Here is a 144179-nt window from a genome sequence, read left to right on the forward strand (position 1 = left end):
AAAATGGAACTGCTACAGTGGCAATTTAAGCGTGTTAAAGGAAAAATTTAATCCAAAATTTTGATTTGCCAAATTTAAAGTCCATTTCCATTATATTTAATAACTTCAGCCTCTCTTAGTTCATCTGTACTTATCTTTAAGTCTGCATGGCTGGGTGGCATCAGAAATAAGAAGATTATTCATAGTAGGGTGCTCTGCCTATGAACTTTTTCTTAGCTCTCAGTAGAGATAAAGAATATTTGCTCAACTATATATCATTTCAGAATCACATGAGTGGTGGGCTCTTCTGTTCTTATAAAATCATACCTCACACCATCAGCCACAGACCTTTCAAAAATACCAAAAAGGATATAATTAATTCAAACACAGTAATCATTAAAGTATGAGGATAGTCAGACATGCTTTTTCATTTCCCTCTGAGCACACATGAATTATGAGATCCAAGTCACAGCTCTTGTAAGGGATTAGATCATGCATTTGTGGAGAGGAGAGAACTTGCTGCATGAATTCTCACCTTTTCTCTGTAAATCCATGCACAAAGCATTTGGGTCTGAAGGCCTGAATCGTGATGTGCTTCACCACTCCATGGAAAAGTAGGCGAGGAAGGGAGCCTGAGGGAAAACTCTGTAAGGACTGGCACTGGCATGGTTGGGAGGGAGCAGGCTGGGCAGCTTCCTCTTGGGCTGGCAGCAGGTGCTTCAGTTCTGGAGGATTTAAGGAGTGACTGGGATGGGGGGAAAGTGAGAAAAAAACTTCCATGCAATCCTGCAGCATCTGGTACTTCCTGGCCTGTGGAGTCAAGGAGAGAGAGCGGAGCCCTTGGAGCCAGCGTGGGAGCAGGTGGGGGAAGGTGCTGCTGTTATCTGCAGCAGACGTTCCTTAGCAACAACCTCGAGCAGATGGAAGGCCGGGTACCACTGCACAGAGCCTCCAGCAGCAGCCCCTCAGCCTCCTCAGCCTCTCCCTGCCCAGGGGGAGGTGAGGCAACACAGAAAATTCTACCAGAGAGCTTTTCTCCAGACATAAGGGGTAAGGAGATCACTTTGAGTCATGCCAGTTTGAAGCCTAAAGAGATGTGAGCAAATTTCATTAAACAAGTTTGATAAATACCAACAATATTGTTGTAATTATACAGCAGTTGTTACATATACACATACATGTATATATATATACAAACATATTCTGTTACTATAACTGAGTAACTTGGATTTCTAGGAATGCTGAGAAATCTCAGCATTAAATTTGAAGAGCATAAACATGATTACAAATATCTTTAGATTATACCAAACCACACTCGACTAAAAAAAAAAAACCAAAAAACAAACCAACAAAAGAAGAGATCAGGTCTTAATCTCTATCTGAAGTAAAAAGAAGATATCAGGTCCTAATCTGTCTGAAGTAAAATACAAAGTGATTGATAATCCTCAGTTAAAAAGGTTATTTGAAAATGGACAGTTCACAGATGCAGAGGATTTCACAGAAAGTCGGCACTGACAGATGGATATATTACCAAATTAAAGAAAACAGGAACCTTCTGTGGAATAACTAATTAATCTTCTACATGGAGAATGTGGAGAGTCATCAAAGTTGAACATAGCTAACAGCAGAGGTGGGGCCTCCTGCAGAGAGTGTCCATAAGCTATAAAAAATACCACCAGCTTCTGCATGAATCTCTCTTTTCTTCAAAATTGGGTGTGAAGAATTGAGAGCTCTGATACCCTCCATTATGATATTGCATGTGTAAATATTATCCTATCATTAAAGGAGAAGGAATTCTGCTGTTTGTATTTGATCTGTCTACATTCCCTTGAAGTTTGGCTGTAATCTGCATTCAAAAGCAAAGGGGAACAAAAGTACAGTGGCCATAAAAATTCATGGTCAATAAAGAGTTATAATAGTCTCTAGGGGGAAGGACAAAACTTCTCTTTTCAGAGTTCATACATAACAAGAGGTATTGGTATTTCTTGTGTCTTCTGAGAGGTAGGATGCTTGAAACACATCCATGGCCACATTAGAATGATGTTGGTAAAACTCATCCCTTCAATTCCTCTTTTCTATTAATACCACTGACAAAAATCTGATAGATTAATTGACTTATCTTCTTTGATTACCTTGATTAATCAGGACCTAGGTGAACCTTTTAAAGACTTTGGAATAGCTCTCTAGCCAGCAAAAGCAGATAAACATTTCATTATGTATTCTGGTGAGTCAAGCTCACCCATATGGGATCTCATCTCCATTTCCCTTCTGCTAATCTACCTCTTAGCAACATTTTAGCAATTCCTGTGGGTGATACATCAATGAACAGAAATTGGAAAACAGCAGATGAGTCCGAACTTACTTCCATTAAAGACAACGCATGCTTTATTCCATTAACACCAAGGACACCAGTCTGAGCAATAATGGCATTTAATATTATTTCTTTGGCAATGGCTGGACAAAAGTTGAAGAATTCCTCTTTTTTTTGTTTTTTTCTTTTTTTTCCTTTTTCTTTTTTCCCCTACTGTATAAGTATAGATTAAAAAGAATGCAACCAAAGCAAGAAAGGCTGAAGTTTTCTGTTGTTTTCTGTTTTAACAGAATTTAGGAATTATCCAAAACTTTGCAATTTTGAGGAGATTGTAAATTTTCCAGGTTTCCCATAGGTAATCCACAAGTTTGTCTAATTCTAACCTTTCAACCCACTTCGTTGTCCACCATGTTACCAAATTTCCTGATAATTCCCAGTTCCCTGACAGCTCAGCTGCCAGATAGGACAAGATCTGAGCATGGAGCTGTGTCATGGATCCTCAAGAGCCAAAACTCCTTGTCTGATAGCTACCAGACCATCATGCTCTCAAGCTTTCCAGGGTTACCACTGCTCCAGAGTCAGGGCTCGATACCCTGTCACAAAAAAAAATCAATTGTTATTTTTTCCCTTGAGAAGCAGTAAAACAAAATTTCAGAATATCAGATCTTAGATGACTTCCCTACCCAAATTCCTCAATCCAAAACCTGGGGGCAGGGTGAACCAGCTTTGGCACATGGGCATCATTTTGTTGTGGGTGTGCCAGTGTCATCTCATGGTCTCATATGTGGTCATTTCTTAATTTCCAGTTGCCTATCAGGTCCACTCCTGTACAGTATAAAGTGGGTTGGACTAATCTGGGGGTGTCACGTCCGTGTGTGTGTAATTTGTTTGTTTGTTTATTCTGCCCTGTAACACTTGCAGAGATTTCATAGACTGAATTACAGATCTCAAGTAAAATGGCCCCAGTCTGTAGCCAACAGGCACTACTGTCCCACATCACTGAGATGGGAGTCCCTGCACAGATCTGGCAACACCCATCACCTGATTGTGCCGAATGTGTGCAAACTCCCATCACGTTCTGTGTGGACTGCAAAACAGCAACTTTAGCATCTCATTAGATACTATTCCTATCTGCCTTCATGTGAAATAAGTTTGATTTAAACTGATGTAGGACTTTCCAGGTAGGGATTTGCAGTGCTTTAGTTATGTTGACTGAGATCACTCCTCTCCTTAAACAATAGCTGCAAGTACTGCAAGAGGGCAGGTAAGGGTAAGATAAGGAAAAAAAAAAAAAAAAAAAAAAAAAAAAAAAAAAAAAAAAGGCAGTATTATTACTGTTGCTGTAATTCTACCACATTTGTCAGTTGCAATTTTTAGCAGAAATTACAAGACACCATCTTTCAGCAATCTGCTCTAGAGCAAGGTCCTTGCCCATGGCAAGGGGATTGGAATTTGGTGATCTTTAAGGTCCCTTCCAACCCAAACTATTCTATGATTCTATGATCTTCTTAGCCATTATAAGGCAATAGTTCTCAAAATGCAGTTTGGGCAGGAACTGATATTAGTAGGCTATTCCATACACGACATCCTTGCCTCACATGGGCTGCCAGAATGTCCATTTTCTTTATGTTTAATTAAGTAATTTAAAATAGCTTCTCCCATTCCTTTTCACACACACAAAGCAAAAGTCATTATTGATATTTCCAGTGTTGTATCCTTTATTACTTTATCCTGCAACAGGGCTGTTTCTTTTATCTGCTATGAGAGCCAGCTTCAGGTTTCATAGAATATCCCTTTTTTATGCAAAGCATTAGCAAGAATGACATTTCAGCACTGATCCTGAGAAAAGGACATTGCAAAGTGTCTTCATGGTGAGATAAATTCAGTGTAGCATGAATAAAAAATTTCCAGTGCATTTCCATTCTGATTGCATTCCTAGTTGGAAATCTAGATAGCTTGTTTAAATCATCAGTCTGCTGGGTTCAATGCCATGGAAATTGGAAAGAAGTTCTGCTTTTCAGGACCTCCTGTACTGTATCTTGTAGAAGAAATTTGAATGTGCCTATGACCAGAGCAGAGAAATTTGATTATGACACTTGTTTTTATGGATTGTGTCACTTTTCATAATACACTGACTTTTCCAGGCTTCAATTCAACAGGTTGTCTCACTTGACTGCAGAATAATTAGTTTGAAATACATTGCTTTTTTTTCTTTACTTCTGTTTGAGTTTGGGTTATTTGGGGTTCTGGTGGTTTTGGGGTTTTTTTTGAAAAAGGCTGAAATGAGCCTTTTTATAAAGGCTTTATAAACATATTGCATAATTTACTAGAGTTTTATTGTTAGTCTTATAAATATTACTACTATTACTACTACTACTACTACTACTACTACTACTACTACTACTGCTACTGTGTTCCACTCATAGAAGTAATAACTTGGGAAACAAGTCTTGTCTTGTGAAGATTCATCCTATTATATAATTCTATTCTTTTGGCCAATCCCTAAAGACAGAGGGATTTCCCTGCCAATAATTAAAGTATTAAATAGCAAATGACACATTTCTGGTGCAATCATTGAAATTGTCACCAAGCACACAGATGGTGACCTGGGGGACATGAAAATCTTGATGTAAATTTCTCTAAGCCACCCTTTGGTTTACTGTGATTTCAGTTTGGTTCAGATATTGCACAATGACCCAGTCATTACAGGATACACAGATAAAGTGCTGAGGCTTAAATGAACAACTGCAAAATAAACTTTTAGATATAACTGTGATTTTGAGGGAGGAAAAACTATAATCTCAAGAATGTTATTTAGAAAAGGCTTCCAAAGACAATAAAACCTAAGATGGAAGAGGTAATTCCTGACATTGCAGAGTTATTTCTTTCCATTTTGGTTTTGACACTGAAAAATACCATAATACAAAACTCACTGTCTCTCATATTCCTAAGGATATTTAAAAATAGCTGTCTTTTTGTGTGTCTTCATGGCATTTCCTTCAATATACCTTTTCCCTTATTTTTAATTTTAAAAGTTGTCTGGTAATAAATATTTTAGCTGTTCTGTCTCGCTCTTATTTAAATTCTCCTGGCACTTCTGAAGAGCTACTTCCTGCAGGAGTGAGAGGCAGCTTTCACGCCAGATTGTCTTACAATTCCCCAGTGACAGCTCTGCCTTTTCTTGCTTACCTTGCTGGAATTAATGTAATGCCATCTTGATGGTACAGGGGCAGATAGCAGCCTTCCCCTAAATTCTTGTGTATCAGCATCATCTCTTGTGCAAGGTAGAGAACAGGACCTTGGTGAAGCCAGCACACAGAGGCAGGGGGATAAATCACCTCAAATTCTCCAGACAGTTTGTGGTGTACTCTGAAAGAACATTGCTCCTAAACAAGAGTTTCTCAGCATTGATTTGTCTGGATTCCAGCACAGCTGTAGGTCCATTCTGAGCTCTGGACAATTTACACATCTAAGTTGAGTCAATGCCCCCATTTACATACCCTCACTCCCTTTCCTTGAAGTAAAACTCCACGCCCTTGTCCAAGCCTCCCACCATGAAGAACACAAAGCTATGTCTTCATGAACATCATGCAGCCATCACTCCTAACAAAATGGTGTCTCCATCTGCACTTGCATCACCAATTTGTGTCTCATCAACATTAATGACCAAGTAGGTCTTTAGACAGAAGCACACATATGCTCAGTTCAGACATATCTCTGAAGAAACCATGAGGTGCAGTTCCCTTTCCTCTTCTGCATTTGCTTGAGCACTGTCAATGGCACACTCCCCATGCTTGATCAACTTTGGAATAAACTATTCCAGACTCCTCTAACTGCCTGTCTGTCTCTTCAGTAGCAATAAGGTCATTCATAAAAATAAAAAAAATACAAATTATTTTTAGAAGAAAGAAATGACCTTTAATTTTTGCATGTCTAAGTAAGCTGCATTAAAATAAGATGAAGACCATGACAGGAGATAGCCAAAGATGGTAAATTTAGGCTGACACGCTGTCCTTAACTTGAACTGTTCAACAAGAAAGTGTACAGTAAAAACAAAGATTTGGCCTTAAATCAGATTCTCTTGGGATATGTCATTTTGCTGTATGCTTAATATATTTTCAGGTACTTCTTGAGCAGCCTGCTATAGGAGACAGAATCACTGGGAAAACAGGACTGCTGTGAGACCATCACAGGGGATCTGAGTCCCTTAGAACTGGATGCTATAAAGTTAAATCACAGCAAAGGAGTCCCTGCCCAGACAACTCTGAAGTTAAATGCCAGAAGGGATACAACAGATGAGTCACTCAGGCAGAGGAGGGAGGGATAAGAAGAAAAGGCACTGGCTGAATGGATCTGATAACAAAAAGAATGAAGGCCAAAAGGCTTGTGAGTCTTGACAGGGCGGTTTCTTATAAAGGTCAGAGTTATGGGAAAGCACAGTGAGCTTGAGGAAGAGTCCAAGAGAAACATGAATATGGGGTTGTTTTTGTTACACATCTAGAACAGCATTTCGGGTGAAGTTTTATAGTCTATCCAGTTGGAAGCTAAGTGTTCTGAGATTAAAATCATACAGCAAAACATTGTAAAATATAAAATGCAAAACCACATCAAGTTAGACTTGTGACATTTGGGGAAAAAATTCTCACACGGAGAAGTTAGGACTGCTTTCCAACCAGGCAGCCAATGAAGGCTCTACCTCAAAACTGCTTCCTGTGAAGTTGAAACCGAACACCTGGGTAGAAGTGGGAAAAGCAAGAAAACAAAGGCAAAAATCCAGGTTGCAGAGGGGGTGGCTGCACAGTGTTAAATTCTTTGTAGGGCTTATGATGAGGAGGGACTTTGAGGACATTTAAGGAGGATGAGGCCATGAATTTTGCCATTTGTTATGGGAAACAAACAGCATTAAGGGAGAGGGCAACTACTGGAAGCTAGCAGATTGTGGGTGGAGAAGAGGCAGGAGCTGACATTGTGATACTGATTGAAAGAGGCTGGGGAGATAGTTCAGTTCAGTTCATTTGGTTCAGTTCAGGCAAATAGGTGCTTTGTTTTGGTTTTCTTGTAATAAGAAAAGAGAATCCTGAGGGAAGCACAGAAAGACGTCACGGTGGGATGATGTGGTCTCAGTAGCCTGGGAGATCACTCCTGACAGCAGTGAGTTACACAGAGAAGAGGAAGGTCAGCTTGTACAGGGCGACAGGCAAGTTTCTTGCTTATGAAAACAAGAACTGATCAAAACCTGAGCAGGAATGTCAGAATGGCTACAAAAGCCTTTAATCTGGGAAAGAGTGAGACCTAAATTTGAACACTAATAAGGAACTGAAAGTTCAACAGAACTGTGGGATTATCAGTAGCAAATAATTTCAGATTATTATTTTAGACAGCAACATTAATAAGAACAAGAGATGGACGAGGAGCAGAAATTGAGGAGGAAAATAGTTTTTTTCACGTTTGTTTATATTTTATTTTTATTTTTCTTTTCTTCTTTGAAGATATGTGAGATAAAGGAGTAGTTAGGTCAAGGGGTAAATATTTGCAAGATGGAAGAGTCACTGGGGCAAGAAAAAAAGAGTAGGAAAGTGGATTAAATTTTTCTACCTTCAGATTGGTGCAAGGAAACTAAATTTAAATTACCACATTTCTTCATGCTGTGGTGAAATACACAAAGGAAAACCCAAGTTAGCATAATCCCCAAGGAACTTCAGATACAATTTAGGCACCAAATAATCCATATGGAAAGGGCATGGTATGGATTCTCCATCCACAGAAACATATTTAATGAGAACAATTATGTTGCCATGAGAGCTAGAGCAGATGTTTCACCACTTACACTACACTGATCACAGCAGCACTTACTAAACCAATGATCAACTACTTAAAAGATTCCTTAGTTTCATTTTTGTATTGGTGCCTTTCTAATGTATATCTTATTCCTTTTAAAGCACAAAGGAAAGCTAACTGAAGCACATGACCCCCCCACAAAGCTGATGTTTTTAATCACAGTTTTCTGGGAAGGTTGACCAGTAATCATGAGTTATTCTGGGTTTTTATTATTCTTCATGACTTCAACACAGTGTCACAGATGTCTTACGAACTTAATTGTGCTTGTTTCCTCATGCACAACAAATCCTGACTGAAGAGTCAAATGGTCCTGGTAGAAATCCACAAAACAGATCAGAATTTCCTCCCAGCATCAATAAGAAAAAATAATACTGATTAGCCTTTTAGACTGACTGAGTTTCCTTCCAATCCTTTTTTCAATGTGGTAGAAATGTTGCTATTTTGAGCAGATGGTTTATTAAGTTGGTAGGTAACTTCTTACATTTTGACACTGTAAAAAGTTACCACCAGTTTAAAATTGTAACTGTAAACCGTACTGCATTGTAGATAAATTCCATTATGAGAATTAACTCATAGAGTCTTATTCAATACTCATTTTTATTTATTTTTCCATTTTAACAAGAAAGTTTTACCAATGGGGGCTTTTATCCATCCATTTAGGCCCAGCTCCAATTTCAAGGTAAGATGTTGGGAAATATTGTATCATCATATAAAAAATTTCAAAACAAAGCAGTAGTTCAGCATGACAAGACAACTTATCAGTGCCCAGCTGGGGTGCCAAGAGGAAAATCAAAGCAAGCACTGGTGTCTGCAGGGTCCTGCACAACATGACAAATGTACATCGTGATCTCAAGAGAGAGGAAGACGAGCTCAGGAAGAGTGTAATGAGTAGTGCTCTGACTTTGGGAGTCAGCAGCACCAGGAGCAACTGCAGTTCCAGTAAAGCTCTGCTACCTGAAACATTTCTATATTGAGCTGTTGCTAATCAATAGCAAGGAGAACTCCCGTTGCTGTATATCCACAGGAAAGACACCACAAAAGCCTCCTATGACAGGTTCATGGCAGACAGGGGCCTTGGGGACCCTTCTGAGAGCCAGCAAGGAAGGGCAAGACTGCCAGGCTGGGATCCATTTTGTTTCCCCTGCCAAGGAGAAGCTGCATCTTCTGCAGTCTCATGGTAAATGATCCCCATTTCCAGTGGAAGGATGCAAGAAGTATTTGATGGGAGCCTGGTCCCATCCTCGGGTGTCTCCTAAGGGAGTTGCTGAAGGTCTTGGTGCTTGGGTGGGATGTGACTTCAGTTAAACAGGGCAGCAAGAAGGAATGAAGAGGAGAAAGGGACAGGGATCAGTACAGGTTGGTGTGGTTCACCTGTGCCCTTCCTCCTGGGCTATGCTGGTGCCATGAGGTGCCTGTCACAGCCTCACAGTGCTAACCAGAGACAAGAACCATCACGTATTCCCCGTAAAAGGTTTATCTGATACACTCACAGGAAAATATGTACCAAGTTTCTCAGCTGAGCATCAGAAGGGAGGGGTTCTGGTGCTGACTGACCCCAGAAAAGGGCAGGGAAAGTGTGAAAGGAGGTACCTGGCTGATAGCTGAGTTTTTCATCTCCAGCTATGCACGATGATATTAGCTCCTGCGATTTAATGGAGGCATGTGCATAGATATCAATAAATAAATCAAAACCACAAACATGAAAGCTGAGAGTGTTTAACTCAGGCTTGACTGTTGCTTTGTTCTCTGCACCAGGACTGGACCACTGTGAGATATAAAGAAGCATTGATTCTATTAGGTTTGAGCTATTTACCATATTAATCATAATCCAGATCACCTTTCAAAAAGTAAATAACATATTTAAGATTATCAGAGTCAGTTTTGAGCAACATTTTTCTTATTAAACAAGCATATAGGAGTGGCAAAAATCAATACAAGAGTTAGAGTAGCCTCCCAGCAGAGAGTATTTGTTATCTCCCGTAAGTCACAGTAAAAGATGACAAAGCTGCCACATCTTGAGGAAAAGTAATTTTACAGGATTCAGGTGGGTTCAAGTTTCCATCTTCTCACAGTAATCCAGTGAATCATGTGTTTCCACCAGCTAAATGAACCTGCAAGCTTGTCAGACACAGGTGGCCACAGAGCTCAGTGTGCTGATTTCCATTTCCTCGGCCATCTCTCCTTAAATTTCCTCTAGCAATAAAAAATGGAATTCTAGTTCTTCATGGGCTGTGCAGGTTGGTGTGATTGGGTGGGTGTAACAGCCCCCAGCTGCACGCGTCTGGCTGACCACATCCATATGTGGAGAGGAGGGGATTCTCATTTCAGCTGGCAAGAGGAAACTTGAATGATGTCCAACATATTCATCACCCAGGTGACACAGTTCACTTCCCTCACTGCTCCTTTCACCTCAAATAACTGCAAATGGCCATGTACAGTGAGTGAAATTGCTATAGTTTAAGTTACAATTATCGTGTATAAAAAAGTTTCCAGATAATCTAATTTTTCTATTCAATTTCATAAGTGTGAAACTTTAAAAATTAAGAACTGACACTAAGATTTATAGGGAAGGGATGTTTTTTGTTGTTTATTTTTTTGTTATTTATTAAGGGAGGGATTTGGTTTCTACCAAAGTGGAAGTTAGTCTTAAATTCTTAGTTGGTGTGAGAGCTATTATCCATTTGTATTATCATAAGGCATTAGATCTTGCAGCTGTAGTGGGAAGATCAGTTGGAACAAAATGAGGTAAGTGGCCATTACAGATAAATGTTTCTAATGCAAAGAAAAGGAGGTAAAAGCAGAGAAGGACTCACCAAATGGCCTGTGGTTTTAGAGCACTTTTGTTTCAGAGAAAGAACTCTTATATTTGCCCTCCGGATGGTAAATTGCTAAAATTATTTTTATAATTTGCAGTGGAAGTTACTGCCCGTTGGTGAAAACAAATCTATATATGTAGAGATGTTAAGGACATTGGGAACAATAATAATACCATTAAAAAATAAATATGTGGGTTTGCAGTTGTACTTGTTGCAGTACCAACCTCAGACATAGAGGAAAGGTAACACTTTTCCTTCTCCTGTACTCTTTAGCTACTACCTGAGTAGAATAAAACTGTTCTACCAGTGACTTTCAAACTTCACAGTTTGCTTCTGTTACCCAGACAAATGGGCTATTATTTTCTGTGTTTGTCTTACTACCTTTGTTATTTCTGGCTTGAAGTGTAGCTCCTGATGATCAATAGGGCTTCTAATATGCACATGCTTGCACTATTAGCAGTATTAAGTCATGCACAGGACTCACAGCTGAGAGTTCACTTTGTTAGCTCTGTTCTCCAGGCAGTTTCGTAACCTTTACCTGTCCTCCGCATATATTTTGATAACTAGTATTGAGTGACTCTCCAAAGTGAATACTGTACCCTGTATAATGAAATTAATCAATAATACCTGCTATCCTTGATATTACATTCTGGGGACATTGAATCATACATCTCTGGAGCACAGGGTTGCTTTTACAATGTTTTAATATTAATAGCAGGTTGAAATGAAAAACTATTTTTGTTCCATTTTTAATGATAGAAGAATTTCTCCTCATTTGATGTAAAAGAGAACTTCACATTTCCTTTAAAAGCAAATTATTTGCGGAATCTTTCTAATTCTTACATGACATTCTGGATTTTGCTGCGAATTTCCTGTCAGGCCACTGCAAATGGGATAGTTCGCAATCAGGTTAAGATCATCCCAAACCAACACCAACTTTTGGTATCAAGGCCACAACATCTGTATAAATGTGGGGTTGATGCACACCATGGGAAGGCCTTCACTGCAAAAGGAGTATGTGGTCACCGGAAAAGCAGTATGTGGAGCTGCAACCATGGGAAGGGAGCTGCCTCAAGGTCTTCTGAGAAAAAGAAAGGTCTTGGCATGAAAACATCTGTCATCTGATTAATCAGAAAATCCTACAGGAACTACTTGAATATCTCAAAAAAAGCCACATGTGATTGTTTCACCAAGACTAATTCCTGCCTCTGTTTTCTCCACACCATTTGGTTACGGAAGACTGAATAACGGTTGCCACTTTGTAGCCCACTCTGTCTACATCCAGCAGATACAAACAATGGCCAGTTTTCTGAGGTATCATAAATAAAAGGTTCCACCTTGGGCTAAGCTACTGGCTCTGAGTCTCTCATGGAGCATCTCTTGGGAGCTCTGCATTGGGTGGAGGGATAGAATCTGTTGTGAGCCCAGCCTCAGTCCAGGGCTGTGGACAAGGGGGGCTGTGACCCTTCCCCTCAGAGTTCCTGAGTGTCCTTGGCACCCACCAGCCGATCTGGGTAGGAAATTACAAGACAGACTCCACATCCTCTTTCTGAGTCACGAGTTTATTCACAGAGACCAAAAGCAATCTTCGCTCGAAGGCCTGGCCGGGTGAAGCCCTGAGGCCGGGGCCTGAGGCCCTGAAGCCCTTGCAGGCAGCCATAAGCAGGGGGGTCTCAGGGGAGGTACAAACACAGTGATCAGTGGGAACACAGCGGGCAGGGGGTAACTTGAGCCCATGGTGGGAGTGACTGGCACAGCAGGGTGGACAAGGGGAAGGGCAGGAGGAACAGTGGAGGAGTTCAAGGAGTGAGTGACCTCAGCACACAGGAATGAGGCTGGAATCAACACAACTACACAAGGCAGGAGAGAGGGGTTTACAGAACAAACCATTTAAGGGACAAAAAATATGCAAAACACATCACCATAAGTATCTAGAGACGCAAGCCTGGGGGAAATCCCCAGCTAGCCCCTCGCCCAGGCTTCACACCACGAGCAGCCATCCCCTGACCACTAAGGGACTCAGTGGTGGTTCAGAGATGGCTGCTTCTGTTCCCCACAGCTCAAGGTGTGCTAGCACCAAGGACCAGGGAAAGAGAGCAGGCAGGAGCCTACTGCTTGATTCCCAAAGAGTTCTATTCCTTGAGAGGAGCAGAAAAAGTCTCTCTGGCAGAGCTTGACACTGATTTTTTAGTAGGCATGTAACAAGGAAAGAGTACCATATAGGAACCAATCAAGGGCAAACACAGGGGGAGTTCAAGGAGGGTCTTACAAAACAAAAACCAACAGCAGAGCACTGAGGGAGAGTACAATTTGATCAAACCAATAGGGTGCCAAGTAAAACAGAACCTTCCAGAACGAGGAGAAGGGACAATCTGGGACTGACAACCAGGAGGTTGGTCTTAAGGGAGGAATGACATGGGGTATTCTGGAATACTCCAGAGGGAGTAATGAGGGGCAGGGTTTGGGAGAGTGACAGGTAACCAGGGAGGAGACAACCTTAGGCAGAACCATTTGTTTAGGGGGAGAATGGGAACTAACCATTGAAAAGAACATATAAGCAAAGAAAACACACCACAATAATCTAGTTCTTCAGTTCAATATTCAACCACAATAAGCAAGAAATCCTCACTTCCATCCCCATATTCTGTTTCTTATTCATCATATAGCACCCAATTGCTGCAACAAGCCACGTTCCTGGGTAGTGGAGCCCTTTCACTGCTTAGTCCTGATTAATCTGTGGAGCAGGTCCAGTGCACAGATGCAATATCTGCATGTATTTGTACAACCAGTGTCTGGAAGGTAAGAGATACTTATGAACAGCACCAATTCAGCTGTCACAGAAAATGATAATGATTCTCAAGCTATGTGTTATACATGTTTTTAAAACACATAGGGTTTTGGTGGGTTTTTTGTTTTGTTTTGTTTTTGTTTTTTAAATCAGCGGTCGTGATTTTTTTCAGATAAAGAGGGAAAGGGAGAATCCAAACCTCTTTTTGGGTTACAATATGGCTAGACAATTATGCTACATGTGCTGGGATCCTTCTTTGGCATAGATTTGCCTATATCTGTACTGTTAAACTCTCCCAGCCTTGGAAACAGGGTGAGCATCCAAACTGGTTTCTGGGAATGGTCCTGGGTCTGTGCTGACTCCCCACCTGCGTCCAGGATGCATTTGGGAGAGTGCCAGCTGGATGGGGCCAAAATCATAGCAGGAACCATTTAACAGGACAGTCTATCAAGTTCCCTTTGCTGGGAATGTTCCCTGGTGCCATTCAATTAACTAGGATAGATGTAGTCCAAAAGTCTGAACCAATTACCATGAAAAGAGACAGTAATTCAGTGACAGTGTTTCATGGCCATATGCTGGCATCTTTGGAGCCTGGAGAGGAAATGAAAACATCTTAAGGAGAGCTTTGCCAAATAAAGCTCCAAATCACAATTCCAATAGGGAAAAAATATTAGGCATGATAAACTGTGAGCAGAGTGAAAATCAACAAGAGAAGAAAAAATAAGCCTGTAGGAATGGGGCATGATAAAACTGCCCTTTCCTTGCTTCCAGAGTATTTCAATAGAAAAGAGACATAGTGAAGAACCAAAGAATCAAAATACTCAATTATTTACAAAGTTGTGCTGTTTCATTTTTAAAAAATACTTCTTAAATGATGTGTTTGCTTTACTGGAGTGAAGAGTCAACTATGGCCTGTTCCACAGGGAGAGCTCAAATCAGCTTTCATTTAAACCAGATTTCAAATTCTGGTATGCTGGACACAGTGACGTGAGGAACATTTACAAGAAACAGAAACACTTTGTCAAGAAGTCTTATCAGGATGAGCAAATGTGCCACATACATAATGGGGCCTTGTAAAATTCAAACTTTACCAATGAAAATGCAATTGTAAATGATAAATTCCTCCTCCGGTTCAACTGAAGAGGTTGAAAAATTATATGTGTTTTAGAAATATCAACTAGTCTTTCCCTGGCATGGATTTTAAAATCGGATAAAAGAGATGAAGTAATCTAGTTGCACATGAGAGGAGACTGTACTGTGATACTTCATTTTACTAATGACCTCAGAACATTTTTTGTCAGACCTCCAGGACTAGCAAATATCTGGATCATGGGAAGCTAGTGCATCAGCAAGGAGATAAACAACTACTGCTAAGGCCATTTCTTGCACTGAGGCTCTGCATGGTATCAACTACTGGATGTACTTTGAATAAAGACTCTAAAGGTGAATAAAGACCCTAAAGATGAATAAAGAAGATAAATTATCATACTAGCTGGGTATGATAAATAATTCTTTCCACTCTTGAAAAATGGAAAATATTTATCTACTGAATACCTCCAGCTAAGCATGACAGTGAGAAGAGGAAAGGAAAATGTACACATAGGACACAAAAGTAACCTGGTTGCATCTCAACAAGTTCTCCTTTATTTGGAAGAACACAAAATTTGCTTGATACCACTGCATATCAGAAATGCCTCAGTCCCACTTGTAAGCTGTTGTCATAACATGATGTATCTACCCTGTTAGCTTTTACCAACTTCCATTCACTAAATAGTAGGATATGGATAAAGGTCAATTGGTAGCTGAGATAATTGAGTTTAATCATGAACCACCTAAGTGAGGGAAGACATTACCACCTGGCATTATATAGTAAGTACATTAAACTGACTCTTCTCTGGCCTATAAAGGTCATTGTACATTGTATAGCAAAGGTTATTCAGTGAAAATGCTAATTGAATTTTAATATAGGCTGCTGACTTTCTTGTAGAGGGTGTCAAGTGCCTCTTGGGAGTACTTACTGACACTCATTCCAAATTCAATCATCATTCTCATCCCATGCCAGGAAAAACAAACAGATTTTTGAGGTCCAGTCCAGCAAAGCTGGGAAAGGACTAAGTGACTCTGTCACGGAATTACTAGACCACTGATGCCTTGGAAGGCTGACCTGAAACAGCCTCTGGACAGAGCTAGAGAATAAAGTAGATATTTATTGAAAGTCATCCAGGATCCACCCTGGGCAGGACAGGAACTTGACCAGGGCTGCACCCAGGTGGACTAAGAATGGCCACAAAATGGCTGACTGCTCACCAGGTGTTACATTTTTATAAGTTTTGGTCCATTTGCATATTGGGGCTTAATTGTCCAATTACAGCTCCAGGTTGTGAGGTTCCATCCTTCTTGTTCCTTCTCTCGGTCCATTGTTGTTTATGTTGTTGGCCTGAAAGTCGTCCTTGGTCCCCAGCAGGAAAAGGATTTGTTTTGTCTACCTACTCTGTGAAGAGAGCTTACTGGCTCTTAAAATGAGGCTCAGAACTACATCCCTAGGTAGCACAGAATCTGAAAATATGAAAGCTAAAACCTAAGGCATCACCACCTCTGTCCAACTTAGTTAATATATTTGAATCTCTCATCCTGAAAGAAAGACAATCCTTTCCTCTTTCCCATGGTATTCAGAGATGGAAAGGGCAGGTTATCACCATTCACAGAACAGGTCTGAGCACTTGGTACCAGGTCTCCAGGGATTAATTGGTATTAATTAACAGTGTTTAATTCATATTTCAGCTGACTTAACCAAGAGTTAAATAGATCAACACAGAAAATACATGAAAAATCCAGAGCAAGTTCTGTGGAGGACTCTGAGGTGATCAGGGCTGGAATGCCCCAGAGGAGAGGCTGGGGGATGAGTAGTGTTCAGCATGGAGAGGAGGTGGCCTTGGGGGACCTTACAGGACCTCCTATGTTAAGGTCCTCAGAAAGACAGAACCAGGCTTTTCCCAGTGGTGTGTGGTGGGAGGATATCAGAGTCTCACACTGAACAGAAAGAGGTTTTTTCCCTATGAGCATGTCCAGGCAGTGGAGCAGATTGCCCAGCTATATTGTGCCTTCTCATCTTTAGGGCTTTTCAAGACCCAAATGGATCAAACTGAGCCATGGTATAGGATCCCACAGCTGACCTTGTTCAGAGAAGGATGTTTCAATAGAGGTCTCCTGGGGTCCCATTTGACCTGAACACCTGTTGAGCCCATGAAATTGGCACATTGGTGCTGGGTACTCCATTTGTGTGAGCCATCCAGGAGAATGGACAGGTGGAAATATCCATCATTCTGCACATTCAGCACACACAGCAATCAGTATGAGCCAGATGTGCTTTCAGCACAAGTCTCAAACACCTCTGAAGGTGGATACTACATGGTGATATTTTGCCTTCTGAAAAGAAGGCAGTTGATGATTTTGTTTCACATCTGTGTAAATGTCCAGTAGCCTGCCCCTGACCCTCATCTTCAGTGGCAAGAAATGCATTTGAACCGTAGACAGTTATGAAATTAATGCAAAGTTCAAATATTCCTGATGCCTGTCAGTTAGAGTCAGATTCATTTCTAGGCAATTCTGAAAGAAAGACAAGTTTGAGATTTGGAAAAATGTTGTTGGGAGGGCTGTGGTGTGACAGATTGCCTGGCTCACAATGGTGGGCTGTAATGACAAGGGGAAAGCCTAGAAAGACATTGGCAAATCTCTGTGTCCATAATTCCCTCAGTCCTAAAATTAATTCTGGAAGGCTGATGATCATTTGTATTAGATCACTACTATGTATGAACAACAACAATCTATGACAGCAGGGAGACAGAAGTTAATAATGAAAGCACTATAACAAAAAATCAAAACACAGAAACCAACAAACAAAATCCAACCAACCCCTCCAAAAACACCTCACTACAAAAAGTAAAACTCAACTGTTTCAGAACTGTGTATTTCTAGAAATAAACAGCTCTAGAACCTCTTTAAATGGCACTTCCAGTAGCTTAGAAAACTATCATTTATGTAGATCTTGTCAAGGCTTTGCACAAATGCTCTAAATTAAGGAAAAAATAAACAAACAAACAAAAACCCCTGAAACAACAAAAGCAGATGAAAAGGGCACCAGGGCTTAAAAGGCACAGGTGAAAACAAAATTTATTCCCAGTGCAGTCCAAGCTCCTTTGTCAGATTTAAAGACTTTCATCCAATTTCTCTGTTAATCAGCTGATGAAGTAGACCCACATTCTGACATAAAGCATAAGATAATGTCAACATTATTTGCAAAATGCTGCATTACAGTGACAGCCTAATGTTTATTATTATCATCATTGTCATTTTAATAAAAGCACCAAAAGCTCTGGCTTTGCTAAGCAGAGCTCCCAGTCCCACCAGAGCTGTGGAGCTGCTCCCTCTTTCCCTGTGCTGTTGTCTGTGATGGACCACAGCATTTGCATCCATCTGCACAGGCAGTTCTGTGAAGGTGCTGGCTAATGAACAGGGAAGGGAATTTTACACTCCAAGGCATTGTTTTGTCTAAATATAACCCTTTGGTTTTTGATAATTTTTTGTTGCGAGGTTTTGACTGGTTTGTTGTTTGGTTTTTCCCCCCTGAAGCCGTCCTATGTATTATCCCAACAGTTTATGCTCCTAATAGCAATCCTTCCTGTGGTGTTTGTGGTTTTGGGGACAGATTCTACTTGACTTCCTCAGACTTTTTCTGTTGCATCAGTTCTGCTACTTGTGAAGTGACATACTATGAAATTTTAGAAAAGATATCACTGTGCCACTTTCTAGACTTAGATCTCATATTCAAACAGAATGTAATTTTCTTATCACCTACACTTTTCTAGTGTAAAATAAAAGTACTTGGTAGCAAGCCTGGGCTATCTCACTCCATAGGATTGCATGCAAGCACCCTAATATTTATTTTGGCATTATTAACAAGAGCTGGAAACTAGAGACTACAAAATTCAACTTAAAATCAGTGATGATACCCTAGAAATAATCCTGTTAAGAGCTGGAACAAGCACAATGCTTACACAAGGAAAGGAAGGAAAGGCAATATCCTCTGTGGTCTTTTAAACAAGGTTTGAGTTTCTTTTATCCAGATTTGGAAAGAATTGTTGAATTTGCATTTTTTGAGGGGGAAAAAATTTTAGTCTATTATGCTGAATGAATACGAGCACCGGCAACAAGGAATGGAATACCGACTGGTATTCCTTGTGCTGCACTCAGTACAATCACAGCAGATTAATTTAGCTAAGGCTTAATGATTTCTTGCACTACAAGTTAATTTTATCAGATTAGCACTTATAATTTCTAGAAGGATTTCATTACATTCATAAAATCCGAAGGAAAAGGGTGTCAGATTTAGGTATTCTGTGCTCCACTTGGTGTGGCCCCTCCCTCCAGTTTGCTTGTTACAGCTGTTAACTGTTGGTTCAAATGGGAGTTAGAATGATCTTTTCAGCTTTTGTTACAAAGGAAATAAATGTAAGATATGTCTCTCTGTACATAGGTGAACACATGGCAGAAATACACATTCAGTAGCATGTCCTATAGCAACATACTTAATATGAGAGGTGGTAAATAGGATGGAAGTGCTGAGGGAAAAAAAAGCAATTGGCTTTGGTTGTCACTGTTAAGATTTCCTAGCTAAAATATCCCAAGTCAAGCTCAGTGTCCAAAGCAGGCATCATCTCACTGAGCTTTAGCAGCTGATTTCCAGATATGAAACTGAGGTTTGTAGAATCCACCATTGTGAACTAGAACCAAAAGAAACTTTGTTAGATGTCTGCATGGGAAACTCCTGTCTCCTTTCACTACTTCTGACAGCCTGTTCAGCTCTTTTGCCCAGAGAAGTTGTGGATGCTCCATCCCTGGAGGTGTCCAAGGCCAGGGTGGATGGGGCTCAGAGCAACATGGGACAGTGGATGCTGTCTCTGGCCATGGCAGGGGTGTTGAAATGAGATGTTCTTGAAGGTATATTCCAATCCAAACCATTGTATCATTCTGTGAATCAGAGGATTTCATACAAAACTGAATGATTTTTAATTAAGCTATTTATATTTATATTTTTGCTTAATTTGGATTCATTATCTGATATCCATCCAACTCATTATGCAATCCAGTCCTGACTATGACTTGTTCCATTCATGAGAAAACTCTTCTGTTGGAGTCCATGTTTCCATGGATTCTCCACAGAGAGAGAAAAGTACAGGAGTTGAATTACAGCCTTTAGAAAAATTAGAATATGTAAAGCCATGTATACATAGAGATATAAGCTTTAACTTTAAGAAGATACACTCCAAGTGCCTAATTACTAGCATAGAGTTCAAGAGCTTCAGGCTTAGTGATAACTTTAGACATAACAAAAATATAGTAGAGTACTGCTCACAACTTTAGATATACATTTTATGCAGGTATGGCTGACTTTGCTTATTTTGGCAAGTTTGTCTCCTTTTCTCTGCTGCTCATTTCACTTTAGGCCTTTTGGTTCTAAGCACTGCATTCAGAAATTTTTAAATTTTTTTTCATGGCATTATTTTTTCTCATTTCTCTTTAAGAATTTTTTTTTTTGACTTGGTTCGTATTTTTCAATATTTTATTCCCTGTCTTGAAAGAAAGAAATGAATTCTTGTGATTTCGATGAAGATGTTAGGAATTTTTTTGTCCTTTTTTTTGTGTTTTATGGTATTTTCTTCACTTTTTTTTTTTTCTTTGCGAAATTTCAGTTTTTGAAGTCTTTTTCCATATTTTTCTTTTTTTATTCTTGCCTTTTTTTGAGTGGAGTCAGAATTTTTTAGCATAGATCTTTCCTCTTCACTTTTTGTCATTTAATATCTGTCTATTTGTTTGTCTTTACTCCATTTTTTTTTCTGAATGCATTTTATCTATCATATTTTTTTTGCAGTATGTTTTTTGTATTTTTTTTCCTTAGGAATTCTTTTCTTTTTAGCTCTGATTTTTAATAATATGTCATATTTTACAGAATTTTGAACTTTTCATAAGCGTCTTTGGCTTTTTCGTGGAAATCACTTGTCTAAATCAAATGTGTAAATTTTTCCTGCCTTTCTCAGTTATAACTACTACTCTTTTGGGAGGGAATTAAAAGTCTTACTGGTCTTTTGAAAGGTATTGACACATCACGGGGCATGCCTTTTTCTATTTTTTTTAATTTTTGGTTTTAAATTTTAATGCTTTGTACATTGAGCTAATAGGAAAAAGACATTCGCAGATACATGTACTAATGCAGAGTTGTGTTCTTCTCACTACACTTGAAAGAGTAGGTGCTGAGATGAAAATTAATAATATATTGCAGTCTTCTAGATTTTCTGATACTTTAATACTGAGAAGGTCCTTGAAAAATAATTGCCTGCATATATTATGAAAATTCTGCCTTGTTCTCTAGATGTACCAGTAGCAGAACAAAAGATGTGCAGGGATAATTAATCTGTAGCAATGTTCCTCAAGCACCATCTGATTAACAGTATTTCCACTTACACAGTCCTTCACTGGAATGAGCAGAACAAGGTTTCAACACTGAAGGACAGTAACAGGACTGGTGGAGGAGTAGCAGAAGGAAAGAGATTCTTTTCTGCTGACATATGCTGATCACTGTGAACTTGTTTCTAAGCAGCTCACTTAAAATCTGTGTTTGCACAGTATAAAAGAGGAGGGAGCACTTAATAGTGTGCTTATTCATAAATAAATTAATTTTTAAACTCTATTGACAATTAGAATTAGTTCCAAAGCCATTTCCGTGAGTCACTAAGGAGGTGTGAGATAACCTGAGGCAACCCAATGAGACTCTTGGCCTAGGAGCAGAGTTCCTCATGTTTCCTAGGGTAACTAAATCACACCACTCTCCTCTCTTTTCAACTGCTTTCTACCACAACTGTCTATAATAATATAATAAATATATATTATACATATATACAAATATATATATAAATATATAAAAATATAAATATATATAAAAATATATATTTATATATTTTTATATTTATATATTTTATATAAATAAATATAATAAAGGACCTAGAATAGCCACAGGCCAGACACAGGGTCACAATACCTGGGTCTGACACACCTGAAACACACAAACCTCAATAGACACTGACGCTGTGCAGATGCTTCCAAACTATTGAATAAAATCTTTAATGGTCATAAGGCCTGCTGGCTGAGGGCGAAATAAAGATATACAAACATCTTTCTTTTACCTTGATGGATTTGAGAAGAAAAGGTAACAGCAAGAAAGCATGAACAGTATTTTAAACCTCCTTCTCATGCACTTTTTTTACAGAAGCAGAAGGAAGGACCTGTATTGGTTTAAGTTCCTCTAAGTACCTTCATTTGGATGTTGGGTAAATGCTGACTAGTACACTGTCCTGAAACAAAGTTATCCTTTAAAAAGATACATTTTTTAAAAAGAAATTTTGAAATAAGTTATTTTGAAATTAAACAGTAACTCTGTTCCCAATTCTTTTTTTTTTTTGCAAACCTATGTTTTTCGTGGAAAATTTCAGTTTCTAAGGAATTTTTCACCATTGCTAAACTTCACGCTTGCTTCAGCTCTTTTTCTGTATAGTGCAAATATTATCTACCTGCATCACTACTCCCTTAACAGAACAGTGTTTGAAAGTTAGTGAATTCCTTGAGTGTTATGAGACACAGAAGTATAAAGTCCTAGATTTTCATTAGCAGAAGTGCTGCATATTTTCTCTTTCCTAGTTAAAAGATACCCTAACATATTCCAAATGATAGATAATGTTATTTAAACAGCTCTGGATAACTGGATAAGTACACTGGAGGTTTTTATTTTCCCTCTGTGTAATATCTATTGGTTATTAGTGGGGAGTGAATACTAATATTTCAAACTCTAGACTGAAAGAGGAAAAATTTACTTCACATTGTTCTAAGTATTTATACACAGAAATTAATCTGCTTTTTCTGGTCTTTAGGCTTTCCTTCAGAATTTAAAGCTTTCTCTTTAACATTGACTAACATTTACAGCATAATCATAAATTCATAGAATCATTCAATATCCAGAGCTGGAAGAGACTCATAAGGATCATTGAAGTGCAACTCCTGTCCCTACACAGGATAGCCCCAAGAATACAGACATCTTAAATGGGATTGGGAAATTCTCTCTTGTAAAAGTCCTCTCAGACAATATTCTACCTAATCCCGAGATTTAAGATGCTTAGAACCAAGAGCATGTGGCTGTGTTAAACAGAAGGCTCTGGAAGCAAACACTGAGCATGAAAACCTCCTGATCAATGCATATACTGAGAAGGCACATAGAGAAATATTTGGAGCAAAAGCCATCAAAAACCAGTCTGTCTTCCTTTGTTCCTTGCTGGTTTTTTTTAAGGTATCAATAAAAGTGGTTTTGGAACAGAAATACGAGTGAGATTCATCATGTTTTACTTCAGACATCTAAGGCTTAAACATCCAAATAAGTTTAATCACCCATGTGAGTCAAGGGGGAAGAGCACCTCTATGTCTTTCTCTCTCAAAAAGCTGATTTATCATTTGAGATTGTTTCTCTTTGTTGATGATAAGGGAAGCCTGAGCAAACAGTCAAGGGTTTGTCATCTGAGTTGTACATACGTAAATCAGAACTAAAAAAATCCAGCCTATTTCTTTACCAAAATGAAGAGCCTTCTGTTAATTAAAAAAAGTAGATGGTGTCTTTTAAAAAGTGTAATTTGTGGGGTTACCACAGCAATACCCAGAATTTCTAGGTGCAGCCTGCATGAGGAACAAGGGTTGTGTTGGTGTGTCAGCACCAGTAAATACCGACAGTTATCCCTTTCAATTTGCAAAGACAGTAGGATGTGCAATGCATAGATAACACACACAGAAATGGAGAATTCACTCCTGTGAATAAAAGGAATTTTGATCATCTTAACTTTCACATATTACCAGTCTGAAAATTAGTTAAAGAAAGTAAAAGTGAGAATTATTATACAGCAATCATTGATCCATGACTCTCAAGCTCAGACACAGTTATTAGATCATCCAATCTAGCTGCTATGAAGGAAAAACAAGAGAAGCCCATTCTTTTCATGTAGCTTGCTGCTGTGGCTAATCACTCTCATTTAAGCCTAATTTCTCATTTAAGACTGCAGGGTTTTTACTCAGCATTACTTCTTACTTTTTTTCACTACTAGATTAGAGTAATTTAGTCCGTGTTATTTTCTCCCTGTGCAAGCAATTATAAACCATAATCAAGCTTTTTTAAGTCTCTCACAGTAAGATATCACCTTCTGTCCTTTGAATTATTCTTCTGAAGGGCTCTTACCAGAACCGTTAAATTATGTACACATGCCTATAAATATTATTCAGTACACAAAGTGACCTTTCAAAGGAATATTGATTGTGGCATTTACAAAAGTTATATGTTATATCTGAAGTGTATCACCAAAAATTAGTGCTGCTGTTCCTACTATGTGAGGAATTTCAATGCTAGACCAGTAATATATAGGCCGAAAAAAAAAAAATTAGTTACAGATCTTAACTGTGACCTGTGTTTATCTTGCCCCTCTGGACTAGGATATATCACTTCAACTTCCCAACATCAAATATGTTTAAACCAAGAGTGAACTTCAGAGAAAAATAGTTGGAATAGCCTAGACAAAAAACAAAACAAAAACAAACAAACAAACAAAAAGCAAAACAAAAACAAAACAAAAAAACCAAAACACCCCCCCAAAAAACCAAAACAAAACACAAAACAAAACAAAAAACAACAAAACCAAAAACAAAACCCAAAAAACCCCAAAACTAAAACCAAAAAAAAAAGTAACCTGGCTGCACTAACTAGCTTAGGGAAGATGTGTTCTGGAACATGGTGCTTTTCCTCCTCTATTCCAGATTTTGAAATCCAAATTGTCTTTTAGTATTTAGCCTTCTTTTTAACAACCACTTCTGAGTTTACTGTTGTGTAATATGCTTATATTATTTTCTACATTTTTATTTCCTCAAGTCCATAATTAGTCTAGTAAGGTAAATGCATTTCATGGTTGCCACCATCAAACACACCACAAATCTTTGCTACACTCCCTTATGCATTCATCCTGTAGCTCATTCAGGAGAGTTGCCTGAGGATCAGCTCTGCTTTCTTGACTTTTTAATTCTGACAGTCTTAGAGTGATCTTATTTCTGATGCCAAAAAAAAAAAAAAGTCTTAAAGTGAATAACCAAAAAACCCACACACACTTTTCTTATTAGTAAGCTGTATGAGAAAATCATCACTGGAGTATTTTAAATATCTAAGGGAATTTTCTATTGAAACTATTTGAAGTTAGAGCCTCAAGTACCACAAAATAGTGAAGCTGTGCATGGTATATGCTCTAATTTTGAATTTTAAAAGCAGGTTTGTGCAGTCTTATAAGTTGCTTATAATTGAGTTTGGCTCAGTTGGTCAGAGCACGGTGCAGGTAACACCAAGGTTGTGGGGTCAGTCCTTGTGTGGGCCATTTGTTTAATAGCTGGACTTGATGATCCTGTGGGTCCCTTCCAATTCTCTTTCTGTGAATCTGTAAACTTCTACTAAAAAGATTAAGGTCAACTTTCACATGTGGATAATTCTGATAATCAACATTAGTCAGATGTATTCCAGTACACATGCAAGCAGAATTCTATACAGTCTTCTCATTTGATTTCAAACTGTAATTAACTATTCTGAAAGGTCTATTGAATTTTCTAAACAGTAAAAAATTATATTGTAACATAAACATTGCAAAATTATTTAGCAAAAGCCCAGAGTCCATGAATGGAGGTTTAGCAGTGTAATCCTGTAGCAGTCTCACTATCTGAAGCAAAAGCATCATCTTCATCCATGGATTTTTGAACTGGTAATTGCACTATCAGAATAATTAACTCAAGGGCAAATGTATTTATGTATTGTCCTTTTTTTTTTTTTAAAATATCCTAATAAGAGCTGTTGATTCTGAGATGGAGTCTATGTATCTTCTTTCAGTAAGAAAGACAATAGCTACCTCCAAGCTACCTTCAACTCTTAATAGAGGAACAAAAAACCAAGGTGGGTATTCAGATGAACAGAAAGTGTTTCATCCTCCTGAGATGACACCAGGAGCCTGTGTTGATTTTCATAACCAGATCAACAGCAAGAGCACAAGTTACCACTGGCTCTTTCACCACTTAAGACAAAAAACTTGAGTTCCTGGGTTACTGCTTGAGTAAGCATTTGGAGCAGTTTACTATGTTTTGTCTAAGGGAGAAAAAAAAATTGCTCTGTGGAGATCAGTAAAAAAACCCCTCAACTTCTCATTATCTTCACAAAGGGACCAGAATTTCACTTCAGGTGAAAACTTTTTTTTTTATTCTGAATTTCAGTAAGAACATAAAGATAAAATTATTTAAGCTATTTCATGCCAAATGGTTCTAAGTATAAATAACGGGTTTAGTACTTAGCTTTGCGTAAGCAGAAACTATAAGTATTGATTTATATTTGATTTTTCTCTGGGTAATAAGACCAGAATCTTGTTTTGTCAGGACTTCTGGCTCAGTGGCTATCTTGAAAGAGCATGAAGTTTTTTGATTACTAGATACATAGATTCCTGATAAATAAACCTTTACTAAATATAAATTATTTTAATTTCATATTTTTCAAGTCTTTGACCAAAGAGTTAAAGTGTCCATTAAGCCTATTTCCTAATGTCCTATTTTTAGGAGTGTTGATATCTCACTCTTTTTTAATACTTTCTCACTGATGAGAAAAAAGACCTAAAAAAGAACTATGCAGCAAAGTAGCTTTATTTCGGCCCTTGGCTACAGCTTAAACATCTTTAAAATCCAGGTTTGCCAGCGATATTCTCTTGACTTGCAATCACGTGGAAAGCCTGCCTGAAGACAAGGGTCAATGCACAGTGAAGTATCTGAGGCTGCACAAACATTTATCTTCACAATATCTGCTTTAATACTAAATACCTTCAATAATTTTCATTACCAAAGGGGTTTTTCTCCCCATTAAACAAATGCAGCTGTCTTAAACAAAACTGCTGAGCTTGTGAAAGTAATTCTCAGCCCCATCATCCAATTAGTCTTTTTCATAAAGTTATAAAGTCAAAGATATTTGGATTCTTGGTGTGCATTTACTGCAGCTGCCAGCAATGCTGGTGTTCTTGGACCCTGGCAACCTGGAAATTCTACAAATTTGGCCTTTTAGCGCACATTTGTGAATTTACTACAGATATCTAATTATAACAGCTAAAATAGTTTTAAGAAGATTGTGAAATTCTGTGTGGGGAAATTGGAGCAGAACCACTCAAGAACAATTTGATTTTATTCATACCAGATCATTACATATGCATTTTAAGCATGAGCTTTGCATTCTGATCTTTAAATTTCAGTTCCTTCATTACCAGAAGGATGAATTTTTAACATGAAACGTATGATCTTCAACATCACTTAAAAAGATGTTTCACCTCAAAGTATGTTCTAATTCACAGTTTTGGAACAAACACCTTTTCATAGATTTGTACCTGAAAGGGAGGTCATCCCCAAAAAAGCAAACACAATGGGAAAGGCATTGATGCAGACTGGACAAGTCATTTGAAGCAGCAGGCTCACGTCCTTCCTCAAAAACTTTGAAGTAAATTGATGTCACCTAGAACTGGCACCTGGGAAGAGAGCATCAGGACTGTCCCACACCACTGAGGCACACTGCACCTGTGCTCTTGAAGTGAATGACAAGTGAGACCCAGATATCCCTCAAAACAAGAAATTGGATTTTACCTAGTGATGATAAAACCCAGCAGAAATAGAGACACAGAATCAGAGAATGGTTTGGGTTGGAAAGGCTTGAAGTCCAGGCTGCAAAGGCTGGGGACAGCCAGTCCTTAAACTCGTAGTGAAACAAAGCACTTGTAACCCCATGATGGCCACAGCCAGCCAACACTGACCAGATCCCAGTGGCTCCTGTTAGGCCACTCAGCAATCAGACAAGACCCCAGGAAGATCACATTTGCTAGACAGCCTAGATATTCACATGGCAAGTCATACTAGCAAAGTGTTTTAGCATTGCCGTTAGGCAGCCCTGTGCTCATGGCTCTGGAGTGGAAGGTGATACCTCACTATCTGAGTAGTTCAGAGCACTTCTCAAATGAGCTTGTGCTGGTAGTCCTGGTGTGCAAATTGCAGAGAGTGAAATTGCATTCTGCTGGTCTAAATTCCCCACACAATATCTATATACAGTTTTTATACTTGGCCTGCCTTTAAAATGTGAGGTGCTGTTCCACACCAGGTCCTGCCTGATGGAATCATTATTATACATCTCTTGTGCTTATTCAAAGTTTTTTTTATTATTATTTTGCTTTCACTTATTTAAATAATTACTATTCCTGGTCGTAGAAAACAGTTTAGAAATGCAGTTTTAGCACAATGAGAGGTGAAGGCAGGGAAAACTCTCCAGATGGTGAGATTAACTGACAAAATCACCATAAATATTCACAGGTTAAAAATACAGACTTTTTAAGGGCCAGTCTTCTATTAAAAACTGCCTTACTCAAGATCATTTGATTGGTGTCACAGTTAATAGGAAATCTTATTTTTATCTACATCCCCAGAACTTCAAAGCTATTTTTCAGTAGTCAATATATGGAATTAGAAGTTATGAAAACCTGTTGAAGAGGCAGCATTTTGGTGTGAAGCTGTCAACTGGTATTGTTTATGTTCAAAACAGCAACAACACAGAACCAAATTGTGCTTTTGTTGGCAACAAACTGAGATTCAGTGAAGAAAAATGCATCTGATGAACCGTAATTGACAAATGGGGCACACACGCTCTGCAAGCAGTATTTATGAGAAAGAACACAAGAAGATAAATTATCAGAACTTTATTTCTGTTACAAATTATCACAATCACAATTAATATAAAACAAAAAGCACTGAGGAAACATGACTGTTGGATACAAGATTTATCAAGGTGTAAAAGCCTCATCCAAGACTCTACTACTAGAAAACCTGTGATGGGGTATTAGAGAAAAGATTTCTATGCATCAAACACCAAGTGAAAGAGAATAGGCAGCAATAGTATAATTGACAGGGATTAAACACCTTGTTATACAAGTTTTTGCAGGAAATGGAAGTTGGAGCATTATTTCTACCCAAGAGTCTTGTCTGGAGCAGACTTGTTTACAATTAGCTATTCAGAAAAGCTTCAGCAGAAAACACCAATCTTCATTTTAACTTATCCATGTTGTTCATACATTAGATAAGCTATTTCCAAAAGCATTTAAGTTCTAGTCATGAGACTCCACACACTCTCTTACACTTGCTGTATAAGGCTAAAAAGTCACTAAAGAAAGGGAGGTTGCATTATTGCTTTGTAACAGGAACTTAGGTGGAAATTCTTTATTGAGCTCCAAATAAAACATTGTCGCATCACTATACAGTTAAGAGTTTCAATATACAATTTTAAAAAGTGTATGCTGTTATACACTTTAAGGCTTTCATACAAGAAATGCTGAGCAGGATTTTGATACTCGGTCTCATCAGTGTCTGAGCACACAGGTAAGTCCAGTGGTCTAAGCAGTCCATAATTAACATGGCAGAAGTTCCTGTAAAAGAGCAAAATACACTTTATTTGTATATATCTTGAGACTAGAGATCATGAATTTTCTGAAGCCTGTCAGACTGTAAGCAGAGGAATCAGACTATCATGGACATAATAAATGTATATAGATCTAGGCAAGCATTGCATAAACTTCCATCACTGAAATTCAGTGGACATTTTATAAAACGACTAAATAAAGGCAAATGATTGTCTTTTATTATTGCCTTATTAATAATGACTATTAACATTACTTTTTTGACCAGTAACATACACTAACAGTCCAGTGTCAGAGTGCAAAACTCTACTAGAATGAAAACACACTTCTGAGTTTGTCACAATGGAAGAAAGGCTGCCTTCTACATTGGTTTTCTTTCATGTAGAGACCTTTTTAAGTTATTTCTCCCTCTGTTCAAAATCAAATAGATTTAAGAGATTACTCAACAGAAAAAAAATACCCACAAGAGGAATGCAATAGTAGAACAATGCTAGTGTATGTTATCTGAGGAAATGCCAAGAAATTTTGCACTGCAAAAACATAGTTTTGAAGAATATCCAATACCATTTGTTTGAACTGATGTAGTTTCTTGGGCACGCATAGGGCATAAGAATTGATACAACATTTTTTGAAGAGGCATGGAAACACAATTTTTAGGAGAAATAAGATGTATCAATGTAAGGCATTGGAAGAAGGAAGACTTCATTCATATGGTAATCATCATTCAGTGGTGCACTTAGAGCCAGCCTCTATTATCAGGGAGACACATTTTCCCACCCCAAAGGGAACCTAAAACAATTTAAGGTTCTCTAGGACTTCAGGGCAGAATAGCAAAGAAGTGGCACAAATCACACATGCTGATCACACATTCATCCTCCGTACTGGAGGCAATAAGAAAATACAGCATTAAATAAGAGTTGGATAAACAACACAGAACACTGAATTCATTTGTGATTCACTTATTTATCTACTATAGCTACCCTTGCTACTAGGTATTTTAGTTTCAACCCCTGAAGTTTCATTCTGTCTATTTAAAGCAATACATGATGTCTGCAGACAAACAGTTTCTGTGTAATTCATCATATTATGTGATTTACAATGTGACCAGAAGGAGAAATTGTGCCAATTGTTATAAATATTTTTAAAAGATATTTATATATTCAGTTTTGCCATAGCAATTCTGGCAGCTCGTATTAAATCTTTGCCCTCTGAGCCCCAAAGGGAAGAAATCTTCTTCAAGCTCTCCTACTCTTAGAGTCCTTTGATTTAAGCCCTTAAAATGCTCAAAACAGTTCTAAAGCCATTTTGTATGTACAAAAGGTTCCTTTAGCCTGTGACAGCAGCCTCTTAAATTTACTGCAGTACACAGAGGCAGTGCAACTTATGCAATATTTCACAGTATAGAGCTCTATTTATCTGAGCCTTGTCAACTAAAAGCACTGAGATCATGAGGTTAGCAGGAAGAATTACCATTCCAAGTAGAAAATGATCTGCTTTATTTAAAATATACACTATCTAAGCATAAATACAGTTAAATTACTTCTTTATATATTGAATTGACAATAAAAAAACAGTAGAGCCAGCTATTCTTTAATGTTTCTTAATGGGGTTGTTCTCCTCCAATTAATGCCAGAAATCAGTCTGCTACTTGTGCAGAAATACTTGACTTTGAAAATCAGTTTACGAAATGTATTTTTCATAATTTTGACATGTTTGTTGACCAGATTAGAGTTTTAAATTCCTATTTGAAAACTACAAACATCAGATTACATTAGGTTTCTTCAGCTTCCTCTGTCCAATCAAACACTTAATTGTTTGAGATGCTGTCAAAGCTATGCACACCCTTCAATAAACTGCCAGGGATGTGTCCACACACTGACAGCTTAAGGTCCTGATTAATGAAAGTTTAAAACTGTTACTTTTCCTACCAGTATTGAACACAGACACTGACACCTAACTTAAAGCTTTAGGCAGAATTAAGGACCTGATCAAAAGTTCCATTATCTATCTAATAATTTCACAGATGAGTAAAAATACCTACCAAAGCATCAGAAGACTATGGTTTTTGTTCTCTTGGCTGTCCAAGGAGGTGAATTTCCTGACAAGAGAGAAAAAAAGATGTTTTTACTACATTTCAAAGAATTTAAAATAAAAATTAAAGAAAACAACACAAATCAAACTATAATTAATAGAAACGATGCTTAAAAAAAAGCTTTAGATAACATTTGCAATGTTTAAGTTACTAGAATTTATGGAAAAATAATATATTACAAACTCTTGTTTATGAGGTTTTACAGTTGTTTAAAAGGGAATAGTTTGTCCAAATTTAACTAGCTAAGCTAAGGCTTTTTAGATGACTAATACAAATTAAACGTTTTAAAATGAGAATTTAGGTGTCCTCACAAGTCTTTCCTACATTCTAAAATGATACTAAGTTGTAGCCTCCCTGTTTTTATTGGTTATATTAAGATAACTTAAGTGAGATTAAAATCTTATTTGATTTATTTACCTTTGCAAATGAAGACCGTTTTAAGGGTTACACATCCTCTGCCTCTGACGAAAGCGACCTCAATTAGTCAAGTCAGAAAGTCTTTAAAAGCTTTGTGTTTATTGCTTCCAGCACGGAGCGAGGTGGTCATTAACGTATCAAAATTCTCATAAAAATTCCAAAGTTGCACTAGTGAAAAAATGCTCAACAAGGTGAAAACTAGTCACATCTTTTTCCAGAAAATCCATTAGCTATTTTAAACATTTGTTTTTAACAAAAGTATTTTGATTTAATGTGGCACTCAAGCAGATCCATACCATTTGGATATTTTAAACAGCATTTAAATCTACTGTGAGTATATAGAGAGATACATTTAGGTTTAAACCATTTTGTTTTAAAAGAAGTTGCACAATGTTTAATATGAGCCTTTTATGCTGATCACTGTTAAACATTTCTCCCTGTTTACTACTATTTATGAAGTTTTATTATAAGATAAAGCATAAAATTAATCTCACACACACTGATTTTCTTTCAAAAGTTTATTTAGTATCAAGCAAGGATAAAACTTTGCTTAACACTACAGAACATTTCAAGACTTGAGTTACAAAATACCACATTATTCGCATTTGTAGTTTGCTTCCCTTTTTACGCATGTTTGCAAAGAGAAAATCTAGCAAATGGCTGAAAATAAAAGCTAAAAACTAAACTGTTGAAAACCTTTAAAATAAAAGGTTACGCTTATGTTAAAAAGAATGGACTAACGTATTTAGGAAACCTATTTTTGTTTAACACTAGTTAATCAAAGGTTATTTTTTGATCACCTATTTTTTCAAACACAGTTTGGAAATAACAAAGTTCCTTGTTTTACATATCTTTCTGTCCAGGTTGTTCTTTCAACAAAATGTTTTAAGTTCAGTCCATCCATTCAGATTTTTTATGCACTTTGAGATAATAAAAAGGGATTGTTCATAGAAAAAATTACTTTGAACAGTATACAGGACTGGTGGAGATTGGATATTTCACAACATCAGACAGTACAATCAGTATCTGGCATATGGCTGGTCTCTGTAGACTCCTTTTGTTGTCCTTGCAGAAGGTGTCTTGTGTCGTGAGTTGGTCCATTCTTCTTGCCCTACAAGAAAAGAAAATATGGTCAGAGCCCTTCCAATACTCTGAGATGCTGAATTTAATTTTTCTTATCTGTGAATCAAACAGCCACATTCTGTTTACAGAAACCAAGGTGTACAAGCCTAACACTTGGAACAAAAAATCGAGGTACAGCACATCTATCTGAGCCATCTCACAGTGATTTCTCAGCACACAGGAGCAGGCAACGTGACAGGCTACTGGCAAAAGTATTTACAACTGTGGAAAATCAGCTGGACCTGCTTGTTGCAAATGCACAGAAATGTCAGCTCCCATAGCAGACACACCAATAATTGCAATGGGATGAAATGAATGGAAGGTATGAATTATGTATAAGGAAATAAGCTGCCCTTATTAAGGAAGTAAGTTTCTCTGCATCGGTGCCAATTTAGGCCTAATTCAAGCACGCAAACCAAGCCTCAAGTATCACTACAAACACCCGTGGCTTTTAACATCCTAGGGCAAATACTCCATTTCTCTGGGGGTAAACATACATGTTTTCTCTGAAATTCAAGGAATAGGAGGCCAGATTATAAAAAACCAATACATTAAAAGGACAAGGAACATTTGTTCGAATTTTAGCTATAAAATAAGTTTGTAAAAAAGCTTGTGCTATATTTAGTGATTCATATCCTACCACCTTTTAATGGTATTAAATATTTTTAAAAATTAGAAAAATTATTAACTTAAATGAGAGTCAGACCTACTTTGCCAGACAGATGTAAAAGGGAAAACACAGGATTAAACACAGTATAAGGAAATAGTACTTAGGTACACTTTAATGATGCAAGAAAATCAGAGTACTATGTCACATCTGCAAGAACAAGAATAAAAAAAGCAGCACCAAAAAAGTCCCCAAAAGTAAACACACCTTAAAACAACGTATGTGTTTCCATACATATTTTTGCAGAACCGCCCTGCCTTAAACAGACAGGTGCTCCAATGAACCCAACACAATCCAGAAACTAATGGCAGAATCCAAATGTATGGTAGAATAAAATGTAGACATCACTATGTCTTTCTAGTCAATTAAAGAAAAAAAAAAAAGAACTTAAAAGAACTCCTGCACTCTGAATGCTGAGGTAACTTGCTCTGACATGAGATACCTGAAATTAGGTGACAAGGATCCCATACCTCAAGGGTTCAGTTTCACAATCCCTTCGCAGAAGCCTCATCCTAACTACTTTTTAATAATGTAGGTGGCTGCCTGCAGAGTTCAGGCTATAAATCATACCCAGGTCGTCAGGAAATTTGCCGAGGAGGTAAAAGGAACAAGTTCAAATTTGGTGAAAGGCTGAAAGAATTAAACTTGCACCTTGGTGATTTCCACAGGCATCTGGTAACAGCCTCTTGTGCTTCTTCATGACACAGAAAGCAAGACTCACATTAAAAAAGGAAAAAGACCCTGAGCCTAACAGTACAGCTGACTGAGGGGTAGGAATTAAAAATATCCTAGCTTTTAAACACTGCTGCAAGATCTGTTTAAATGAAAAAGAAGTCTTGGTTACAGTTTAAGGAGAATACTTGCTCTTTTTCAAGCAGTTGATCAAATCAGCAGGGCAAAAAGTTATCTTACTGTTTCTCAGTTTTCATTTTGGTGCTGATCAGGGCTCCAAATCCGAAAAATACTGATATTTTTCCTACATCCTCTGGACTGTCAGCTGAGGTTCTCAGAGGAAAAGTTCAGATGTCTCCTGGGAATCTGAATTTCCTCCTGGCCAGCACTACACAACTACCTGCTCACTAGGCAACGTTACTTATTTTGAGGCATCTAATTTTCTTTACATATAGTGAAGATGGTTATTAATCTCTAACTCTGCTTTTAAGGGATATACTTAAGAAATAAATTGCATAACTATTTATATGTGCAAAAAGTATAGTGGCTGCAACCCATAATCATTCTTTAAGGTATTTATAGTCTTTCTCTCAACTTGAATAAATACATCACTTAATATTCTGAGTGGCTGTGCTTTGATATATAGAAAACCAATTTTGAATGCAAAAGCAATGAAGAATCCATATTTTCAACCTTAAATACTGCAATCAATATCTCTCCTCATCAGTCTATCTACATTAAGCAGTTTCATACATTTTTCCCCCATCAATTTTGCATTAATGAAATAGTCTTAGAACTATCAGGTTTATAATGGCAAACAATTTATTTTAATGCTGAAATAAAGATTTAAGCTATATATCTATCAACACCAACTGAAAGTGCTGGGAGACAGAGGAATTTCAAGTGACCTCTTCTTTTGATGAACTGTCTTTCTTCTTAAGCAAAATAATTAGTTTAAGCAGATACACTGGGCAAACTACTCCATTAAGTGCATTTATCACAACTTAGTTAAGATCATTTTAGTTTCAAGCAGGAAGCACTTCCACATGGAGTTAAAGAAATAGACCTTGGAGAATTTCAAGCAGAGCTCTTAATTCATTGAAGCATTCACTACTCAGAATCACAACTTTTACACAGATTACTAACAACCCTCAAATGTTTGAGATTTGAGAGATCTAGACTGTATTTGCTCTCTAGCCAGAGACTTGGAATTTATGCCTTAAGCAAAGGTGCCTTTTAAAATGCTTTATGCTTCTAACCCGTAACAGATTTCTTTAATTAAACCTGTCACTATCACACTTCTATCAAAAAAAAAAAAAAAAAAGGGTGATCTTTACAACTGGCATATCTTTTTTGCTTCATTATGCATTGTTTTGCCTCTGTTCAGAGTAACCCACTGCCCTCATGTCTATTAGCTACCTAAAGTACTTCCCTAACCTTTACATAATGACTCCCTGCTTGATTTCCCAAGACTGATGCATGAAAATGAATTAAACCAAAAGGACCATACAAGGCTAAACCACACTCATTAGGCCCTAATTCAGCTGGGAGCTTCAGCAGATTCCTACCTTCTAACAAGTCTCAATGCAAACTGTGTCACACCAGAAGTATTTGCTTTTGGCAGCCAAAAGCTCCTGGAAAAAGGTCTTCCATCCCTCTTTTTTTTTCCTAAACCTCATTGAATGTGACACGAAAAGGCTGCGTGCATCATGATTTAGGTTTTATTTTCTCTGCTTCTTTGGTTTTAGCTTCCCATGACTGCGTTAGCTAACAGACCACAGAGGGCATTTTTCTCAATAAGCACACGAGGAGCTCTGTGACATCTCAGGAATCCCTGAGCAGCCATTACCTGCTGCAGGACTAAGCCTCATGGAAATTATCCTTTCATTACATTTTTTTTTTTCCAGAGTCTGCTGCTGCAGTGATTGAGCTCATAAAACCACTCACCATAGGAGTCGTAGGTGTCTTCACTCAGTCCATGGCCATAGTCGTAGTAATCTGCTCCACTGCAGGGCAGGAGGGGCGTGGGGAGAACAAGAAAGAAAGCATGAGAAGAAATACTTATTACACATTCTACCTCCGAAAAGAAAGCTTGAAGGATGTAAGACATGTCCTAAGAAAGGTAAGTATCATGTGACAGTGACAACTGAGGTCCTGCTTGTTTTTTTAATTAGAAATGATATGTAATTTCTTTTAGGATTTTTTTTTCATCACTTGACTACTCATCCACATTGTAAATATGGATGTGGGAATTTTCCATTTAAAATTATAGTTGGGAAGGTTAAAGATCTTACAAACATTAATGAAAAAAATTGAGATGCAGGTACTGAACCAATTCCTTTGTTTTATAAATTCCTTTTCATTACCTATTGCTACCTAGTATTTTGCTTTTATATCTTCAGATTCACTGACAAGAATGCAATAAAGGGAAAACTATCTGGTGATTGGAGGCTTATACACTTGCTGTGTGTGTACAAATTCCAGTGTGTTCAAAACAAGATAGAAGAACACAAATATAAAGGCTATGATTTTAACAGGAAGAAATAACAATAGAAACTATATTAAAACTGAAAGCTGTAGTTATGATTCAAAGGTAGGGATGAATACCATAATCATGGCCTAAAACAGTCCTCCATTTTACAATGTTTTTTATATTTGTAGTAAGACCCCTGAATTGAAACTGAAGAACAACCCTTATTAGACATCATTCCATCATGGTTTCATATTTCATGCAAGTCCAGCTATATGTAGTCTCTTACACAGTTTGTAGGATATGAGAAGCAAGTGCCTAAATAGTTCTTTTCTTTCCAAACACAGCCAGACTCATGGCTGACAATATTTGGAAAATACTCTATGAAATGATGCCACCAGATGAGTAGACTCCTAAACTTTTTATTTCCCTTAATGGATTTATTCTGCAAGGAAAGACCTTTTCATAGAATCACCTCCTGAGTGAGAAGGAAATCACTCAAATGTGATCACTAGCAAGTAATTACTGATATTGACAAAATGTTCCTAACATTAGATTGATTGCTAACAAAATAAACACCAGAGTAAAAATAAACAATTTATAGCCTTAACATGAATTATCAGGTAATGCATTTATATAAAACAAACAACACATCACAATTACTTCTGAATGGATAAAATACTTTGTTGTGCTTGAGATGTGTTTTAGTTTGTGTTTCTTTTTTTTTCTTTTCCTTAAAGTTTAAACCCCTCAGAATAACAAGGCCAGAAAAAAAATAGAGGTTTGGTGTGTGCAAATGCATATCTAAAAAGTTGTGATGAGTATTTGTTATTGCTGGTATAATGCTTCCCAAATAAAAATTTAACCAACTGCACTTTGAAGACCCACAAAGAATTATCTCTACAAAGCCTTTCCTCCATGGTTTCTCAGGTGATGAGAACCCCAGAATAAGAGTAAAGTTTGAATAAGAAGTATTTTTTCCCTGCAGCAGCCAGTAATAAAAGTCTTTATTCTGACAAAGAACTGAAAACTGACATTCACTATCCTTCCACACAGCATTTATTTATTTTAAGACTGATCAAGTTTACAAGCCTAAAGCAGCTGAGCTCCATCCCTGTATCTGTCAATCCTGTCAGAATGACTTTGTGAGGTTTCATTTCATAGATCTAATATATCTATTAAACAAAAAAATGACTCATTTTACAGCACACAAACTGCAAAACAAATAAACATCAGAAAGGAAGGAACCTTTCACTCATACTGAAAGTATACTTCAACTCATCCTTATTAACAGACCAACCCTTCAAAATTAATAATCTGTCTGAAAAATACCAGGTACAATGGGAAGTAAACTTGCCCAGTGCTATTCAGTACTCCCTGCTCTACTTCATTCATGTTCTATGAATAACACCAGCATTCTCCAGTCAGCTATTAAAAGCTAATTTCTTAAAAATTTGTTAGAGTCTGAATATTCCATGGTGTTCACAACCAATACAAACGCTAATAGGTTTTTTTTTTTTTTTAGTTTTTTTCAGAATTATAGAAAATTCTAATATATATGAACTTAAAGCTTATAGAATTGTATTTTTGTTTTAAAGCAACTGCCTGCAAAAAGTAAACTTATTCAAAGCACCCTACAGCAACACCAGTCTTCTAAATGCTACATTTTAACTCATGAGCTGACATAAGTGAGATAGGTGAAGTCATTTCTGCTGCAAAGACTAGCTGCAGTAAATAATTCTTCCTGTGGACAGAACATGCAGAACATGTGATATACATTTTTGATTTAAAATCATCCTTTATGTTTAGACTCTTTTATATGTATTCCCTGACATCTTAGCACTCTGACTAAATACTATTAAACTTTTTATCTCTTGTAATGGATTTATTCCATTAAGGAAAGGCCTTTTCATAGAATCACAGAAAGGCATGGAAGGGACCACAATCATCACCTAATTCCATGGGCAGGGACACCTTCCACTAACCAGGTAGCTCAGGTTGCTCCTCTTCCTTTCATTTTGTATCACAGAAAGGAAAAAAAAATCCACAAATTTAGTTCATTTTCTTCTTTATCTCATGTGACTCCCTCCTTCCACAAAAAAAGGAGAAAACATGGCATGTATTCTTCCCTTTTTAACCCAACAAGACTAGATATGGACTCTGCTTGGAGTTCATTTGTTTTCAGATGTGAATTGTCTTCATGAAACCACTTTCTTTTTTTTCCTCATTACCTATGCATCTACTTTTCTAGATCAATAACTGGATTACATGCTGTATCTGGCTCAGTTGTCAGGCTCCTAACCATGAAGTAAATGGTACAAGTGCAGTTAACACTGGAGTATCAGCTGTGATTCAGATCTTTTGCACACACACAGACCTTTTGCTTATTATTCCCTCTTTTTAACTTTTCTATTTCCATTCCAGCATAATGGCTTTGGGGTGACAAGAGAGAAGACAGATGGCAAAGAAAAATTGCTTTGGTTTTCCATGTCAGCATAAAAACTTGAAATCACTTAATACCATGGAAGGATTAGAAAACAACAATAAATTTAGGCACGCTGTTTTTAATTGCTGAGGGCTGGGCAGTAATCTTACAATATTCAGAGGAAATGTGAAATGAGACTTAAATACTGTAAGGCCAGGAGAAGGGCCTGTTTTCTGTGTTAAGAGAAAAAGCTTCAGACAGAAAGGGGCAAGCTCACATTTTAGCACAGCAGCACTGATGATGCAGAAATGCTTCTCCAAGGCTTTCTTTAGTAAACTAGAGGACTGGGAAGATTCCTGCCATTTCTCTAGAATCACTACGAGAAATGTCTTAAAATACTTTAATTTAGAGGTATTCAACATAAGCCTTCAAAAGCCCTATGAAAAATGACCTCAATTTCCCAGGCTCTTCTACTAAGCTGATTTGTTTCTGAAAATATCTTGATGAACTGTAATAGAACAAATATTTATAAAATCCAAATAGGAGTAACTGCTCTTGACATGACAATGAAGTCTTAAGGAACTTTACCTTTTATACTTTATTAGGTTATTCTGCCTAGAGATACTGGAATACTCTCTTAGGACAGATATCAACAGAACAGTAGTTTCAAGCCAGCTCTCATGGGTCCCTCACTACAAGACAGACATTGAGGTGCCAGAGTGTGTCCAGAGAAGGACAGCAGGGCTGGGAAGGCTCTGGAAGGTCAGTACTGTGAGGGGCAGCTGAGGGAGACGGGTGTGTTTAGCTACAAGTGGAGAAAAGGAGGCTCAGGGAGCCTTTTTGATCCCTACAATGCCCTGAAAGGAGATTGTTTCCTGGGGGGGTTGGTCTCTTCTCCCAGGCATCTAGAGACAGGATGAGAGGAAATGGTCTCAAGATGTACTGGGGAGATTCAGTTGGACATCAGTTAGAATTTCTTCACTGAAAGGGTGGTCAGGCCTTGGAATGAACTGCTGAGGGAGGTGGTGGAGCCACCATCCCTGTGAAGTGTTCAGGAAATGTCTAGATGTGGTACTGAGTGCTGTGGTTTAGTTCACAAGCTGGTGTTTGGTCAAATGTTGGACTTGTCTTGGGAGGTCTTTTCCAACCTTAATGATCCTATGATTCCATACTAGAAGAGGTCACTAGGCTATTTGGGACAATTGAAAAACAGGCAGATCAACCACACAGTCCAAGTGTATTTCCAAAAATGCTCAGAGGTAGTAAAAATATACATACACTTAATCCATGTGATTGCCACTTTATATTTGATACAGGCATCTTTTAGAATGGCCATTGTGACATCTCTGTGTTTGAAACAGAAGCAGTGTGGCATGGAGCCTGCCTGCTAAGGGAAGATTAAAAGGTCTCTGACTGAAAGCTTCTAGTTTACTGGAAAATCCCAGACTTAAGCACTGACAAGCCCAATATAAACACTGAAACGTCCTTTGGCTTCTGATGAAAAACAGCCTTGGCCTACCATTCACCTTTCAGTAACGCTTATTAGGCAAAAACTGACCAAAATTTCAGCTTTTTCTTTTTCACATGAGTATCACAACCTATTTTGATCCCTTCAGGCAGAAACCAGGGCAGTTTCAGAAAGTGACAATAAAACCCTTGCAAACACCAAGGCTTCCTTTTGCCAAGGGAAGCTCCAACAAACATCACCCTTTGTGCTTCCACCCAGGGTTGCACAGAACAAAACAGAAAAAGCAAATGATGATCTCTAGCAACTGTTCTTATATGATAGACCCTGACTGATACCATCACATCTGAAGGGAACTCATCCATAAGGGAACCTCTTTCCATTATTCCTGTCAGATCTTCATGCTCAGCTACTTCTGATAACAAAAAGCTTCTGTCAACAGCAAACAGGAAGAATGTCCAAGACAAGAATCACTGCAGTGAAGCTTCTCACAACTCCATAATGTCTTGAACACCGAGTAGCTGTTCTCAGAGCTACTGTGGATCACTAGATCACTGTGGATCCTATTCTGGAACTCAGCTTACAGCGGGACAGCAGAAATCTGAGTATCAAGAGGAGATCCACATCTTTTCTTGCATTTTGAAGATACATTTTTAGTTAATACTCAGTTCTGCTGCTACTTAGTAGAGATTTCTTTAGTACATGTTTTTATTCCTGCAGCTCAGTTTATGTCTGTCAAACAGATAGTGATCTCAGAAAACAACTGAGATAGATCCCTATGTGAACGTTTTATAAAACACAGAAAAACAACACAATCTTCCTTGATTTATAGCCTATTGTATTCTCAAATGGACCATACAAACAGCAAATCTATTACCTGTAATCCTAAAAGGTGATCAGAGTGCCCTCTCAAGGATCCCCTTAGCTATCACTATTTAGGAATTACTTTTTATGGCAGAAATGAGAAATTTCACTTCTGAATAGTGAAACATCCTCAGAGGCATCTGCATTCTGGTACCACCTACCAGCCACAGACCTATCTAGGAATTTCCAGCAGAATGCTATACAGTTGTCTAGAGCATTTTTACCATCTGAAATGTCCAATTATTGCTGTCTCAACTCAATTAGTCTTTCCCCACTACGTTCTCATGTGCCACCTCTCAAAAGAGGAAAAGAAAACAGCAATTAAAAGAGGTGACTGAAGCACATGGCATAAATAAGGTTTCTCAGGAACAGCAGCAGCAGGAGCTACAGCTTTACCTTGAAAATATGAATAGAACACAGCAACAACACTTCCCTGATCACGAGAAATGCTAACCATATTACTGCCAAAAATTCGCTACATTAAGAAAGAAAGTACCAGCAGAAAAACTAAAAACTGAGGTTGCATAAATTCAGCATTTTGGTTTGGTTGGTGAATTAGAACCAAGCCCCAGACAACCCACACCTCGTCTGTCTGCTCTGCAAAGCATGTTGTGAACTGATACCAGAGGAAGCTAAACTTGAAGCCTTTATCCTAGTGCTATTGGTACTAAGTGTGTACCAGTCATATTTCAGCTGCTAAATGGAGAAAAACAACATGATACAACATTAACATCAGAAAAAGATGTTTTCTTCCCTCTCTCAGAGGGAAGAAAACAGACAAGATTATTGTGGCCAGTAGCAGAGAACAGTGAAGATCTGAGAGATAGCTGTCAAAAAATCCTTAGACTATTCACTGCAGTGCTAGAAAGCTCTGGAATATTATACCAGCTAATTCTTGGTTATCCCTCAAGTTCTGCATATGTTCAGAGATCCAAAATGATGCCACTTGTCACAGACTGGAGTACAAGACAACACTGTCTCTAACACACTGTCCTCAAAAAGAGCACAGGTGATTTGTTACCATTCCATCATCACAAATACTGCTCCATGTATATCCATACATCATACCTTCTTATCTTTTTAATTTACTGAAGGAACAGTACAATTTTCAAATTTTTCAAAGTTCTGTACAACTTTCAGCCTTTATAAAAATTTGGGGCCTTACGAGTTAAAATTGAAGAACATTTGTGAGAAAAGGTATCATTCTATCCTGGTTTTATATAATTCAAAAATAATGAAACTGCCATCAAGGAATAAATTTGGTAAAAGATAGATTAGATTTAATTATTTTCTGGGCTGCATAATCATAAGCTTTACCATGTTCAAGATCTTTCTAGTCCTTCCCTAACATCCTTTGCACCAGCAGGGTCCAAATCTTGTCTCTCCAAGTACAGTAAGGCAAGACTCTTCCTCCTAAGGACAATTCAATCTATTTATGTGCAAAGACTCATTTCCTGGCCTCATGTGAGCTCCACTACTTCTATCCCTATGCATGCTTCAGGTGCTCTATATACAACACTCATGATACAATTACACCAAGATAAATGTGGTTATGATGGTTACTAATACATTATTTTTCACCATCTATACCTCAAATATATCAAAATTGTGCTAAAAAGCACAATATGTAGCCCTCAGTATTTGTACTGAAATAAAATACAAGAACAAACAATTGAGACCACTATAAAGTTTTCCTGCAAACATGTCCTATTTTTAAGCTGCCCAATTAGGTAGGTATTTCCTTACCAACAGAAAGAAGCAAGATTTTTCTTCCCTTGAAAAGCAAACTGAAACAACAAGGTACTCAGAGAGAAAATTGCAACTTTCAATTACTGCTAGTAAGCAGCCAAAGTGTGTTGACCGTCAACCAGAAAAACAGTGTCAAATCTTTATCTACAAAAACATGTTCTGTGACAAAAATATGTTCTGAGCTGATGCACCCTGATTTCTCGTTCATCTAACAGGCACTGGCTTCCAAATGTGAGTTTCCAGTGAAGTTCCTCTTCACCCCACACCACGGAAAAAAAAAGTCTTCTCTATGTATCTATAGGTCATTCCCCAGTCTGCAAAAGTAAATTTAAGATGTCCTTTCTCTAGACTGGAGAGAATTTGTAGTCGCTTTTCCTTATCTTTGGATCTCTTAATCAAACTACTGGAAAGTTAATTTATAATGTGAGATGTTTGAGAAGACCTTTCTAAATGAATAACTTTAATTTGTAAGATTGATTATCCGTGTTCTGTCTCTAAAGCCCATATATCTAGCACCATTTCTTCAGCATCATGCTGATGCCTGGCAACTGGATATTCTCCCTTTCTTTGTTACCTCTATCCTCCAAGCTTAAAGAAACTTATTTTTAAAACAAACTGTAATTAATTTGAAGCCTTTATATAATTAAGATTTTTTAAACTGTGACAGATTCCACAAGTTACACTAACAGGTACAATATAGCACTTCATGTTTAAAAAGTATTCCTTGTTAATGATTTTTTTTTCTTATTTTGGACTTGGAAGATCCCCTTTGACCTTTCCCTTCCTCGTGTTTTCACTTGTGCAATTAGTCAAGGAAAAAAAAAAAATCAAAATCCTACCAACTGCTAATCCTCTTTAATAGTATTATGGAATTCAATCACCCAGTTAAAGATGCTGTAAAAATCACCTAAATAAAATTAAGCCAATCACGGAAATTTAATATAATTTCATGAAATAATGACTTTTTTTGATTTCTCAATATTTGTAATTTGATGTTACTACTTTTTGTACTACCATAACACCTGCATATTAGTTTTCTCTAGCAGTTTTCTAAATTTATTTTCAAATGCATTTTTACTTGTTTCCTAAATATGGAGGCACAGACATAGTAAATTTAATAGCAAAATCATGAAAAACCAAATTAATTTTATTGATTATAACTAGTACAGATGAAGACTAATCCTAACATTTATTAAACAGTGAAGTCATCTACCGATATCACCATGAGGATTCAAAATACTTTTTCCAGTTTTATGAGTGCACCATGGGATATTCTTGTATTTTTTCCATCATTACAGCCGAATCATCTTAGTCGTATTCCTTTTTACTGACATTTTAAACAGAATTCTGTAAATCAATTTAAAAAATTACTATACACTAGATTCACAATTAAAGCTATCTATGCTACAGAGACACTTCTGAACAGTTTACCTTGTCACATCCCAACATGTAATTAAAAGGAAAACATCTATCTAAACCTGAAAAAATTAGATCTGAAAAACTGCAGTAAATAATCTCTTTTAATAATGGAAGTGCAAAAAATTAAGCAGGAAACCACATGCCAGGATTTTCATTCAAAAGCTACATTAGCTTATTTATGCTAACGTTTTAGGGCTTTATTTTGCAGAATTATAACCTCCAGCACACTCTGATACATACCAGGTGTTCATAAACAACAGCAACACAAAATGCCAACCCTTTGCACAATCCCCAGAAATCAAACTCCTGCAGACTAATTTGATTTTTAAGTCAAAGCATGAAATACAAACAGCTACAAGCATTAAAATGGAGAGAATTACATCTTGGAAAACTACAGTAACAGAAACTCGTTTGCATATAATGCATATTTATACATCCTGGAAATGCATGATTGCTGACAAACTCAACAATGTAAATTTAAAACACTGAACATCACAAACAAACTGTTAGCAATTAACTTTCAGATACCAATAGCAACATCTCCATAAGCCAATTTCAAACCCATATGCTTAGCTCTTCATGAAAATCCTCCTATTAAACAGGAATGTCATCATCTTTTGTGTGACTATGAAGCATAGTTTCAAAAAGCATCTGAAAATTTGAGCTCCTAGTGGGAAATGAGGAGGGTATTTCCAAGAGCTACATACTAGGAATCAGCTTCTCTTAGAACTAAAGTGCCTCTGGAATTACATAAAAAGCAGTACTTGAGATAGATTTGAAGGATTTTAGCAAACCAATTTAGTTGTACTCTTCAGCCATCAGTTGAACAATGGCCACTGCTGGATTTCAAGGTGTTTTTCTAAGTCCTTTCCAACCCCGCATCAAGTTTCTCCATTGTTAGGTAACTACCACAAGTTACCAAACACAAAAAAACCTCAAACATTTCACACCACAGGGTTTTGTGCATAGTATTCTCTATTAAAAAGAGATTTTCTGTCTTGAATCAGTCACTTTTGAAATAAAAGGTAAATAAGGTAATGAATGATAAAGGAGGCTCAGGGGGAACCTTATCACTCCCTACAACTGCCTGAAAGAAGGCTGTGGAAAGGTTTTCTGCCCATCCACTGAGAAACACTGGACATGCTTCACTGAAAGGGCAGTCAGGCACTGAAACAGGCTGCCCAAGAAACACTGAAAAATCTCAAAAGTGTGGATGTGGCACCTAGGGGCATAGTTTGGTGGTGAACATGGTGGTGCTGGGTTGACAATTTTATTTGATCCTGGAGGTCTTCTCCAACCTGAAAAATCATACAATTCCTAACACCATGTTTTTAACATACCTACGACTTACCACACAGGCAGTTATGTTTTTATGCATTTAAGTAAACGATCTAACAAAGTTGCAGCATGTAATTATTACTTCCCAACACATCAACAATAACCACAGAATGATATAGTGGCACTGAATAAACTTCGGTGTACTAAAGAGAATTTACCAATTCCCTTAGCTCAGATTAGGTTAACTGTGTGACTCCAAGGCTCACAAGCAACTTGCAGGGATTTGAATTTATCACGTTTTGGTATGATTTGAAGTGATAGTAATTATTGTTAGATATGCACAAAGAGAAGTTGAGAAACGCTATTTAAGCCAATGGCAAAATGATTGTTGCCAAGAGAAATCTATAGTACTATTAGTTAAATGTGGAAACCAAAGAACAATGAAGAAAATGAAACCATTTCAGCAATTTCTCCAAGTTCTAATTTTCCCACTTTCATGTGTGTGTTTAGATTAAATTCTGCAATACAGTAAAGGTGAGATCACCTCGACTGAAGTTCTAAAATACTTTAGAAATTATGAATTATAATTGAACACAAAATGACACTACATAAATGACTCATTCTTGTCCCTCACCAGACACTGGCCTAAAGCTACACAAAGTGCTCCTCTTACAATTTAGGCTTCTGATCTCTGCCCTAGGCTGAAAATAAACCTAGAAAAACTTTTTTTTCCCCTAGGAAAAGTATTCCATTTTAAATGCTAGCAGACAAGCCTAAAGAAGTTCTTTGAAACTTATAAGTGTTTGATGGAGACAGATAGGGTTTTTCCACTTTTTTTTTTTTTTTGCACTACACTAACTGTGTTAACCATTCTCTCTCAACAGTAAACCTGAAAGCACACAGTAAAGCCTCTAATGGTACTGGAGAGCTAACAAACCCAGCCCCCTTTCTCAGCAACCTTGCCACATAATCTGGATTTCAGCACCAAACCTCATTCCTTGGCATGTTAACTCTCTGCAGCATCTGTCACTGCTATGAATGGTTGATCATAAGTACCTCTGTAGTCATCTCAATGCCATTAAGCAGATGGCAGTGCTAAATCCAAATGATGTAGTACATCTCCCTGGTGGACTTTGTTTCCATACACCACCATTATTCTACAATTCATCAGTGATAAATCTTATGCATTCTAGAGAACATTAAACAGTGAACTGACAGGGACAATTGATTTATTAGCATCCATTTCCCTTTGCCATATTATTGTCCTCACAAACACTTGTGCAGATCATGTATGGAGTCACTAAGGGACCAAAAGCACTTTGGCTCAATTTGAAGCCTGTTTCAGAGATTTAAAATAACTAGACTTTTTTCATGCTGAAAATGTTTATGCTATGGTTTTAAATGAAGATTGAGCTACATACTCTTGGTTCCTCCACAATACTATTAGGTGAATTTTCATAATAAAAATTGATCTAGCATTGACACCAGGCCATTAAGGCCTCACTACTTTCTGCAATAAATCCAAATAATTATATTTCTAGACAGGCTTGGCAACTCCTTTAAGAGTGAGCCAAATTGTATAAGGATGCATACATGTTGCATACAAGTCTACGTGTGTTTGATATAGGCAAATATCAGCACCAGGAGTCACGAGTTTGGCTTCCACAATTACAATTCATATTTTACCATAAGATCCTGAAAACGTGCACAAAACTGCACACGTGAAATCAATACATATGTATATAGGAGAAATTTTATGAAGGAATTCCTGACTACATAACATGCCCTTGCCTGCATAACATGTAACCCTCATGTTTGATTGCATACTGGGGCATGAAGTAACAGGAGAATGGTATGGCTTTAAACTAAAAGAGGAGAGATTTAGATTAGAAATTAGAAAGAAACTCTTTACTTTGAGGGTGGTGATGCACTGGCAGGGGCTGCCCAGAGAATTTGTGAATGCTCCATCCTAAGAAGTGTTTAGGACCAGGCTGGATGGAGTTTGGAGCAACCTGGTCTGCTGGAAGTTGTTCCTGCCCATGGCAGGGGGTTAGAACTGAATGATCTTTGAGGTCCTTTCCAGCCCAACCTATTCTATGATTCTATGAAGCATTTGCTACCCTCTGATTTTCAGAAATTGCAAAATATTTTTTAAATTTTAGATGGTTTTGTTTTTTTAAATAAGACTAAACAATACAGTTGATTAAACATCCTAGTTTATACTGATAAAATGATCTAACAATCCCTCTGCAAAAAGATATGCATGTAATTTCATCTTCTAAAAATCAATTAGGTATCTAGTAAAGTGCAGTACAGCTTCAAGGGATATTTTAAGTCTTTTTGACCATAAAAAATAATTCTGTTAAAGGACATCCTGAAGCACTGTTTGGGGCTTTGTAGCATGAACAAGCAACAGTGGATAATAAAACGTTCTAAAGGAAAACAACATTTTTTATAAGATTACAGCGCATTAAGATAAATGAGAACTCAGAAAATTCTCATGTTTCTCTCTCTGTTAGTGCTGTGGCAGGTTTTAATTCAAACTTCAGATTGCTAGACACAAGGAAGGATACAGTCTCACACAATGTCAAAATACCACTAAACTTCTAACCACTCATGATTTGGTATCAGCAAGAAGTTAATACATAGAATGGACTAATTTATTTGCAGAACAAACGAAGTCTCAACTCCCTTAGTGCAGACAGAAATACAGTTTCCTATTCTTAATATCTAAACATGTCACTTATCCTAATTCAACTCAGATTTGGCCATTTCTGGGAAATACACTTGAAATGTCCAGATTAAAGAGCAGTAAAGGAGAGTCACACTGTGTTGTGCTGAAGATTGAGTTTGAGAATGCACTCTTGTGCATCTAAAGCAGAAGATTTGCTGTCATGCAACCTCTTAGAGAGCTCCAGAATCCCTAAAGATACTTTACGTTCTATTGCAAGTTTCTATCTTTAACAGAGGAATCACTGAATAAGTAAAATGTTCAAAGCAAAAATGTAAATTTTAACTGTTTCCACCATATCACACATTGTACACTTGTGAGCATTAAGCCCTGTTCCTGCACTCAAACTTAGTAATATACTAGAAACTACTGCAAGTAATTTAATGAGACAACTCATTTACAGTTTATTATCTATTTCTCAGGTTTCCGCTTTAATACACAGTATCACTAATATCACAGTATTTCTAGAGAAATCAGTATAAGAACACATACTAGAAATACCATTACTTCAGGATTATTATTTTCAACTTTGAGAAGGAAAGAGTAAGTTATTTCCACAAGCTGGCCACCAAATGGTGCATTTTAAACACATCACTGCTCTGCATGTGCAAATGCAGTTTCTTTCTATGTTTTATGAGTGCAAAAAATCAAGAATTAGTAAGGCTAAACTATAAAAACAATGTACTTCTCCCTAATTTCCTTCATAGTAAGGGCACTGTAATGCACCTAGATATGATAAGTATCTCATTGTGGTTACAGAATGATATTTTGCAGTATGGGCTACAACATGATATTGAGATTTAAGACAGGAATGCTGTTCTAGGTAGCTCAGATGGCTGTTTATAGTTATTACTTTTTGTCTGCCAATACTATCCTAAAAATCTTTCTGCCAAGCCAGAAAATATTCCAGAAAATGAGTGTTGATATCCTGTGAGAAATGTGCAAGTGAATAATTTCTTGTTTTCTTCTACCACAGAGCACTTAATAGAATTAGGGGAAAAGTGTCCAATCATCATTAAGAAGGTAACAAATTTGTTAAAATCTAACAATGTATGTATTGTGAAACTACAGGTAAAATACAAAGAAAGTGATCATTTTATGAAATATCTCCTTCTAGGCAACTAAGCACATGCACATATATCTATGAATATTATACATATTCTTATGTATTAATCCTTTACAAGAGCAATTTCATTCCTTGGGAGATTTGCTTTTTTCCCAATTTTAGTTAAAAGGAAGGAAATCTCAGTGAAAACCTTCTTAATGTGGAAAAAAATCAAATCCAAGTAATGTTTAATTTTGGCTCAGGCAAATGACTTTGTAATGAAGTCCAAATGTTTGTATGTAATAAACCCATTTACCAACAGTACAAAGCAAGAATGCAAAACAGGATTGCCAACATAAAAGTTGAGGACTACTTTGGCAATTGTTTTCTGGGGAAAAAGAAAATCCATTACCTGCAACAGTTATCAAAATGTAAAACTCTACGGAGTCTCATATTTTGAAGGTTCTACACTGCAGATTTCTTAAGTCATTTTTATCAAGCTTAGAGTCTGTCGGAGCCATGTATCAGACACAAAGGTAATTCAATTATTTTAGTTCTCAACAACAACAACGACACTTGAACTTTCCACTATGCTTTTTTTCACATTGACTAAGTTGTTGAGCACAGAAAAATATTCATTTACACAACAAAACTGGTGTACTGTTGGGTGTGACAACACTACAGCAGAGCAGATGCCAGGTGTAAACAGGTTTGTTCTCAAATTTGCTGTGAACAGTTCTGTACTATTTCAGATAAAGATGCATTGTAAATCTTAAGTATTTAGCAGAAGACAGAACAAATCTGCCTCAAATACACTATTCAGTTTATTTCAGCACAAGGGATTTATTAACAGGAACCTCAGTAACCCTACTTCAGAGGCAGGTCATAATTGTGTCATAAAATTTCATGACATTGTTGAAAACATTGAAGCACCTACTATTGAGCAAATTATGAATGCTTGGTCTGAGAGAAAAAGAATGAAAATAAACTACAACTCAGTAAAAGGTGGACAAAAGTTCAGTTTCCAGTTAGGCACATTGGGAATGCCCAGAAATGGAGATTATCATCCAAGCTTCTACATTTGTAATGGGATTTTTGCCATGAAGTTCAAACCACATAAAGGAAGTAGGTTGTACTTCACAGAATGTTTCCCATCTTTGGGTCCCATTCTTACTCATGTAGTTGCCAAATAGTGACTCACTGGAAGAAAGCAAAACTTAAAAAATCCAAAGTGCTTAAAAATACTGCTGAAAATGAAGTGGGAGAGGGAAAACAAATGGTAAGAGATTCAAATTTGTCACAAGGAGTTCCAGAGAGGAGTAAAACAAGCTGACGTGTATTTTTCTTACAGTCAAATACATGTAAAATACTGGAAAACAACTTTGTAAAAGTAGTAAGAAAATTTAATCAGTTGTGTTTCAGGAAATTTAATAGCTTCTATGAAGTTGTATTTTTTCTCCTCTCCCCTCCTTTACCCACTCCTCCCTCCCAAAATGAAACTGAATTAAATTTCCCTGAATCTCCTGAACTTTTGAAAACTTTGATTTAGGATTTGGCATCACTAAAACTGTTGCAAGTTCTCAGTTCTGTTTCTTTTCAGCCACTCAGAAATCTAACTTTTATACTTATGTAATAGTAAAGCCAAGTACCTTGGGGGTTATTTTTAAAATCCTCCCACAATATTTTTGGTGTTTAAAATGAAATTGAAAAACTCTTAAGTAAAAATAACTGGCCAACCAGAGAATTTTTCAGATGTAGTTAGAGTTGATTTGGAGGCTTACCTTTGTGCTTGAGTGCTATAGCTGTTATCATAGGAATCATAGCTTTGTTCATCATAAGCGGCTCCGTAGCCATCATCATACTCCTGAAATGATACAAAAGATGCAATATTAACTTCAAGCACACTCCAGAAACTGAGCAGTAACCTAGCTCTACGTGTGAAAGACAACACTCTCCTGAAATGTATGTATAACATATGTACACCATGAAGTGGGAAAATCTTAATATTAAGACTACTTCTAGCTATAAAACTTTGACCATAATTTCTTTAAAGGTATTTTCACCTATTGGCAATGTGCTTCATAAAAAAGGGTTTTTTTTAGTTAACTCTGGCTTGTGCAGATGACAATGTAAACATTTCATGTCTCCACGTTCTTGAGTTTGAGTGCACTACCGATCTTCAAGAAAGCTCTGGGAAGCAGCTCAGGACTCAAAACATCTGAATAAATATTGTACAACTGACCTAGGTAGGTGACCTATTTCTGGACAATAAATTCAATATTCTATGTAACTTTGGATAGGAAAGAACTTCCATAATATAATACTAGTAAAAATTATAGTTTTGCTACTCTGAATGCTCTCTGAATACTCTTCAACTTGAGGGAGTTTAGCACTGAACAAGAAACTAGAAGTAAGGATTTTACTTCTCTCCACATATTCACATTATTTAAGAATACACTGTAACAATCTTCCCAAAACAGTGCTGTATTTGAACACCAGTTTGAACAACCTAGTAAGCCCAGCCATACAGAAGTTTAGGATAAACACAAGTGACAGTGATTATGTGTTTTCACAGAGTAGGATGAGCTACAGAAATCTGAAGAACTGTCATCAATTTACTGTTTTGTCCAACAATACACCTAACCGAGCTAAATACAGGAAAAGCAGAAATGGCACATCCACTGCATTGATTCCTAGGGAATCTTAATATCTAAATCATGTCTAAATACACCAAGGATCTCAATAGATATTTAGGAGTATGTTGCCAGATGAGAATAACCTAATGAGAAGACACTTTGAAGACTGGAGGATCATCCTTCATATACATATGTATCTATAAATGGTGTTTTCTGAGTGTGTAATCAGACCTGGCAATTAAAGGACAAAGCCTCCTGAAAGAACCAACATTTTCATGAAAAGGAACATTTAAGAATCTTTCTGCAGTGACAGAAAACAAAACCAACAATCAGTATCAATTTAGATAGGAACGACAAATGATGGATGGATTGTTTAACTCTAGCAGAAAACATTTCCAATGATGGGAATCTAACAGCTTTCTATAGCAACTTTTCCAGTCATTTGAAATTACTTCTATGGAAAACAGGCAACCTGCCTATCAACAGAGCTTCACCACTGCTAGATCAGTGCACATGATGGTTTACCAGCAGTGATTAGGAGAAGGGTGTCTGTGAACACTTGACAGCACAATTGAGTGAGTTTATTCATTGGTTTGGAAGAAGAAACTAAGATTCTTTCAACTGTCAGTTGCATGGAGATCCATGAATAACTAGTCTCTCCCAAAAGGAAATGCATTTTCTCTTTCATTAATTCACTGCCCTGAAACTAAAAATTAAAACAGACTCAGGATTTTCTTGCCCATCAGATATGGGTTTCTCTTGATAAGCCACAGACTAAACCCCAACCCCACTGCCTCCTGGCACTGATTCCAAACAGGCATTTTATTACTTATTGATGCAATACACAGACATCTGTTAACAATACAGACCCTGACCAACAGCATAAGCTGCCTGAGCCAATTTCTTTGCTCTGTTCCAGAACATTTACATGACATTTGGTCTCTTCTCATAGAGTCTCCCAGCTGTGAACCAGTCACCCTGAGAAAGGCTTCCAAACTTCAAACTGGACACATCCAGCAGTGGCAACAACTGAAAGTGGAGGATTGAAATTAAGCTTTTAATGTGTTAGGAAAGCTTTGCCCCTACAGGATCATCAGAGACCTCTTGAGCAATCAGTCCTCTCATTCACATTTATGTTAAGTATTTCACTGAAAAAATAGATCATGAAAGAAAGATGGTAAGTGACTAATTTGAACTTATGGTGTTTCTATGACTTATTGAAAACAGAGGAACAAAATAAATTTGAAATGAGAAGATTCTTCATAAGATGTCCAGCAGAACAAAAGGAAAATTTGGGGGAGGCCCATTCTGGATGAGACCAAACTATATCTTTTATTAGCACTTGTTTACCAGAGGATTTTTGCCTAGGATTCATCACTGCTCACCACTCCATGTGCTAATAAGTTGACAACCACTGAGATTAGCCCCTGCATTATGATATTATTGATGGTGGCTCTTAAAAGCCTTGGTTGCAAAGATTTCTGGTTTGTGGTTTATATGTGGGACTCCTGTCAGAATTAAAATTGTCAGCCTGAGCTTTTGAGAGTACTATAATGTGCTTAAATAGATCAATTATCTTTTCTGATGTATTTCATAGAATCACAGAAGGGCTTGGGTTGGAAGGGACCTTAATGATCATCATGTTCCATCCCCTGTCATGGACAGGGACAACTTCCATGTGTCCAGACTAGACTGGGATGCTCAGATTTCCAGCCAACCTGGCCTGGAACATTTCCAGGGATGGCACAGCCACAATTTCTCTGGGCAGTCTGTGCCAGAGCCTCACCACCCTCACAGGAAAGAATTCTTCCCTAATATTTATAGTTATAAACCTCAAAGTTTACACTAAAAACAAGATAAATAAATATGTAATAAAAAATAAAATGGGTTTGCTCTCAATAGCTTGTTCTGTTAAGAAATAAGAGATTCAAATTCCAAAATATGTGTTTGCTTTGCACGATTTCTTTGAAGTAGCAATTAGGCAGGAGCAGCTGAAGTATGTTTCAGAGCTTTCCCTGAACTAGGTCTGACAGTATTTGCTCTTAGTCATGCAGTATTTGAAAACTTTCTCTTTCAGGGGGTTACCAAATAAGGTCAACCACTACAGAATTTTTACACTTTAAATCCCCACTACTTGAGTATTTTCTTTATGAATCAGACCTCTAGTGATGTCAGTGAATGTTTTCCTTAACTTTATTTAATATTTAGGTGAAATATCCTTGGCCATCTGGCATATTTCAGCGCTATAAAATACCATGCTAACTTAAATGAAAGTAAGTACCAGTTTTACACATACATAATGAAAACAGACAGAACCAAACTTACATGCACAGAAAGCTGTACTAAAGTACACCTTTGTACTAAGTACATTCTACTAAGCCCAAGCATTGCTATACAGATTTCTTTCTATGTAATCACAAAAGAATTATACCTTTATAAAAACCTTTTCATTACATTTTTCCTGCTGATTTTTGGGCATCTTTCAGGAACTTATAAAAGCATCCACTTTTATATTTAAAGCCATTATTCTTCACATGAATGACAGTTGTCTGTATTCCTTCCACGTACTAAATGTAATACAATGGACTTCCCTCTCTATTCATACTACATACATCTATGAATAGCTTCTCCTAAATGTACTCACATATTACAGAGTTTACTGGTGAACCCATAGTTCATCTCCCACTTTGAAACCCAAAAGCCCACACCAGATCATGTCTTCATTTCATGAACAGAAGCCTTCTCTTTGTTATTCATTATTCTACTTTTCAGGATAACCTAGAAAACTTAATTCTTATCAGATTAGTCAGATCAAAAGGCAGCAAGTGTGCTGAACAGTCTGTGCTTACAACAGAAATGCAGGGGAAAAAGAGCTGAAAATGCTGAAGTCTTTTTAAACTACAGGTATTTATCACCCAACATTTGAAGTGTCCACCAGAAAGGTATCAAGAGCAACTGTCTTGACTTTAGGCTTAAGAATCTTCCCCCAAATTAACAGAAAAGCTGGAGTAACAACACAGATCATCTGAAAAGAAAGTGAAATTACTCTGTAAAATGTCAAAGCTTATTAATAAAATACTTTATTAAGACAACCTATAAGATTCTACTTAAAGAGAGCTTCTGCCTGCAGTGGCCTCAGTGATGGTGCCCACAGCTGAAATAAATCCAAAGAGAAGCACTGGTAGCTGTAATTGCTCTGTGTAAAGTACAGGCATTTTCCATTAATAGAATCAAAGGCAATGTGTAAATATGCACCCTTTGACTATATTAAGTTACTAAAACGGGTCAAAAAATGATAAAAGCAATCTTTGCCAAAACCTCTGCAGTCCCCAAAACATTATAAATCATGCTAAGCCTTGCTCATCAGTGCTTTTTAATTACAACAGTACTCTGAGCAAACCCTTGCAAGTGGAGAACAGGAAATGGTGGTTTTAAATTGTAATCTGCTGGCAGTGACAATGATAGACTACTGTTTGCACCCTCTTTAAGGAAAATGAACAACGTTTCAAAGAACGAGACAGAGAAACAGGAAGAAAGAAGAGGGTAAAAGTGGCCTTTAACAAAAAGGCCATTTGTGGTACTGGGAAAAAAGATCATGAAATCAATAAGAAATCAATTTTCCAGCTGTTCTCATCTAAGGAAATCCATCCAAGGGAAAAAAAATAAGGCCGTTACCTCTGCAGCTAAAATGTTTTCTTTTTACACAATTTCTTTTCCTCATCATTCTCTGAAATTAATACTTATACCACTACTTTATCCCAGAACACTGGGATAAAGAGGAAGATAAAGGAACATATTTCTTTTAGATAAAAACTATCAAATTAAAAGAAATTAAAAAGGTTTGTGCACAGATTAACTTGAAGGAGAAAACACAAAACAATATCAGTGCAGTGCAATGCACTTCTTTTGGCAAATTAGAACTGTAAATGGAAGGAACAGACATTTTGTTACGTGGGAAAAACATCCCACCCTCATTTAATCAACAGGGAATATGGGGCAATCAAAACAAATATGGGTAGCTACAACCATCTTAAGTCTGAGTACCAACATCAAGGACATTAGCAGCAAACATGCACAGACTGTAAGCTCATATTTTGGAGATTTTCATCTGTTTTCATCCAGAAGGAGCCTAGTGCATATCCAACCAGAACAAATAAGGTTTTCCTAGAATGAGAGATGCAGGAGTGGACTGTTTTCATGCACTTCAAAAAAACCCTGAGGATTTGCTAATGAATATAGACAGCAACGTTTAAACCAAATTACTGTCAGACCAAAACAAGTCTGGTTTTCTATACACAACAGCAGGGAGCAATGTCAGAATCAGGAGGACTCATTCAGTAATACCAAGTTTCAGATAAGCAGCTTAAACTAAAATACTTGGAAAAGAATTTTATAGGAACTTAGTAGGTGAATATTGAATTAGGCAAGGGGAAAAGCTGTTTGGCCTTTTCTTGAAAACACTTCACTTTTTCTATAGCCAATGTCACCCCAGTTCCTGGGAAAATGGAAATATTTTCCATTTTCTCTCCATCTCATCCTGAAAACCCAAGAGAAGATACAATATTTGAAATTAAACAAAACAGTTAATTGAAGGGCTTAAAATATGAAAGGGGTTTTTTTTTCCACATTTATTTCTTCTTGCTTGTCCTGTTTACTATGAAAATACCATTGTATTGGGAAGAAAAAGCCAAGAAATAATGTTTTGATGTTATGAATTTGCTTTCCAAAAGCCTTACACAAATTCCCCCTGAATTTAAGAACAGTGCTAGTATTTCTAAAATGCCAGAACTCAGTGAACAAACTGCTTAACAAATGGAGCAATACCTAAATGGAAACCCCAACATTATCCACAAAGGGGAACGGGGACAGCATAGACGAAAGATAATTTCTCAAGTTCTTAGAGATTGAAGCTAATTCAAGCCCTTCCCAGGAACCCAAACAAAAAGCTTCATATTCAAAACAACTAAGCAAATAAACTCACTGATTTAAATGCTGCACATTAGGAAGCTATCAACATTCAGAAGACCATGGTAAATTAAAACATGGTGTAAACCTTCCAAAGTGACACTGAAATTATACTTGAACTCCATTTAAGAATCTAAATTCTTTTCAAAGTCTCATGTCATCTGGACTAGCCCTTACTTTCACTAATACTTTGCTACCTCAACTTCAAGAAGTCTCTATTTGTGAAAAAAAAGGGGTCTTTTTATATGGAGATACACATACATTTTTCTCTTTTTTTCCTACAGATCTTACCTTCGACCTCAAACAGCAAGTGAATGTTAATGAGGAAACTCTACCTTGAAAACAGTTCACCACGCAAAATCAGCAGTGTATTAATAGCTCCAAGAAATTGCTTCCACATTAATCCTAATTTTCAGTTTTTCAAAAATCTAAATTAATTATGATCTCAATAGGGAGACAGGAAATTCAAGCCTAAGGCCAGAGATTAAAACAGAATTTGCACTGGCAAATTCCTAGGGAAGTGAATAACAGGCTATAGGTTTTTCAGTGGAACAGGCTCTCCTCTGTAAACAGTAACACTGCAATCATTCTTTCCTCTATGGATACCTACATTCATATTTTGTAATAATCACTGGATCATGAAATTGATTTCTTAGCCATCCAGACAGATATTATTTGTGAATCAACTTTCCTAAGGCTTACCAAATTTGTAGGATTTCCTGCAAAACCAAAAGGACAGAAAGCACTGTGTATGCTGGGACAGTATCCTGGTGGTCAGCACATCATGTCCAGAGAGAACCACGAGAATAACTGTAAGAGGAACTTGAACCACAGGCCTTTCGCTACCAGAAAAATACTGAGATTTCACTCACAAATAGAGACAGCAACACAGCATCTGCTCACTATTTTGGGTGAGATCTTGTTAGACAGGTTATAGTAATGTTTTGGGTCTTCCTCATTTCTCATGGGAAACAGGACAAGTGTAATCTCATAGTATTTTAATATCTGTAATACACATGTACTTCACAGTACACATACAGTGCTAGTTATAGTCTCACAATACAGACTCAGTGTGAGAAATACAAGCCTGAGTCTGAAGTCTGCTTTGTTCATCAGTTAAAGCAATGTATTTCTGGAAATATCCACCAATGAATGCTTCAGGAATTATAAAACTTAAAAACGTCCCTAACCTTTATGGTTTTGCAGAAAGAAGAAATAACAAATGTAGATTTGGAGGAGTAGGCTTTGAAGTTTGTTGTTATCAGTAACTTTTCCACATCTGACTATTCTGTACACCCTTTTGTGGGGGGGCTGTATCTGTATCCAAGTTAAAACAATCTTAATCTAATTGGAAAGAATTCACAGTGCTCTTTTTCAAGTTACAATTTACTTAACATTAGAAAGGCTCCCTTGGTCTCTTACTGGTAGACATTCCATCTCAGTTCCAATCTTTATTACACAAAGCAATGTCCTGGAAGCTGCTAGAAATTATACATGTAGTCAGTGCATCAGAAAACTCTGACACTGAGTTAACCCTTGTCTGAACACCAGAAAACATCAATAGCTTGGCCAAAGCCAGAAATAAAGCTCTGCCACAAATCTTCCCCAGAACAGGGAGGAATATTTAGATCTGTCTTCCCAAGTAGTTGAAGCAAGTTTTGGCCACAACATGCTAGACTGATGAGTTATTTTTTTAGTGTAGATATTCCACACTGCCAGAGTAACAAGTTTTAAATCCATGTTTAAAAGTTCTTAATGCCTAAAAATCTGATTATGAACTCAGCTAAAACTCACTTTGCATTTAACACAATTAAGCAGCCAAAACAGGACTTGACACAGCAACATCACAAATATATTCATGTGAAGTACAGAAGTGAAAGACTGGCAGAATATTTGCAAAATATTTGCCTTTGTGAAAGGGAAACAGCATCAAATAAAAATCCACTCTTAAAAAGCTTCAGTCCCACTGCTGTGTTGCTAATATAGAAAAAAGCCTCAGAGGTTGGAAGCTGCTAAGAAGACAACAGCAGGACGAGGCCAAGAGTAGCAAATGTTATGAGAGAGTAACTGAGACTGAGCAGTTCTGTTCTAACCTATGTTTGACTCAACATTTGCTAAGGAATTGACCTTACACTGTTACCAATTTCCTGCTTATTGGAAAATTGTGGAAAAGCTTAAAATTTTCAGCTAGTAGTTAAATACAGTTTCTATTTTGTACCTCAGTGGAATAAGTTGTCAGCTTAAAAAAACCATAAACATATTTTTATCTATTACACAGTATAGTTCAATGAGTAGAGAAAAATTCACATTTAATTTTGAGAAAAAGGTTCTTGAAACCATCTGTAAGTGCTTCAACAAATGTAGCATGCACCCAGTATGGATCCCTTATCCAACTATAACAAAAATAATCCTGGCTATGCTTCACATGTCACAACGGGTTTTCTCCTGACCTGAGCAGTTGAGGAAAGAAAAATGAGAGTCCTGTAAAGTTTTCAGAGAAAGTTTATCATAGCAACTACACCAATGAGGTGAGGACAGTGATTATAAGCCTGCCTGGCTGTAGAGGCCAGAATTTTTTCTATCTAAGCTGATGCTACAGCTATTGAAGAGTCAGTCATCAGAGAAAATGATAAGAAACTGTCATTTAGTGGCTTCAAGAGCTTCATCATGGTACTAACAGTGTGGTGGGCTCACAGAGGAATGAGTCCTCTAGCTGAGACTCATATGCAATTGAGACTGGCAACAGTGGAGTGGGAAAACTACTTATATTGAACTGGAAAGATGTGCAAATATTGCTGCTAGTCCAGTATGTTGTGTGACTCCTGCAGAGAAAGCCAAAGCACTCAACGGCCATCAATGCGAAGACCCCAGAAAGCTGACAGAAGACAGAGGCAGCTCACTCTGAGTAGAGCTTTCAGTAATGGACAAAGTTCTGGAACACTTCCCTGTGGGCTCTAAACACAGGACAGCAATGTTCAGAGTTTTCTTTATCTTAAGCCCACATTAAAATGCATCTCAAATTAACCACTTCATGCCTGTGCTATTTTTCCCATGGAAATACTGCCTCCAGAAGTATTTTTTCAGAATGAAAATTTTCAGAATGAAAATTTTCAGAATGAAATAGGCATTCCCCTTCCCATTTTGATGATAACTTTAAAAAAACCAGCTAGTTAATCAAGAAGAGGAAGAAGAGATATGAGGATAAGTAGGAGGCAGAACTGAGTTAGTCAGAGATGTTAAAAATTCATTGGTTTCAAGGACTACACAGAGTTAGCAAAGCAGTGAAGGAAAAAGGAAGCTGCTTTTAATTCATTGTCTGTAACAAGGTAGATTTAGCGCTCAGAGGAAATGGGCAAGGACTTTACATACTGAAAGCCCTAAATCATCTGTGAGATATTCACAGTTACAGAAGCAAGTGGTTCAAAGCTTCCATCCACACACAGTTTGCTTCCTCCTGGACTTGCACAATTTCACATTAGTTTAATAAGTACAAAGCAAAGGCTTGTAAGCCTAAGCTTCATGGATATTCAGGTCTTCCCAATCCTCAATGGAAAGTCTTCTTGTAGTGGGTTGACCCTTACTGGACACCAGGTGCCCAACAAAACTGCTCTGTCACTCCCCTCCTCAGGTGGACAGGGGAGAGAAACCATAACAAAAATCTCATGGCTCAAGATAAGAGCAGAGAGAGATCACTCACCAGTTACTGTGACAGGCAGAAACGATGCAACTGGGGGAAATTAGCTTATTACCAATGAAATCAGAATAAGTTTATGAGAAATAAGAACTCAATTTCAAAACCCCTTCCCCTGCACTCTTCCTTTCTTTCCCAGTTTCAGGTTCACTCCAAAATTCTCTACTCATTCCCTCACAACAATGCAGGGGGATGGGAATGGGGGCTGAGTGGTGAGTTCATCACACCTTATCTCTGTTTGTTCCTCCCCAGGGACAGGACACCTCCCATTCTTCACCTGCTCCACCATCAGATCCCACCCACAGAGACAGTCCAACACAAACTTCTCCAGTGCAAGTCCCTCCCTTGAGCTGCAGCTCTTCATGAGCTGTTCCAGTGTAGACCCCTTCAACGAGGTGAAGTCCTTAAGGGACAGACTGCTCCAGACCAGTTTTTTTCCCCCTCTCTTTCTTAAATACATTATCCCAGAGGCAGCACCACCATTGCTGCTGGGCTTTGGCTTGGCCAGGAGCAGGACAGCCTTGGAGCTGGCTCTGCTGAATATGGGTGAAGTTTCCAGAAACGTCTCACAGAAGCCACTCCTGCATCCCTCTGCTACCAAAACGTGGCTACAAAAACCCAATCCACTTCTAAGAGGTTACAGAGAAACCTCTCTGCATATCTCAGTCTCCAAAGCTTTGATGGTGCTTAAAATAACTTATGAAACCCCCTAGTCTTTCTGATGTTCTCATTCTACACATTTCTCAATCAATAAGACCTTATATGCTCAGGTTGCAAACTAATGCTTTAGTATTAGATATGACTAAATAGGAATGAGTCAAGAAGGGGCAGAAAATACTACTACTGACTCCTACCATGCTCCCTCAACCTGTAAAAGACATGGTTAAGGCACTTAGATAATGTACTGCAAATGGACAGGTAAAAATACCGAGCATCAAATTTAACACCGAAATGCAATACCCCATGGTACCTGCTAAACATTCTTCTAAAGAAAAACTAGATCATCTAGTACTGCTTTATCAACTGCAGCTTCAAGGACTATATCCATCTATCTAACTATATCTATTCCAGCTAAAGTATCTTTTTTGGAAGATAAGTGATCCAGTTCTAAAGAAAATTATTTTTACAAGTTATTTAGCACAGCACTCTTTTTCTGTACAGTGCTTTTTTCTAATTATTCTCCCAGAAGTGAAGCATACTTCAGGATACTGAGGCAAACAGCTGTTATTTCCATACCACTTCTATAGACACATGCTATAAATAGCAGATTATATATAAATATGAAGTTACCCAAAAGAGTTTTATATTTCACCATCTCTCTATGTGTTCTAGAATGTATGTCCTGGAAACAGGCTGTTCAGTGAGGACTGATTCCTTTGAAAGCATTGTGAGAGAACCACTTATTTGCAGTACCCACTTTGACTAGTCAAGTATAGCCAGGGGAAATTTAGACATGTTGTTATTCTTCTTCAAAATTAATGAACTACATTAACTTCTTCTGAATGGTTCAGCTATATGCATAAATGTTTACATTAACAACATTAAACTTCTTCCTTAATAAAGCTACAAGTGTTATATAGAAAACTGTGCTTCTGCCAAAATGAAAAAAAAACCCTGGTATTTGATGTAGATGATTTTTGGTGGGGCTCTTTAGAACAGAAGCGAAGGCAGGTGAAAGAAAGGTTTACAGTAAAGTAAGAAATATCTAAATAGCAAAACCAGGAATGCAGAATCTCCTTTTTTGATAGTGTAAACAACAGAAAAAGTCCAGACATACCTGGCTGTAAAGAGGGCACACTAAAACCGTTAGTATATATAAAGCATTAAAAGCTTTGTCCTTGAAGGTATTATTTTTTCTCTAAGACTAAATTCATTTTTATCACTATAGTTTTGATTTAATGATCTTTTTTCTCAATCTTACTGCTCTTTAAGTTCAGTTTAAGTTTTTCCTAACAATTCATAACTGCATAATTTTGTCATATACAACATAAAAAGTATTTTGATAGGATTCTAATGTTTAACACAATAAAATCAAGATGAATATGTACACCTTATTGAGATACACTGTCCATTGTTAAAATTTTAGGATTAGTTCTAAAGCTTTCATAAAACTATTTTACTTGTCTAATCATTAAATAACTGTATGACCACAAAAATAGGCTTAGGAAGAAAGATCAGAACATTATTCTGTTTTAAGTTGAGAATTAGAAGTCTACAATATTGTGATTTTTCAGAGTTTTTGGAAAGCAGAAACCTAATATTCAACATTTAAGAGGTACATAACTATTTTGCCAAATGCACTGTAAATGTCTTTGTGGTGGTATATACATAAAATATGATTTTTTTTAAAAAAATTAACAGTTCAAGTCTGAAATAGCAAAGGGAGATGACCACATTTGTCAGAGCTGCTGGGTGTAGGACTTAATTAGATGCTAATTACAGACTGTACAGAGTTGTGAAGGGATCTGCCCTCTGCAGAATGACACACACAGCAATCCCCAGCTCCACTTACATACTCCCCGTAGGTCTCCTGCGCCGGGGGCGGCGGCAGGGGCCGGTACCCTGCCGGGGGAGGAACTCCTCGGGCTCTGGGTGCCAGAAGTCCCCGGCTCCGACTGACTGGTCCTCTGCTGGGAGGGACTCCCCGGGGAGCTGGTGCCCCTCTGGGCACTCCTGCTGGTGGTGGAGGCACTCCCCCACGGCCCCTGTGAACACACGGATCATTCACCATTAAACACTGTACCCAGGGCCTCGCTTCCAACACCTCCCTCCCACACATCATGACAGTGTCGCTTTGCTACAGCCAGAAAAAGTCTAAAAGAGACTTAGAGTTTGTAATTTCTCTGTAGGTTTAAATCCGATTACACACGTTATGCAAAAAATGCTGGGAGATACAAATGAGACATGGGATCCAGTGACGAACCTCGCACTGACTTGAATCATTCTCACATAGGCAGACACACCCAAAAAACAATCTGCTAGAATCAACTTCACTGGAATTTGACTTCTGAAATCACACGCACAGAATAACAGCTTCATTTGAAGGTGTCAGGCTATATCATACTCAAACCCTGCACACAAGATCAGTTGCCACTCCCTTCTGATCCCGTGCAAGCCTCTGAACACAACCCAAAAAGCACAGTGGGTCTGAGATACCGAGTGGGTCACAAAAAATACATTTCCTTCTGCTTCTGAAGAGATTTCCATCTGTTTGCATGGTGATCATAGGATATAACCTGATGTCCTACATATATTTAAGAACACTAAATAACAGTATATTTGGTCTAAAAATTCTTAAAGTTTTATAAGCACTAACTTGCATTCCGTTACTTTGGACATTTAACATATGGATGAAAAATATGAGACTTCAGTTGAACCAGTTTTCAAAAAACATTTGATCTGTTTAGAAGTGGCTTTTTCTCCTGCCTCCCTATAGTAAAGGGAGAGACTTAGAGGTACAATCTGTTACAAATTTGCATAATTTACTCTCTTTTAAGCAGCACATCTAAAACATTGCTAATAGACATCTCCTTTTAAAGGGAGATGGGAGATCGTTTCAACCCATGAGCTGTAATTGAGTCTCAATGACTGCGGTTGGCAAACAGAATTGTTCCAAAGAAGTCAGACCCTCATCATACACTCTAGCAGATACATAGAAGGAAACAAGGCACAAGCTCTACCTTGTCTTTCTACCTACTAAGCCATTATCTAATTAATCTTAAGAACAGTAACTGAGTAAAAATTTCCTGATGTCAGAAAAATATTCCCAACTTAAACAGTATTATAAAGATTCAGATTTGGCCTCATGATTTCCTATTCCATTTCATACAAGCTGCATAATTTCACATCAATAAACAAATCAGAAAACAAGGCAATCATTTTACCACAAACAAGCAGTAGTTCAAAAACTGCATCACCAAATGAGGAATGCAAAATATATAAAGATACAACCAGAATAGATTTTATTATTTTAATTACGGATCAAAACACAGTCAAAAAGTATTTCAAACAAGCTTAGACAGTGAGTGATTTAAAACTGTGCTTTATTACTTGGTTTTGGCTAATCTGTAGAATGCCTCCTCAGGACAGGGTACCAGCTGCTTATTTGACTTCACTGTAGTGGGGCAGGGGTGAGCAGTGAAATTCCCAGACACAGCCTGCTAAAGTAATATAAAGAAATAGCAAATGTGATACTTTCCAAGAGAAGCCAGAGAAAGGAAAGTGAACCTAATGGCATAGACTATAGTCAATACCAAGCCAAAAAAAAAAAAAAAAGAAAAAAAGAAAAAGGTTAGTAAAAAGATTCAAGAATCACTAGGCATAATCATGACAGCATCCTTCAGGCAGGGTGCACGTGAAAGCAGGAAATGGGATATGCTGAAAACATGGACAAACATTTAAGGGAAGGAAAAAGGTACAGTTTTTCAAGGGAGCATAGATTTAATTCTTGAGAAGAAATCAGAAAACCAGATCCATATGATGAGGTCTTTTCTGCATTTCAAAAAACAGTTAATAGGATTGGAATGGTGATGGGTGGGAAATAATATTTCTCTTGTATTATGAGATCATTTATGATCTTAACTTTTCATAACTTTGTCCATTCCTCCTGCAGGATATTTTAATCTGACATATATGGTTCTCATGGTTACTGCACCAGGCTGGAGGAGACTGGAAAAGCACCAAGACAGAAAACCCAGTGACAGGAGAGTTCCATCAGCACCAAACAGATTTCAGTTGTATCAGGTTATGATGCTAAGAGGAAATTTCTAGAAACTGTAAATTGTTATTTCTTTAAACTCATATAAAAGTTTGTATACTGTAAATTGCATGTGCTTTTCATTATTATTTCTAAAGAAGTTATAGGGGAACTAAAGAAGCTTGATGTACATTTACAATGAACAGACTCAAAATATTGAGGAACCACTTGAACAGGAGCCTTTGCACACCTCTGCAAAAACAACAGATCTGTTCAGGTATTGCTTAATTTGAAAAGGGCAGCTACACAAATTATGTTTAAAAATGCTTAAAAGAGTAAAATGTGATATTGGGAGACAGCAATTCTGTGTGAAGTCAGAGCAGATACACAAAAAATTACCAAGAAAAAGCTTGAGAAAGGGCAATAGGAGCTCAGTACGGCTAGAACAGATTTTAAAAGAACTATTGCTTGAAAGGCTGAACCCAACTCTAACCTCAAAGGAGGAATCCTGATAAAACAGAATACTCAGAGAAAAGCAGGTCCAAGATAACTGAAATCCTTCAATTGTCCCAGAATCAGGAAACCTCCCAGGGTAAGTCTCAATCACCAGTGCAAATCAATTTGTATGTCAAAATCAATATGAATGTCTACATGCACATTAAGATTTTGCTACACAATCAAGAATAACTGAACAAGTTTCTCATGGTAGAACTGTTCTTACAGTAATCCACTGGATAGTGCTGCCAATGCTTTAGAGACAAATTACAGAACAAAAGGAACAAATAAAAGTACGTGCACTATTTTTCAATAAACTGCAACAGAGGTTCAGACACCTACTCTAATCCATAGCTGAATCCCAGCCTGAATGTTTTAGAAAAGAAAAAAGCTAAAAAATCCAGCCTTCAAGAGGGAACACTTGGGAGTTAATACATACACAAATATATAAATTTATATATCCTACCATTACAGAAATAATATGGTTCTGCACTATGACTGCCTATAGAACATCTAGAATTAAGATTGGCCCAGAGGTCAGGACACTAAAAAATACAATTTTAGAAAACATAAGAATACACATAAAACTTCACTACTCAACTATGTATATTCACAGAATTGGTTCCTAAATTCCTAAGTTCAGCTTCTTTCCTAATTAAAAAAACCCCAAACATGAAATAACTGCAAGTGCATCAGAAACTATGTCAAAGATGACAAGCAGTCTAGAACTGTTCACATAACAGGAACAATTAAGTAGATTAAGGCACTTCATGCTACAAATGACAACTGAGGCTTATCTGATGGATCCAACAGAAACATCAGAGGAATGGAGAAGGGTGAGGGGTGCCCTCAGCACAATCTACACCTTCCTGAAGGGGAGCAGTGGAACAGGAGGTGCTGGGCCCCTCTCTGGTGACCAGACACAGGACCGAACAAAACTGAATTAAACTGATTTTGAAATTTTGTTCTTTCCTGGACTTTTCATCTCCTAATCAACAACTTTGGAAGAGTATCCATCTGCTTCCAAAGCCTCTGAAGAAACTGCACAGAGGGTCTATTCTCCACCCTTTCCCTTCCACAACCATCCCACATATAAATTAAAGAATCTTTGTGCTACTGCTAATAATTAGAACAATTATTCTATATATTTTATCCCAGCTCTGTTTTATCACATTCAGAGATACCTTACCATCAAATTAAATTTCTCATGGCTCCTAGACCACTTCCACTGCTTGCTTCTTTGCCCAAGGACATCCTTCTGCAAACCAAATTTCAGGTGCCACCAACTCTCCTTGTCCTTCCTACCAGATTGCTGATTAGTTTTCATTATAGAGCCTTTGTAACAAGTAACACATTATCAAAACTGGTTTGTCAGCCCATTGTCAGCCTTGACTACCAGCTCATGTTCTAAAATACAAGAATGGTATTTTTTTGTCTTTATTTTCCCCTCTCTCTACCATGGTGTCACCTCTGTCCCTGTCAGAAATCTTTTGAATGTCCTCAATAAGAACCCCTTATTAATAAGAACCCATAAAACCTCTTACAGTGCTGAGTCCATATATCCAGGTGGATGGCATGCAAAAATAAGCACTGAACCGCCCAAACTTTTTGAGTACTTTGATTGTGCAAATACTTCGGAACAGGGTTCAAGTGTCTTATTTCCAGGAAAGGTGAAATAAAAAGGTCCTTGCCAATAACTCCTCAGAGTATGACACCACAGCACACAAGTGCTGGAGCATCGCACGGGACACTAGCATTTGATTTTCTTTTTGCTATTTTTTGAGAAAAACTTTAGAGTAACTATTAACTGCAATTTCTATCAAACATACACTAGTACTTAATTATTGGAGGTAAACACACAGCAAATCCTATTGCGTAGCCAGGTGCTGTTGTCACTTGCAAAAAGGCTTTAGCAACAAAATGCTCATCTATGCACTTGAGTCCATGGTGCCCGGCTCTCAAAGAAACATTTTATTGCCAGATTGTTACTACTTCAAGAAAGTTTGAAATATTTGTTTCATCTTTATAATCACTTTGGGTTTGATTCTCACAAATTTATTAATCTGGCAGTGGTGAATCCAGTGACGAAGTTAACCTTCCCCATTAAACACACAAGTAATTTAGACTGTTAAATTCTGAATAATTTTACTCCCAAAGTTGGGTAATTATCTTGTAAGCTCTGCATGAAAAAAGGTTTTTGTATCTGGGTACCACAGACTAGACTAAGTAAAGCAAATCCCAGTAACTAATTTAATATCTTTTGTCTCTCTACAGGAGGAATAATCTAATTTTATCCACATACCACATCATCCCTTGAAGATCCTGTCATGAAAGCTGTTTTTGCTGGAATCTAACTCTCCTCTCATGACATTATTTCATTACTTATGATTCCAATTCAGTATATGAGGAAACAGAAACTACAAACTGAAGCACAATTTTTATAAAACACACTAGAGAAGGGGAGAAAAAGCCTCTAACAGAAGTGTCAGAAGGTGCTAAGGTGATTTGTAAACACTCTGGAGTAATGATAGAAGATGGTTAATGTCTAAAAATGTGCAAATGCAAAGTCTACCTTTACTGTATCCACTTACAGTATTACTAAAGTATTGAATTTTGTGATTAACATCTCATTGTTTAAATCCTGAATTTATTGTGTGTAAAAACATTCTCAAGAAAATCTAATACCAAAATGTAATATCACTAAGAACTGTGCTACACAATGTTAGACTCAAAACATTGGTGGATGTTCAGAAGGAATTCACAGGTACTAATCTAATCATTGATTCCCACTAAAATAGTATTTCACCAACTTATGCAACTGAGGTACTTCCTCTTCGGCCTTAGTTAGCAATAATATTTGACATGAATACTTGCTAGTAGTCCCACAGTGTTTCTAGGATTTATTTCCAGCAAACTAAGTTACCACCCCTGACCACAGTAGCAGGGACCACATCTCACACTCATCTCCAGCTGCCCCTCAGCAACAGCCACTTTCATAATTTCATTTAGCACTCTCTCTGCTCTAGAATCACACTTGATTTTTATTTCAAGTTTAGCCTATCACTGGATGGCTCAGTTAGTAAAATTATTCTGATCATGAAATCATAACTAGAATCAGTTCACAGCTTTCCTTCACTTTTAGTGAAACAAAAAAATAGGAAATTTATGGTATAAATATCCTTTTCACTATCTCCCTCCAGAAACATTAAATGGAAGAATAGCTTTAAAAAAAAAGACACTTGCAAAATTTAGGACCAGTTCTTGAACACTGTATTATTCAATGAGGAAACACTTGAAATTTTTTAATTTTAGCATTCATAGTTCTACATATCTGCAGGGATTTACACAGTTCAATAAATAGATCTAACAAATTTGGTTACCAGATGTTGATATATTATCTTCATTTGAGCACAGCCAGCTACATTCAATGTTCCTCAAACAGTAAATACTTTTGTTATATATTAGACATCTGAAAATAACAGACCTGTTATTTTGGTGCTGGTACTTTAAAATACTAAACCACTGATACCTGGATACAACTCAGAATTCAGATTCATGACTTTTCATCCTTTTTGGAAAAATCAAAAATGCCACCATTGAGTTAACACTCTTACACAAGTTTTATTTCATATTTATATTTTAAAACTGTAATATGTGGAATCCTCCCATTTCTAAGAGGCTGAAATCTTCTCTTACTTTCCCTGTATTAACTCCTCCTCTGACCCAGACCCTAAAACTCCGTCCCTACAGCACCTGATAAATCCCCACAAGGAGGCTCCTCCTGCCTCTTGTCTTCTTCACTTTCCTCTGCCTTCTCCCTCCCTGGTCCTGGGGGAATAAAATGGATCCTCCTGCTTAACAAAGAGAGCCTGTCTCCTCTGTTTCCCTGCAGGTGGCTCTACCTCCCTGGACAGGATGGTCACTGTTGCCATACCATGCAACAGTAATACAAAACTAAAACAAAACATAGTAAACACCAATAGTATCTGCCTTTAGTCTAGATCCTGAACTAGCTTTGTCAAATGTTTTTTGCTACAGAATTTTTGCACTTCACTACCTACATGTTCTCAAGAAAAAAAATATTCTTCAAAAAAAGAAACCAGTTCATTCCAGACCTGGCAGGAAAGCATCTGGAAGTTGTGAACAGACTGCAGCAGTGATCCACACCAGCTCATTTTACTTCTAACCTGTAAGACAGCAACTTCTCTCTCATAGCTTCTGTAGCAGTTTTATTTTCTCCAGACAGTGACAGTCATTCAACCATTAGGACCCCAGCATGCACAGACTGAAACATAAATAATAAATGGAGAAGTAAAAAAACCCTCCATACCCTCTTGAAAGGATAGATCAGAAATCTGCCATTTCTTTGATGAGACTATTGTTTTCAAATAGAATCTCTCTTAATCTGGGGTGTCAGCTCAGACAGCTCTACCTTATTGTGGCCTGTAAGTGGAGGTGCTTATAAGAAAGAGTATAATTTTATCAGTCTGTACCAATAGGACAAGGGACAACAGCTTTCAGCTGAAGAGGGCAAGTTGAGATTAGACATAATGAAGAAATTTACAATGAGGATGGTGAGACTGGAACAGGTTGCCCAAACTTTCTGAGAAAAGTTGCAGATGCCCCATCCCTGGAAGTGTTCAAGGCCAGAGTGGGACTCTGAGCAACCTGGGATAGTGGGAGATGTCCTGTCCATGGCAGAGGGTGAAATGAAATGGTTTTAAAGGGTCCCTTCCAACCCAAACCATTCTGTGATTCCAGCACTGATTTTTAGCCATAAGTGACACAAAATGGTTCCCCCCATGCTACCCCACAGTATCAAGGAACTTTTAGCCTAATCTTAGACTTATTATCATCCTCTAGATGATATTATCATCCACTTTTCTTAAACATCTCAGTTTTTTAAACATCACAATTGAGTGATCATTGAATCTTATTTTTATTTGTAACATAGTGTGAAGTTTTTGAGAAACACTGCTTTAGTTGCAAAATTTCCTTAGAGGTGTACATGAGCATGTATAGAGTCATAGAAAGGTTTGGGTTGGAAGAGACCTTAAAGATCACCAAATTCCAACTGTGTTGCCATGAGTAAGGACACCTTCCAGTAGAACAAAGAAATAAAAACCAGAGTTTCACCACTTTCCCTTGTTGTACAGAAGAGGGGTTACGTCAAAATAGTTTAAGTGCTCAGCATGAACTCTACAAAAATATACAAGTGCTGTGATTCCATCTGAAGGTAATTTTTAACTGTATTACGGACAAAAACTTGAGGCAAGGTGGGAAAAACAGAAATAGCTACAGGAAGCAGATGTATCCTCCAAGATCAATGATGAGAAAAGAATGTAAAGCTGACAACACAGACACTGCTCTTTCAGAACAAATTCCATCCAGTCACCCAGAAAAACCTTACTTGACTCTAGAGTAATAAAAATTTAGTCAAGAAAAATCAGTAACAATCCAGAAAAGAGAATAAAGAATTGCCAAACCACAGTCATTCGGAAATTACTTACCACACACAGGAACGTCTGTGCATAAACTAGAATTTTTGTATGCAAACACAAGTGTGCTGTTTTCTACAAAATAAAATTTTGTTATGGAGCTAAAAATAGATTTTTTAAGATGTTTTATATCCAGTTCTCACGTGTCTGATAAGGCGCAAAAAAGGCATAAATTAGTACTTTTAATTTTTTTTTCAACTGAAACTATTCAGGAGTAATAAAGGTTTCAAAAGTGGGAAATTAAACACACTCAACAAGATGTTTCATGTATCAAGGCTGGTATCATAAAACCATTCTGCAGATTACAAAGGAAGGTTAGGATCCAGGTTTTAGACTTCGTTTTGCAAGTCTTCTGAGGCTTTGCTTCAACTTCTCCTGGGTATCTCAGGGATGCTGCCTATTGAAACTGTTTCATCCAACACTGAGACAAAGCCTTTAAAGCTGTGCTTCAACAAAAGTATTATTCATTGAAATCCATTTCTGCTAGAAAAGAATCAGAGCATTATAACTGAGTTTGAGATCTACAGCTCAATGGCTGTAGAATCTCAGTAGCAACAGAATTGAACTTCACTTAAGGAATATGCTAACAGAGCACTTCAATTTGAGAGGAAAGTGTCTTTAAGACAAGCCTTGAAGAAAGGACAAGTCAAACAGACATCCTTTCACTTTCCTTTAGAATATATGTGAAAAATGGTAATGACAAGACTACAACCTTTTACTGTCATCTTCAAATGAAACACTAACAACATATAAATTTACCCTGAAGACACTTAAATAGTTGTAGACCAACTATACAGGATTCTGTAAGCTGTGTAACAGTGGATCTGTAACATAAAATGCAGATTTGAAAGTATAATTTACCAAAATCCAGAGGACAGAACTAGCAATGTTAGAAATGTAGTACTCTAAAAAACTATTTACATATGCGCACACTAGGTACTAACAGTGTAAATTAACTATCAAGCTTTGGTGCTAGGATCCAACCAAACAATAGCTTCGGTATCCCACAAATATTAGCTGAAGGATATGGAAAATGAGGTAAACTTTAAATAGTACTGCAAATGTACCTGTACTGAGCATCGGTAGCAGAACCATTACAGGCATCTGTGGCAAAGTTGCAAACAGATATATAAAAAACAATCCCCCCAAAAATAAATGCCAAAATCAAATGAGGTCTCCAAGTTGTAAGAACTCTTGCATGGCTGATTACAGTGTCAAGGGGCAAACCTTGGTGTATAATTAACACTATTCAGAACATTAAAATCAAAAAAAGCAGAATATGTGCAGAATATGAGCAGAATAATATATATTTACACAAAACGACAAAATTCAAGAACAAGAATTTGATGATTGAAAGTATTTTTTTTTCTCCCAGGACACAACCCACAGTAAGAATGATTTCTTTAAAGTAAGATTCACTCTGCATTTCATTTGAATTATTGTCAAGATACATTTAACTAAGCAGATCTATATAAAAGGAATATTTCCTTAGTGATGCTTCTTCTAACATGTTTTATCATCTGAGGTAAAATGCTTCAGGGTATTATTCAGAAATAAGTTTATGAAAAATGCATTGAAACTAGAAATTAGTCTACAACTTGCATTCAGAAATGCAAGTTTCAAGTTGCATTAACAAGAACTGTACACAAAAGAGAAGAAAAGATTACCAGAGTTAACAGTCACACTTAGGTACTGCAGCCACAATCCCTGTACATTGTAACATAAACAGTTATGAGCTTTATTTAGGTTTTGTTTTCACACTTCAGAACTTGAAGGAGTTGAAACTCATCTCAGTACTGCAATGAAGATGGGAGACGCTAGAGTAAAAATAAAACATCTCCTGTGACAAAGAAAAACAGCAAAAGCAGTAGACTTTGCCTACTCCCAGATCAAACAAAAGCCACTTCTCACAAAGTAAGTGCCACTCAGACATGAAAATCCAAATTCTACCTCCAGAGCACTTCTGTATCATTTCATCATGACTATGAAAACTTAGCAATACCATAAAAAAAGAAAAGCATACTGTGTAAGTTGGAGATACTGCCTGAAATTCAAGTCAATCAAGGTAAGACTGATTTACTGCTGTGAACTCCACAGGGCCCAAACACAGGCTACACCTAAGGAGAAACTCAAGGCTAGAAATGAAGTTGCTCACAGAAGATTGAACATCTTCTATGCTGTGCACTGCTTCTTTACAAAGGCAGCATTCAAATTCCACAAGTTCATTGTTAATTCAGTTCAAATGAACTAAACTTCCATCAATAAATGAAGGTTGTTTCTCCAACCTTTTCCTCTTCTTTTGGGTATCTTATGTATTTACCTTGGGGGAGAGATTGTGTTTGAAGGGAAAAGCTTGAAATAGGTACATCCAAATGAAACTCCACGTACCTGGACAAAGCAGGAACAGGTACTCCTCTTGCTCGAATCGATGCTTTTCCACGGACAACTGGAACTTCTGCAGTTTCGGAGCCACCATTTAAATATGTTAATTCTTGAAGCTGTGCCTGTCTAATTTCATCGTTGTAGTCCTAAAACAAGGGGAGGCAGAGTGAGAAAAAGAATCAAATTGCTTGCCCACCACTTTCAGCAAACATTGCTCCTGAAAGTTTCCTCTTAAAATGTTGAACATTCCACTGAAAAAGTTTAATATGCATAATAAGATAGGAATAATATTCAGCCCAAACATTATTTAAGAATTCTACATAACTGCCATTTTTGCTCAGGCATGTTTTTCTTTCCCTTTGCATATATTTTTATGTAGCTTTACCAATTAAAATGGCAATGTTAAATTGCTGCAGAGATAGGAGGAAACCAGAAAACAGACATCAAGATCCCATATTTTGAACTGAGATCCAGTTTGTAGTTCCAGCTGTAGAATGACTGTGTGTTAAAAACAGGAAAAAGAGGAGAGAGAAAGTTTCAAAAGAGTAGAGAATAAATACACTTGAGAATAGCACATGAAAACAAAGGAATAGATTAGGAATTCACACTTTTAAAGTCAGGAGTTACAGAGTAAACACAGGAATTAATTCAATACACACATGCACTGTTACATAATAAGAGGAGCTGAAAAAATTAAATTCTGTAATAAGCAATGGTAAAAAATGCCAAGGACAGATAGCTTATTTCTGGCTGCACAAATCCTCTACTCTCAAGGTCTAGCAAAAAGAAAGCTCAGGTTTTCACACACAGAATTAATATGGTACTTCTCATGCACAGTTTTCAGGGACCTTGAGTCAACCTCCGAAACAAGCAGAGCACACAGAAATAAAACAGACCCAGTACTGAACTCTTGAGATGTAAGTATTTTTCTGTAATTTCTCCTCCACTTAAAGTGAGCCAAGCAGAATGCAGCACCAAGTATCAAAATACTAATAGGTGCTCCCACAGGAACAAAGGGATACTTCTGATACAACAGCTCTTCTGCAAATCCTCCCATTTCAAGAAGAAAGGTTTGTTCTAACACTATCCATTTTACAATTCAATGACAAAAAGAATCTGAATCTCACTGCAAATCTGAGTTTATTACATTCATTCACTAGACAGGGACCAAAAGATTGTCAGGCAGTCTTACAGACTTTGAAACATAACCCTGCATTGAAAGGAGATTAAAACTTCCACAAATTCAAATCTCTCAATTATCCCTATAACATTCTGCTTCTCCTAGACTTCTATAAATGGACACAAAAAAAGTTGTTCTTTATATGCCATTGCTGAAGAAAGTTACTGGTGTTAAAAGAAGCACCATAACTGCATTTTGTCCAAAGTGCCTTAAAGAGGTTCTGAAATTTAACTGCCAACTGCCCACCTGAGATCATCCTCTATTTAGCAGCAGAAACCAGCCAGCTAATATGGAAAAAGTCTAGAAGACTGAAATAACTGTTTCAAATGGCATAATTGAAGCTTTTGATAAATAGATTCCATTATTAAATGGCCAGGACCCAATACATAACCAATCCATCACAGGGAGTAGACTACAAACAGGAAACTGAACACTATTCTGGCCAGCTGCTGTACAGAAACCCACTTTGTATTTTTATTTGTTGCCGGACCAGAACTGGCTACAAATGCAAAATTCTATGCCCTGTATAGAACAAAACTTCCACCTTGACATAAAATGCCAAGAAACTGTACCACTAATGTACAATATCAAAGTTCTGACAGCCTGTATCAGACACCCTTCATAATTTCTTCACAAAACATCTTTTTCAGAACTAGGCCCCGGGAAAAATACCTTTGATAATTTTATACTCAATTAATTTAATTCCTTAGCAAAGACGTGCTCGGGTTGCCACTTTGTGTTGGGTCCCTTTTCTCCCTGATGCTTTCTCACTTTCCTGCAGCACATTACCAGCCATAGCAGCAGCCTTAGGTCACAGCAAAGGGCTCCACTGTGCACAGCACAGAACAGAAAACATGGCCCTTATCACATACGCCAGAGGCGGCAGGAGGATGCAGAGTGAAGGAGCAGTACAAGGCAGCCACGATAAGCTGCAGTGTTAATCCATTAGACTCTGAAATGGATTCCTCAATTAAAAGTAGCAGATGGTCAATTTATGAATACTCGCTGCTGGAAACAGCACACTTCAAGTCAAATTAAGCAGACAATATTTTTCTCCTCACCTAGAAGATGGACATGGAAACCCTTTAGACTGCATCCCTCCTCTGAACAGCTTAGGCAGTGGCAGCACTTGAATTTCAATCAAATGCTGCTGCTGAATTTCAACTGAGCAGGTGTACTCTTATTTTATGAATAAATTGCCTATCCTGACTACAGTCTTATTCAACCATGGAGTGCATTTACATCAAGATCCATGCAAGAGGTTTTCACCCCAAAGTCCCCACACTTACATGATCTAACTAAACCTTAATTTTATCTATAAATTTCACCCAGCCAGATCAACACATTGGCAGCAGCTCTTCTTGGGATCGTTTTAGCTTAAGACCTTATTTGTCTCTCAAACTATTAACAAAGCTATTTATTTATATCGTGTTAGGACAGATCCCTAAAAAACCCTTTGCAGCTTTGCAAAGCACCCAAGTGGATCTTTACCCTGACAGTGAGCAATCAATAATTATCAGGTTTCCAGCCACTGTTTTTACACCTTACAGTTACTTGCCAGCTTACTTAAGGAAAAGTCTGTGAGAGCTTCCAAAGGCCACCAAGCTCTTCAAAACGCCATTAAAAGCTATTTCTTCACCACATCTTACAAACCAAATATGTAGAAGGTAGGACAGGCTTCAGGAAAAGGTTGTGAATTCTGCTCACATTGTCATATTAATAGTATAGATTGATCTCTCAAAGACATTTCTATACTTTGCTCTAAAGACAAGGAAAACAAGAAACTCTGGTAATCAACACCAAAGCATAATTAGTGCTGTATCTGTCACAAGACAAATGACTGCCACTACTCAAAAAATTATGCAAAACAGACTAAGTTCTCATGGCAAAAACTGCCATAACCATAGGATCACAGGGATGGGATGGGATGGTTTGGGATGGAAAGGGCCTTAAAGATCATCTTGTTCCAACTCTCCAGCCATAGGCAGGGACACCTTCCACCAGACCAGGTTGCTCAGGGCCCCATCCAGCCTGGCCTCAAAGCCCTGGTGTAATTCAGCAATCAGGGGCAGGTGAGGTTGAAAGTACCTGGCTTTTTGACCTGACAGAAGTAATTCTGAGATAACCAGAATAAAGCACAACACCCACCAATCTAATACTTGAAAAAGAGTGCTGAACAAAGAGTCAGGGCCAGAATACAGGGACTGGCTAATTTAAAGCAAGATAAAAGAATATACTTAAATCAGAAACCACAATTCGAACTGCAGGAGAAAGCTAAGACTCAAGGCAACTTATGCACAGCCAAAAATACCCTTGGAAAACAGTTTTATATTTTGGGTTGAGTAATGCCAATAGTTTAAATGAAATTACACCACTGCAGCTGCTTGAGGGTAAACTTCAATGCAAGAATTCTTGCCCATGGATCTGAAGATCCAATAAGAGAGGCTGAGGCATTTTTGCTATAGTCAGCTACCACAAGGATATTCTGTATTCTGCATTCTAGCACCAAATGTCATGTTATGTTCAGCTCTGATCTGAAAGATGAACAATAACCATATTCATAAATTGTGTCTAGCATCTAAAACTGTAGGAAGTCATAGTGACCCTCTCCTTATATTTAAGGAGAATGTAAATTATGATCATGATCATATGTACTCATATCAAGACATCATTCCTGAAATAAAACAGGTAATTTCTTAAGAAGGATACAACAAGACCTTGGAGAAAATAAAAACCAAGTTGCATTTGGCAGCAGTGAACCAAACAGTTCTAGAAAAGAAAAAGCTTCTCCTTATTCCTTCAGTGGCTGCTGCAAGGGAGGGCAGGCAAAAGAGATTAAGGCATTTAGGGCAATTCTGATAAGCTTACATTTGAAAAGCCAAAGGGAAATTAAGACAGTGTTGGCTTGATCCCACAGTTCAGGAAAGATTATGTAGCATCAGTTCAGCTCAGTGTAATAAAGATGCAATGATCAAAAATAAAGATGGAAAAGTGTATAATCAACCAGTCAATGGAATTGCTCATTATCAGTCTGTAATTCTACTGGCTTAACACACTAATGACCAGGTTTTGATAAGCTTACTTCATTTGTAGCAACATTAGGGAAATCAAGCTCAATGAAGAAAAATAAGACCTCTGATGGAGGGGGCATGGAGATCAGACATATCCTTTCTTCCAGTACACGCAAGAAACATTTATCAAATGGAACATATTCCTAGCTAAAAAAATGCAGCTGTATGCTGTCTAGAATAGCTAAGAACTTAATTCTCTACCTCTCCACACCACTAAATCATGAATCATGTAAATAGAGTAACCTTGGACATTACGACAGCCCAGCATTCCTACAAATATTCTGTTGAGTATCTCCTTTCTGATCAGTTAGGATGCTGGAACAGTGGTATGCTCATTCCACCTCTTTGCATATGCATCAAGAAAAAGCAATTTGTAATCTGCAGACAAATGTACAATGTGATGCTCAAGTTTCTATAAGATGAGAACATAATGCCCAGGACATCTTTGTTTTTCAACTGTTCAAAAAGTGCATCTACATTAGGGTTATTTCACATCAGGACATATTCCTACTGAACCTCCTGACAACTACCATTTATCATGCTTTGGTTCATACCACAGTAGAGTATTGGGGCAATTCACTCAGAGAAAAACAGGTCAGAAGAAACAAAACTCAAGGAGCACACAGCTCCAGTCACCTGGAGACTTAGTTTCATGAAGTACCTTGAGTTGGAAGGGAACCACAGGGATCATTTAAGTCCAAATCCTGGCCCTGCAAAGGAGGACAGCCCTAAAATCCGACCATGTGCCTGGGAGTACTGTCCATCTCTTGAACTCTGTAAGGCTTAGTGCTGTGACCATTTCCCTGGGGAGCCTATTCTGGTGCCCAGCTACTCTCTATGTGGTTTCACAGATGTGGACTAGGTTTGGTACAACCTGTAACTTCCAAAATACATACAGGAGCACTGTTAAGTCATCAGCACCAAGCAGTACAAGAGACATCTCCAACTGGTCCCCCAGACAGCCATGCTGGCTCCACTCAGCCATTTACAAGCTCCTGTCACTCACAATACATGTTCAGGAAACTTTCCTTAGCCACATCCCCACACTTCCCAGATCTGACACAAATAAAGACTAACACTTGGGTAACATTTTCAGCAGAAAATAAAATAAGTCAATGCACCTTGAAGATGCTTTGCTTTCTATACTATTCCTTTGATCACCAAATAAAGACTGAAGAAATGTTCACTCAAGAGCTAAAACAGATGGGAACTTCACACACAGAAACACCACCTCAAGTGCTCCAGCGAGTGCTTCCGAAGAGAGGCCGGGCTTTTTCAAGCAGTTTAATATTGCAAAGAAGTAAGATTGGTTCTTACATGAGGAGCAGATGAAGTTACAGAGGACATTAGAAACCCATTACCTAGACATATTCCAAACCTGGAGTACAAAATTGTACTGAAAACCAGATGTCATTTTATACATCCATACAATGCAAGCTGAAGTATACACCTAAAAAAAGGAGGGCTCATGTATCAGTACTATGGTAAAAATAAAGATACAAGATAAACCTGTATTGATTCTCAACACTAAACCAGGATTACAGGTGAGAGAAATACTACAGCTTCAAATGTTTTAATTCCTTAACAGAATTGATGCTTCATGTGTACCAAAAAACCAGGAAAGGCACAAATTTAACAGATTTTTACAATTATTTGTAGTCTGTGATACTTTGCATATGGCTAATAAGCAAGAAGTTTCTCTTTTACTGTAGGTCAGCTCATTAGATTTGCATGGACAGTTACGGATTCACCCAGTAACTGCCTGTATCAAAATGCAAAGTACTTGACAATCAATTTCTTTCACAAATGGAATTAGGAAACATGACCTGATCAATACTGTACACTGTTCAGACTCATAGAACAGGTTGGGCTGGAAGGGACCTTAAACATCATCTAATTCCAACCCCCTGCAATGGGCAGGGACACCTTCACCAGCTTACTCAGTTTTAGAGATAACATTTCTCACTCAATACTACCAGAATTCTCATTAAAAAAAAAAATACTAACAGGGATGAGGAACTTCTTGATTTCTTCCAATGCATGTCCCATTCTGGCATATGCTTCTGCAGGTGGAGCAAACACTTCAATTAAAACATGTAGGTCATCATTTAGGTGGAAATACTTGGCCTCTCCACTTTTTCTCAACTCTTCCTCCTAGGAGATAAGAAAAGCATTGGTTTTACAAATTCTTGTTTGAAACACTGTTGTGCAAGTGTCGAAGTTTCTCTAGAGGAATCTGCAGACACTTTCACTCATGTTCAGATGTCTGCAACTGAAAAAGTAACCCATGAAGTGAGAGCCAACAGATCCTGCTCACATGCAGGAACTGTAGCACAAGGAGGAATGCTTCCAAGAGTTTTCCCAGGTGCACCAGTTTCATGAAGACACTTTTCTTGAAAGTAAAGTCTACAGAAAGCAGGTTTGATCCAATATTCCACAAGAGCAAGCTTCTTTTACCAATATTATTTCAATCACAGTATTACTATGCTGCTTTGATACTTATTTTCTGTTCCCACTGAAGTTTTTATCCAATGAGTGCATCCTTCACAGAACTCTGCTATTTGGACATAAAGCTAACAGCATATGAGATGAGGGAGAGAACATTAGCAAAAAGAGTTCAGAAGCTCTTCTTTCATCTTCCTTCACCCACCCCACTTCAATGACTGCAAAGCTGAGTTCAATGAAGTGAAGCAGAGCTCAGTTCTCAAATACTGCAAAATATTCACAGACCAAAAGGGCAGCACTTGCATTTCTCAGGCTGACCCTTGCACACGTCTACTTGACAGGTCCAAGGGATGAAACTCGCACTAGAAATAATTTCATTGCTTTACCAGGTAACATTATATCAAATAATTAGCAGTTCTGCTGTCTAAAAAACTAACCCTGCCCTGCAACTTCCTGTATTTGACAAGCACCAGGTAAGCACTTCACCACTTAGATTACTAAAATTGTAAGTTCACTGATAGCTGAAATCTCCTCCCCTGCACACCCCTAATTACAGGTTGAGGTTTATATGTAACAATCCATTTCTACTTCTCATGTATAACAGTCTTATCAACGTGATTTGTGTTTAGCTATAAAGATATTAAAAAAAAAAAAATCAGTCTAAATCGCTGTCAGAGCACCCTGTGCAAGAATATTAAGAGGTCAGTCAGCATGATTAGACTCCATCAGCAAAATCATTATTTTGTCAATACAAATAAGAGATCTTAAAAATAGAAAGTAACTTAATATAAGCATCACAGCTCAAATATTTGGTTTTAGTAGGAACTGCTTCTCTGTTAAATACATAGGCACAATTACTCAAAACGAGCCATTAGCACTGGGAGCTAGTTGAGTTCCCTATATACTGGTTTTTAGTATATACTTGCACCACACATTCCCTGTCCTTTTCTCCTAAAGAGAAAAAAATCACTGTGCAGTTAGTTTGTGCAAAAATAGAGTGCTAAGAAACTTCCATTCTGTGTTTATCAATAAAGTTGCCTGAAAACAGCAATAAGCAATAGAAGAGTCACAATTTTCTGTGTAGGACCTAGTAAAAAAGTATTTCAATCAGCACTTTTAAGAAAACAATTTCAACCCAGGGGTTTGTTTTTTTTAAGATCAATCCCATAACCAAACTTTTTAAGCCACTCTGTGCTTTTTCTGCTAAGTTCACTTCCACTATTGTATTTTATTTTAATTCTGTAACATGACTTGGCAGTGCTTCCATTACTTTCTCCATTCCTTGTATGGCCAGAAGCTGGACTTGGATGATCCATGCAGGTACCTTATAACTCAGGATATTCTGTGAGTCTATGAAAACACTACACACTAAAACCCTTATAACCGCACACAAATGAAAATTAGCTCACTCACTCACTGGTTACACCTCACAACCTGTGGAACACATTAAGCATTTCAGGGGTTTTTTTGTTTCCTATGAAGACCAACACAAAATCCAGAACTTGTTCCCATTCCAGTATCCCTCTCTGAGAGCAGTTTAGCTTCCATAAAATTCTCCATCTTCCATTTACTTGGCATCTATTGGCTTGGTCTGCCCGCTGCTTGGCTTGACTGGCCAAAGAGAGACATTAACCAATAATCAATATGAGGATCTCCTGTGCTTTTTTTTTTTCTAATTTTCTTTACAAGGTTTGTTCCCCTCCGCAGAAATTTAAGGTAAGTTAAAAATCTCCACTGACATACTCAAGCCTTACCTTTGTCTTGTCCCTCATGGAGCCTTTTCCCAAAATAGACATTTTTGTAAGTGTTTCTTCTTGTAAACGCTTTAGAGAATTACCACGTGGACCCAAAAGTTTTCCCACGAAGTTGAACTGTAAGAAAACAAAAAACCCAATACATTAACCTTGTTAGATTTTTAATGGTAAATTAATGAGCAATGAGTAAATTAAAAGGGTATTTTGCTGAAACAACTTTTGGTCATAGGTGCAAGTGATTAGATCATAAATTAAATAACATTAAGTACAATCATACAGTACAATTAATAGAATGTCAGTGACTCCAGCAACACAGAAGTATCTGAACTCAAGGACAACTTGATATCCACTACAGGCTGCCAGATCAAGAGGAGCCTGTTGACAAAGCAATCTTGCTCCAGGTAACAGGAGGCATCATGCCCAAGGGCTTTTGTCCTTTTGTCCTGCTGAGGGACTCCAACCACCCCAAAATCTGCTGGAAGAGTGGCAAGGTGAGTTGCAGGCAACTCTGGAGACTCCTGGAACGCATGGGATAACTTCCTGACCCAGGTAACAGAGCTACCAGAGGGGAGGCGTTACTGGAACTGTTAGTCACCAACGCAAATGAGCTCATTGGAGACATCAAGATAGGAGGCAGTGATCATGCACTGGATATAGATCAGGAGTAAAGCTGGGCTCCAGAACTTCAGGAAAGCAGACTTCCAGCTCTTTTGGGAGCTAGCCAGTGGGATCCCCTGAGAGAATGCCCTCAGGGATGAGGGAGTGGAACAGAGCTGGCTGATCTTTAAGGAAGTCTCCCATTGAACACAAGAGCTAGCGATTCCCAGCAGCAAGAATTCAGACAAGAGACCAGCAGGTCTCTTTGACAGGCTGGTCAAAGTAAAAGGCAAGAAACAAATGCACAGACAGTGGAAGTTAAGACAGGTGACCTGGGAAGAATACAGAGATGAAGGCTGGTCATGTAGAACAGGGGTGAGGAAGGCCCAAATAAAGCTGAAACCGAATCTGGCAAAGGACACAAAGACTGACAGAAAGGGCTTCTCCAGGTGTCCCAACCAGAAAAGGAAGGTTAAAGAAGGTGTTACCCCCACTCCCACCGATAAACCATGATGGGAAACTGCTTACAATAGATAAGAAGGTTGAGGTACTCAACAGCTGAAGTGACACAATCATGTTAACAAGATCATTTTAGGCAGAAATAAAATATAGTGATGCTGAACAGCAAACAGGCTTAAGCTTTGTGGCCTCAAATTTATGAAAGAGGTCATAAGTTCTTTGCTTGTCCTTCTACCACCACATCACTGACAAGACAAAATGGGCTGCACTGATCTCCCTGTTCATCTGGAATTATTTGAAAGGACTTAAGAATGGGGCAATGGCAGTCCCAAGTCTCTTGCTGCTACACTGGAAGTGCTGATGGAACAAAGGCCCAGCTGCACTCACACTACAATGCAGAAAGTCTACAGCTCCAGTTCATTTCTTTCAGCTTTAGACAAAAATAGAAAGCAAGCAATAAAGGTCAACTAAACTTGAAAATATGAGTTTATTCCCCTTTCTGGTTGCAAGTTCAATTCCTAATGTAGACCTGACATAATACTATTGAGAAAATGGCTTATGGATTACTATAGCCCACAGAACCTATTAAATTTAAGGCCATGCATAAACCAGTCTTTTCTGAAATTATCAGGTCACATTGACAAATTCTCAGGGAATTTCTGTATTTTTTTTTTTTTAATTAGAGTTGTCCATTTTTTTCATTTAAGTCCTAAGAAACAGTCAAGGAAAATATTAATCAGAAAGATTGAACAAATACAGGTAGAAATTTCCATTGCTGAGAATATTCAGGACTCAGGGCCACTGACAGAGTCCTGTGAAATTTAATTTACAATCATTATTTCAACAGAAGGTTGAACATCTGAAGGCATAGATGTTCTCTAGAGAATTTCTTATAACTCAGGCTTCTGATTTTGTTGTTTCTGAAGGTATAACTAAGGAAAGCAAACGAATTAAAACAATTTGTAACAAATTTGAACTTCCAGAAGTCCATTGCTCCTTTTCAGGAGTTTCCTTAAAGGAAGCTCATAGTTAAGCTTAAAGTAAAGCTTTCATGTAGTGGAATACCACCTCGGTTTTTCAAGCATTACTTAAGATTACTTATATCTAGTTATAATAGCCTTTTAAGCTACTGGGGACAAAATAAACACTTTCTCTTTAATGCAGCTGCATTCTTTTAGTTAAAACCAAGTAGTTTAATGTTGTGTAAATCTAAAACTTGACCTACCAACTTTAATACCTCCAAAAGTTGTCATCTTTTAAAAACCATGAAATCTCTAGTGCCAAAGTCAGACATCACAGAAGCTATACAAGTACTGCACAGATGACATGTTCTAGACACATTTAATGAACATGAAAATGTATTGTCTGTACCCTGAGAGCCACTGAACTAATGTTTTCTATGCACCGAGGCTCCAAATATTTGATTTGACAAGTGTCTGAAGCATAAGAAACTTGTGTTGCACGTCTGAAATGCTGCTGATTCGAAAGCACAGTACCTTTAAGTAGCTTAACTGCACAAAAGGTTAGTAAAATATGGCTTACAACGCAGTCACAAAGCATTTTTGCTCCCACATAACAAAACTAAAAGGCTTTGGAACACTTCAGTTCATTAGTTCATAAATAAAACCCATTTATAATATTGAAGGAATCCTTTCAGAAGAAAACAAATTATTTACTTTGAACAGGTACTGCATTTTGTTCAAACTATTGGTTATCTCCCTTTTACATCAAATTGGAAACATCTGAGCAAGGGTTTATTTTGAAATATTTCATAGCTACAGAAACACTCAAAGTATCAGTCACTAAGTTACTATTATTACTTATATACTGCTTTCAATCAAACAGTAGAAGGACTCAAACCTAAAGGTACAAATCCAGCACACAGTAAAACAAATTTTACTAACAAAATTAGCAAATCCCGTTTACCTGCTGGTGTTAAGAAAGAAGTGAGCCTGGCAGATCCAGGTTAGCTCATACACAAGATTGCTCACACACAAGTTGCATGGGTGCTTCCCATGTTGTTCCACATTAAGTTTATTTGCCCCAAGGGCACAAGAACAAAGAACAAATTCAGGTTTATTATTGAACTCAGGCTTATCAACTGCCTCTGACTTAGATACACTCAATAGTAATAAACAGGTATCTGAACAGCTCTGCCTGAGTCAGACAGTCACATTTACTAGTGCTGCATCAGAATCAGACATGCCAGACTCCCCTCTTTACCCATCCCTCTCAATACAGCACAATCACCTCCCAATGCTGTAAATACCAAAACCAGTCCTCACCTTCACCAGGTTCAGCTTAACACTGCATTAAATCACTTACACTGTATTCCAGTGCAAGCTGGTGAAATTTTCAGTTCTACAGGACACATGAACTTTCAAGAGTCAACTATGTCCCTCTACATTGGATAATCTTTGTCAAATCAGGAATTGTGTCTGCACTTAGACAACTTCTAATGTATTAGGTAATTAGCAGTAAACTTTGGACAATGGCATATGAAAGAGGAGATAAAGTCCCCAACTCAAATTTGCTTCTAGACCAGCACTGAAGGATTTGGCAAATACAGTATCTCAAGCAAAATTACAGGCATCTTTGCAAAAACAATATCAAGATTCTGATTAACAGGAGGAAACAATTAGATAAAATGGGAAAAATTAGCATGTCAGCTACACTTCTAACCAAATAATATTCTGCTATTTATAAATGGTACCCTCTAAACAAAACATCATCCAATAATACAATAGTTTAAGCAAAAGGATGCGAAGTTAGAGAGGTGTTTTTATTCCTAAAATCTGTGATCACTGAAAACATATCCTCCTGCACCTCTGGTTGACTTTGTGGCTAAGATACAGCATGCAGTGCTACAGGTATTTTTCAAATTCCTGGGGTGTGGGATTTTCTCTTGACCATGGTGTCCATTAGCTGGCAAATACTGGTTAACTGTACTAAAAGAGTGTATATGTTTCCCTTTTACAGATTATCCTAAAGTCTGTAAAAAATCTCCAATTTAAAATACATCTCAAAGAGAAAACATCTTTCACAATAGAAACAACAACAAAAAAGATAAGGTTTTTGCTCCAAAATGGTTTCCTTTCTTAGATTTTAATAAATTCTCATTTTAAGAAATATTTTTTTCAGTTATCATACAACGGAGATTATAGGCATCACTGCATAGCACCCACTTCTTCAGAATCACCAAATCAAAAGACGACTTGAACAGTTGTTTAGAGATTTGATTCCTTACTACATCACTGCTTGAAACCATTCCCTGAAAACATTTCTGGAGAAACACAGTTACAAAGACCATGATATTCTCTTCAGAACCATTTGATCTACTATACAAATTATAACAAAAAAAAAAAGGCATTAATGCCAATGTGACAGCATTTTTAAATGTATATATTACAGAAAAGGGGATGTAATAGAAAAAGTAATCCTTGTTTATCCCCAACCAAGGCAAGTCTGCTAAGAATGGTTCATCCAGCTTAAAATATTTAGTGAAAGTATAAATGCTTGACCAAATGCTTTCCTGTAAAGCTTTAAGCACTCCATTGTTATTAAAGCCAAAGAAAGCTTTCTTGACATATTAGTTTTCTGCAATGGTTTCTCTGTGACAGGGTCACTAGAAAAAAAAAATAAAGTTAATTTAGATTCAGAGCAATTAATTTAAATTAACCTTAAATTGACCCGAAACAAGGCAAACTTTAAGGTTTTTCCTATTTGTCTCAGAAAGATAAGTTTCTATAGAAAGGTAAGTTCTTCAGGCATCTATGTTACACCACAAACTACTCTCCTTCATGTAACATGGTAATAGGTCTTTAAGCATTTATTCATAGCAGAAAGCTTGGTCAATTTTACTATAAGGTTGCTCAAAAGTTATCCCTGCTATTACAATTGATGCTTGTTCCCCCACATCACTTCTGGTTATGCAACTACATTTTCTCATTTCTACTTTAAGAAATCCTTAGAGCTGAGCTATTACAAAAAAATTGCTTTCTAACTAGTCATGTGATTAAAATATTAATCTCTCCGTGACTTTACATAACAACAGCAGATATATTGTATATGACAATGACATTTTAAAACAGGTATTTTCACTTTAAAAGTTGAGCTAAAAGGTTTAAATGGATACCAGTTCCACAAGTCAGTAACTTTTGAGAAAATATATTTCAAGTATCACTTTGGGGAACAACAGACCATTTGTTCTTAACTTTTGAGATTTACCCAGTATTTAAGTGTATATCTATGAGCAATTTTTAAAATGGTAGCCTCTCAAACTTGAAATAATTATTCCCCTCAGTTTTGATCCATCTCATGGAAAACCATCACGATTCCATTTACCATCCAGGGAAGCTATTTTTTTCAGCTAATTCAGAACACCCAAGTTCAGCAAACTGTCAAAGCAAAATCAGGGTTCTGAGAGTACTTCACAGTGTATATTCATTGAATGTATGGGAGGGGGATAACACCTTCCTGCCTCACAAGTACACAACACAGCTCTAAAACACCTTTTACACGTGATGGCTCCTCACAGCAGGGTGGGGACAGATCCATACAGTCCCTCCACCAACAAAACTACATCAGGACCTTCCTTGAGTGGCCAGCTCACCTTTTATGCCTTTAAGTCTGTGCAAGCTTGATGATTATTTCAAGCATGAAACAAAACAAATGCAGGTTTAAGGGTCACATTTTCACACACGACTCAGAGTCAGTTGAGGTATTCAGCTGATCAAACAGCAAGTCACCCTAACCTCAGTGTCCTAAGCTGACAAGATGTCATTCCACTACCTGCAGTTTAGACATCCAGCACCCACATGAACTCCTATCTACAGGTAACTTGATGTAGAAATCTCTTCTACCTCAAGGAGCTGGCCCTTTTCCTATAAGGTTGCATAAAAGCCCAACCTCTCTAATCCTTACTTGTAGTAGATGTGTCCCAGTTACAACAGGATTGCAGACAGCATTACCAAAGCTTATTCAAGCTTCACCTAAATACCTCAGATTAATTTCTGTATCACAGCACTTAAGGTCTCTAGAAGGCATCTGCAGAGCTGAACCAAACCAAAAAACTCTTAAGATGCTGCACAATCATATTTTGAAAATATGTGACTAGGCCTGTTATCTATAGAGGAGTTTCCACAATATTTCATCTTAATAGGTAAGACTACCTGTCACTATATAAAGACATTAAATCAAGGATTTTTCTACAGGAATCTGTTATTCCTTCCTAATAACAAAAGGAAATTTATTCAAATGCACAACCAGCCTCAAGGAGAAACTGAACATAACTTATGGAGCTAACCATCTTGAGTTATTTCATAGCACAGACAAAATTCAGGTTGTCTTGGTCATTCTATCACCTTCTATCAAGGTCCAGATCTGAAAAAAACCCCATTTAGACCAACTATCTGCAGCATGAGATTAAGCATGTTAACGAACACTGCCAAGGGTTGAGTAAGACAAAAGCTCCCAGTTAAAGTATATAACTGTAGAGTATCACAGAAAGAACCAAGAGCTCTTAGGCAGGAGGCCAGTTAAGCACATCACCAGGAACACTCAGCTATTTGTGCACTAAACAAAGACCAGAAATTCCATGGTTTTTCATGGTAAGCAAAGATGCTCAAAAAGGTGCAATAGGTACTTTTGAACGTGAGGTCTAGCAGATTCTTTTCCAACGGAAACCCAGCTGCTCTGCACTTTAGTTAAAAGTGTTGCTGCTGCACTTAACCTGTCACCTTCCAGGGCTGTCAGAGGCAATTGCACAGGACCCAGCCATGGGCTCATGAGAGTGTATCTGACAGGACAGGAATGTGAGCAAGCATTACCATGCCAGGCTGATCTCATCAGAGCCTGGACTGCCTGACCTGTGTTGAGGCTATTATGACTTATTCAAGCAGTCAGAATTACAGAGAAGTTTTAAAGAAGGAAAAGGCAATGTAACACACGTTTCAGGTCTAGCAAGCTGTCTTGCTTGGGGGCAGGGCACTGATGGGTTGTTTTGGTTCACAGCCCTCTTTTACAACAAAATATTAGGATAAGTTTAATCAAATACCAATATACAAACAGTAGAGGTATCTTTCTTTTTCCAGAGTCATCCCTGGCAAATATAAACAAAGGAATAGTTTCTGTTGGCAAAAATCATTTATATTTGTAGTTAGTTTCATTTTCATCTATTTAACCCCATTAAGGATTTAGGGTAAAATGCTCTAGGAAACTGCACACATAGACAGAGAACAGTAATGCAGAGGCATAGAGGATTTTCATGAAACACCATTTCAGCTTTTCACAAGGACCACTATATTTTTGGTAAGTTCCACAGAAGAAAATCAAAGAAAAGTATAGGATGGAAGAGACCCTAAAGATCTCCATAGTTCCAACCTCCTTGCTATGGGCAGGGACACCTTCCACTCGATCAGGTGGCTCAAAGACCCATCCAGCCTGGCCTTGAAAATTTCCAGGGATGGAGCATCCCCATGCCCCTTCTCTGGGCATCTATACCAGATGCCTCACTGCTCTTTTAATGAAGAATTTCTTCCTACTGTCTAATCTAAATCTCTCCTCTTTCAATTTAAAGTCATTCCTACTTGTCCAGTCACTCCATGCCCTGGTAAGAAGTCTCTCTCCAGCTCTCTTGTAAGCCCCCTTCAGGTAGTGGAAGATGCTGTAAAGGTCTCCCTGAAGCCTTCCCCAACTCTCTCATCCCATCTTCCTAGCAGAGGTGCTCCAGCCCCAGTCATCTTCATGATCTCCTCTAGATCATTCCCACATCCTAAGCTCTGGGGACCCCAGAGCTGATGCAGCAGTGCAGGTGGGGTCTCACCAGGGGAGAGCAGAGGGGCAGAATCCCCTCCCTCACCCATTACCCATAGGGCTTGGGATGCAGCCCAGGAGACCTTTGGTTTAAGGGTTGCCAGAGCACATTTTGGGATCATGGCGAGCTTCTCTTCCACCAGTACCCCAAGTCATTCTCCTCAGGGCTGCTCTTGATCCATTCTCTGCCCAGCATGTATTTGTGTCTGGGATTGCCCCAACCCACAGGGATCACCTTGCACTTGGCTCTGCTGAACTTCATGAGCTTTGCACAGCCCCACCTCTTCAATCTCTCAAGGTCCCTCTGGATGCCATCCTGTCCCTCCAGTGTGTGTCAACTGCATCACACAGCTGGGTGTCAGTGAACTTGCAGAGGATGCACTCAGTGTCACTGTCCATGTCACCAACAAAGATGTCAAATAGTGCGGGTCTCAATACCAGCCCCCAAGGAATGCCCCTCATCTTGGGTCACCATTTGGACCAATGGCTGAACCAATGACCACAACTCTGAGTGCAATCATCCACACAATTCCTTATCCCCCAAGTGGTTCATCCATCAAGACCATGTCTCTGAAGTTTAGACACAAGAGTGACACATGGGACAGTGTCAAATGCTTTGCACAAATCCACGTGGATGACATCACTTGCTTTTCCCTCTTATCTACCAGTCCTGTCCAAGGAGTTCACCAGTTTCGTCAGGCACAACTTGTCCTTAGTGAAACCACCTTGGCTGCCACCAGTCAGATAATATGGATAAATATCCAACACATGCACTCTACAGACATCTCAGGGGCACTAAGATGATTGGAACAACTCCGTATCTCCGTATGCCAGGAGAAGGTTCTTAGTTTGCCATGTTGAAGGTATGTCACTTCATACAATGTATCATAATTTATAAGACCTCAGAAATAAAACGACAAGCCTGGTTCTAATACCAAGTGATACCAAATTGCAGTGACTGGTTGTAGTTCAGGGCAGGTGCTTTTCAGAGATATTAAGAGTATCTATCATAATTTTGAACTGATACTCACCTCCCAGACTACTCCTATACAGTGAGAAATTTTAGTTCATTTTGACTCGACAGAATCTTTAATGAGCAACCTTTAACAAACATCCATCTATATGTAATAAGAGGAAATCTCTAAGACAACTTAATCCTCCAAATACAGTGGTAAAAATATTCTTATTAAGTATCTAGGATTTTATTCACTCTGTCAGAAGAGGAAATTATGTGAATAGAGATAACATCATTTCGCTTTCTGTGAGCAGTCCTAGTCCTAGCAGGAACTCCTATGACATGTCTGCTCTGCACAACTGTTTTATTTTGCACTCCTGGATCTGCCTGGACCTAAGTTCAGGCTTCTTTCCATAGCACACACCAGGTTTTATTCCAGTTCAGTGTCTCTATAGGTCAGAAGTACTGATCAAACAGCAGAGCATCTCTTGCCATTCAAAATATGGCAAGGGCTTTCCTACTAGCTATCCTGAATAATTTCAGTGTTTAATCCTATAAAGAAAGTTCACACTAGATAAGGAAGCAGAAGTATCTTTCAGAAGGCAACATTTCCCCTTTTAAGAGCCAGATTGCCTTTCTTGCCCCTGAGCTCAAGTATCTACATCTCAACATTTAGAAGAAAAACATTCTGTTTGCAAACACTGACTGTGGAGCCAGGGGTTCCCTGTATTTTACCTTCCAATCTTTCTGTATGCTTGTATATAGCTCTATTTAGTCATAAAGACGACTTAAGTCAGAGTTCCAAAGAGGTTCCCACATGATGTGCAGCCTTGCACTCACTCAAGGAATATTTCATGAAACTTTGAAAAGCAGCAAAAAAGTCCTGCAAGTTACCCTGCACAGGCCTGTGAGAAAAAAAATATACTGTGCAGAAAAAAAACCCAATTATAAACAGTTTTCCTAAACAGAAGGAGGAAGGAATGGTGATATTTTTCCTCCATGAACAGAAAGCCTTGAAATTTCCAGCAGGAAGAAAAAGCCACTGCAAACAAATTAAAAAAAAATGCTAATCTGATTGTCATAACATTAACCTTAAAATTTTAAGCAGCACCAAAATAATAAAGTTCCACAGCCTACTAAATGTTGCATAAATGCTTCCAGGCAGCAATATTTTAGTGCAGGATAATACTTGGCAGTAAAGTAGTGTTAAGAATTCATGGTGGGCAAAGATATTAATGAAACAGTCCCTACCCCTGCAGAACAGACTGCATAATTTAGCAGTCAAGCTATAATTCATTCAAGAATAACAATGGCTGAAATTTAAGAGGATGAGAAGAAAATGTACACAATTAGTTCCTTAATGGTACATTTTAAGCGGCACTTCCAGCTACAATAAGAAAGCTTCAAAACCTGGCATCAGATTCAATTTCAAAATTCAACTTCAATATTCTGAAGAGGAGGATCCTGTTATCCCAAAAATATGTTTCAATTTTTTGCTCTCAACATACTACTTTGTGTGAATAGTACCACTTCTCTGCACATTTATTCCAACAAGAATCACTTCTACCTTACAGCTCCTACAGCACAGATTGCAAAACAGTAACAGTAGTGAATAGCAATAGTTTTAAATACTACATTAAAAATAGTTAATATACTAATGAAATATCTTTTTTAAGAACTTAAATTTATCAAATATGAAAATCTGGCTTACCTTAGGGAATTGTTTTACTGGAATCAGAACTTTTTGTCCCAACTTCATATTCTTATTGATGACTACATCAATATACTTTTCTTCTTCCTTCCCTTCCCCTTTTTGGAATTTTTCAATTTCTGTGAACAAAAAAAAAAGTTATTTTTTCAGTTTAATGCAACTATCTAAAAACTGAGAATCTTCAAATTAAGTATAAATGAATTTCAGAGCTAATCATGCATGGCATAAAAATATCATATTGTGTAATTAATGCACCTAAATGGTTTTACAAGGCAAATAGGGTAAAGCATGTCTCCCTTTTTTTATATTCATGTTTATATCAACATCCTGAATTAGCACTGTAAACACTGTACTCACTTAACACTTAGGATACATTTTTTAAATGGCTCAAGTAGTGAAAACTACTCCTATATACCTTTGAGCATGTTTAAATTAAAAAACATAACAGTTTAATATTCAACAATTTTATTCCTCTTCTATAAATTAAGCATGCAGTTGTAATGGTGGCTTTCTACAGTGCACGTAAGAAAAATGTCAGGTTAATCTTTTGGAATTTCAGGAATGTAACTGAGGCACATAGATCATATCCAAAAATCTGAGATTAGCATTATACCAACAATGACATTATTAGGAATGAGGTTTAGAAGTTCAGACCCTGGCTTACATGACTCTATTCATTCCAGAGATAAACACAAAACTGACTCTTGATTATACTTTTCTCCCAATATTGACTCTCCCGTGTGCTAATGAAAAACTGCAGATTTCATTTCATTAGAGAAGATTCATGAGGACCATACACAGGGAGACAAAGTGAAGCACTTCTTGAGGTATTTGCATAGGGGGGCTGCAGCATTAAAGTTGTTAGCACGCACCAAAATCCAACCCATTTCAGAAGTGCCACAGAAGATCTCCTGTGGGAATTTAGCACTTGGCCTCCACAAGTACCTCCGTGTATCTTGTTAATTTGTCACAACAAGGAACACCCTTCTACTCTACTCGACCACTAGAAATTAGGAACATTCATCAAGACCTTGCAGTTTCTTTAATGGGAATGTGATTTTATGCCAAGAAGAGACTGTAATAAAAACTTGAACGCAAAGAAACCAATCAAAAATATTGGAGAAATCAGCCTTTAGTATACTTTCAAAGACAATCTAGTTTGAAATTAGGTCCAGCATAAAAACAGAATAAACCAACAAATTTCTAACTATGGAAAAAAAATCCACACATTATTAGACGATTTTTAATTGAACACCAGTCCATTTCCATTTACCACTACAGAAATTAAAATGTCAAAGTCTTTCTTAATAACTGAAACTTACCTTCCATGCAAGTTTCACTAAAACAAAACAAGAAATAAACAATGTATTCAATACTGTTCAGTGGCTGAAAACTAAGAAAGTCAAACCAGCCTCAGACTACCTGAAGGCTTCTTGAAGGAAAAGAATTCCACAACTGTACTTTCAAAACTTCTTGTCAAGTCCCTATGAAGCTTTTGATTCCTATGGATTGTAGCAATGTAAAAATTCTGGAGGAGCTCTGTCAAAGCAACCTTGCTCCAGCATGTCCTTTGTTTCATCATGCTCAGTAAAGAAAAGCCTCCGGCACCATTATTCCACCAACTAACAACAACTGAAGAACATTTCAATAGTTGAAATTCCAGTAAAAATGGAAATTTCAAAATGCCACATTACAGACTAGGGAATTATGGGCAATTAAACAGATGTAAAGTTAGATCAGTTTAATTTGGAACTCATTTCCGGGTGAAATTAAGACTAAAATTTAACAGGGTGTGACTTCCCCACTCAGAAATCAGGTGACTGGTATCTTTCAGAAGTCAAAGTTTTCCAAATGTCACATTCAGGTGTAAAAGCATAATACTATCATAGCATTCAAATACAGATATACATCTAACCCCCCTCTTTTCTCATGTAACAAGGGCAGTAGTGACAAAGCTCTTTGATTTTTCTTGAAAAACCTGATTAGGTACTTAGAGGATTTTGTTTTACATGTAAAAACACAACACTAGTTTTTAAGGGTGCTGGTATTAGTTGGTATTATTATTTAGTTGGTATTATAATATTAGTATAAACACTCAAAGCTTAAAACTGATCAGAAATCTGCTGTTCTTTAGCAATATTTTACACCATGAAATGCTGATTATTAGAATTGTAATAAAAATGCATCCATTTGTTATGGCTGAAGCAAATGAAGTTGCAACAAAATTTGATATGATGTGATTTAGTATTGATTTTAAATGTTAGGACTAAAATTAGGTCAAAGTCAGAAAAGCAGAGTTCAACTCCATTCAATATTAAATTCAATTAATGCATTTTGCTGGGTTTTTTTGTGACAGAGCAGTTCACAAAGACTCCCAGGTAGTTCAATTGATCCCAGCCTGCTACAAGACCTTTACGAGTTCTCAGTCACTGTAATTACTGTTACAGTAAAGGACTTTTTCCTGAACAATCTAAACCTACAAAATAAAAGTACCTTCAACATCAAAGCCCATCAAGTTTTTATGAACTGGTAAAGCTAAAAATTTGTTTTCTCTTGTTGAGTTATATGTTGTTATCCCCAAATGCACTGCATGGCATACACTGCAATCCCCATTTCATCTGAAAGTGGAACCACAATTTATGAATCAACAGTGGTTTAAGGAACTTCCTAGAAATTGCCAAGAAATATTACACCTGGAAATGAGTTGTTTCAGACACCTCAAATGTACTTAAAATGCACTTGAAGAGTTAAGCACAGAGTTCTACCTCAGTAAGATTCCTCAGCTGAGCTACATAAATTCCTTAAGAGATCAATATATTCCTAATTGTATTTCCTAAATACTTTAGCTTCGAAAATTTATTTGAATTAGTTATTTGAAGGACTTGGTTGCAGCAATGTGATTAATGCTAAATATGCTCATAATATGGGACTACTTTGAGCTAATAAAAACCATGAAAAGACCATTCTCTTCTTGCTCTAATAGATACTGAACTTCAAGCTGCTAAAGTAATTATTAAAAGAAACAAATTATTTACTCCAAAAATCAGTTTTCCTACCCCAAGTATCTACACCCTTTAATGAACACTTTAAGCAAAACCCCTTTATTCTTTTACTTGTACTGTTTAAACAGCTTTCTTTTTGCTTGAAGAAGCTACTGAAACCCTTTAATAGGCTGCAAATCAGCTCTCATCAAAATGGATCACAATCTTCTCCATTTGTTTTAAAGACAAATTACTGAGAAACAGCCACAGCCCATTGCCAAAGCAGTAAAAAGGAAGATTAAGTAATTTTTTCCTGTTATAGTCTAATGTTACTCAAACTTATTTAAGACTTTCTGCCTCTTCATCACTACTGTAAAAGACTTTAGTTTTGTATTAACCAAGTCCAGTCTTTTTATTTCTTTGAACTTGAAATCTAAGATAAACAGGAAATACAGCTAAGCATTAGAACTTTATCTATATCTGCACAGTTCTTGCAATATCATTCACATCCACCAAGCTTTAGATAATTAGGGAAAAAACATGCCAGATCACACAGGAAATCCAATCAGATTTTCAAGGTCAAATGGGTAGGAAGATTTGCCTTTTCCTAATCCTTAGATTACATTCTGCACTGCTTAGCTATATGAAGCAATGTCATTTCCTAGATCACAAACAGTAAATAAACATGTGATTAAAGCTTCCCATAATACCAGAGATTAAAATCTCTTGTTCTCAGACCAAGGATGCAGCTAATGCAACAGGAATTTAACTGCATGCAGTAATAACTGCATAGATTTTTTTCTTTACATTTAATCATAGCAGAGATCTAAGTAACGATTAGTCCTCAGTTAATTCACCAAATAACAGCGGTAGATACATCAGATAATGTAGAATTGTTTCATATTATTCTTCAGTTAGAATTAATCTTCCTGGGGTACAACTACAATCCAGGATTCCAGCGCCCTTGGCTAAGCCAATATAAATACTTGTGTTTAATGATGAGCAAAGTGATGCCCTAGTTGTCTGTAGTAAATCAATCTAATAAATATAAGATCGAATGTCAACCTCAAAGTAAACAGAAATGTTTACTGCATTTGTCCTTAAGGCAATATTTCCTTTACACGAGATCAGGAGAAACAGAAACAAGGTCAATTTATCTACATATCCTTAAGAAAGTTTCTACTACATTTCCTGAGATTCAAATGTCTTACCAAACATCCCACTATATCCAAATAATTTTGTACTGACTTTTTCCTACCTTGGATGGAAGAACAAGTGAAAAATGCAAGGTTCATTCAAGGATATCCACATGATTATGGCTTAAGAGAACAGGGCATTGATGGAAGAGTACTGCAATTGCACTAGAAGTAGTTTCCACATTTGTTTTGAAAGTGAAAATATTCTAAGAATTACATTATCCTTTTAAAATAATCCTAAATCAAGTGGGTTTAAAAATTACTAACATTATACAATAGAAGCAATAAATTCTGCTTTATTTGGGTGATTTTATTGCCTTGTAACTAAGAAAAGGAAACATCAAAATTTAGACTGACTCAATCAAGCATGTTATACAACTACTGACGTATAGCCCAATAGCAATAATATTTCTCAGTGAATTCTCAAATCTTCACAGTTGACTTAGAAAAATCACACCCTCCTAGATTCAGAAAGCTCTTAGGTCTAAGTGAAGGCTAAATATCTTTACATACTTCCCCTTTTAGTTCTTGAAAACTCACTGGTTTTGACCATTGCTGGAGACAGAACACTGAGCTGGATGGCCATCTCCTCCAGCAGCATGATTCCTTTTGGTTTCACATCAGAAATAAATCAAAATGATGGTACCACAAAAAACAGACCTTGATTTATTAGTTGGCGTTTTATGAAGACCCCCTTTAAGGAATACATTCAAGCTTTGACAATGTTCAAAACCTGACAATATCAGCATTCCAAGCTGTTCATTTGGAAATTTTCACTGAGGCAAACCCCATAATTTATCTCACAAGACACATTTTAATATACTTATTCTTAAAAAAATATTATAGCTTTTCCAATGAAGCCAAGTCATAGAAAGTCTGCTGTGCCAGATGCTGACTAATTGCCCATGGTCCTTCCAGGAGTTCTGTAAAGCCAGAGTACAGTAACACAACATGGTGAACCCAATTACAATCCTAAATTTGATTAAATTGATGAGAGCTTAATCCTATTATTGTTGTAGTAAAATGGTCTTGATTGTACTTCAGATTATACATCTTTTACCCTGGACTGCTTTATTCCCTGTCCTACTAGGGGATGATTAAAAGTTCTCTGAATCAGCACCTCTCCAACAAGTATTTCTGATCTTTTGAGCTGAAAACAGTACTGCACAGCATGAACTTGAACTACAATCACCACACCAAGGCTTTAATACATTTCAAAAGGCTTGCTAAATTAAACCCCACAGATTTCCTTACAACAGCCTCTCAGAGACCTACTACTCACTCCCCGTCCTCTTGATCTGCATGAAGCTGGACAACCTTCCCAATTTTTGCACTAAACAGAAGAGGCAACCTTAGCCTCCTACTTTTGAGTATCTTAAGACATGTCTAGCATAGTCTAGTTTGCTTCAATGCAGTTCCTCCATGTAGACATTCACAAAAAATTGCAGAATTTCCCAATTTCAACTGTATATACAGCATCCCAATCCCCCAGAAAAACATACAATGAAATTCAGCAACTAAACATTTTCCGATATGAGTAAATGCTTCAACGAATATCCCTTTTTCCACTCTCTAAGATATTTCCAAAGTAAATACTAATTAGTGTATCTTCAATAAAAAAAGAGAAAATTAGCTAAAGTAATCAAGCAAAAAAAATAGCCTCAAAATACTTAAAATAAAGAAACTAAATATATGTGAAATGGCAACATTTAGACTCATTCTGAATGGGTCTAAAATACAAATAAAAAATGCAACAGAATTTTCCATTTTTAATGCCGTTGCTCTATTACTGCACCCATCCCCATTCCTTTAAGAGCCTCAGAAAACTTCAGCTATTCTACTCAGCCAACATTTTAATCCTCTAAAAAGTATTTTTAAAAAGTGCAAGTTTTGCATCCATAATAGGTCCTAATTCTGAACTGGAATAGAAAGTAGTACATTAAGAGCATGAATAGTGCATAAAAATCCACACTAATTTGTTTCAACTAATGTGCATTATTACAATAGTTGAATTCTGAATAACTGTCTTTCATATGCCACCTTAATTTTGTAAAAGCAACTGACAATGAATCTAATTTCAATTTACAATAAAATAAGCAGTTCATGCTAGAATGATGTCTACAGCATTCAGAATCCTCAAATTAATAATATCCCTGTTGAAGGACTCAAACCAATCTTTATTTAAATTGTATTCACAAGCATTGTAAATTCTATTTTACAGTCTAAGTACTACTATCTGCACTGATCTGAAATTACATTTCAGTCACCAATATGACAAATATTTTGAATGGGCTTTTTTATTTAAGCAATTCAAAACTAATTGAACGCCTATTACCTTCACATCAAAAATGACTCCACTAAAATCTGTTTAGACTGATTAATATTAGCAGTAAGGTAGGAAGTACCACAGTAGGAACTGTCAAAATCACATATAAGGTATTAATAGATGTTTAATCAGTCTTGCTCAGGAAGAAAACAAGATGTAGACATAAACTTCAGTCCCATATCCTCAACCTACTCCACTGAAAGTTATTCATCTCATTGTGAAGGTAGCTTCTAACAAAATGCTAAAATCAGCTGTATGATTTACCTACTGTACATTTACCTACAGCGGATCTTCCTTTAAGCATGAATATTTTTAAATTGGCAAGGTCATGCATCCACTAACTACAAAAACTCGACTCATCTGTTCTGTAACTTAAGACTAAAATCCAAATTACAGAGCATCTTAGGCTATTTGGTGCATAGGATTCAGGCAAAATGAAGTTAATATTATGTTTCAAGAGTCCTTACAAGCAGCTGTTTCACCTTTTTCATTTGCATGTATGAACACAGCCAGGTAGCTCTTACACAAGATCTCACTTGACATTTTGGTGAGACATCAAGAAAGGTCTATAATCTTTCCTCCTTATAGCACTGCAGAGTACTACAAATGTTCTGTGACTCCTTTGACAACTTTCACAAGAAAATGCATGTCAGATCTCAACTGAAAAATGGATGCAACCTGCAGCTCTCAATATGCAAATATCCCATTTTAAACTATGGCCAAGGTGAAGGAGTAGCCAAAGCACATCCATTTGTTGACCCTTAAAACAGACAGACCTGAGCACTATTAAGACCACACTTTAAGGCACTGGCAGAGACTGCAGTCTAAAAATCTGCCAGCAAATTCAAACAAACCGTATTTAATAGTAGAAGATGGCTATGCTAACAAAACACATCACTGTGTTTTGTATAATTGATAGTTACACAAATAACTGCACAGTTGTTTACTTAGCATTATGCAAGATTTATGTAGCCATCAGTAAGACAAAGTAGAGTTATCTTCTACTTCTCTAAAAATCATTTTTAGGCAACTAGAGCTTTGCCAGGAGCGTCCATCCCAATAACAGAAGGCAGAGGTAGAGCCTCACACTCTGGCAATCCTTAACTCAGTAAGGTGTCATATCCCACTGATAAATACCAGTAAAACACAACCCACACCTTCTGTAAGTCACAATTTACTGGAAATCCTCACTAAAGCAGAAAACATTTCAGGAAACACTGACAAATTCTGAGGGAGCTGGCTGATGTCATCAACAGGCCACTGTTTTTGTAAAGTCATGGTCCTACAGGAATGTCACTGGTGACTGAGGCAAAGCAAGTATCAGTCCTATCTTCAAGAGCAGGGAGGAGGATCTGGGACACCACAGCATGGTAAAACTTGCCTTGATCTCTTGGAAGGTAATGTAGTAAACAGCTCTTGAAAGCCTTTTCCAAGCACAGAACGAGAAGATGAGAGCAGTTTGCATAAATTTATGGCAGGGAAATCACACGTACTAAAGAGTGCCATGAACAATATGAGATGAAACAAGAGCTGATGTGTCCACCCCACGTGTAGTAGGGCTTTTGATAAGCCTCCCACACCCCATCCTCATGTGGACTGATGGAGGCACAGGACAGACACATGGACCATGAGGCGGACTGAAAACTGACCTGCCTGGCTCAAATGACACTGCCAGGGACACCACAACCAGGCCACCCAGGTGCCAGGCATCAGTGGTGAGCTCTGAGGGTCAGTGATATTTAACATCTTCATCAATGATAGCACAGAGCACAGTTTCAGCACCTTTATACATAACAGAAAACTGTGAGTGATTCAAACACCAGAGGCTTGTGATGACACTCAGAAGTGCTTTGAAGAGGTGAAGGAATGGGCTGACAGCAGTCCTGTGCAGTTCAAAGGGAAGTGCAAAGTCCTGTGCCTGTGGAGGAATAACCCCATGCAAGAGAATGGCCTGGAAACCAAACAGCCAGAAAGCAGCTTTGCAAAAGAGGACCTGAAGCTCAAAGAAGCTGAACACCAGACAGGAAGGTGCACTTGCAAAGGCCACCGGCACCTGGGCTGCACCAGAACAGCACTGCCAGCACTTTGGAAGTGGTGATCCCTCCTCTCATGCAAGTTTTAGCAAGCATCTTGATTTCTGCTGTTTTATGGAAAAATTCTGAAGTTATTTTTTGAAGGAAAGATTTGTTCCATCTTTGGTACTTTTAAAAAAATACTACGCCTAATAAACTCTTCCCCCAGCCCAAGATTTTTTTCTCTTGAAATACTGGAACATAGAAAGCCATGACTTCTTACCTGAAAACATGGTAGAAATTAATGCAATTCATTCATCATAAGAATGCTACAACAGTCCAGAGAAACTGCTGTGGACAGACCCAGAGTACAGCAGTCCATTGTTTTCCCTCTCCATTGTGCGTGGCTGAATATACACAAACAGAGCATGCAGCTCTTCCCACTCCTTCCCAGAACGCCACATGGTCCAAAATGCATTTTCTGTCCAATAAAACCTTGTCACTGTCCATATTTCACAGAGAGTCAGGGAAAGGAACAGAGATAAAGCTATTGCAAGTATCTATATTGTGCTTTTAAATTCTTATATTTAATTCAGTGAAATTCAGAGTTAGCACCAGGCACTGCTATGACTTAAACTCACATCCAATGATCCTACATAAGCTCTACCAGCAAGTATAACCTCAATCTTACTACAGAACTGATAAAATCTATATATTCTGTGACATTGCAGTGATCAAGTGAAATCAAAGTGAATGCCATCACTGCTTAGAGCCTCAACAAGATGAGCCATAGAAAACCGTATATGCTGGAGTAACCTTCATGTTTAATCTCTTACTTCAACCCGTGTTAGCAATTTTCTCATCTTGCTGATTTTTAAGACAAACTTCCTGGTCCTTTGATGTAAATTTCTCAGAATCCTGAGACTGCCATGTCTAAAACTTTGTTTACTAAAGCATGAACTATTGATGTTCAAGTAAGCTGTGAGAAAGTAATCTTGTATAGAGAGAACAAAAAACCATAAAAACAGGTGGATGTCAGGGGTCATAAAATAGATGAGTTGTATATTACTCTCAAAAACATTGCAATTTTTAAAAATGCTTTCATAATATTTATGAGAAAGGTAACAACCCAAAGCATCCTAAAGCATTTGTGCATTCTGATGCACAGATGTAGGGAAACAAACCTATGGACATTAGTTGGCACATGTAAAAGAAAAGGGTCTAATTCTAACACACCATCTTGGATTAGCTTAACACAACCCTAGATCCTCTAACCTCAAAACCAGGTTGGATGGGCTTTGAGCAAGCTGGTGCTGTGGATGGTGTCCCTGCCTATGGCAGGGGGGATTGGACCTAAATGACCTTTAAGGTCCTTCCAACCCAAACCACTTCATGATTCCTTCAGAAGGCCATCACTTCCACTGCCAGCAGACAAAAAAAGCAAAGCCTCACTTTTGACAAAATTATTTAGGCAGTACTTCTATTTTTTTGTCACCCATTACAGTCCTGGGCTGCAGTAATGTAACTTGGCAGGAAAGTCAGCTTGCACATCTACTGTCCTATGGGAAAGTACAGCTTAAAGAAATTTGTGTGGTAATTTTATGTATGAGTTTCAACATAAATTGGATGTTAAAAACTTCTAGCATCCAAATTAAAAATTAACTAGCAGAGGGATAACATTAATTACAATCCCTTCCACATGCTCAGTAGCAGGCAAATCCAAATTATTTTCTGTGTATGAAGACACATATGACAGAATTAATGCATATTGCTACCACATTCAATTTTTCTTCCGAGTATTATACTATTAAACTTATTCTCATGAAATTAGTTGAACCACTTCACAGAATTGTAGACCAAGATCAGACTCCCCTAGAAGTGTTTTAAAACTTGGAAGTCCATCTTATGGACTCAAGCCAGCTGCAAATCATAAGGGAAGGACCAAACATTTTTCAACAGACCAGTTTCTGCAGGAAAGCAGCCACATCTACAGTTGCAATGAATCTCTGCCTCTGTAGGACCATGTGCCTGTCCCTGAGGAAGGTAATCTTCCAACTGTCATGGCATCTATGAAGAAGGGTTTTTTTTCATAAAGTAGTATTTCTAGCATTCATCTAAAAGAACATGATTCATCTTTCTAAATTTCAGAAGAAAATGAAACCGACCACATTTTATACCTGCATAAATATCTGAATTATCTACCAACTTACACCGGTAAGCTTTTGCTGAAACACATCTTACAAACCTAAAATATGCTATAGTTTTAGTATTATTTATGGTATAGGTTTACTTGCCATAAGAAACAGCTCTGACTCAAAATCTTCCTGTAAAGAAAGTATCTTCATGTTTACCTCAAATGGAACTAAGTAGTTCCTTCTGAGTAAGCTGTATTTAGGGTTAGTAATTTTGTTTACAAAAACCATCTTTCTTCAGTAAAATGTATTTTTAAAGGTACAAGTTTCTTTCCAACAGACATGGTTATGGTATAGCTGTAAGAATCAGTTGCATGTTCTGTGCAACTACTCTGCAATTCAGATACTGCAAATTCTTTTCTCTTACTAATTTGTTTTGAAGACCGTTTAAAATCAAATGCTTATATAGAAATCTAAAATGTGATGCCTGAGTTTAACTGCAACCCAATTATGGCATGTAGTTAATTGATAAATTAACTTTAGACATGTTACTGTTTAGTTTTAATCCAGCTAATTTCAAAATGCCAACTTTAACCGAACACAGCTTTTTCCCAGTGATGAGTATGTGTATTCTTTGGGGAGTAATTCCTATATTCAATAGTTTAAACAGCAGATTTCAGTACATCTCCACAAATTATACACTGAAAACCAACTACTACAAAGTGTCACAAGCACAAGACAGCTGACACCTTTAAGTGCAGTGGAACAATTCACAGCCAGGGAAGTTCACCTACATTCAAGGTGAGACAGCAAAAACAAAACTGGTCATATTTTTAACAGTAGTGCTGGGAACCTGCACAAGCTGCTTCTAACCAGACACCTGCCCTGCCTGTCCCCCACCTGCCTTCACAGCCCCATATATTCAGGTTTCTGCTCTTTCATCACTTCTGCCTGCCAAGAAACAATAAGAAAAGTGCCAACGCAAACTACCTGAGGTGCCATTACTTCTTGATTCAGTGATGCTTAAATTGCTTTTATATGGGAAAGAAAATGTTGATGCTCCATTTTCCAAAAGTACAGAATGAAGTTATCTTCTAGATGTGGCAGAGGACAAAGGGAATGCATTTTAAGAAATACAGCTGCTTAAGAAATTTAGCATCTGTGTACCTAAAAGATGAAGGACAGCTGAGACAGCAATAAGCAGTTAACAGGGTAGATTTTTCTATTGCTTCTTGCTATTAGAGAGAAACAAAGCAAAAAACATGCATTTGGGAAGCAACTCAAACAGTTGCAATGGATACTTGTGCACCCACTAAAGTCTTCCTAGAGAAAGGGGTATGTGTGACTAAGTTTCAAATCACACTTCCCCTCTTGATTCATTAACCTAAGAGCAAGTCCAGGAATGACATGTCCAGTCACATAACAGAATAACTACCTAAAAAGGCTGCAATGTGTTATTTTGCAGACACCCAAGAAATAAAGGTGCTCCACTGAACTGAAAATCTGACTGTGCACGAATACATCTGCAAAGAACGTTTAACCACAGGGAATATAAGCTCTTTCTTGTGCCAACGAGAGAAACAAACTCCCAAATCCCTCTACCAAATCTGCCGTGTGGGTTTAAAGACTCAATCAGCAGCATGTCACAGAGCCAGACAACACCAGAAATGCCACAATGAATTTTCATTGTTCATAAATGGAACTACATTCCCAGAGCAGCTCTTTTTGTGGGATCCCTTTCTAAAGCAAGACACAACTAACTTAATAAGTTACTATTCATACTTGCTATAACTGTAACTTTAAAAAATAGGAACATAACACGAAATTATCAGAAAGAGCTGGGAATGAAGAAAAGCTTTTTTCACTAAATTCACATAGCTTTTACTTTACCCTTGCATAATAACTATCTCTTGGCAGTACCCCTTGAAAAGAAGCACGAGATAAACTATACAGGTGGCCAGGAGTATCCATTCTGTTTAATCTATTTTTCTGAAGGGGCCATCTGCTCTTATTTCTTCATTTTGAGGCTTAGCTTAAAATTGCATTCACTATTCTGTTGGGATTTCAATTAGGTACATGTAAAATTTCTCCCATGTCAGGATGGCTGTCTTGAGGATGAAATATTGTAAGGGGAAAAGGTGTTATTACAAAAAGTTGATTGACTATAATTGATATCGCTCAAACAGCTAATTAGTCATCAACAAAATGAAAGAAAAATAATGCTAACATTTGTTTTATTACAGCACAGCTTGACAGCCATTACTAACAGCATGCACAGCCATGTTTAAGGTACCAAACCTAAATAAAGAAACTATATTTGCTTTCTGCATTCCCTCCACTCAGCTCTTTTCTGATGATTCTGCAGAAAAGCTTCAAATCTCAGCACTGATAACAGCAATGAAACCTTCCCAAATGAGGAGCCAAAAAATACCTCATACAGATGCTGACAAGACACACCTATGTGATTAGCATCATTTGCACAGACTTAGAAATAATGAATAGTTAGTGCTAAAACACTTACAGACATGCAAGCTACAGGGTTGTGCTCAAACCAGTTACTATTCCAGTGCAATAACAAAGTTAAGCAAAATATTCTGAAAGAAATGTAAAGACTTAAACCTACAATTTCACCTTATACTTTATCCAAGTGGGAAAGAAAAGTACTTTTGATTCAATTATTTCCTATCCATTTCACTGCTTTCCCCAGAAAAATGACCACACAGGAGGCTATCCAGCACTTCAGCTATTGCCTAGAATAACTAAATAAATACTCAGCATCAGCCTCATGCAAGGCATCTTAGCAAGCAGCCTCCTAGCCCAGGCAGCCATTGGAAGCTTTGGTCACTGCTCTGAACACATGAACAGGAATAAGGGATTGGTGCCTTCAGGACCTACAATCTACTCAGAGACAGAAAATACATCATGTTAGCACAATGCTCAGCACACCACTGAAGTCTAACGAAACTATGATTTACCAGTTAAGAAAGCAAATCACATCCATTTTCCGCTGTCAGGGCATTAATCTAAAGGATAATTTGCTTAGAGTTCTTTATAGAGCTGATCCCACAGCCAGCTACTTGCCACTTACGTGATAACGAAATACACAACAGCATTTTTAATTAACCTTATACTGAACTACATGAACTATTATTTAGGGTTTCAAACAAGGCCTATTATTTCAGGTCCGCAAACTACATAAGTGCATCTATAAATCAATAATTTATAAATACCATTACGGTAGTTTCCCTGTACTCTCCATTTAATCAGCTGATAATTAAGGAATATTCTAAGAACTTGAAGTTCAAAAATCTGGGAAATCTTCTTTTAAAATTTTATTCAACACTTATCAAATCAGACTGACAGCAGTCTTAATAGTTCAAGCATACACGAAGAAAACACAGGCCAAAGCTACTTCAGGTCGTAGAAGGGTTTGGGGTGGAAGTGACCTTAAAGATCATCTAGTTCCATAACCCCTGCTATAGGCAGGGACATCTTCCCCCAGACCAGATTGCTCAGGGCTTCTCCATCCAACCTGACCTGGAACACTCCAAGGGATGGGGCTTCCATAGCTTCTCCTAGAAACCTGTGCCAGAGAATAATTTTTTCCTAATATATGATCCAAACTTCTCCTCTTTTAGTTTAAAACCATCCCCGTGTATGCTATGCGCCACCCTTGATATATGAAGTGAAGGGCAGAAGGAAGGGGTGGACATTTGGAGTGAGAGGAATAAGGAAGGGGAGGATGTTCCAAGTGGAGGCATTTGTCTCCCCGAGCCACAGCCAGGCATGATGGAATCCTGCCCTCGTGGAGATGGCTGAACACCTGCCTGCTCATGGGAAGTGATGAACTCTCAGGGTTGCTTTTCCCTGAGATTCTCCTCAGGGTTGCTGTTCCCCAAGGTAATAAGGTTTTTCATCTTCTCTTTGCCCTAAGTGTTTCACACCAGAGGTAGAGACGACAAGTTGAGTCCGCCAGTGCATGTTTCCGAAGTTGTTTATTCTTCTTTATCTTAGTTCTTCTCAGCTCTGCAAGACATCCCCAGCAGAGCAGAACATGTGGCGGACTGGGCGGATCAGAGAGCCCCACACCTTATGTACAGTACCCTTGACCCAACCACCATCCAAAATGTACTTTTTATTTACAAAATTGTACCAATGCCTACTGCCTATGCTAACATGTCGCTTCTACTCTAAACCAATCTCTAAAATCCAACTCAGCAAAAGATGGGGGACGAGAGCAAGAACAAGGAGCACAGGGGCCACTCCCCAGTTCCTCCATCTTGTCTCTTCAACCCCATATACTAAAAATCCTAGATTCTACATTTACATTCTATGATAAACTAAATACTACTTATTTTGAATTCTCTCAGCTTGTGATTCTTCATACAATGTGGGCATTCACTCCTGTGGCCAGGGATCAGAGGCAGTGTCCTCCTGGGCTCTGTGTGAGGCTGGCTGACCCCCTTGTACAGATCCCAGACTCCCCTGTCCGGTCTCCAAACCCTCCAGGGTGGCCAGAGGGATGTTCTAGACTCCGACAGTGAACAGATTCCTTGCTTTCATTCACTTGTGTGCATAGCTTGTACCTTGCTTATCAAAGCATCCTATCTTAACTCAGTTTTGTAGTTTTTACACTTCCGATTCCCTGCCCCATTCCCTCGCGGCGGAGGGAGCGAGCGGCTGCTGGGCTGAGCTGCGGGCTGGGCTTACACCTGCGCCTCAGGTGCGGAACGGACCAAACACGTCTGGCTGTGGGAGCTGCTGTGGCAGGCGAACACCGAGGGCACTCAGCGCCCGGTTCCGCTCTCCCGGGGATGACACCCGATCCCGCCTCTCCCGGGGGATCACGCCCGATCCCGGGAGCCCCGATCCCGCCTCTCCCGGGGGATCACGCCCGATCCCGGGAGCCCCGCAGGGCCGGGCCGCTGTCGCCCCCTCCTGGCAGCGCTTGGCGCGGGCGGCCCCGCTCGCGAAATAATTCCCGAAACGCTCTAAAGCTCTCCCAAACATGAAACACACAATGCCTTCTCTAATAACTAGTGCTCTAATCATAACAGAATTGCCAGGGAAAAATGCATTCAAAACCCGTTATGCATAAGCTACATCACCAGGAGTTTTGCATCACTATGTAAGATGCTATTTTAGACTCTTGGAGAAAAAACCCACTGTGGAAGGCTTCTGTTCTTTCCAAAGTGTGCCCATATTAATATTTCATAATCCCTGCCCAATAACCTCAAATTCACTGATTATATAAGGAAAAAGTCTTCAGAGGTCATTAATGCTCTGTCATGGTTTAGCTCCAGCTAGAAGCTGAGCCCCACAGAGGTGCTCCCACCCCCCTGGAAGATGGGGGAGAAAAATCACAAGGGTAAAATTAATAAATTTCTTGGGGCGAGATAGAGACAGTTTAATAGCTGGTAAAGCAAAATCCATGCACATAAGCAAAGCAAAACAATTCATCCACCACTTACCATGGCCAGCCAGGTGCTCAGCCATTCCCAGGACAGCAGGGCACCATCACACATAATGGTGATTTGGGAAAACAAACACTATCCTCTCTTCCTTCTTCCCCTCAGCTTTACATGCTGGGCATGATGCCATATGGTCTAGAGCATGTCTTGGGTCAGTTTGGGGCCAGCTGTCCCAGATATGTCTTATTCCACACTCCTTGTTGCCCCCCACCCTCCTCGCTGGTGGAGTGAGAAGCAGAGAAGGCCTTGAAGGAACAGAAAAGGCCTCAGTGTAAGCTCTGCTAAGCAGTAATGAAAACATCCCTGTGTTATCAACACTGTTTTCATCACAAATCCAAAGCACAACCCCACTGGCTACTAGGAGCAAAAAATTAACCCCAGCCAAAACCACCACATCCCTCACAAGCACTTTATGACTACACTTACATCATCCCGAGCATTTGTTTCACATGGTATTAACAGGTTTCTGTGAAGACTTAGGTGCCTGCAAAAAACAAAGGTCTAAAGAACAGATACAGTAAGCCTTAAAAAACATGATCAATCTTCTGTTGTATGCTTTTATACAATAGGCCAACAAAAACCTAGTCATTTTTCCAGACCATAGATGTACAGTGTAATAAAGAGTTCAAGGGTATACAATAAGTGAAAAGAATGTTTAAGACCATTCTGTGTAACACAGACAAATTGGACCACAATATTGTCTTCCAGTTCTTAAAATCTAGTTCTAAGGTGCTGCATTTCACCTTACAGACTATCCAGCCTAGGACATTAGGGATAACTCTACATAGGGAGCAAGTGTCAACTATGGCTAAAGGTATCACTGCATCCATCTGCTGTGAAGCAACGTAGCTCCTCCAGACACACCAGGCTTTAAATGGAGAAACAGAATCAGTCATTAAGAACTAACTCTTCTGCTTTGAGAAACAGTCCCAACTACCACAAAGATTTGATTTTTGAGGAACTCTTTTAAGGAAGGCAAAAAACTGATCTGTGACCAAGTTCCTTCAAAATTAGGACTTCTTGAGCCTAAAATAATAGGCTGGAAGTGGTCATGAAGCAGTTGGATACTTAGTAAAGTGAAAAAATGCATTCTGAGCTTTCATGACTCTACAGTGGATCAAGAACATCATATCCAAACTCTGTTTCTATAGATGAGAAAAATCTGCTTTTCTTCAATCTCAGGATGGGAGACAGGGTACAGTTAAATATAATAAAAGCCAAACAACAAAACAGACATGATGAACCATAATTTCACTCTCACAGAAGTGAAATTTATCATTTAGCATTAGTCTGAAGGTAGGTAGAGAAGAAAAGGGTGTTTTTTACTTCACTGCTTTACCTCATGAAGCTGTATCACTGAAGTCAGCATAGAAGGCACCACAAGCATTTATGCTTAATAGCAGAAGAAAGGCAACCAAAATATCCTTAATCCTCAAATACTGCAGATATGATGGCAGAGAGCAGAAACTTCTGACAAGGGACACATCAGAATTGGTACTTGACCAGCTCTAGTTAATTAGGACATGGATCAAAATGAACAGTAACAAAAACCTTTCTCCACTACCAGCAAACAGAAAGGACACATGAAACGAAAAATGACCATATTAAAAGGAGTCCTTCCATTTCCACATCTAAAAATCATAATTCTTACCCTATAGCAGCAGGAAAAATTGGCTGAAAACATCTAAAATCTTCTGCTTTCAAACACATCTGTTTCCAGACTACTGATACCAAATAGTCTGAGGCAATAAAAGGCTACAGACGTTTACTCTCCAAGCATTCAACAAATGCAGCAGCAGTGAGAGGAGAAGCAATTCCAGCTCATAGATTCATAGAATACCCTGAGTTGGAAGGGACCCGCAAGGAGTGGACTCCAACACCTGGCCCTGAACAAGACCAGCTCAAGAATCCCACCATGTGGCTGAAAGCATTGTTCAAATGTTTCTTGAGCTGGGTCAGGCTTGGTGCTGTGACCACTTCCCTGGGGAGCCTGTTCCAGTGCCCAGTCACCCTCTGGGGGAAGAACCTTTTCTTAATATCCAACTTAAACCTCCCTTGACCCAGCTTCAGGCCATTCCCTTGGGTCCTGTCACTGGCCACCACAGAGAAGAGATCGCTGCCTGCCCCTCCTTTTCCCCTTGTGAGGATGTTGCAGATGGCAATGAAGTCTCCCCCTCAGTCTCTTCTTCTCCAGGCTGAACAGACCAAGTGACCTCAGCCACATCTCTTATGGCTTCTCCTCCAGACCCTTCATCTTTCTACTCCTCCTCTGAACAACCTCTAATAGTTTTATCTTTTTCCTATATTGTGATTTATATTGTGGTGTCTGAAATTGGACACAGTACTTAAGACATTTTCCTATATTCTTTGTCTTGTCCACATAACAGCATCTTCCTCAGATTACACCCTTTGAACAATCCTGATGAATTATTAAAGTCAAAGAAAACCAGTAAATCCTCAAAGGATTTGCAACATCAGGTTTTCATTGTCACTATACCATACCAAGATCAGCACAGCAGCAGTTGTTATAACAAATTTTCTGTTGGACCAAGTACAATGAGTTTACTGAGAAGATTTCTAATCTTTTAGGTTTCCAATTACTTTGTCAACAAATTCTTCCTAGAAAATAGAGATCTATGAAAGAACACCTACACAAGCCAGAAAAGTGAAAGATTTACCATCTACAAGAATTAAACTGACATTTTTTTGCTGCCTTGCAACTTTGTTGGAGTTGCTACCTGCAGCCAAAAGTCTGATAAACACATCAAAATAAGAAATGAAAGGCATCCAGTAAATAGCAACTAGAGATGGAGAATGGAAAGGAAATCCATTTAACTGCCTAGTCTCTTAATAAGTTTACCTTGACAATAAGGTAAACTGCTGAAAAACAACAACACAACATTAAAGAACCGTAAGTGATAAATGCCCAAAGTGAGTTCAGGCAAAGGAAAATTTTAAGATAGGATAAACACACAAAGAATAAAACATGCACTGCTCAGCTGCTGAGGTACAAAAATACATCAGTCAGTCTAACAATGCTTTTTCATGCTGCCTCCCCAGTTACTGCTCTTTAATTTGCTCCTTGGCATAAACAGCCAACCTTCAGCTACTATACAGCCCAGGTCATTGACAGTTCAAAGAGCTTAACAATTCAGCAAGGATCAAATGTCCATAAATGCAACTCATTTTGAACCAAAGATGTCAAGACACACAGAATTTACTGGTCCTTCTATATGGTTTGAGTGTTAATCAATCATTGCTAAAGCATTGTGCATTTTTCCATTTGTACTTCTTGGCCAGACATTTCACCATCAGTTTAAAGGGTGTCTTTGCACCTTTATTCACTCCTGAAGGCAGTCAGGCTCTCAAAGCTCAAACTGAAGATCACACACCAATCAGATTAGCAAGAGGCCTACAGACCTTCTCAAGCTTGCAAAACATTGTATTTTTGCCATGATTTCCTCAAAGACATATGGACTTCTGGAACTAGAATGTCACAAGAAAATTAAATTCCTGAGTCCATATGCCCTTATGGCCTTAGCTTAAGGCCATAAAGATATTAATTTTCTAGCTGGTGTTACATTTGAAAAAAAATCATACTTGGTTAGAAGTATATGGCTCTAAAATAATTCCTAAAACTCCCACCACCCCTACCAAACAGCTACCATGGCATGGGTGAGACCTGCCTTCCCAGGATTCAGGGGTAGACAACGCCACTTCATCAAGATATTTCACATGGCCAGTATAGAAGCCCTGTCCTTTGTTAACTTATATTTGAAAACCAGTATTAATAATGTAAACATTACACTTGCAAGGTTCCTGCAGAACTCACCTAAGAACAGTTAGTTAATTCACCATAAAATATTAGGTGTGTCAGTTCCCAGTTAATCTATTTAAGCATGCTTTTTACTGAACTCTGCTAAGTACTAATTAAAAGCCATGCAGTACCACACGGAATACTTTACAGACGGTTCTCAACTCTGAACTTTGATACTTGATTCTTTCAAAGAAAAGTGCATCCTAAATTCTTTTGTTTTTTTAATTATACTCAAAGTCAGAGGGCAGAAAGATCATACATAAAATTTAAGCCAAGAAAGAAAAAGTCAAACAAGCCACAGACCAGAAGAACAATGCTGTGACCTTCTTTCTGATTTCCCCAGTAAATAAGTACTCAGAAGGTTACAGTTCTAATTTGCATGGCTGGTGTCAAAAAGGATTGAAAGTGACAAACCATGTCAGCCTGCATTTGAAACCCTTAAATTCAATCTCTCTCATTGACTGCCAAAGTGAGTGTGCGAGTGAATTAGGAATCAGCTTTACACTAACTGTGATCGCAGTGAGTGGCTCTAGGCTTCAGAACAGACAAGCCCAGGGGTGAACAAAGTATGATTATCTTCAGCTGCATTTTGCAGAAGCCCTGTTAACATGAGTGGAATATCTCATAAACCACTTCCCCAGCCTTTTCAGAGAGCAAGATTGAAATCTAACTTTTAGGAAGCCCTCTGACTGTTCCAATATAGTTTCACTGCAGTAAAAGCAAAGAACAACTATAAGAAAAAATGTGAATTTCTGAAGTTTTACCAGATACAGATAGCTGAGATGAGAGACAGACTGAAATATCTCTTCTGCCCTCCAAGAGTTACTACTTTTCATGCTGCTTTAAGAAAACAGAAATAGAAAACAAGTCAGTCTTCCCTAGTTTGATGGTGCAACCATTACACCATATCCATTCCCACTACTGTCACTTAAATTTTTCATCACAATTGGCCTGGAAAATATCTAATTCCACCAAAACATTTTCCTTAGACTGTTGTCTTCTAGTAATCAGACTAATACCAGAGGAGTTTATTTCTGGTTAATCTCTAAGAATGACAACTAAAAGTGACCAGCTGTGTGAAAAAAAAATCTGAGGAGCACAAAATTTACGATATTTCATACGATGCTCCAAAATAATTTTAAAACATCCTCAGCTTCCTACAGCCATATCTCATTTGCAAAACACCTATGACCTTCATGAAGTGCTTTGAAATCCTCAAAGAGTAGAACACTTGAAACAAGTAGTATTTCTGTGATTGATACTATAATGACAAAAAGGAGAGTTTGAGGTTCCACCGAGGGAGTTCATTAACACCATTAGTGACCAGGAATGAGCAGCATCATATGTCTGTGCCATGCCAGGAAACTTGTACACATGGAAAAATTGGATGTTTCAGTGGCAAACTGATTACTTACGTTACAACATATGTATGTCACTACACATAATCACATTTATTTTTGATAAATGAAAGAAAAGCAGAAAAGCCCTTGCATACCTAGATGGATTTATTGAACGTTTTCATGGTTTTGGCTGGGGTAGAGTTCATTTTCTTTCTAGTGCCTAGTACAGTGCTGTGCTTCAGATTCAGTATGAGTTGACAACACAGTGACGTTTTGGTTGTTGCTAAGTAGTGCCTACTCTAAATCAAGGACTCTGCAGTGTCTCACGCTCTGCTGGGGAGCAGGTGCACAAGAAACCCAGAGGGAGCACGGCCAGGAGAGGTGACCTGAGCTGGACAAAGGAATATTTCACACCACAGCATGCATGCCCAGTATATAAACTGGGGGGAGTTGACTCAGAGGCACTGATTGCTGCTCGAGGACAGCCAGGGAATCAGTCAGCAGATGGGGAACAACTGTATTATGCATCACCTGTTTCTCTTGGGTTTTATTCCTCTATTTCATTTCCAGAATTTTGATTATATTTTATTTTATTTCAATCAAACTCACAAGCTGTACCTTTTTTCCATTCTCCCCAGATTCCACCAGGGGAAAGGGAATGAGTGGCTACACAGTACCTACCAACCAAGATAAGCTTAAACCACAACAAAAATCAGAAATCTGTATAGAACCTTAATTTATTGTTAAGCTCCTGCTTCAACCATTTTTACAAAGCCATCTCTGCCAAAAAAACCACAACAATTAGACCACTAATATCCTCCACAAATCCGAAAGTGAGCACACTTCCTCACACTCCACTCTCAGTGATATTTAGGGAGGAACAGCTCCGATTATTGAACTCCAAGCAAAATTTGACACAAGAAACAGCAAGCCCCTGCTGATCACGAGATATGTGGCTCAGGGAAGCCATTCAACACACAGTTAGCACATACAGCCATCTACTGATGGAAGGCTTGGTATTCCTGTACATCGTCTCATTGACATTTTAAAGGAAGCCTTGCCAATTTCAGATATTACCTCAAATCTCAAAGTAGCTAAAATGGGCTTGTAAGAAAGCATTCCAGAGGTCCAGTCTGCACAAGAGAATTATCTTTCAGCAATGGCAGCAGCCCTAACTTTCATTATCTACACATTTAATTATCTACACGAACCGAACAACTGCCAAGTACCCATTTTCAGGTCTCCCCTGTTGGAATGTGTCTGGTATCACCATGTTTTATTTACAGTTAGCTTCTTCCATCTGCAGTTTCACATACTTCATTCAACATTCACAAACTGCTCATCTTGAATCACTACTATAAATAAACGTGAAAGAAGGTAAAGTAATTTTTCTTTCATGGATCTTCAGTATTCTTAGAGCACCACTCATGAACCAAGTTATAACAATCAACACTACACTTGCACATTTACCAACACTTACATACAACCACAACTCCAAAGTCAGCCTTCGAAATAAGGCTTGATTTCAGAATTACCATCACTCCCACAGACAGAAATATTTTTCAGATTTTGCATAAAGATGAGCACATGAGTTGAAAATAGGAAAAATACAAACATACTAATCTCTTGTTTCTTCACAGAATCTCATCTTTCCCAAGGTTCTACATTTACAGAACTTACTACAAGCTAATAACTGGGCAAAATGTACCACTGTCTGGTACCAGCTGCAAATTTATCCTACTGGCATGGTCATTGTACTACACATGCAAATAAGTCTACTTCCAATCTATAACATTTCATGACTTACAGGCAAAAAAATACCCTTTTTAGGGTATTTTTAGGGCGGCTTAATGTTCAAGTATACAAATACATCCTCTTAATAAGAACAAGGGATAAAGTCTAGTCTCCTGGAAAAGATTCCCACTGTTCTAAGATTTAAGCAGCAGCTAAATGTTTCAATCAGTGTTTGAAACAAAATTTAAGCCATAGGTATTGTATTTGTGTCCCAAGGAGAGAGGGCATCAAATCCTTGAACAGAGTTCTCAATAAGAAAAATCTGGACTTACTATGCAGGAACATTGAAGGATACTGATATTTGATTTTAGTGCTTTCAAAACAAGGTTTTGAGGCAGAAAAATTTCTGTCATTTTTAATTAATTCAGAAAGACAGATTAATAATACTGCCCACAAAAATCTTCTTACAGCATCTTAGTTATTTCCACATTGTTCTTTGTTAACGGAAGTGTTACACAGGAACTTGGAGCAGGTCAAGCTCCACTTTTTAAATTTAAAATGATGTAATTTGTGTGCACACAAATTATAATGTGTAATTATAAGCATAATATGCAAATTCATCCACTTCCATTCGAAAACTATAATTACCACATTTCAGAAGTCTAGACCCAGGCTTTTCCCTAGAAACAAAATTTCAACATGACTGGAAATCTGTTCACAATTTGGCTCTTCTGTCTAAGCAGTAAACACATCTGAATTACCTCAGCATCTCAGAAGGATTCTACTTCATGCATACAACTCTTACAAACTACTCTTGAGTTTCTGAAGAAAACCAGCTGATGTACAGTATTTCAGTTTAAGTAAATACAGATAGCAAATTTAATACCACTAAGACACCAAAATGCTATTACATAATTAAGGTGGTTATTTAAAGCACTTAAAACCTTTGCTAAGACATTCTCACAGATACCCATAAGAAGCCAAACTTGGAAGCCTGTTTCATTCTAAACTTAAAAGATAAACAAATCCAGTTAAAAAAATTAGACAAGCTATTTCATTTGCCTCCACATGAACTAATATAGAAAATACTCAGTGGACATGGAACACAAAATCCAAACCAAAACCATCACATACACATTTCCACTAATAACTGTCATTCATTTATGTGCATAGAATTATTACAATTGAGAAAAAAGTCCCTGATAAAGTTAGTGTCATGGCAAGATGGGTTTGTAAAACATGTCCTCCTGAAGTTGTATTTCCCACCTGTATTATAAGTCACTTCATTTTATCTGGCTCTTTGGTGATTCTACTATTAAACTGTCTATTTTACATAGATATTATACAAATTTCAATTTTAGGCAACGATTAACCAGTTGATTAGTCATCCTCAATCTTTCTTTTCCCTATCTCTAACATGTGAAACACTTCAGATACAATTCAAGACTTCAAAGTAAACAAAAAAATCAAGACACGAACTATATTACAGAAGTTGGATGCACATACATTTACATTTTCTCACTAACACTGTAATTTTTTTCTTGGAGCTGAATGTACACATGCAGATATCATTATGAAAGGCAAAAGTTTCAGTCCTCCAATTTATCATTTCAATGAGAATCTCAAAAAAATATCATAAACTCAGTCAAAAGGACAGATTTACTTCCTTTAACACCATTTACAAACTAGTAAATCACATACTTCTGTAACTCCTTGGAATAATTTACACATGCAAAAAGATTCTTCACTACCTGGACTGGAACTTCAATAATTTGTAGCCATCAAGTCTAATTTTTATGAGTTTTCTAATTTACAGCAAACACAGCAAAAACCTGCTTTTTTAAACAAAATTCTCCTTTTCCCACAATCAACAGGGACATTTTTACAGCTTCAAAGTTTGGGAAAAATATGCAAAATATCAACCACCCATGGACGTGGACCTTCAATTCACTTAGCATACGCATTCCACAGTTGAAACTGTGACAGCTACCCCTAACTTCAAATTATTTTACACAACAGTAATTTTCCTTCTGATTCTGAGACAGGCGTTTGCACCTATTACACACCAAAACCTACAATGCATTAGAAGAACCCACATCAACTTAAACTTGTTCCTGTTATAGGATGTAAAGTACACCAAGCACGGCTTTGTAATCATTGTAATTGAAGCCAAAATCATTTTGGCTGTCGTTGTATTTGGTGTATTACAGGATCAGTTCACAGCTTATTTCACTTGAGCATCCTAAGCACTAGATCAAGCATTTGTCTCTCAAGAGCTATACTTGAAAGTCACCTGCCAGTTACACAGTACCTCCAAATAAACATTAAATCACACTTTAATTCACGTAGAATGACTTTTCTAGTCAGTATTGCATCACTGAAACAAAAAGCTAGCACTCTAAAGCACATCTGACATGACAGATGCAGGAGGGGTGGGAGTAATTTATTATCTGGACTTACATAATTGCAAAACAAAATATGCTCTGTGGTTTTTTTTAAGGTTTAATAAAACGCACTGTTGGTTGCTTAACATCTTGGCCGCACAGCCCAAAGTTTCTAGGAAAGCCATCGGTAGCAGGCTCGCTCTTAAGAAGGCTCTCACGCATGTAAACAACCGGCTGTTCATTGTTCAGAAACGGGGTAAAATAGGAAAACCTTCGGGGCTTTTAACTGACGTGCAGCCCGAGCAGAGCACAGCGGACGCTGCCGTCTTGCATAGCCATTCAACTCGGAATAATCTATAACTCGAGCAGCGAGCGATGGCAGAGAAAGCCCCGATGGAAGAGGGGCAATGCGGGAAGGCATCCAGAGTGCGCGGCTGCCCGGCAGGGGAAGGAGAAGGCGCCGGGAGCCGCCGGCAAACACCGACAGCCTGAACACAACAAACCCCACCAAGCGGTGCAAGGCAAGGGTGAAACCCCTCAGCGAGAACCTCACTAGGAGCCTGAACACAATAAGCCCCTCCAAGCGGTGCAATGAGGAAGGGTGAACCTCCGGCTGAGCATCCGCGGCGGCCGCCGCTCACTCCGGCCCGTCCTCACCGCGGGACAAGGCGCCCCGCTCCGCCCCGCCGTGCCCTGCCGCCCCTCACCTTGGTTGACCAGCCGCAAGGCGTGGGTGAAGGACGGGTCCAGCGAGTCCTTCTCCGCCATCAGCTCGGGCAGGTACTTCTCGTCCATGGCAGCGGCGACGGCCCGGAACGGCAGCGGAACCGGTGCGCCCACGGGGAAGGAGCGGGTCCGAGTCCCAAGCGGCGGTAAATCCTTGGAGGCAGCGCTTCCCCCTGGCCGCCTCCCGCCCGGGGCTGCGGGGACGCATCCAGGAGGAAGCGCCGCAAGCCCCCGGCCAGGAGGGGGGGAAAAAAAGGGCGCGGGCTGGGGGGACGCCCCCCCTCAGCAGGCAAGGGGCGCGGACAAATCACTGCGAAAGCGCACAAGGAGGTGAGACGGGGAAGAGACGCGCCCCAGGAGCCGCTGACCCAAGCAAGACGGGAGCTGCGCACACAACAAAAGAGGGACTGTTAGGCGGCGGCAGGCGCTGTGCATAAACCCGCACAGCCGACAGTGCGCCCGGCGACTCTGCGCCGACTGAGCGGGGAAAATGCGCTGCGCTAGGTTTATATACCGCCCCAGACCACGCCCCAGGCCGCCCTTAGCCCCGCCCAGGAGCGATGCCCCGCCCCGGCTCCTTCCAATGGGCGGGGATAGCAGACCCCCCCAACTGTCACAGCCCTGCTCAAGTGAGGGCTCCTATTGGATAGCGTGGCCTGTCAGTCAGAGACAATGTGCAGCTTCTCATTGGTCGCTGCTGCGGGCCCCGCCTCCCCACCGTCGGTGTGGGGCCGGTGCTGAGGGGGCGCTCCCAGAGCGGCTCCGGACCGGGAGCCGGGCGGGAGCTGAGGGAGGGCGAGGCTGTGCCGGGACCAGCGAGAGTCTTAGGGCACCCTCAGCCCCCACAGCGACTTTCCCGACACACGAGTCCCCTTCTGAGCCCTCCCCGGGGCCGTAGGATCTGTGAGAGGGGTCGGGGGTCCAGGATGGCTGTCCTCTCCGTCCCTGTCAGATCTTGCAGAGAAAAGCAGATCTTGTGTTGAAAGGGGTGCAAACGCGATTTTATTTTCTTTTTTCACTCCTCCAAACAGCGGTATCCTCTATCCAGCGTTCTGTACTTGTGTCTCCAGTAACACAAACCGCTTTATAAATACCAGCCAGAAAACAGTATTTCTGATGAGTTGCCCAGTAGCGCGGCTGTGAGTTTGGGATTCACCCTGTTCTGAAACAGGGAAGAGAAGCAAAGTTTAAAAGATGTTTCTCAAGCCTATTTTCCTATTTTTTTTTCAGAGGATGAGTTTGTTTTACCAGGTCATGATTCACTCTGTTCTTTAGCTTTGAGATTTTACATTGCTTCTTTATTAGTCCTTAGGTGTCTATCAATGAATCTTGGGTGACAAAAGCCCGGAGGAAGCCAGACCAGCTCTTCTCTGTCACAAAGCACAAGGGCAAGGCAGAGGAAAATTACTAAATCACTGAAGCCAAACTCATAAAGTAGCATTTTAAATCAATGCTTACTGGAAAAGCCAATAAGGAACTTTGATGATCTGGACTTAAAAGACCACTGAAAATACTCTTATATATGTGAATTGAATAACCATATGCTTGCTTCTGTATTTCATGGAAAAAAAAAAAAATGTCTTATATCCTTACAATACAGGGAAGAAAACTGCTCTGAAAAGGTGAACTGGCATGAGAAATGCTCACTCAAAGCTTGGAGCAGAGGTTAAGGCTCCCTTCTCAGAACTGCAAGTGCTCTTTCACCCTGAAAACCAAGAGACTATATTTTAAGGTATCTTATTCCTCGTTGTATTTCAAAGATCGCAATACCCCATGAAACAATGCCTGGTATGTTACAACATGAAACATACTCAATTTATGTTCTCTATGCAACCATTCCAAATAAATCTTGTTCCAGAATGAACAGAAAAAAATTACAAAGTTCTGTTTAAAAAATTCACTTGCATGACATCAAGCTCGATGGATACAACTAAAGCATACAAGCAGCTGGAAGAAGTTAAATTAAAACAAATGTTTTTTTCAACCTTCCATATACGTCTTCTATATAAAACTACTGAAATGCAGCCATCTGTTGAGACACAGAGAGGCACATACAACTCTGACACAGAACAATATGTAGGAGTGTAATCTTTATTGAGTGACCTGGAGCAAAAAAAAAAAAAAAATCCCTATTTTGCCAGTTAAGCCTAAATGTACTTAAGGTTGTACTAAACCATGCAGGACCTCAGACAGAAAGGTAGCTATGTTATTACAAATTGTGTAAAACACAATGCACCTTTCTTGGAAAGAATCATATTCTCCCTGGTAACTGATTAAATAAACATTTGGTGTTTTAAGAAACCACTGTATTTCTTCCCAAAACACACCAATTTCCTCTGGCTTTCAACAGAGAAAGACTTACTGGAAGTCTGAAAACTTGGTTCTCCCCAGATCTGTAATAATATAGGAATTATAAAATTATCCATGTTGTACCCTATTGTTCAAGCTCAAACCTACACTATAATAAGTGCAGGATATTGTTTTCTCCGATGAAATTCACTAGGATGCAATAAAATAAGACGAGGGCAGAAAGGATGGGAAATTATGAGCTTTGGGCCCTACAAAGCAGCCCAGGATGTGGTTAGCTGGGAAAAGCCTGCTGAGCATCACTTCTACTGTCTAGGAAATGCAGGAAATGCCATCTTCTTCAGGACTGATAGCTTTCTTACTGCTGAAATCTATGCAAAGCTTGAAAAGCAGCTTGCTCAAGGAGCTGCCCCATAAGTATTAGCTGTAGGATTCATGAATACTGAAAAGCTGTGAGTCCAAACTTGTAAAACTCATAACTTAAATGTGTTTTCTCTCTAACATGTCTGCTTTGCTGTTTAATGCATGTGGTAGTCTCAGGAAGTTTGGTAGGTGGACATCATTAAGGAACCATGTCAGACTAATATCTATTGCTCCTTTGTAAACACCAGTTATGTGACCTGACAGTGTGCCTGCCTATCTATAAGGTAAAATTGTAGGTGCTAAAATTAATACTCATATGTGGTAGAAGCATTAGGATGTGTTGGTATCTTCACTCTCAGGAGTGAAATTCATTTTCTTGTACCAACAGGATGTGAGGGTACCATGTGTAAAGAGGCAGAAACTGAGCTGTGTCCTCTCTCTGGAATATGGATTCGGTACAAATTATTTGACATTTTCTTGATTTTTTGGATCAACTTAAGAAGCAGTGATAACAAGCAGTAATTTCACCATTAAGTCTTTGTTCCAAATATTGCAAGTACTACTAAATATTTGTTATTTCCATGGAATCATTGAATCCTTTGTGTTGAAAATGTCATCTAGTCCAACTCTGCTTCTGCAATGAGCAGGGACATCTTCAACTAGATCAGCTTGCTCAGAGCCCCATCAAAACTGACCTTGAACGTTTTCAGGGATGGGGCATCCAGCACCTCTCGGCACAACCTGGTCTAGTGTTTCACCATGCTCATTGTAAAGAATTTCTTTATATCTAGTCTGTCTCTTCTATCTTTTGCTTAAAATCCATTACCTCTTGTCCTACCACAACAGCGCCTGCTACAATGTTTGTTCGGATCTTTCTTGTAAGCCTCTTTGGGTACCAAAATGCTGCTAATTAGGTCTCCCCAGAGCCATCTCTTCTGCAGGCTGAGCTGTCCCTACTCACTCAGCCTGTCTTCACAGGGAAGGTGTGCCAGACCTCTGACCATCTTTGTGGCCTCCTCTGGACCTGCTCCAATAGATCCATCTCTTTCCTGTCCTGAGGACCCCGGAGCTGGATGCAGCTCTGCAGGTGGGGTCTCATGAGAGCAGAGCAGAGGGGCAGAATTGCCTCTCTTACTGTGCTGCCCACAGGGCTCTGGATGCAGCCCAGGACAGGGTTGGCTTTGTGGGAAATGAGCACACCACAGTGACAGCTTGGTGTGATCATTGAATAGAGGGAACACTTGTGCCAGGAGAAAAACCAAACAGAGTGGACGGTAATTTAGATAAAATCAACCTTGTGGCTGGTATCTACTTCAAGGTGCTCGATCAAGGAGAACCTGTTTTCACAGCACCCTCACTCCAGATACAGAAGGCACTGCACTCACAGCCTGTCACCCTGCTAGTGTCATTTCCAATTCTGTGGCAGACTTTACATGCCTCTAATGTAGTTCTTGCCTCTGATTAGCTCCTGGGTTCCTGATTTAAATCTCAGACCACAACAGACTGTTATAGAATCATTATTTATTTGAGAATTCAGCTCCCTAAAATGTACACAGCTGAAGACCTGTAGAGGCAGGGTCTGTTTGGGAAAATAGTTTGTCACAAATACCACATTTAGTGATTGATATGACTCACTGCACTTCTGACTAGCATGTTGCTAAGTGGATTCTGGCTTCCTTAATATTACAGTGTGTTACTTGGCAATTTCTGCTAGGCATGATGAAAGACCATTGCACTCCTTTCTCCAATATTCCTGTGGCTTTTTTCTTTTTTTTTCTTTAACTTGCATATGTTTTAAAATATGAAAAAATAAATAAGAATGTACTGTCGTATCAAAAAATTAATGACAAATTGTTTTCAAAAGCTTTTCTCTAAAAATTCACATCTTTCTCTTTTATACCTTTTGCCTCATAATTCAAAGTTTAGGCTTTTTTTGAACTTAATCAAGGTAATCAGCCAAGTTAAGGTAGAGCACAGTACATAGAAAGTATGAGACTGGTAGAGCAAAATGATTACATCGTCTAGAGCAGGTCACTTTCTTTCTAGGTCTTAAAGGCTAACACACTGTATTTGGACAGTGTCTTCAATTTCTAGTGCAGTAATTGGGTCAATACATTGCAATGAGCTCACCACCTTTTTTATTATATTCAGGTATGCCACGCTCTGAAGGGTTTTTTTCTTTCCTCTAGATAATTTGCTAATGGCAGTTGTAGCAGTGCACATGGTCCTAGAGCTGCACACACATGTGCCTTGGTCATATGATGTGCCTGTAGGTATCTTGATGAACTTTGTATTCTCTGCTCTGAAGCATTTTGTCATATTGAAAGGGTCTTCTCTAATCTTGTTTTGAATAAGATGCAATGATTTTACAACCATTATTTGTTATGTACAAGTATTTGTTAAAAATCTAGATTTTGTAATTTTCTATCATGTACTTGCTAATACACGCTTCTAATGATGCAAAAGCTACCAACATTATCATGACAAAAAACTTTTCCTCAATAAACTTTTTCTCTTGTGTCATATTTGAATATAAATACTTTTTTAGTACTCTTTGTTGATCTTATACTGTAGCTATAAAGGAATGTTATACTATTGCTAATTCTCTGCTAGGAGCTTTTGCAAAATTGTACGCTCTTTAATTTCCTATATTCCTGCCTAGTACACTTACAAAAGTGGTTTGCATTGAGCACTTTGTGACTGCCTTCTCTGGTGCTGGGACAATCAATGTGTATTACAAACCTTGATGCATCTGGTCCTCCCACGTATCTCTTTTATTGCTCTGAACGTGGGTGATGCCAAATCCAGTATACCCTTATCTCTGTTATACCTGTCCTCTTCCTGCTTTCACATCTTTTAGCACATTGTGTTGTGTGCTAATGAATGTTCTCTTTTGTTCTTAGGACAGCTTTTTACAGCGTGAAATTGTTTGTTGCTAATTTTTTCTTCGTGTATTTAATCCACTAAAAGCTTGTCTCTCACAGACTGTCTTTCCTAACAGCCAAGGCTTCATCAGCCATAAGTTATCCATTGTCTTCATAAGACAGTGATACGTCTCCCAACGGTTATCTTTGTATGGTGATGTTTTCTTGAAAAAGAAACAAAATTCAATTCAAAATTACAATCTGTGTTTTCCTGTCTTCTTGCATGAGTTTGCTGGATACTTGAGCTTTGAAAATATTTTTTCTTTTTCCTTGTTACCTAGTGGAACCAAGGTGAAGAATATTAGCTACTCCAACCCCAAAATAAATCTGCTGTATTATTATCTTCTATATACCACTACTTTCTGCAATATTTCATTTCTGATTTACCCATGGCCCATTTCTTTCATTATTCTGCATGAAAACCACAGTTTCTTTTTTTCTGATAATATATCAGAAAATAACATTGTTCAGACTTTTCAGATCCTTAGAGAATCAGAGTAAACGAAAGTTATTATATAATAGAGGCCATTTGGTGATGGTGGTTTATTGCATTTGCTTTTAAACTTTAACTCTACACAGCAGCAATAAAGCAGTCTTATAAAAAGCATTTCTTAAGCTTCTCTTAAGAGGGAGGAGGGAGAGCAGTAAAATGTCCATTTTTCTCTTGGAATAAAAAATCTTATTTAAAAACCTGGAGGGTGAGGCAGAACATAGTTCATGAAAACGTCACAGACTGTTGATACCAAAGTGCATACAAAATAATGCTGCTCTTAAGTGACCTTCAAGGGTCAACATACTTGAAATGAGATTATGAAGCAAAGCAGCAGCTGTAGGAGAGCCCCAAATGAAGCAATGGGGAAAGGTGGGGGATAAACAAAAAAGGGCAATAAAGCATTTTCTGTTTGGAAATGGGGCCATGTTTCTTCTGTACCTTCTACTAGGCAACAGGTGAAAGAGGAGCTCACCATGTGAGACTCGGCTCCCACGCAAAGCACGCACGCAGATCTGTCTGTGAAACGTGGATTTTATACATGCACCCACTCTGCCAGGATACAGTGGAAGGATCATCAGTGCAAAATGGTCTCTGCATCCTTTTCTTGGTATCTTTTGTGATGCAAAGAGTTAAGGAACAGAGAGAATCATCCTTTGCCATTAGAGGCTTGCTCAGCTCACCAGCAGTTGCTGAGAAGGCTGTTGTGTTTTTATGTCCAGCTCCAAATAATGTCATTTGCACTTATAACACAAAATAGGTTTGTTTTCTAAGGCAAATTCTTTCAACCTACCCACCAATCTCCACAATGTTGATATGACTGTTGGATGTGTATCTCATTGTTAAATTTTTTAATATCACAGAACCAGGTAGATGATATACGTAAAGCAATTGTTTTAAAAATATTTCAGCTGTGTATACATTGGTAATTGCTAATAATTTAAAAAATACCTTGGGTAGCAAGGCAGAATTTTGTCACATTATATATTTATGATTTTTTTTCTCACGAGAAATCTGTTTTTTAAATCTGTCACATAAGTTTAGAGTAATTTCTATTGAAACTTCTAATAATTTTTGTCCTATATTTTGAAATAAAATGTTTACTTACTTAAATTTATTTTAAATCTTTGCAGTAAGCAAACTATGTATTATGTATTTAAGTTAGTAGTTCTTTATCTTTAGACAGTATGTAGACAGAATCATAGAATCACAGAATATTCAAAGTTGGAAGGGACCCAAAGGGATCATTGAGCCCAACTCCTGGCCCTGCACAGGACACCCCAAGAAGAGTTGACATTTCAAGATACTGCAAGAAGAATTGGGAGAGCTGTTGCTTTGGGGGATGTTAAAAGAAATATGGCTGTGACAAGAGAAAGAGAACTCACTGGGGAAACAAACAAACAAACACCCAACAAACTATGAAACATCTGTTTCTATAAACTATACCTAAGAACTCAATGGGTGATAATGGCCTGATTCCTGATTTTTAATTTACAACTTAAATGGAAAGGAAATAGTCCTGACCATACATTCACAAGTATGGCAGCACTTCCATCTATGTATTAAGTTTTCACAAAATGAGGGAAAGCAAGACTATTTCATAATAGCAGAATATTTCATTATAGATCAATGAATAAAATGAAATGTTAAAGCAAAAATAGTCTTTGCTTTCCTGCTGGAATATTTTCGTTAGATACAGTGTCCCTCCCTCACCCCATCATTTACCCTATAGTAATTTGGGATTCTGACGTAATGCAGTTATGTGACTTATATTGAGAAATATATTTTTGTCAAAATAAGTTACTAAAAATCAATAGTTTGAATTTTATTCATGCACAGCCTGATTTTAGCAGTGAACAGCCACAAACGTAAACTCAGGTAAGAAGTGCTTAGTAAGGCTTAAAATGTATCCAAGCACACACTTCCTTAAAAATAATACATCAATAGTCTAATATCTCAATTCTAGGTCTTATTTAGGGGCCTCTACATAGTTTATTATTTTTTTTCGAATTAGTGGAGGATTAGTACATAATATTTCCCAGGGAAACCACTTTTGTTTTCTTAAGGAAACTATTAAGTTTTATTGACTTTTCAAGAGTTTTACCTCTTACAGAGTTCAAGTGAAAGTGAAATGCTTGAAAAGTAGGGTATGAATGGCTGTTTGAAACTACCTTGAGAAGCTAATGATATCTTTATAGCATTAGTATTTGGCAATTGATGCCTTCGTCCTAAAATCTCTACTTTGCTGCTCCAGCAAGTCCCCAAAATTAGCATAACAATCCTAAAGAACAAATGGGTCCCTTGCTATAGGTTTCTCAGCTACTGATTTTTTCATTCATTACTGTGATTTTTTTTCCTGGTGTTTTGCCACAAATCTCCTGTTCCCATGATACCCATGATACGCAGTTAAAATTATCTCATCTTGGATTTGTTTTTCAATAAACAGAATGTGTTACACAAATGTGCTGTATTCATGGTTGTATTATAAAACAAATACTATGCTCTAAACAACACAAATAATTTGATTTTTAATATCCATTATTGTTTGTTGGGGTTTTTTTTATTGTTCCTGATTTCATATATTATAGCTATAAGTATAATAATGTGATCTCTTATGTTCTATATTGCATTAGATTTCCACAGCAAGATTAGGAAACAATACTAAAAATATCCAATGCTAAGTATAAGCAGATACATTTCTATTCATTTTTTTATATCACAGAAATAGAACAGCTATAATTTTATACTAGTAACAGATCTAATTTCAGTAAAAACACTTCAGGTAGGCTGAGACAAATTGAAGCATAAAGGTGGGAATGTGTGAAAGAAACATAGGCTTTTATTTCAAGATTTATGGTATTTATCTACAGCAGTGTTAATGTCTTGGTGGTTTTTCAATATGGAATACTATTCAATTGTCCTTAACACAACAGGTTAGTGGTCAAGTGCAGCTTTATAAAACATTGCTTTGCCAGATGCTGTTGTCCTTTACAAGCAAACATCATGAATATTTTTTTCTTGACAGCACAGACAGCACAATCTTACAGTGAGCTGCATGATACAGAATCAAAGAAAAGGAGAGTGAAACAGACCCCAAAAAGTCATCTAATCCAACAATTTGCCCAAGAAAAGAGTCCAGGGAGCACTAATATCTGCTGAACTGCCTTGCCAAAACTTGAGTACAATGCCCCCAGTGACAGCCTTCCCTTGCACCTTCAGACACCTCCTTTGATGTAAAGCACTGGGGGCTGTGGGTGTGCCAGGAGAGAGCTTGCTGTAGCACCTGAGCTTCTGCCCTGAAGTTGTACAAGAAAAAAGTTTATCCCACTTGTTCAGGTTTTGCAGGATGATTTTCTGCATTCTGTATCTTGCTTAGTAATATTCACCCAACCTAAAGAATGTGAACAATTATGTGGTATTTTTCAAACCTAGGTATCTATAGAAGTGCCCTGTTACCCTTACATTAAACAAAAGCTAAAAGCCTAAATTCACCTGCCGCTATAGTATTCCTCATTATATGTGGAAAAGATTTGCTGTGGTATTATGCTAAATTCTTTAGAACTAAACTGCTGATCGAGTCTGAGGCTGTTTAGCAAGGGCATCCACTCTGAACCTTGGGAATCAACAGGAAGATCTCTGTTACCCTGTTGCATCCCTTACTCTTTTCCTTCCTTACCCATTTGTGTCCCTGATCTCAGCAAAAGTTTTTGTAGGTTACTCCTCAGCCATTTTTTATTTGTGGGCTTTATTTGTATAGTAAATAGTAGAGTGAACCTTGCCATCAAACTTTGCCATGCTTTTGAAAATTTATATCAAACCTGCTTTTGCTGATCCCTTGCTGGTGATTCTTTAAGCAACCTAAACCACTCATTCGTGGCAGCAGCAGTAGCTAGTTTTTCCTTATTTACATTGAGCTCTCAACTTCTGTTTTCTTTTGGGGCTTTGTTTGGTTTGGTATGGGTTTTTTATTAAGGAAAAGAAACCCATACATCATTTTGTACTGATTAGTTTTATCCAGCTCTGCTGACACAGCAGGAGTCTTTACTGGAATAATTTCTAACCTGGTTTAAAAAAAGCCATCAATGTCCACCCTTAAAACCCACAAAACCCTAAGGCCTCACACACAGCTATTGCTATTTATAATGTATTTGTTTATCCAAACTGAGGAAAAAAAGAAGCCCTGAAATTTGAATCCATTTCTGCTTCTCCAGAGTCTTAGACCCAACCCACTAAAAATGTCATTAGCACCAATATAAGAAATTTTGGAAGAAATAAAAGTTAATATGCATTAAAAATATATCACCACCCCCCCAAAAAAAAAAAAAAAAAAGCTGACAATATTCTTAGATGTCTTAGATGCCACATGTCATTTAACACATCCTGGGCTGAGAAATTTCTCAGAAAATTTTATTCATTTTTTAAATTTTGTATGAAGTAATCAGTAATAATATAAAACATTTTACAGATGCAATAGTGGAGTAAGCAGACACAAGCTAGGCCCCCTGTAAAAACTTAATCTTTTGTCTTCATTTACAAACACTTGAAAACCTGGAATCAAGAACAACTCTACAATACCAATTGTATTGACTGATTCAATTGGGTCTTAAAATCCATTCCCTGACAAAGGTTGAAGAATGAAGTTCTCTGTTATATGGATCTTGACAGGTATTGAAAACAAGCTGCTTTGCAAAAAGAAAATCACTCTGGGAAATGTAGTTCTACTGCAAATTGTTATTTGGCTAATTAAACCTTATTAACACCCTGGGAAGAAGGAGATGAAGGTTTGGTAGTGTGTGGTAAAACTGTGTCTTACAGTTAAACACTGTGGTACAAGCAAGGGAGTGCTGGAGTGCAACAAGGGTCCATAACCTTGTTTGTGGTCCATTTGGTCTGGGTTATCTGATGGGTTTAGAGCCTGTGCTTTGATTTCTTTCTGCAAAGAAGACTTTTATTTTTTAATAAGTTAAAGTAGGACATCATTTAGTTTGGGTTTCACTGTTTCCTTCATAATAGGATCTGAGAGCAACACACAATCAATCATTTATTGTGCTCTTGTTAAGATACCTGGCATTTTTGGGGGTTCGGTGGGTTTTGGTTTCTTTCTTTCTTTCTTTCTTTCTTTCTTTCTTTCTTTCTTTCTTTCTTTCTTTCTTTCTTTCTTTCTTTCTTTCTTTCTTTCTTTCTTTCTTTCTTTCTTTCTTTCTTTCTTTCTTTCTTTCTTTCTTTCTTTCTTTCTTTCTTTCTTTCTTTCTTTCTTTCTTTCTTTCTTTCTTTCTTTCTTTCTTTCTTTCTTTCTTTCTTTCTTTCTTTCTTTCTTTCTTTCTTTTGGCGGTAGTAGTTGGAATGCTCAGTTTTATGCAAATTATTTCAATATTCAGTGGGATAATAGAGCTTTTGTTTATACCCCTCTGTTGTCTGCAGTGTGTAGTTTTAGTACCCTGTAGAAGTCAATTTTCCTGCAATGCTCCCCTGCAGGCAGGTGTTGCTCTACCATTAGAGAACAGTTTTAGTGTGCTGAATCTGAACAGAGGAGAATTTCTAGGAAAATGAGACTTGCTATTTACTTTGTGAAACAGTGATCTCTTACATTCTGTAACAGGGTCACCAGCACTGTGTGACATTTCTTTTTAGAAATTCTCAGTGAATTCTTTTTGCTGTCAATCTGAACCTACTAATGGATGTTTAAATCAAAACACTCATTTCTAAAGTGGGTTTTGCATGAACTGTGTCTGAAAAATAAAAAATGTATAGCTTAAATTTCATATATGAAAAATAAGATCTAGCTAAGATCTTAACATCTTATAGAGGTGAAGGAGGGAGAACAGAGGGTGAGTAAGAATTGCTGACAATCATGGGCATAGTTCTGGCTTCTTTGTTTAAATTACTGACCATGAGTAAAGGTGGGCAGCGAGGTCACCCCCTGTGCTTCAGCACAGAGTGCACAGCGAGGACTGAGCTCTCTTTCAGCATAAAGGTGACACAGTATTCACCTGGCAGGGAGGCAGGGACCAAACACGTGTCTGATGTGACATAACAAATCTGGAATAGCACACCTGACCTCCAGCCGTACAGAATATATACATATAATTTACATGTGTTCCCAAAGGTACATATATATATATATATAATATAGATCTCTCTCTCTCTATCTGTCTGCACCTTAGAATTTAGTAGCACTAGATGCTTGTGCTTCCACAACTGAATTGAACCCTTTCCTATCCATGGAGAAATTCTTTGTGTCTTTTGGAAAGTGTCTGAAAAACAGTATCTCCTTTTACAGGCAAAAATGATTGGACAGATTGGGAATTCTCATCTTGGTTAAGGACACAAATACATTGATTTCAGACAATATTTATTCTTCTCTAATGGCTGAGGTGTATCCAATAGCAACACAATGTTTCCTTGATGTGAACCCCAAAGAAATCTGTCATAAGGTGATTTGTTTTCACAGATATAAATCTACTCTGTAAGGCTAATGATTTCAGAAATGTTTAAAAAATTTAAATACTTGTTCCTTTGTGGCTTAGCCATATTTTTTTCTATAGGTATTGAAGTTCTCTACCAAGCTTTTCATGTCTGAATGGTGTTTAATGACATGACAGTTCTTTGGTAACCTCATATAAACAAACTAGGATAAGAACATAAAAAAGTAAGTACCAGCATAACTGGTAATAGCTATGATCTCATTGTGCAAAAGGTTGTGTAGGTGTTTAACTTCAAACATATGTGAAGGCCTCTTATGATGGACTCTAATGAGCACATTTATAATGGGAACAGAGAACCACCAAAATTTTAGCTGAAATGAACCTTCTGTGTCTTCCTGCTTTTTCAAGATTGTGTGAGTCTGTGGACTCTCATCTGCTTCAGTGAGCCAAGTTATCCTCCAAGAAGAGCTGATCTGCTCAGCTATTTTCTATGGCAGTACTTCAGTTAAGTAGGACTCCTTCAGTATGAACAACTTGGAGTGAAATTGTCTTACACCAGCACACTAAAGACAGATGGATAAAGGACTGCAGTGATTTTTTGCAATTTTTTTTTTTTAGGTGGCTGGTCCCAAGAAATGGAAGCCAGAGCCTACCATATGCCTTTTCTTCAATGCTGTAGGAAGAATTAATTCCCTTGAAGAGGCAATCAGATTCACTAGGGCATGGCTTGTGCCTCAGCAGTTTCCATTGGAAAATCCTGAGTGTGGGAGAAGTCCATTTTTTTCTATCCTTTCTGTAATTTAAATACCATAGAGAGTCCTGTTAAGGACTAGATAACCTTCTCAGAGTCCAGAGTTAAAACCAGTTGTGAGGGATGATATCTAGTCTAAAAAATGGAAAAAGTTTTTTTGCTAAAATCATTGTGATGCTCTTGTGTAAAATAACCTTCTGGGTTTAACACTCAATCAGAAGTTCTTTGACACCAGTGCTTAATGCCTTGAATTTAGAGTATGGAGTCTTAAGTCTCAACTTGCCCTCAAGATTATTTCTTGTTTAAATCTGACATATATTGAATGCAAAACATAGTAGCATGTGGGTGCATTCAAAGTGTTTGCCTGTGTTGAAAAGGAGGAAAGATTCATATGGAAAGAGGAGAATGGATGTGAAAGAGTGAATTGCTGACTAGGGTAGCTTTCCAAGAGAGGAAAATCTTCCCAAAGCATACAAGTTAGCTCTCAACAGTTTCTGGGTAAACATTGCAGCTACTGGGCTAATATAATGACAGATACTGCTGCAGCTCAGTTTTCATAAAGAAAAAAGTTACAAGTTTGGCAGCTTTTGTCCTTCTGAGTATGTCTCCTGACTGATCTCAGAAGACATCTTCCAGACTGGGTGTCTGAGTCTTAGGCACTGCTCTACATATTTTCTGGATCCTGGCAGACCTCATGCTTTGGGCTGTGAGGAAAAGAAGACAGAATTACATCTGTTTAAAAAAAAAAAAAAAGAGAGAGAGAGAAAAACATATTTGTGTAAAGAATTGAGTTACCATAAAAAATATTCTCAGGTTTGTGTTTTTTTTTTTTTTTATTTGCACTTTTATTTTTAATTGTGCGTGACTGTTCCTAAGTCCTACAGCTGATTTAATTATAAAATTAACTTAAACAGCCAGAGAATCCATTTCCTAAGTATATAATGCATGTAAAAAAAAAATCTCACTATCAATCCTGCAGGAATGTAAACTTTCTTACTCCATTTTTTCTGCAGATGGACAGATGAAGAGACACAGCAACTTCAATATATCTCAGCATCTCCAACTTAATAATACGTGGGTTTGTGGGCTTTTTTGGGGAGGAGATAAGATGGTGAGGTTGAGATAAGTGTTTGTGTTGATAAGAATGACATAAATAAACAGGAAAAGCATTTACAGAGAAGTCCTCAGGGCTCTGTTTATTATTCCAGAAAGAAATTACAAAGCATCCAAATTGAACTAAACTATCTTTGTGCATAATTCATTTTATTTGAGAAAAGACATGAGGAAAAAGCATTGTACTGAAGAGTACTTTTGATTTTGTTAAACTTAGGGAACCTAAGGGAACCCCCTAGGAGGCCTTCTCTCATTTCTCTTTGAGAAGTAAACTCAATGTCTCTGTGCATTTCTGGAGTGTCCAGAACAACAGAATAGCATCACCTTAGGGTTTAGGAACGTCTATATTTCTTCACTGTTCTTGTGTCTCCTTCCCCCAGTTAAAAATACTCATCTGCATGATTTATAGTACATAACTAGGTGCATGCTCTATTTATATAACCTAGTTTTCAACACTGTTTTTGTTTTGCCCTTTCCCATATAAAAGCGTATAAATCCAGGAACTCTCCATGGAGCAAATTTTAAGACAAATGTTCTCCAAGCCTATCTTTTAGCACTAACAGCTACTACATTATTGATGTGGAAAAAATGGACCCAAATTTCCAGACACTAAGTGTATGCAAGTGCATATTTTCTTAACTTATTTTTATATGAAAAAAATTCTAATTTTCTACCTTGGTAAATGAAAAAAAAATCTTTTGTTAGTTCTAAGGTAATTTTCAGGGCTTATGTATCTGAGTCTTCATTGTTGCAAATCAAACCCAAAATTTCACTGTTAATGAAATTAGACTCATGTTAGCAGTTAAAGAGATAAGCACAAATACTTTCATTCTTTTTTCTAAAAAAAAAAAGCTTATCCAAAATGAGGACTATCATTAATTATAGATGAAAGTTTCTGCCAGGTTATGACACTGTAGTGAATATTACTAAGTTATTAATTTTGATGACTATTCTATTCAGTTCACAACCCATTAGCAGTTGTTTATAGCTTTCTACTCTCATCAGCTTGTAGAAACAATATTATCCTTTAGGGAAAAAGGACAAAGAATCCTGAGTCCTGTACAAATTAATCTTCCAAATAATGAAGGTAGGTGAGTTTCATTTGGTCAAATTTCATATTTTTCTGGAAATATCTGCCCTGAATGACTTAATTTGTAATAACAACATTGGAAATGCAATCTTCTAAGTGCTCTCTGATGATGTACTGGATGCAACTTGTTCAAGAAACCTGTTCTGGTTACCTGTAACCCCAGAAGGCTTAGGCTAAGTGAACAACTAAATGGTTTAATGAAATAAATGAAACTATTTCCTACCTGCAAATTACCTCTGACATCCATGTTGGAAATGGCAGCTTTCAAAATGGATTCTGTAATATCGAAGGAAGCACTCTCATTAGCACAGGGATGAAAACACACACACAGGTCATCACAGGTTCCTGAGCAAACTTGGGGGGACTCAGCACAATGAGCAGTGTAGGGACAGAGCTGATTTTTAATCACTGTCTGTGAATCACAAGAATAGAACTAAACAAAATAGACTATTTCAGTTGAAGGGGACTTACAAGACCATGTAATCCAACTGCCTGACCAGTTCAGGGATAACCAAAAGTTAAAGTTTTTTAAGGGCATTGCCCAAATGCCCCTCAAACAGTGACAGGCCTGGAGCATCAACCACATCTCTAGGAAGCCTTTTCCACTGTTTGACCACCCTCTCAGTAAATAAATGCTTCCTAATATCCAGTCTACACCTCCCAAGAAAGGTTTTGAACTGTTCAAACATGTTCTATCACTGGATCCCAAGGAGAAGATCTCAGCACCTCCCTCTCTCCTTCCCCCCTCAGGAAGCTGTTCCAGAGCAATGAGGTTGCCCCTCAGCCTTCTCTGAACCAGACAAGCCCAGAGCCCTCAGCTGCTCCTCACAGGACAGGACTTCCAGCCTTGTCACCATCTTTGTTTCCCTCTGGATGCAGTCATGAACCTTCACATCCTTGCCTGGTGGGTCCCAGCCCTGCGCTCAGGGCTCCAACGCTGAGCACAGCAGGATAAGGATAAAGATCCTCTCTTTTTCCTGCTGGTCACGCTGTGTTTAATGCACCCCAGGATGGGATTTGCCCTCTGGGCTGCCAGGGATCTCTGCCAGCTCCTGGAGAGCCAATCCTTGTCTGCAGAGCTGACCTACAGCCACTGCTCTCCCTATTTAGACTTTTGCCACCCTAGGTACGGAATCCACAGTTTCAGCTTTTAAATTTCATCCTGTTAATCATACCCCAATTCCCCTCTCTATCTTGTTTACTTTATAAGGTCTTTTGTATCTCAAAAAAACAAACCACACTTCCCATTTTGGTATCCTCAGCAAACTTGCTAATGGTGCATCCAACTCTTGCATCCAGACCATTGATAAATATATTAAACAGGACTGGCCCTGGAAACAAACCCAGAGGAACACCATTGGTGACAACCTTTGGAATTCTGTCCTTCAGCCAATTCTTCACCCAGTGTTCCATGTATCTGATCTTTCCATAGCTGGACAACTTCTCCAAAAGGTGCTGTGATGGACAGTATCCAAAACTATGTATTGTTCCTGAAAAGCCTGAGCCCATTTACAAGATCATACAGTTTATTTTCCCTCCTGAGCCCCACAAGGAGTTCCCTGATCAGCCAAGCGGGATTTCTTTGCCACTTACTTGACTTAAGACACAGTGGAATTGCTGGCTCCAGTGCTTCCAAAAGGTTTTTCTTAAAGACTGATCAGCGCTTGAGGACTTCCAAGCCCTCAAAAGCAAATTCCCACGCTAATCTGCTGAATAGCTTATGAATAGCTTTAAGTTTGCTCTCTTGAAGTCCAGGGTAACAACTCTCCTGTGCATTTTTTCTCATTGCACTGAAAATTTTAAACACAACCATGTTGTGATCTCTGTGGCCAAGACAGCCACTTAGCATCACATATGAATCCTTCTCTATTCACAAACAGCAGATCTGGGAGGGCATCTTTCCTGGCTGGTTCACTGAGTACTTGTGAAAATAAATTATCTCCTATAAACTTCAAGACTTTTCAAGATCTGTCAGTTTGTCACAGCAGGAGGATGCTCCCAGTTTTGTCTGGGAAGTTGAAATCTCCCGTAAAGACAAGAGGGTCTGAATCCCACATTTAACTTGACTATAATTTCACAAATGTTTTTAATAAAGGTAGGAGAAAACAGGCAAAATATTATCACATATTCATAGAATTCTGAAGGTTAGAAAAGACCTCTGAGATCATCAAGTTCAACTATTAACCCAGCACTGCCAGGTCCAGCACTAAACCATGTCCCCAAGTGCCACATCTAAATGTTTTTTGAACACTTCCAGGGATGATGATTCCACCATTTCCCTGGGCAGCCTGTTCCAATGCCTGACCACTCTTCAGTGAATACATTCTTAAATTTAGCATTTTTTTTTCTCTCTGTGGAGTAGAACTAAATGATTACTCTTTATTTCCTTTGTCCAGCAATAAGAACTAAATACATACCTGAAATAAGCAGATATTTTTGCTCTGCTTGAAGCTGCTGGTTATCTTGTGCCTGAGGCATGTAACTTCAGCATGTCCAGTTTATGTAGCAGATAGCTCTAAGGACCTCTCTGAAGTATTTTATATGAGCCTCATTACAACAGTATTGAAGAGGATGGCAGTTATAAATTGAATTATCTGTACAATACTGTGATAATTAGGGAATTAATCTTTTGGAGATGAAGATCCAAGGCACAGAGAATTGTTCAAAGTTAAGCTATGACAGAGCAGCAATTAGCTTTCAGTTGGCACCCCATGGTGTCAACCACCAGAGCAAACCACCTTCCTCTTGTGCCATCATGATCTGACCTGGGCTAACTCTGCTGCATTGTTGCACAGCACAGCACAAGCCAGGTGTGTGGCTCTGCCATAAAATCAAAATTATTTTGTGTCATTGACTCCAGTTTCTGCTCATAACCATCATCTCAGGTGACACACTCTCACAGGAGCACAGCTATCAAAACTGGAGCGGATTTTCATTCTTCTAGCTTTGAGTAGAAGCAAATTTAAGCCAGCTGTTTCCAGCTGCCTGAGCACATGCTCTCAGCACAGGCCAATTTACCAGATAAGATCTGATATTCCCATGGATTAACCTACCAGACTCACTTTAACATTAAACCTCTGCACCAAGGAGGGATTTCAATTGAGATGAGCATTGTGTTTCTCTGAATAAATTCTGTGTGGTGAATTAAATAGTTCAAAGTATAATTTGCCTTAAAATTGTTCACTTTGGGTTCTTTGCATTGTATTTCTATACTTAATGCTATCAGCTGATCTTTCTATGTTAATTGTTGTTGGGCAGTCAAGGCAGCTGATATCACATTTATCAATAATTAAAGATGTGTTTCTTCCTTGAAGGGAAAATTGGGAAATAACTTGCATCTGAAATATTGTGGATAACAGAAGGAAAAGAAAATGTTATATGCATTATCTGCTTCAGGATTAGACTCTTGTACATAGGAATCAATAGAGATCATAAAACATTACTTTAAATGGAAATTTTCATATGCTAGTTTCATTATAAAATGACAAAAATCCTAAATAAGCTGTATTTTTCTAGGTTATGGCAACATTTAAAAATACAGTAAATGCATGAGTACTAAATAAACCCTTCTCTGACTGGGATACTTCATAAGTGAGAATGAAATCTTTTTATGATGTTCTTTCAAAATATTTGAATGCAGGTTTTTAAAAGATGTAAAATATACTTCAAATTTGCAAAGAATTTTTAATTACATGAAAAATAATTTTTAATTAGTTGTACCTGGAAGAAAAAAGAAATTGGATTTTGTGGACTTTTATTCTGATGAGTGCCAGTAAAAGAACAGGACTTCTGTGGTTTCTGATTTTTCATCTGTACTGCACTCAGCTTAGTTTTTTTCTTCTGAGATTAAAATCAAAGTAGCTGATACAGTATAAAATTAATAAAACACAAAATTAAAGAGCTTTTTTCAACTGCAAGGAGAGTCATATTATCATTACTTTCATTTTCTCTTTTTCATAGCAATTTGCAGTTTTGAAAGGTAAGTATTCATTCTGCAGACATTCCTAGATTTCTAATTTTCAAAGAACTTCGTTCGTCATCCCTTAAGAATTGGGCTTGTTTATGACAGCCCTTTTTTTTATTCAGGATAAAGTTAGATAATGCTATACAACAAAACAAACAAAAACCCCACCACAACCATTTTAGTCTCTGGTTACTAGCAAAAGTCGCACATCACTTTTATTGCAAACATTTTCAGCACCATTCAAGGCAGGTAAAATGCGCCAGCCTCTAAATAAGTGTATTTTCTGCACAGTGCCGTTCGTGAGGTGACCCGCACACGATGGCCGAGGAGCTGCAGCAGCAGCAGGAGAGGCTTTGCTCACGCACTTGCTGAGTGGCAATAGTGCCTCCCGGTGGCTTCCTCTCTCTTTCAAACCCGACGCCTTCTCATTTTACAGCTGATTTTCAGCTGAAATACATCATATTGTTTCTTGTGTATTTTGAATACAAACTGCACGCCAAGTACTCTCCTTTTATTGTGTTCAACAAGCTGCAGTCACCTCCCTACCTGCGTTTGCAGGATGCTTTTTTTCTGAATTTTTCATGTGATTATTTTACTACAGTTGCAGTAATTGAGACTCAGACTGGAAACTTCAATACACTGTTTTCTTCTCATTCTGCCTTGGCAAGATTCTGAAGGAAGATGCACAAAGTGTTCCTCAAGTCAAATTTGCATCCAGAGCAATTCCTTTTGCAGCATCCTGAGTAATCTGATTGCTGGAAACTTCTCATCATTTGGTGGAAATGATTTAATGAGTATGTATCCATTAGCTTAATTACGTGCACTAGATTTTTGTGGGTTTTATGACTCTCCAAGAACACACAGGCCCCTTGACCTGTCTGCTCAAAGCCCTCTCAATCTCTCAGCCCTCAGAGAGATGATTCATAGAAAGTCGCTATGAAGGGGCTATGGGGGGCAAGCTCTATTCACTCAAATAATAGTGTATAATGAGTTGAGGCAGTTATGCCTTTTTCCCATGTATTTTATTCAATTGTATGTGAATTGCAAAGCCTAATTAAATTGCTATTTTGCTGACTGAAAAAAAATCTCTTTTTTGAAAGTGAAATAAACAAGATAATTAATTCTGATTTTTTTATATTAATACTTTACTTTTCCATTGAAATGAAAGTGTATTTCACTTTGGAGGTGTAGTTTTGGGGATTATTTTGATGTTTTCTTTCTCATCTTAGTACTGCCGCTGGGATCTCTTGTGACAATGGGAAAGTGTCTGCCCTGAATGCTCCAGGCCCTATAAAAGTTACAGACAACATTTGTCTTAAACAGTTACAGATTGTAGGTAACCATTTGAACATGGAAGTCTAAAGCTCATGACTGCCATTACATTATTGACACCCTTACATTATTGGCTGCATATTTATTTTTTCTGGGTGATATTCTGTCCAAATGATAGCCAAGCCCCTGTGTCCTCCAATTAGCAGAGGTTTGCAGAGGTGAGGAGAAATGTTGTAGGTTGTAGCATGTCTCAGGCTGGTTTTCAAAAACTGAAGAGCCTGGAATTGCTGGTGACTTTTCTCTGTATGATTCATGGCTATGCATCAACTGGTAATTATGGATTTAGACACAGCTTTAAAGACAGGAAACAAATGTGAGGTAGTGTGAATCTGTACCAGCAGCAGTTTCAGAGACAGATGAGTTACCATCATAGGAATGTAGCAGTCCTGAGCTGTTTGCACTGTTTTGTGTCCTCAGATAATGCAGGGGCCAATATGCTGAAGCTGTGGGGTAGTTAAGCAGGATACAGGCTCATTCTGACCTCTCTGTGTCAATATGTGTGCATGCATCTATGCTGTGCAATAAAGGTGTGTGAATATTGCCAGGGGAGAGCTCTTTGTTGTTTTCTTTCACTTGAACCATCCCGGATGGCAACTTTCCACAGTGTTAAATTCCTGCTGTTATATAATGATATTTATTTCATGTTCTTAAGCATATAAGGACATAAAGCTATTGGAGAGTGTCCAAAGGAGGGCTGCAAAGATGGCAAAGGGCCTTGAGGGGACTCCATAAAATCAGTGACCTGGGGTCACTTGGTCTGTTCAGCCTGGAGGAGACTGAGGGGAGACCTCAGTGCAGTTACAACTTCCTCACAAGGGGAAAAGGAAGGGCAGGGACAGATCTCTTCTCTCAGGTGACCAGCGACAGGACCCAAGGGAATGGTCTGAAGCTGTGCCAGGGGAGGTTTAGGCTGGATATTAGGAAAAGTTTCTTCCTTCAAAGGGTGGTTGGGCACTCGAACAGGCTCCCTGGGGAAGTGGTCAAGACTTGGTCAAGACTCTGTCAGACTTGGTCAAGTCACCAAGCCTGACAGAGTTCAATGAGCACCTGGAAAACGCGCCCAGGCACATGGTGTGACTTGAGGTGTCCTGTGCAAGGCCAGGAGTTGGATTCAATAATCCTTGTTGGTCCCTTCCAGCTCAAGGATATTCTGTGATTCTGTCATAGCAGTGACTGCCTCAGGGCCTGATTCTCAGCTGTGTTCTGTACTTGGTCTGGTGTGCACCATGTTTGGGCAATGATGAAACGTGACAGTGGGACCTGCTTTTCCAAGTCCACATTGCAGAAAAAGAGGAAGAGAGAGTCAAGTTCATCTTGAGCCAGGTAATCAAAACAATTAGATGATCCTAACTTGAATCCAACAAGCAACTTTGTATGGGGCTCAAGCCCGTTTGGATGGGGCCCTAAGTAACCTGATTTAGTATGTGGCTCTACCCATGGCAGAGGGGTTTGAACTGGATGATCTTTAAGGTCCCTTCCAACCGAAACTATTCTATGAATCTATGGTTCTATGAAGTTTTTGTTTACTATTGATGTAATATTAAAAAACTAAAAAAAGAAATTAAAAAAACCCCAACCTAAAAAACCCCAACTAAACAAACAAACAAAACCCCCCAAACAAACAAACAAAGAAAAAACCTGAACCAAACCAAAACAGTTCACATCCACAAGTCTCTTTTCTACACCTTTATTTCTGTGATTTTCCATTGCCTCATTTTCTGTCATTGGCTTGCTTTGGTTTGTACTCTGTAAGATTTCCTTGCTAGTTGAGTTGCTTGAGGAGGAGAGGCAATGCTTGTCCTGCAGCAGCTTTCTCTTTGTTAGACACTTTGTCTCTCTTGCACATTCAATTCACTAGTGCCCTGTAGAAAAGAACATATTGCCTGACATGATAACGCTGTGTAATAAGTGGTTAAATCTTTCTATGTTCCTGATATCTTGGCTTTGATGGAGATGGAAGGAGGATATTAAAAGCTTTCAGTAACAGGCATGTGCTGGAAGGACAATCTTGATGCTGTCCTTTGGTAGCACATAAAGGTTAAGTGTAAGAGATATTGTGCATTAGTGATTACACAGGAAAGCATTCTGTATCTGTTAATAATCTTTCTCAGGCATGCCTGTCTAACTTTTAAGTTTTGGCAGGCTCTTAATTTAGAGCAAATTACCTTTTTGTTGCAAAAGTGGTCAGTCCAGGTAAATTATGATTTTTCCCCTTTTTGCTTTAGAATGTCTGAGCCTCCAAGGCAGTAATTGTTCGCAGTGCTCCTCTTCTCCTGGCTCAAAACCTCCGTAAAATTACTGTTATCAGTTTTCTGTCCTATGCCAGTATATTTGAATAGCAGGGATGCTGCAGCCCAGAATACAGGACTGATAATGGCTCTGCTTCCTGTTCCTGATGTTTATGACCAGTTGTCTGGTGCACAGCAGAATTGTGGGAAGCATCTCGGGTTAAGATACATGCTGAAACTAAAGTAATATTATTTTGAAGAGACTGATGTATATAAGAACCCAGAGTGCTGAAAATTTTCCTGTCTAAGCAGTTCCCAATTAATTTATGATACTGAGCTGATCCATGAGTACCTGCAATGGCTTTCAGGGGGCTGGCTGGTTATATGATTTAGTCTAGATGTTTTTTCTTTGTCTGCTCCATGTGTCTCTATTCTTTTTGCAAATGACAGCTCTGCTCAAAAGTGCCCAAATGGCAAGAAGAGAATGCAGCTGCTGATGGCAAGAGCAGACACTATATCGGAGCACTCTCAGAGCTGTCATTTTTCAGAGGAAAAGGATGTCCCACACAGGCAGGCAGAAGGCAGACAAGCAGTGTGCACAGAGGATAGTGGTGAAGAGAATGCAGGTGAATGGGCAGTGTTTACAGTGAGGAAGGAAACTTCTAACACAACATCCAAACAGATAAAATGTGGAGATAAGAAGAAAGAAAAAGGTGTAAAGAGACAAGGAACAAAGCATGGAGAAGAATATCCAGAAGAGCAGAGAAAGAGGAATGGAAAGATTGATGCAGTTTAATTTTTTACACAAAAAAAAGGGAAGCAAATTGTAGTACTAGATTGAAGACATCTATGTATGCACATATATGTGTAGCTATTTACTTACATATACACATACATATATAGAAAATGCACACATTTTCTTAAGAGTGTCTATATGAACATCTGCTGCAAGTATAAAATGATTCTTGTAGACTTAGTGCATAGTTTGGAAAAGCTTATGAACCCCTTTGCTATGAGAGATCAGAGAGCTTCTCTGCTTCTCAGCAGAGGGAATATTTTGTAGCATTTCAATACCATTATCTTATTCTAGTTCCTGTGTAATTCTGTGAAGTGGGTGTAGAGACTTGGATAATTCAAGTGTATGAGTTAATAAATTACAGTTAGAGTATATCCAGTTACCATAATGGCTCTTAAATAATTAAACAAAGCAATCTTAAATAGGATCCTGCTACACTGCACTAACTAGAGAGGTGTCATAAGAGTTACTAAAGACCTATCCCTTAAGGTCCCATTCCACTGTGTACATACAGCACAATTAGTGTCTGCTTTGTGGGTCTGAAGGAGCTGAGTATAAATCAAAGGCACAGAGTGCTTGTAGGGAATTGAGCTGAATTTAATGATGAAAATTGTGTGGATTATGAAAAATGTGGCTGATGAGGATCTATCAGATGAACCACCAAGCCTTGCTGCAACTGGCTATAGCCTCCTTCCAGGTCAGTACAGGAATTAATTCTTATAAAGTTCTTTCAGACTCTTCAAAGAGGACACTACTTTTCAAATCAAGATCTGAAATAAAAATGTTATTGGAAGACAGTTGTGTGTATTGACCATGCTTCAATCAGGCCTTGAAGTCCTGATGAAAGCAAAAAGCAATGCTCTCATAATTAGTTCCACTAACATCTGACAATTTATTTACATAGGTGAAGGATACAAAATTAGTCCTTTGTTAGGACTATTGCAGGACCTAAATTTGTATGTGATAACAGTGAGTTAATAATGGGCCGATTGATCCTTTGTGGAAACCTGAATTAAAATTTTTTAAAATCCACAAGCCTAAAACAAAAGGAAAGGAACTTTTAAAAATAATATTCTCATTGGATTCTCATTCACATAAAAAAATTAATAGTGATATAAGCATAGTTTTTTTTCATGGGAAACTAGAGATACTGTCTGAAAACTGAGTGAGGTATATGTTATGTAT

The 144179-nt window shown here is 38.0% G+C and overlaps 1 protein-coding gene across 1 annotated transcript; it reads right to left on the reverse strand.

The window, feature by feature from the left end:
- Window positions 1-32340: 32340 nt before the first annotated feature.
- KHDRBS3 (KH RNA binding domain containing, signal transduction associated 3) lies at window positions 32341-119792 on the reverse strand. Its single transcript, XM_063408704.1, has 9 exons — window positions 119193-119792; window positions 93093-93211; window positions 82558-82674; window positions 80366-80512; window positions 74114-74253; window positions 63549-63741; window positions 51526-51608; window positions 36246-36304; window positions 32341-32948 (listed from the first exon to the last, which is right to left on the reverse strand). Exons 1-9 carry the CDS (start codon window positions 119278-119280, stop codon window positions 32857-32859), a joined length of 1038 nt encoding a protein of 345 aa, XP_063264774.1. The 5' UTR covers window positions 119281-119792; the 3' UTR covers window positions 32341-32856.
- Between the last annotated feature and the right edge of the window lie 24387 nt (window positions 119793-144179).

Source organism: Prinia subflava, chromosome 1 (assembly GCF_021018805.1).
Source record: "Prinia subflava isolate CZ2003 ecotype Zambia chromosome 1, Cam_Psub_1.2, whole genome shotgun sequence".
Taxonomy (NCBI): Eukaryota; Metazoa; Chordata; class Aves; order Passeriformes; family Cisticolidae; genus Prinia; species Prinia subflava.

Coding starts and splice junctions, on each gene's coding strand:
- KHDRBS3 (XM_063408704.1), bottom strand. CDS start 119,280: ATGGACGAGAAGTACCTGCCCGAGCTGATGGCGGAGAAGGACTCGCTG. Junction 93,212..119,192: donor CTTGCGGCTGGTCAACCAAG/GTGAGGGGCGGC, acceptor TTTTGTTCACAG/AAATTGAAAAATTCCAAAAA. Junction 51,609..63,548: donor AGGAGACCTACGGGGAGTAT/GTAAGTGGAGCT, acceptor GTATCATTTCAG/GAGTATGATGATGGCTACGG.